This window comes from Fistularia commersonii, chromosome 19 (assembly GCF_037954325.1).
Source record: "Fistularia commersonii isolate RoL2024-O1a breed Wild chromosome 19, RoL_Fcom_v1.0, whole genome shotgun sequence".
NCBI lineage: Eukaryota > Metazoa > Chordata > Actinopteri > Syngnathiformes > Fistulariidae > Fistularia > Fistularia commersonii.
The window spans coordinates 4685431-4829609 of NC_141302.1; the positions used below are offsets into that span (position 1 = coordinate 4685431).

Here is a 144179-nt window from a genome sequence, read left to right on the forward strand (position 1 = left end):
TTTTGAATGTACTTCTACTCATTCGGTTATGCACTATAATAGGAATGGATTTTTTTTTTTTTTTAATTCTTTTTTTTTTTTTTTTTTTTTTTTTTTTTTTTTGATTTCTGTTTTTTTTCCTCCTTCCAAAAAGATAAGCCCAGTGAACAACAGCCGGCTCGAGTGTTACGCCAACAGGCTCGCTGACATTTGACTGGCCATCCTCCGAGAAGCTTTTGACATCACGGGGGTTTCACCTAAGAGATGCGAGTGTATTTCAGTCCGTTCTCCAAATGTCAACCCCCCATCTACTTCTGTAAGCGCGTCAATGTAATTTGTTTATGCACCATTCCGAAACCAACGTTTACTCATACCAAATGGTATAAAAAGGCACAATTGCATATTTGCATTCACTCTATTATTTTTTTTTTTTTTTCCGAAGCACTCTAAATATACAAAGTGGCACCAGATAAAGAAAAAAAAAAGTAAAAACACACATTACATCGTCTTGATCATCTTTTTCCCACAATTTTGACCGTATAACAAATCGAGGCATGAGATCAAAAAGTGAAACACTAGATGTTTTTTTTTTTTTCTCCTTAATTCCAATGATATAAAAGTCAAGTAAAAGAAACGCAGGGAATATAGGCGGGTGTGTGTTCAGTGATTCTAGAGACAATAATGCAGTTTTAATAAACGCTAATAAAAAAATAAAAAAAAAACAAGATAGATGTCATGATCTTAACCGATGTACTAAGTTGCACTACATGGCTAATGTTTCTTCAGGTATAACAAAAGCAAGCAACAAGGTGATTTTTTTTTTTTTCCATGTTTACAGGGATAACATTTTTTGTACATTTTACAGGGTTTTTTAAGTATTTTTTTTTGTATTTATTTATTTTTTCTTCCTTCTCATTAAGTGAAGTAAGTTCCCATTAAACGTGCAGTAAAAAGTAAATATTCATGTATACAGTTGATAAGTATAGGAGCACTTTTCTTTCGAAACGACGAGTAGTACTTACAGACTATAGATTGCCGGAATGCAGGAAAAATTAAGAAAAAAAAGCAGCTCCAGTTGAACCAAAGGGGTTTTTTGCTAACATTAGAAAAAAAAGAAAGAAAAAAAAGTTCAATTGCATCTGATATTCTTTTGCTTTATTACAGTTATTACAACTTTGTGCCTCCGTAGCTGGGAAGAAAAAAAAAAAAAAAAAGTCACCGTAGACAAAGAGGCACAACATCTCAACATTGTCATGTGTCTGTGTGTATGTGTGTGTGTGTGTGTGTGTGTGTGTGTGTGTGTGTGTGTGTGTGTGTGTGTGTGTGTGTGTGCGTGTGAGTGTGTGTGGTCATTGGATGTCAGCTATTGAGGGTGTAAGGGATGTTTTTTTTCGTAGAGACATCACATTCTTATCGCTTGTCCTCGGCCGTCCCTTTCGAGAGATCCTTCGCCGCGGCGCATGCTTTCAGCAGAAGCGCGAAAGGAACCCCTCCGCCCACTTGTTTGTATTTTTTTTTTTTTTTTTTTTTTTTTTTTTTAACACACATAATTTCAAAAGCGACGCCGAATCGCTTTCCTGATTGTTCCCCCGTTGAGCTGATTCTTACATTCGTGCTCAAAGACGCCATCGCCGTGTACTACGAAGAGTTTCCGTGCATGGAGATTAATAACGAACCAAAAAAAAAAAAAAAGAAAAGGACCCTTGGACGGTCGCATGTAGGACACCTTTATCTCGAAGGCTTGAGAAAAGCGGTAATGGAGTCGATGCTTGTTGGTAGCGTGTAGGGTTATGATTTATTGCTCAGTCTATCACACACACACACATAAGAAGAGTAATTACTGTTGAAAAGCTGTTGCAGCTGATTCAGGACCGGCTTTGCCACGTTTATACCCCACCACCACCACCGAAACCCCTAAGCCTAATATCGGTGTAAACCTATACACTACATACAGTACAGCCTATACACACATACTATATACTGCTTATTGGGACCATACACACCTTGAATTGCACCTCGAGCATTTTAATCTCTGCATGATACACACTGTGCTTTCCTTGGATGCTCAATCCGCTCCGCTTTCACACCCGACTGTGTGTGTGCGTGTGTGTGTTTGTGTGTGTGAATGTGTGTGTGTTTGTGGGTGTTCACTGGTCAGTTTGTGAGAGAATAACGCCGATCTTGCATCTTCTCGTGGGATTTTCTTCTATTTAATTAAAGACAAGAACGAGAGACCGAGGAAGTTGGTGAGACGAAAAGGGAGGAGGGGGGGGGTGTTGTGGCCGCGGTCCGATGTTTATGTACAATTGTTACGTTGGCAAGTGCGCGCACACACACACACACACACACATACAGACACACACACCGGTGAGTGATAATCCGCACGGCGCCTGTTCATTATAATACATCAGTGGTCGTCGAAAAAACTAACCGTTGCATCAAATTCCGTCGGATCCCTTTCGTGTCCACGGCAAGGAGGACCCGACTGGAAAAACCAGGACTGGTTTTGTGGGGCAGAACATTTAAAGCTTGGTCTTTCCTGACGTTGTGAGTGTCTAATTCAGTCACGTTTTGGTCTGCTCAAGAGCAAATCTTTACTAATAGTCAAGATGGTAGAATCCATGGAACGGCGGAGATGATCACATCCGGTGTCGCGTTGTGGTCGGAAAACATTGTTTTTTTTTTTTTTTTGTTTGTTTTTTCCAAAGCGTGGCGCTGTTCTAAAATAATATTGATTAAAAAGGAAATGATATCTAAACACACTTTGTAAAGTCAAAATAGTCCACATTTACAACTTTGCTTCTAAGAAAGACAAAAAAAAAAAAAAAAAAAAAAACAGAAAATAAGACAGTCGCTTTTGTACAGTGTCATTTCAAGAGGGTGCTTACTGGGGGACTGGCGGTAATGCATGCATGTACTTTATATGTAAGATGAGTCGATTATACTACAGATTGACTGTCAGGCAGCGGATTATGTCGGTGAAGCCCGACTCGCCAGGAAAAAGAGCCTCGGCCCGAGTCCCGTCAGCGCCCTCGTAAGGTTTTCCTCCCCCTCCTCGCCTCCGGGGCAGGCCCGTAATTAGCACTTTAAAAATTGTACTACGTCTATAGATCCGCTTACGTTTGAATTAAAGAGCTGCTGTTAAAGTCTTTGGAGACATTTTTTTTTAGTTCTACCTTGTATAAAACGAGAGGGGGGGAGAGAGGGGTTAAAAAAAAAAAAAAAAAAAACAACAAAAAAAACTCTTAAACCGTGGGTAAGCGGTTACGCCTAGTGTTGAGAGAAAACGCCACGTGTCGCGGCGCCGGAGGTGCGTCTGACGCTCCCGGCTCACAGGTAAACCTCCCGCCGCGTCAGAGTTCCACAAGATGCGGGCTTGTACTCCCCGGTGGGCGCCATCGGGATCTCCTCGGTGGGGTGGCCCAGCGTCTCCTCGCCGCCTCCGGGAGAGCCGTAGGAAGGCGAGCCAAAGGCCTCGTAGGAGGAGGAGGAAGAAGCCATCTTCTTACTGAGCAGGTTGCGATTGCGGTCGCCCATCATGTGAGCGGCGGTGGGGTCTCCGTTGGCCATGGCGGCCATGGCGAGGGTCTCTTGGCTACCTGGCTGCTCGGTGCTGCTGCTGCCGCTGCTGTTGCCGCTCATGAAAGTGGAAAGCTTTGGTTGTTGGGGGTTGGTGGTTGACTTGGATGGCCGCCGCTCCGGCGACGTGCGCACAGGCATCCAGCAGGAGTCCGAGTGGCCGTACTCGTCGCATTCCCGGGTGCACTTGCCGGTCATGGCTACGTCAGGCAAGGGCCGGGAGTCTGCGGCCAGAGAGGACAGAAAAACGCAAATGAGCCACATTGTTTATCTCACAAATAATGGATATGATATGACAAAGTGTTCTTTTGACTACGGATGTCGCTACCGCTAAATGTTGGTGTACAATATCAGTATTTACACAACATCATCACATCTGGATGTAAAAAAAAAAAAAAAAAGCAGAACAAAATGAATATATGAATGAATGAACGAATACATATAAAAAAAAAAATCATGTTTCACGGCAAAATATGTGCATGTAAACAATGGCAAAACAGCACGTATGGACAGAGTTGCATTGAGTTTCGTGCATGCCGGACGACAATAACAACACTCGCTTGGACGACAGCCTCAAACAAACAAACAATGGAAAAAAAAAAAAAAAAATGGTGTGAACGAGAGTCGAAATAATGTTGTGCTTCAAAACATGTTTGTGTTGGGGGAGGGAGGGTAGCAGTCGAGAGAGAAGGGAAAAGGTCAGTGTGTGTTTTTATTCAGTCCGGCCTGGTCTAAATTTTAAAATGTGGAGCTGCATTTCCTATCCATGCTTGTGTGTGTGTATGCGTGCGTGTGGTTGTGTGTGCGTGCGTGTGTGTGTGTGTGTGTGTGTGTGTGTGTGCGTGTGGAATCCGCCCTCCCCGCCCCCGCCCTCCCTGTCTCCTTATCCGGTGATTGACAGACGGCAATCACGTTCTGATCTAAGTAGCTTAATAGATTTGCGTGGCTTGGGCGACCTGATATCCTCTTAAATCCAGTAATAACGGTCTTAACCAATTACCTTGCTCGGCGCCGGCCGCAGATTAACTACGTGCATTTTATTATTATGGAAAGCAAATAATGTGCTTACATCGCTACACGGGGACAACGGGGTTCGACAGACACGTCACCGCGAGGGTTCGTCCCGGTCCGAATTTCAAACCGTAGCTGACGACTATCCGAAATACAGGCAACGTAACCGCGGCGACGAGTTCAATGTGAGGCGAGAGCTGTGAGGAGGGACTCTTGAATCCACTCAACAGCCTGAATGCTTAGTCACTAATACAGCGCCCGGCTGGACTTATTATTCATGACCTGATGCAAAATATGGGAAAAAAAAAACAAAATAAATAAACAACATTAAGCAAAAGCAAGGGTGAGTGCAAACCAAGCCAAGCATGCCTTTGCCCATTGCCAAAGCGAAACAAAAACGAGTTTGGACTCTTACTTTTAATGTTCTTTTTCTCCTGTAAAAGAAAAAAAGGAGGACAGGGATCACTCTTTTGTGTTTTGCATGTGCGATAAAAAAGTTTTCTTTTTTAATTTTTTTTATTGGAAATAAAAAGATAGCAGCAGAAATTAAAATACATGTTGAAAATTTCACCGTAAATGTAGACGGCAAAGGAAGAGGACATCAGGAGAACAGGAATGAGAAGATGTTTTGTGTTGAAACAACAAAAGCGTGTCATTTCGGCACGGATTACTTTTTCGCACTGATCAGATGTTGCCTCCAGAGTGCCATTCTTAAAGTAAAACGCTGAAAACCTCATCAACTATTGCGCCACAAATCACCTTCGCTCGCCAGCCAAAATGTAAAAGCCGAAGCCCCATGGGGGACGACTCAGTTGATTGGGAAAAAATAAAGTAAAACATTTTTTTTTTTTTTTTCTGTCATTAGCGACTAGAAACAACTGAGTTGGTCTGTCTAATGGAATGTGAACGGCTGAATTAATGAGTAATGCGAGAAAAAGATAAATAAAAAAAATAAAAAAAAGGGGGCCGAGAGGCGCGATGACAGTCACAAAAGAGTTAAGATGCCCAATAATGTGATGGGAAATTATAAGAGTGGCTGTGGATCATGATGTGACAAAAGAGGGTGTCTTAGCGTCCCCCCTTTCCCATTATTTGCTGTTTCTCTCACCGAAACAGACCTCGAAGGGGTCGAGTTTTATGCTACGTTCGGCTCATTTGAGTCCAAAATGCATCACCGCCCTCCCGAGTCCGCCTGCGTCGGAAACGCTCGTCGGATCGCCGCCGTCGTCGCCTTTTCGCCGCGGGAAGGAAGGCCGGCGACTTTTTTTTAGCACCGCGTCTCTGCCGCCCTGCGACGGTGAGCCAGCGAGGTGAGATGGGTTAGACCGCCCCCGTGGCGGGAAAAAAAAAAAGGGGGAGGGGGGTGGGGGGTGATTATTTTCCAGCCACGGTCCATTGGCCACACGGGCTGCCTAAAAATGGAGACATTTCCCGCCGAGTTAATGAAACAGGCCGCAATTTCGAAGCAGAAAAAAAAAAAAGCTCCATCTCCCCCCGCAGCCTTTCCGCAAGTGTCGCCTCCCCCGTGAGGCCAAGCCCATCAATTTGAGTGCTTTAAAAACTGCTTAAATCTATCTATCCTCTCCCTTCGGACCGATAAAGGACGCGACGGATAACGGCTGTAGGTAATGCTGAATTAATTTTAACATTCCTCTCCTCCCTCCCCGCAACAATAATCTCATGAAAAAGGGAGAAACGCAAACCTGTTACACGAGAAAGGACCCCCGCTGTCGTACATATCCATCGTCTTTTTTTTTTTTTTTTTTTTTTTATGTTTATTTTCTAAAGACTGAATCGAGAAATCAGGACACGTTTTCAAAGAACAGAACGCGGCAGGATTTTGTTACGTATGCATAAAAAAAAAAAAAAAAAAAGAAAGAATAAAAACGAGCCCACGCCGTCAACCGTAGGAGAGCGGTGTACAACAGGGGCGCTCTGGTGTGTTTAAAAAGCCTCGCTTCTGAAAGCCGAGCAGGGGAAGGCTTTCTATCTCAGGTTACGTCCCCGGGGGGGACAAGCCTTGTTATTTTGTATACAGAAGCAAAAAAACGGCGGAGGCTGGGTCCGGTATCTCCATCGCCCGGTTATGGAGGGAGGCGCCTTCAGCCGTGAGCGGTGGGTGGGCTTATAATAGCCGAGCCGTGCGAGCAATTAGCCTTCTTTCAATTTTATTCAAAAAAGAAAAAAAAAAATAGGGGGGGGGGGTTTGCGGCAGCGGATCAGGGAGTGATTGGCAGATGAGTTAGCGAGGCGGCGAGCGGAACAGAAGAGCAGTAGGCTTCTCCTTGAGATGTAATTCCAGATGGACAAAAGTAAACGCCGCTCAAGTGATGATTACCCGCTGCGGCGCCGACGCACATCAGCACGCGCCGCTTCGAAACCGCATTGAATGGAGGGTTTTGACGTCCCTCCCCCCCCCTCCTTTTTCTGTGTTAAGTTCAGCGACGGCGTCCATTGGTGGCTTTTCGGAGCCCGAAAGTGGGCCAGTGGCTGCGGCGGGATTTTTTTTTTTTCTTTTTTCTCTTTCGTCGGCCGCCCTATCAGCGGACGGGCTTACGCTGCGGGGCATTTCAAAGAAAACCTCCTCTGCCGGGATACTGGAGCGATTTGACGCGGTGTCTTTGGCATCCGCTGAGATGTTGCGGTCGAGGACAAAAGCCGAGGGTTAGGGCCGCCGTCGCTTCCGGGCCGTATGCGTCTCCGGCGTGGGCATCTCTGGGCAATTTATTTTGCACGTTTGTTTTGTGAAGGAGCGCCGTACCACGTGTTTACAATCCAGCGCCTTAGTTCACATCTAATCCACATCAGCTGCTGTTACTCACCGTGACGGCCCGAGTTTTCCCTTATTTTTGTCTGTCTTTTGGTTCACGAAAGAGAGACGTGCCGACAAACAGTCACCGATTGGCGGAAATTGAAGCTCTCATAATAAAAAACACCCATTACAAGCTCTGACTGAGTGACTGAGTGAGCCATAGTCGCTGTTTGCGGTCAAAAGGTCCAGAAATCTAAATTTACTGCCGTTAGCTGTCTTAAACAGAATTGTGCAAGACCCTTTACTGCCATCACACAAACAAACAAATAAAAAATAAATAAAATAATAATTAAAAAAAAAAAAAAAATTCATTAAAAATAATTAGGGAAAAAATATGACTTGATTTAAAGATACATTCATTTAAAAATATGTAGATTAATTGATTTAAAAATCAGAAAGTAAATAGATTTATTATATGAATAAGATTGGGAGAAAATGAAGTGCCAAATTAACTTACAAAACTCCTGATTACCCCAAAACCTCAAAAAGACACATTTTGTCGGGTTTTGAATTATTCCAGGACAGTGTGTGCAGATAACAGGGGGGGTCGGAGCGCATGAGGAACACCGGGATGATCGGGGAAAAAAGAAGTGTTGATTGAAAGAGACTTAAATTAGAAAAGCAACGAGGACAACGAGAGCAGGGGAGCTTTCGGGTAAAGCGTCCCGGCCCTGGGAGGAGTGAATGTGCAGATTGAGCGGAGAAGAAGACAGCATGGCTGCCTTTGGGCTGTCGCTGCCCGAACACTGCCAAAGAGAGCACTGGGAGAGAGCAGGGAAGGGGGGAAGACACAGAAACACTGTGGAGATAAGGAGGAGTCAACCAAAAAAAAAAAAAAAGATTGTGCTTCGTTTTGGATAGAGGACGACGCAGCGTCTTCCCGCGCGTTCTCACACATATTAACCTTTCAATCCAAGCGCCTCGATGTAGAATATCAGTGATCGCTTTGTCTATCGCACAACTAACCCCTGTGTTCAAGCGGAGGCCGGACGCCGCTCGCAAACTCAGAGGAGTCAATTCAATCAGCCTGCATCCAATTCCCCAAATTAAGCAAAAACCCCCTTAAAAAAAAAAAGAGCCACCCTCAAAATACATTTAAACCTGCGTGCGTGATTCCAATTTAAAGCCCGACTGGAACATCCCTGACCGGGATCCGAGAAATCCAGAGGAAAAGCACGAGAGGGCGCACGTGGGGGGGGGGAAGGAACGGGAACGGAGCAATCGTCCCGGGATGACGCCGACGAAGGTAGAGGGAAATGTTCCTACCGGGAAAAACCAACAGTTGGAGAAAATCGTGGATAGAAAAAGGGGATATGGAGGAATTAATTCCAAAACCTGAAATAACACTACCGGAGAGACGGCGTTATCCCCTACAGTCGCTCCGCAGTCGTCCCTGTTTGTCCCTCGCCGCTCATTCTCGCCTCTAACGGGCTCCTATTTAATTAGGTGGATCTCACTGACTAATTACGGCGTAAAACCGAGTCTCCCTGTGTTTGCTTGTCTCACTTCCCCGAGCCCCCGTGGCATCGCCCCGCGGCCGAGGGCTCCTCGGCATCTGAGACAGACAGACGGGCGGGATGACGATCGACCGCGCTGAATCCACACACACACACACACACACACACAACTAGAGGTTGCTTTTGGGAATTAAAATAAAGATGGAGCTGGGAGGGAGAAGAAAGGGAGGCCGAGGGGGAGATTATCAGGTGCGGAGGGGTGGGAAGGGGCATCCGGAGAAAAAGTCGTGGAGGTGCTAAATTATTAACGTCATTACGAAGGGTGGGAAAAAAAAAAAACACGTAAAGGAGCGATATTTGTCTTCCTCCCGCTGAGATGTTTGCCGTACAATTAAGGAGGGACGGATGACAAAGAGACGCTGTGTGGGATGTCGGGGCGGGGAATTTGAGAACAAAACAAAACAAAAAAAAAAAAAAAAAAAGAGGGGGCGACTCCCAGGGAGCCGTGACCTTTCTGGAAGCTCAAGTCGAGGCCTGCACTTTGAGGAGCGCCATTAATTGATGGCGTTAATGTCGCCGTGGAGATATTCGCCGGAGCCAAACCCACTTCAATTCAGACCTCAAAACAAAAAGAAATTAATGACCCGTATGAGTGTAACGCGCAGGCCGTCGGAGTAATTCACATCCATCCTTCGAATTTTTCCATATATATATATACACTGCTCTAAAAAATAAAGGGAACACTTAAAAAACACATCCTAAATCTAAATGAATGAAATATTCTTATGAAATACTTTGCTCTTTATACAGTTGAATGTGCAAAAAATGATCAATGGAAATCAATTTTATCAACCCATGGAGGTCTGGATTAGGAATCACACTCAAAATTAAAGTGTAAAAACAAACTCCAGGCTGATCCAACTTTGATGTAATGTCCTTAAAACAAGTCAAAAGGAATCTGTGTTGCTTCCTGAGTGGACACTATGATTTCACAGAAGTGTGATTGACTTGGAGTTACATTGTGTTGTTCAAGTGTTCCCTTTATTTTTTTGAGCAATATATTTAAACAAAGTCAGAAAAAGACGGCCCTTATGTGATCTGAGTGTTAGGATCCTAATGCAGGGCCAGTTGCTATGGATCTTAAATCTTTGAATCTCTTTAAAGGGACCCGCTAGAGGTTGACGTGCTACGCGTACAAACACGCATGCACTTGTGTCAGGAGAAAAATTTAGCGTCAAAATTGGGATTACAATTGGAGATGACTCCCGGATTTGTGCAGCAGGTGAGATCCCCCCATGGCCTCTTACTCTCTGGCCCTTTTTTTTTTTTTTTGCATCACCAACCTTTTTTCCATAAAGAACTCTGCATTTTGCCTCTGCAGTGCTGCTCAGAGCGGCTAAAGGAATGCTGCAGAAAGTGGCAGTAGGTAATCCATTCTCTTCCCGCTGAGCTTCTTGAAGTATTTACCGTCTGGGAAGGGCAACTGAGGGGAATAATTTGGATCCCATGCCATGCCTTGAGAGGTGCAGGACAGGCGTAAAGAAAAATGGAAAAGAGAGGGAGAGTGAGTCGGGGAACGGAGGAGCTCGGGGAAAAGATACAGGCGCCCGATCGAGTTTTGTAATGAGCTGTCACCTTCTTTTGCTCCGCTTTCCCAGAAGTCCTACCCCCGTGTTGAACGAAAAACTCCGCGCCGAAAATCACACACGAAGCCGCTCGGTAGTAACGCGGGAGGGACCCTCCGGGTTATGTATTATTCCCATTTTGCCTGCGCCTCAGACGCCGACGTTATGATAAAACCGCAGGTAGGCGCCTGACGGCATGTGATCTGGAGGCTTTTCTCTTTCAGCCGGGTCAATACTCTTTTCTGGAGTAATGAATGCACCGCAGCTCGCTCCTGAGGTAATTAATTGAGGAGAGATTAACTAGCATAATTTCATTCTGGTGACGATCTCTCAGCCAATTATCAAATGCGGCTCGCGCTTCGCTCCCCGTCCCTGCACCCCCTCGCCCGGCGCGTGCAGATCTTCCGAGTGTGCCCCCGCCGAAGAGTCGACGCTCGAGCCGAAGGCGCCCGTAAAGTGAACGTCCCTGCTTTTCACGCCGCGTCATTCATTTCACACGCCACTCATGCACAGGTTCCTTCTGTACGGCCAGTGGTTGTTGTTTGCCTCTGTGACATATTTTGGGACACTCTGTGCACAAGTTAGCACTTTTTTTTTTTTTTTTGCGTGCACATACACACACATACCGTGCGTACAAGTAGAACCAATAGACCGCGTCCTCGGAGCGCTTCTGACCTTTGACCTCATTTATAAACAAAAGCAAAAGCAGACTGAGTCATTTGCTCGGCTAATCACAATGACATAAGAATGATGGTGCAGGCCAACCGCCACGGGACTCTTTAAATCTGATCTGGCATCTGCAGAGCCATTTGGACAATGTTATTTTGCCATCAGGGTTTTTTATTATTAATTTGCAAAAAAAAAAAAAAAAAAAAAAAGTTAAAATAAGCATGCTTTTTCTACCTTTAATTATTGGAAGGTAGAAAAAAAAGACATGATCATTTTTGGACAATGTTGTTCAGCTACCAGTTTTTTTTTATTATTATTTTGCAAAAAAAGTAGAAAAGTAAAGCACATGTTTGACTACATTTAATTACGGCAAGCTTAAAAAAAAAATGCAATTCTCTGAATAAAATAAAGAACTGTGTCACCGGGCCTTGTTTTTGCGCCGGTTTCTTCATGGCAATCTGAGTTTATACAGAATACTCTGGAAGCCTCCGAAGGATTAGCATTAGCCGCTCTGCTACGGTGCGCACATGCAACACTGCTAGCAACTGATAAAGCGACATGGCAGCCTCAGCTCCTTTTCACACCGCGTACACTTCCCTTGCAAAAAAAACCTATACAGAGTGTGTGAATCGTGCGTGTGTGTGTGTGTGTGTATGTGTGCATGTGTGTATAGATGTTCGTCAGTCCCAGCCGGAGACAGGAAGACAGGCACACAATTTCATTTCATAATACAAATACAGAGTGTGGATGAAGGAGGCGGTGGGTGTTTGGAAAATGGTAGGGCTTACTAAGCTACCGTGTGTATGTGAGTGAGGTGCGAATCTTCACAAAAAAAAAAAAAAAAAAAGAGAAAAAAATAAAATAAAATCGTATAACACAAAAACAAACAAACAAAAAAATGCATGCGTTTTTTTTTTTTTTTTATTTCTATTCCTTTTTGTTTATTATACCTTTAAATCTCCCCCTCTCCCCTCCAGTCTTTAGAAAAGAAGTGTCATTGCTTCTCCGCCACTGTTAGTCTTATCGCACACTCCCAGGCACTCTCGCACAATAGCCAGTTTTACACCATTAAATGGTTATTTGTCAAAAAAAATACAATTTCAATTAAATAGTGCCGAAAAAAATATAATAAATGTAAAAAAAAAAGGAAAGGGAGAGAGAGAGAAAAGTTTATTTTTCTTATCAATCATACAATAGAAAACGTTGACAACTGTAGGTCTGCAAGGTGAGCTCCAGCTGAGGAGGTTTCTTTAAAGAAGGCTCCAGCAATTCAGAAAATGTGCCGGCTACCGTTCATTATTTATGCGATAATGCCAAAAAAAGGAAGACGTACGAAGCGCGTGTTCACCCCCCGAAGAACAACGCGAGGTGTTCGGCTTTGACGGAGAATTATGACGCCACTTGGCGGCGGCCCTGGTGACACCGGCGCCGTGTTTCCATTGGCGTTTCATCACGTGTCCCGTTGTACGTATTCGTTATGTAACGCGAGCCTTCGTCCTCTTTCTTTGCAACACAATGCAAATGAATAAATAAACTTTTTGTTGGGAATAGTTTTTTTTTTTTTTCAGGCGCTGGTCCAAGTCTATTAATACTACGTGTACGTTGATACAGAGTCTGATTCGAATCGACATTTGACTAAATATAATTGAACCAACAGCTGCGGGGCTTAATCTCAAACACCTTTCCAACGAGTCGCTTCAATTAGACTCCAAAGGTTGTCGAAAAAAAAAAAAAAAAGACGAGATTATAAACAAGGGTGTGTTCGAAGAGCGCGCGACCCTCAAAAGTGACGCGACGCGATCCGCCGAGGCTTGTCGAGAAATTAAAAAACACTCTTGTGTTATCACGCGGCGGTTTTCGACAGAGCGCGGCTTCTCCACCTCCTTCTCCTGTGGCTGAAAGGGATCTGCTGGCGGGAAGCACGGCAGCCCGACGGCTGACGGTCCCAGCGGCTCGTCTCATAATCGAGTGACCCGATGACTGGGTAACAATCGGGAGGAGCCGATACGGTGCGCCCGGTCAATCAGTTTAACTAGTCCCAGTGATCGGCTCATCGGCGAGGTGAGTCGAGCTGTCGAGTGGTTGGCGCTACCGCCTCGCATCGGGGCTCGATCCCAACAGGGGGGGCTTTTCTGCACGGAGCTTGCATGTTTTCCCCTTTTCTCCTGTGTTCTCCCACAGCGGGTCAATTAAAGACCTTCTTTTGGTTCTACTAATCGATCGGAGACCCTAAATTATCAATACCTGTGCGTGAATAAGTGAACTGTATGTCTATATCAATGAGAGGTTGAATGCTTGTATGTCTCGATATGGTACACATGAATGGGTGAAGGGGTGAGACATCTGATATTGCACCAGTATATATTTTTTATATACGTCAACACCGCCCCATTAAAAATGTACAACTCGAACAGTATCCGCACCTAAAAGCGACGTCTCTAAATCCGACAATGAGAAGGTTCTTTCTCATGCACATCGTTCTCTCTTAGCACATCATGTTTAAAAGAAAGGCTACGCTTGTTTGAAGTGCTAAACAGCAGCAGGCTAGCCGGTTAGCTTATGAATCAGCCTGAAAACACCCACTATGTACCCTGCTTGTCATCCTGAGTGCGGCAATTAGCTCTCCGTTGCTAGCACATTCTGAGCCGGAGCGAGCGTGACTCGGTGAGTCATGACCTTAATGGAAAGCTAGTGGTGGAAATGTGCCGGGGGTAATTATGGCGACCTCAAGGGACGGACTTTCAGTTTTTTTTTTTTTTTTTTTTTTTCCTGTATGGATGCTCATAAATGGGAACAGCGAGCTCAACACCGGGTCTGAAATGATCCGGAGTCCTTGTTTTCCATTGGGATTTGTTTCCTGCTTTAAAAAAATAAAAAATAAAAAAAAAAATAAGGGGAATTTGTGTTTCGGCAGAAACTTGCGGGGAAGGTGGGAGTTGCGAACGCATTACTGCTGAAATGAATGACCAATACACCCGTTTGGGGTAGAGTGGCGGATGTGTTTCCTAGATAAAGAAATACGGTTCTCTACAGTATCCTGTAGACTAATCATCTAATCAAATTAAAGTTTAAAAAGAAAAAAAAAAAGAAAAAATCTTAGACAGCACAAATGAGCAGCAACATACTGGAATTCAATGTCGCTGCTTGACACGCCGTTCTTATTTGCCCTGCTGAGACACTTTTTTTTGAAAGAATTTTCCCTTGAGGACAGATTGAACATCCACTAGGAAGGATGAATTAGAAAAAAAAAAGAAAAACTGCATCAAAACCTCTCTGCACAGCGCGGAGCTGATGAAAGTGCTAAAAGGATGTGCCAGTCAGCAAATAGGCTCCTCTTTAATGTACCCTTGAGTCCGACCTGGATGCCCCCATTGTTTTAATACCTCCCACTGCGTGGTTGAGAACAAAAGTAAAGATGACGGCAGTCAGCAAATGGCGTCGTCCTAATCGGTCAGAACATCATATAGCGGCCGCAACTCTGGAGGAACTTGCGCCATTAAAATTAAAATTAAAAAAAAAACAAGGTAGAATCATCCAACTACTTTGACTGAGTGATGCAGGCCGATAATGCAAAACTGTCCTGGATTATAGAATATCTAACACGTTGGCCGCTCTCTGTTCCACGTTTGAGTGGGCTATTAGATCCAGTGAGATTCACTTGAGATTCAACTTTTCCTCCTCCTCCGACAGATTCCCTTTGACGAAATCATCCCATTTTTCAGGAAAAGGACGTCGAGTCCTGGAGGAGAGATTGCGGCGCCCCGAAGAATCCGCGGTTGAACATTCGCGAGGTGAACAAGCTCACAAAAAGGGATATCTGATGAATGAGAACACAGGGACACCTGTCATTTCACATCACATCGAAAGGTCTTTTCTTCCCCGGATGTGCTCATTCTTTTGATTCGAAAGGACCTTTTGCAAATCAGTCGCCATGCGAACACAGACTTTCCGCGTCTCTCCTAGGTTTTGCACGTTGGGTGGAATTATTTTCCTTTTTTTAATTCTCTCTCCGTCTTTCTCGCCAATTGAGAGGCAAAGGAGGGGTTGACTTGTCAGCCGAAAAAGTGGCAGACCGCATCTTAAACATTCATCGGAGCAAGGTTGCGTTCCTGGCAACAGTCGCCGCCGGGACGCGGCGAGTTTATCTTTCAGTCATCACTCAGAAGTAGTTTCTCGCCCGTAAAAGCTCGGGAATCCAGATCAGAGTGAAAGCGACCGCCCCCCCCCCCCCTCCCCCGACCCCCCCCCCCCCCCCATTAACATCCACACGCATCACACGGATGAACAAAAACGGGTTTGGAAGTAAAACACACACTCTCACACACACACACACACCGGTTGTTAACAGACCAGTTTAGCAAAAGAGAAATCCAGCATCATGGCTGTGGAGCCATACACGGTGTATTATTTAAAGCACTGGGGGCCCAATTTGTCACTCTGGTGGGCTCATCACGGGCGGCTATCCTTTATGAAATGCACTTTTCACGCCGCCCGTCGGAGGGATCAAAGCGGCGGCGGCGGCGGCGGCCTTGCACATTTCTCCCTCTTCAGTTTTTTTTCCCTGCTCCGATTCCCACTGACAAAATGAGTCAATTTAAACCAAATGGATCCCCCTATCAAAATAACGAGCGAGGGCGATGGGAAGGAAGAGAGAGATTCATGTCGTGGGTGGGTGAACTCTGGACAGGTAGACGCTAACTGGGGAATAACTCTCATTCTGTTGACTGGAAATGACAAGATACCGGACAGGAACGGCGGCGCCGCGTTTGAGTCGAAGTCGGGTTTCAGGCAAACGGAGAACACGCTCGGACCTAAAGTCTCGGCGGGTCCGTGTCGGTCGGATTAAATTTTTGGGTCGCGGAGGGACTCTCATTAAGCTTTTTATCTACACCTGCTCAGCGGTCTAATCTAGACTTGAATCATTGTTCTTTAAAAGACTGCGGACTTGTTTCGTTTCGAGGAGGTTATAGGTGGAATCGGTATCACAGGAGTCTTAAATACCATCTGAAGGGAGCCGAGAAGCCCTGCAACAAATACTTTTGTTAGTTTTTTTTTTTGTTGTTGTTTGCTTGAGGTGTTTAGTAAATCTCTTACGGAAACTAAAAACTTTAAACTTAGAGGTAAGGTGGCGCCATTTGACTGCAAACGTGAAACTGAGTATTTTGAGCATAGAGCGCATTTCTTTTCTTGCAAATTAATATGTACTGTTTACCCGTTTGGCTTATATCTGCCTTTCTAATTTATGAACGTGGTGAAAGAGACGGGAAATCAAAAGTTTATTTTTTTCGTGGAGTAGCCCTTCAAGGACACAACGATTGCTTTTTTTACAAAGAAACCAGGGCAAGGAAAAAATCTTGATTTCTCAGTGACCAATGTTTACACGACTCGAGAGATGTTTACATAAATACGAATGGTGAAGGGTTCATCGGCAAAAACAAAAAAGTTCCAACAATTTTCCACACAGGGTGTTTTCCTGTGTGAGTTTGAATTTTCTCCCCATTTCTGCTTGGGTTTCCTCCCCACAGTCCTAAATCATGCAGTAAATTCACTGGAATACAGTGAATACAGTAGAGATAATGAATCAACCACTTTTGTGGCTTGATTTTTCGATTTGATCCTGTCATTCAAATCGACGCCCAGCTACTTTATATCCACATTTTTTTCCAAATTGGGTAGTAAAGGACAATCGCCGGCAAAGAATTTTATTAGCTGTAAGTCTCTATATCAGGGGTGCTCAAAACGCCGATAGCAGAGGTAATACTGGTAGATCGCATGACATTAAAAAAATAGACTTCAGCCTATCATCCGTCCCATCACTTGATTGACGTACAGGTCAGCCGGTCAGATGACATGTGTTTTTCTGCGACACTGAGGTCACTGCACAGGCGCAAACAACGGTGCGAAGTGCGGCAAAACTAACAAGCTAGTCAGCAAGTTACCTCCAATTTTTAGTCCTCGTTTTTTTCCGTTAAATTTAAGAAAGGGTGTAAAATGAGTGGGGGAGCCGGACCGAGTAAGAAGAAGAAAACTTATCACTTTCATACGGAATGGGAGGAGGACTTTTCTTTCACAATGATATTTCCGAAGTCATCGCAATACCAGAGAAGGGTAACGTTCGTGGAAAATACGACACGTGTTGTGCAATATTGGCTCATGCGGTTATGCGAGGTACATCAACACATCTATACATATAAAGAATGTTTTGCATTTTTCTGGTGGGTAGATCATTTTGACTTGGTCATTTTATAAGTTGCGAGTGTGTTTATAAGTGTGTGCGCTCCTGCATCCTCTGTATGATACGTGCACGAGAGTGAACGGTCGTATGCCTCGTACGTTCCTCCCCTGGACCGCGGTACCCCCCCGGTACCGGGGGGAACCTCGTCTCGTGCACACCGACAGCTGGGATGGGCTCCGGCTTCGCGACCTTGAGTGCAGGACAAGTGGTATAGATGAATAAATCGATCAAGTATTTCCAAACCGAGGCCATGCCCGTCCCAGATTTTAACATGCAGGTTTTAATAGATTAAAATCCCCTCTGGATTTAGCATTTACAATGTGTGGTTCATCACGTGGGCCCTGTTCGGTCCAAACCGACAAACCGCTCCATAGTTCTGAAGAAATTATTTGAACGCTGTTCAGCCTGAAGTTCCCTCGGTCCGGATTAAACTTAACTCCGGCCTGGTCCATTAGATGTGTGAAAATATTCCTGGGTGGTTTGGACTTTCAGGCCGAGACGAGGCTGTTACTCTCACAGCCGACGGGGCGGAGGAGGATACGGAGGGGATGCGGTGGGAATAAAGTGGACCCGGCACGCAAGTCTATGAGAGTTTTTCATCGTACTGCAGAGGAAAAAAAAAATAAAAAAAAATAGACGTGCTTGATTCGTGCTGAACACACCCCCTGGTGGTTGATTTGGGTTTGACTCCAAATAGACCGAATGCGAATAATATACACTGCTCAAAAAAATAAAGGGAACACTTAAAAAAAACACATCCTAGATCTAAATGAATGAAATATTCTTATGAAATACTTTGCTCTTTACACAGTTGAATGTGCTGACAACAAAATCACACAAAAATGATCAATGGAAATCAATTGTATCAACCCATGGAGGCCTGGATTAGGAATCACACTCAAAATTAAAGTGCAAAAACACACTCCAGGCTGATCCAACTTTGATGTAATGTCCTTAAAACAAGTCAAAATGAATCGGTGTTGCTTCCTGAGTGGACACTATGATTTCACAGAAGTGTGATTGACTTGGAGTTACATTGTGTTGTTCAAATGTTCCCTTTATTTTTTAGAGCAGTACAGCAGGACGTGATGCTCGGCTTGTACCTTGGTTCTGACTTCTCTGTGTCTTTAGTTGCCACAATTTGACCGTGCAAACAGCTATTTTATCTTATAAGTGACCCCGTGCCATTTGTTGTTTACCAATCCTGCACCCGCCTTCTCTCGCCCTCTTAATCTAACACACATTTCCTACACTTCCAGTGACAACTCACCCTCCCGAGAGATACCAGAGCAAGATTTCATCTTCGGCGAGATTTCTTTCAAGATGTCAGACACATGTCTATCTCTGTAGGGATCTCTTTTATAAACGTCGTCACGCGCTAAGAATATCAGTGCGAGCGAGCTGGTGGTAAAATCAAACATTTTACCGTGACACGGAGCGGCGGCGTCAAAATGTTTCCGCGCCATTAGACGCGTTCCCCGATAAACCGCGAGAAAACCGAACCGGGAGACGACGAGGGCCCGAAAAATATTATCCCGTACGGATCGTGAGTGAAGCGCGGGAGAGTTCAGAAGCCGCCGTTGTTCACATGACCGTCCTGCACCTTTTAGCACCTCATAAGATACTCGAATTAAGCCGACGTTAGAAGACACGGAGTTTGTAACGTAACTTCACTGTGCCTTTTCTCCTTTGCCTTTGAAGCACACAAAACACACTTCATTATTCATCCATCTTGACAGGCCCATTTTCCTCCCTTTCCCCTCTACCATCTCCCTACCCCCTTTTTAGCAAAGCTCTCGACCAATTGATTTTTCTTCTTTCCTGTGTCTGCCTATTTTTTTTCCCCTTTTTCGTTCCCCTTCCCTGATTCTAATGCTTCTGGGTTGTGGGAAATATTTATTCACATTGATCGACGACCGAGCTGATGGGTCTTTCATGAGCGTCTGAGCTCAAACCGCTTTTGTCCCACCGATGTCTACAAATATCAGTCACCGGTTGGCACAACGGGATGTGCAGGTCAGCCTGCAGATTAGGGCGATGAAGTCTCAAAGGCCATATTTGTTGCCGAGTAAGAAAAAGAAAAAAAAAAAAAAACACAGTATATGCCAGATGGACAGAAGTCTGGTTTTCGATGCAAGGTTTTATATGTTGTGTCATATTTGCAGCATCAGGGGTTATTAATCAGCGAAAACTACAAGCGATTAAAAAAAGACAGAGGAACTGGGAAATGAACGAGTTGAAAATCGCCCAAAAAAAAAAAAAAAGGAAACCCAAGTAACAGTCGGATCTTCCCCCATGCCAGGAAAGCGTGGGCTCGAAGTGTCCAAAGTCACCGAATCATGAATGAATGCAAAAAGTGTTGTCGCAGTCTCCACCCAGTGTCGTCGAGTTTTCTAAAGCAACCAGAAAAAAAAAAAAAAAAAAAACCCTCCTCGCAGAACGCCTTCACTCCTGTCGTCTGTCGTAATCCCAGGAAAAGAACTTGTGATATCTCGGGACCTGAATGCGGCTCAGTGCGAGAACTCAAAGCGACTTCAGGAGACCGGGATTACTCGGTGGTAACCACTCGGAGAGTTTCGGGTAGAAGCTGCAAAGCCGTTTTCCCCGTGAAACGCAGAGGATCTCTGGTGAAGAATCCTGGTCCTCTGCAACGTCCTGCTTTTTGCAGATCTGGTCTGTCTTAGACATTTATGACAGATTTGCCCGCCTATCGCTGAACACGTGTGTTATTTGAAATGTAGCGTGACCGACAGCATAGACATCGCTATAGCAACCGATGGATCCGCCAGGGATTCGCGATACAGGCCGCCTATGGCGCGGTCGGACGACACAAATGGCTCTGTGTGACATAAGACACGTTCCAGATATCTCCGTGCTAACGTGACGTTCCCCACCTTAGAAAGGGGGAGGTGATTCAATGAGAGTGAAGAAACTAGCATGAATTTATTCGTTTTTTTTGGCCACTCATGTGTGGATGATGCCCAGATATATATATATACTGCTCAAAAAAATAACGGGAACACTTGAACAACACAATGTAACTCCAAGTCAATCACACTTCTGTGAAATCATAGTGTCCACTCAGGAAGCAACACAGATTCATTTTGACTTGTTTTAAGGACATTACATCAAAGTTGGATCAGCCTGGAGTTTGCTTTTACACTTTAATTTTGAGTGTGATTCCTAATCCAGACCTCCATGTGTTGATACAATAGATTTCCATTGATCATTTTTGTGTGATTTTGTTGTCAGCACATTCAACTGTTTAAAGAGCAAAGTATTTCATAAGAATATTTCATTCATTTAGATCTAGGATGTGTTTTTTAAGTGTTCCCTTTATTTTTTTGAGCAGTGTATTTTTTTTTTAAGAACCCCCCCCCCAAAAAAAAAAAAAAAAAAAAAAAAATCACCTATCTTTCTCTCGGCACGGAGCTGCGTAGTTTCCAGCAAATAGTGTTATCTGGTGACCTCGTCCTCTCAGGTTCTCCACATACACTCTTGCGCTGATGACTATTATTAAAACCACAACAACCAACTGGATATTTTCCGCATCCAATTTGAATCCATCTGGTACTCTTGACCGAAAATACGCAAACACGAGCACACACAGACGGATGAAGCCGTTTCCCTCTTCTTTTTTTTTCCACGGGTGTCTGAATATATGCGGCGTAGCTCGTGCACAAACCATACGGTCTGGGTGTTGCACCGCGGTTCGTAGACAACGGTATTCCTCAAGGGGTTACGCCGTCTTTTGCGTGCCATCGCTTCCGATTCACATACGTGTATGAGCACATTTTCTCTTCCCCGAAAAACATCCACATTAATCGTGTCCTCTGACAAACCTTAAAACCAGAACTGACAGGTACATCTGCGTGATCGTAGTAACGATGTGTGTAAGTACCGCATATGTACATTTGAACCGTCAACAGTCCAGACATGTAGCGCTCACCGACACACAGTCAGCGCCCAAACTAGTAAACACATTATGTCTAATCCTCATGAATATCACAACCGGCGCAGACTCAGCTGCTCTTTTCATATTTTCATATTCATATTCTTCTGTCACATCCAAGCTAAAAGCACATCATTCCAGCAAAATAAAACCGCGCGCATCCCCGTTCCACCAATTGCCGTATGCAAGGTCATATGTAAATAGGCTTTTGCCTTGCAGCAGGCAAGACGCCGGCATCATCGTCTGTGTCACCATCGTCAAAAAAAATTGGCAAACGGGGCGTCTGATAAATATGCCCCGGCTGTAAGCGCGTCGAGTATTAGGAAATCGCAAAACCCCACGAAAGTTTAGCTCCCCGAAGGGGCGATGGCGACGTTTGCCGACTTCGCTCCCGTTATCGCTTTACCGACTGTACATCCGGCCGCGGGCGGAGGCCGGAAACAGTATCGCGACTCGTACCGGGACCGGGTTCGAGCTTTCAGGAAAGACGTTGTAGTTTCAGTCATTTTTTTTTTTTTAACAGCGATTCTGAGCTAATAGTCGTGGATTTATTACTTTCAATGGAGAGAGCCGGAGAGATTAAAAATAAAAGGAAAAAAAAAAAAAAAAAACAACTTTTGATGACTCTCAACTAAATTCTAGCAAAGCCGACAGAGAATTTCTTTTTCATCCGGCTCAGCAGTTGAAAGATTAGCATTTGTCTCTGTTCTTTTGATTAAAAGACATCGGCGGCGAGGAACGGCAGACAGAGCGAGCGGAGGAGGAGGAGACATCGTACACAGGAAATAGGTGTCGTCACAAATACCTGAGGGCTGGAAAAAGGAGGAAAAAAAAAAATCGAAATAAATTAACAACATCTATTTACTTCCTTTTGTCTGCGCTTGAGTAAGATATGTCTTTGGGCTTGTTGAACTACGATGGAGTTTGCGACCAAATTAAAAGAGCGGGGGGAACTTTATCGGCGAGTGGTAAGGAACGATAGGAGGAGGAAGAAAACAGGAGTCTGACAGACAGACAGAGAGAAACAGACGAAAATACAACTGTGCATGAGAAAGAGAGAGTGAGACTGGTAATATGCCTGGGAATTTAATAAGGCTCAGCGCTCCTCAATAATATCACCCGCTTCACAGAGTCCTCTGGGAAACATGAAATGTGCCGATAAAGGATGATGCTTCCCTCTGACAAACGGGGTGTTCTAAAAGCACTGGAAAAAAAAAAAAAAAAGAAAAGAAAAAAAAAAATCCATGTGCTGCCGCCATGGCTAACACACACGCTAATACGCTCCGGGCTACACTTTAAAGAATTATTCACTTTCTTCTGCTTATGCGGCAATTCTCTAAACCCTCCTCTCTTTAAGGTCACACACGCTGCTTATTCAGACTCCAGCTGAATAATGTCAGCTTTATTCGCCGGATTGTTGGTGGACATGGGCGGTGGATGTAAGAAGGTTCATGTAGTTGTCAGTGTGTGAGCGGTTTCACCTTTTATGGCCTTGTTGAATTCACTAAATAGTTGAGATTTATTGTGGATATATCTGTACCGGGAAAAAAATCTGATGGTGCTGCATCACAGATGGAATACGAAGCAGGTGTGCTTGTTGATAATGATCGGTTTTGATTTCAAACAGATTTTTTTTTCAGCATCAGTTTAAAAAAAAAAAAAAAAAAACTTCCATTTGACAGATCCATTGATTTGATATTAATTGTTAACTTTTCTCTCCCATAATGGAAGACTGGAATTTGCTACATGTTCACATTCTTTAGTACTTACCACTATTATTAAATAATTTCTTTGGAACCAGTTATAAGGCAGCCTGATTGACTGTTTGATTTATCCTTTTTTTTTTTTTTTAACTAATGCTTTCTGTTTTTTTCAATAACAGAGAGGAAGAGTGGAATGGCTGAAGAAAGACTACAAACCATTTTAATTGACCGTTATGACGCAACAAAAATGAAACGGGGTTCGCCTGGACCATTGCATCGCATCTTTGCAAACTCGTATCAATCAAAATGATACAATCCTGCTTTAAAACATAAGGATACAACATCAAAATACAGTAAACCCTCATTTATTACGGGGGTTACGTTCCAAAAATAACCCGCAACAGGCAAAATCCGTGAATTTGTCACTTTCTGTGAAGTCGTCACTTTTATTTTTACAATTATTATAGAATACAATACTTTACTATAGAATGATACCAAAGATCAAAACCTGTTTTCAGGCCCAAGCAAAATATATAAAATATATTAAAATAAAAAATAAATAAACTTATAAAAATATAGACGTTTTCTTACAAATAACTATGATTGTTTTTAGAAATGCTGTACAGTAAAATAATAATTTTAATAGTCAATACAAGGTCGGGCATGTTGTGCCTCACGCATATTTCACAGTTCCTCTCAATTTGCTTCTTCCTCTTGACTCTGCTCAGCTGTAGCGTTTTTTTCCACTGAAGGCTGTGGTGCAGCCTGAGGTGCTTCCTTTTCGCCGCGACGTCGCAGAACGTTTCGTCGACATTGTGGGTTTTGTCGTGGAGAAAATTTGCAAACGTAAATTCGGCAAGCCGTACGAAGACAAGGCGCGAAGATTGTTGACGCTGATCTACCGTCCTTTAGCCAATTAGGATGCAGAACACAACATACGGTACTGTATGAAATAAGCATTAAAAGACGTTGCACTAAAAAAATCCACCAAACATTGAAGGCTAACCGCGTTATAGCGCGGGTTTACTGTATTGAGATGCTTGAGCAAGTTCAGATTTCCTTGCAACTCAAAGAAAACTGGAGGATGACGAATGAACTTTAGATGGACTTTCCAAAACAGTCGTAGCGGTTAGCGCTTTCAGGCCTTTCTGCGTTTGCACGTTCTCTCCTTGTTCTCCTACCAAACCCTCAAATGAGGGTGAATGCTTGTGTTTCTCCATATGTGGCCCTTCAATCAACTGGCGACTGATCCACCTCTGCAACCTTCAGCCCAGGATCAGCGGTAAAGAATACATGTCTCCGTTGAACATGTTTAAAACGGTGCTTGGGAAACTGTATTTCCTGTCTTGCTGAAGGCATTCAGCAGAACCCCAGGCGCTTCCGTTACCTCTCAAGGCTTTGGATAGAGTTTAAGGCAGGGATCGGCGTACGAATGGCAAACAACCACTAAAAAAAAAAAACCTCCTTGCACGCAAAGTGTTTGAAATCCCCCAAAAAAGTGTTTTCTACACATTACTGGAATTGCATGGCAAACAAATAAATAAGCTTTTAACAATCGCCTTGAGACATTGCTTGTAGATTTTTCCTTTAAAGGCTGTTTTTTTTCCGAAGTTTTTTTTTTTTTTTTTTTCCCCCCCGAGTTGCATTGAAGTCCGGCTGTAGTCATGCGTGTCAAAACAATGTGTTCGCATTGACATCAAGACAACTGAGAAATGCTCCTGACCTGCGATGTCCTGTCAAAGGAACAGAGAAAGACAAGCTCTCGCTCCGCTGAGTCCCATGACATTTACATACCACAGTGCCTGGTACTGTAGGAATCACCCCTAGGCTGTATCAGGCCTAGAATTTAGGACAGGCGCTTTCTTTACTTTTTCTGTTGCCTCAAACCCAGCCACCCCATCTCTTGATGCTACCACACCAGGAAAAAAAAAAAGGCACCCCAAACATGTACCTTTGCTCCGCTGCCGCCAAAATTGGCCGCTGGCTTCCAGGGAGTGGACACAAAAGCAAAAAAAAAAAAAAACAAACATACGCATGGTCCATTTCACTCCACTCTATCCATCCATCCATCGCTCCTTCTCTATTTCCCACCTGAGAACTCAACACTTCTTTCATTCATGCTAACCCTTGTCAATCAAAGCTTACCTGCTCTTTTGGCTTCGCTAATCCTTTCTCTCATGTTCGCTAAAGCTGTCTCATTTATTTTTTCCTTTGGAAATTTTTTACCGTCCTCGTGTCCCCGCTCAATTTTTTTTTCCTCCCCCCATTCTCCTATTAACCCCCTCGAACCCGCCCCGATTCCCATCCCTCCGACGCCGAATCCCTCCCATTATCAGCGTCGGACTCCCTATCGGCCGATTCACGAGATTGATCTTTTTTTTTTTTTTTTTTTTACACGGGTGGTTGGATTCCCCGAACCCCCCCCTTCATCTTCCTCGATACGTCGCGCGGTTCTTCGACGTGCAATGCGGTTTAAAGACCCCTGCCGGTGAGGCGGCAAAGACCCTATCACTTAACATGCACCGGGCTCAACCCCACGCGAGGGAAAGGGGGGAGGCCACGGCGGAGAGGGAGAAGAAAGCGGAGCGGCGTCTGAGCCGAATGTTAATAAAGTGCGGCGCTCGAGGAAACGGAGAAGGGGGGAGAGACTGCGGTGGCGCTACGACACTATGAAATTACCACTTAATTTGATTTGGTGTCGTATGTTGTATGATCATCTTCTGTTCCTCACATGTTACCATGGATATGTGTCTTTCCATCAGTTCATGTGGGTGTTTACGAGTGTGTGTGTGTGTGTGTAAAGTCGGCTCAGAGCTTTGCCATGATACGGACTTAGAGAATCCTCCACTTAAGATATTCATTTGCCTTTGGGGACTTTGGGCATCCCATTCTTTTTCTCCCTTTTCTTTAATGTCTTTGCAAATGTGAGTTTCTGCTCAGGCCAGTGTGTGTGTGAGTATGCGCGTGCATGTGTGTGTGTGTGTGTGTGTGTGTGTGTGTGTTTGTGCGCGCATGAGAGCGAGTTTGGTGGGCTTCTGTGAGCTGAGAATGAGAAAGAGGTTGCATTAGCATGATTAAAAGGACAGTAACAAATGACTGCTGTCTCAGAGAAGCCATGTGACTATCACAAGAGGATATAGGCCAAGTGTATCAAGACACACACACACACACACACACACGCATTCCCTGAAGGTTTGATGTTCCCTCTAAAAAGAGAGACAGAGTGGTTGGAAATGAGAAATGGGAAATGTTAAGAAGATTGAGCAAAACACACACACACATACACTCATACTCACATAATCACATATGTTACATTGTTTTTTTTTTTTTTGGGAGATTATCCACAAATGCATATGTTGCGTATAGTATTCTAATGGCTGCTTTAGGACCACGTGAGCGTTCCCTTGCATCAATTATTCATGGGCACATGGTCGCTGGTGAAGCCTCATTAGAACAATTTCTTTTGGGGGGGAAAAAGAATGCAGAATAGAGGCGTTTCTCTCATTGCCGCAACTGCTGAGTTGCGAGAGACGGCAGACTCTAAAAATAACCTCAAGGTTTCATGTGCTGTAAACCCATTTCATTTCTCACACGGGGCAGGGGGTTCGGGGGGGTGAGATGGTGAATTATACATTTTTTTTTTCCCCTTAAAGTTTTTCATTTATTATTATTCGATCTCCTCGCAAAAGCATTTCTCGTTCTCGCCGCTTTTAGTCGTTTAGTCGAGCTCCGACAGTTACCTGCGCGGCGCTCGATAGCGTATCGGCTCGGATTTTAATAATGCCCATTCGGCGTGGATAGAGTCGTTATTTCCTAACTATCACAAAGTTAATGCTCACCCACGGTTTCGAAATAAAACCCATTGCGAGAAGAAAAAAAAAAAAAAAAAAAAAAGAGAAAGAAAAAAGTTTACGTGCTTCTCAAATTCCACTCAGGATAAGGAAGGAGATATAACCTTGTTAATGTTCGCCTAGTTGAAAGTACATGTTTCTATTCTAGCCTGTGGCAGCATTCTGCTGGAATTCATTAATATTGGAGGCAGATAAAGAGAGAGAGTGGGAGAAAAAGATTCAGCGGTACATTAGCAGCCAGATTTCTTGATGTATTTGCACCACCGATGTGGCAGGTGCTCTTAGGCTACTTGTGAACAGCAAAACTCCCTTCAACTCCTGCCTGAGGAGATGAGTTTTCTGGAAAACACACACACACACACACACATACCAGATCCTGTCAAGGTTGCTAAGACGTTCGCAAAGGAACTTTATGAATGTTCCGTGTCTTGTCAGCTCGCAGCGTGCAACCTCTCGCTGACAGCAGGCAGAAAATGATGGAGGGTCTATACATGGCACTGCCAAAACCCGAGATTCGCGTGCAGGACCTGTGGCCAAACCTCGGAAAGCAGAGCACTGTTTTACATCCTCCGCGAATGTTTATCTGTAAGCCCGGCATTATTCCATTTAAGGTCGCTGGAAGGCAAATAAATGAAACCGGCGTGTATCTCCCGCATCTCAAAGAGCGTATATCTCTTGAAATGCGCCACTTATAAGATATAAATCAGCGCGTCACGACACATCTTTACTTATTTTGACATCCGTTCTCTGTTGTCTCGACATGATAGTTCAACAGAGCGACACGTTTCAAAGCCTTCCTCTGGCGCTCGGTGCACAACCGGCTTCCTTGAACTTCTGCTAGAACAAATCTTCAAGCCCATAAAGTTGTCACTTTTAATAGTCTTTTTTTTTTTTTTTCTTCTGCATTGTATGCACTTCTGGATGGCACTTAATTTGTGTTTCGGATGAGAATGCGACATCAATCCTCTTTAAGTTACGATTCTCTCTATATTTATACGCACGCTAATTGTGTTTTCTACAACGGAGAGCAGCAAAGTTCACTTTTGTCTGCAGATTTCCTCGATCGTCAATCGTGACCTTTCATCCGTCAGCCCTTGATGTAAAAAAAAAAAAAAAATTAAAATAATGATGATAAAATTTTGAAAAACGCTCATCAGTTCAATTCTATTTAATTGCATTAAGCCTAAAGAATGAGATTAGTCTTTTAATCCGCCCTGCCAAAAAAAACAAACGGGGTGGCTGGGATGTACACGAGTCCCAGTGGTGGCGCATTAATTTGTGAATCCAATGTGGTCGAAGAGGGCGGGGGGGGGGAAAGTCAACTCTGGTCTCAGGAGATAATTACTTCTTGGTTTGTTTCCACGGGTCGAGCTTTCCCTTTGCAGAGCGATGAGGTGAAGCTGTTGATGTGTCGAAACTATGTCTTCTTCCTCATCACCCGCACAGTCCACGCGACTCAATCGTTATCCCTATTCTTTGCCTCGCTCGAAGCTGACCGAGCTTTCGAAGCCCCGGCGTCTGGTATGATGCTTGCGAAATAAATTAGGGAAAGGAAAAAAAAAAGGGGACTCAATCACATTTTCTGTGGATTTCGTTGCGGGGGAAACTTCAGTGTGAATCAAAAAGAATGAGCTTAGGCTTTGAAACATCATCTATTCTTGGATTGTGTTTGGCCTATATTTTTTGGGGGTTACTGTGTTGCTGCATAATATAAATAAACATGATATATTTCACATTTGAATGGATTTGCCTCATGCGAAACGCCTTTATGTCCACGGTTATAAAAGGAGGACAGACACCCCTCCCCGCGAAAGCTAAACAGAGCCGAGATCCACGCCAACCGCCGCGCGTAGCACATAAATTATGTCGCATAAAATCAACTCGGTTGAATTTCTTCATCTTACACTTTGATCACACTGGGAAAGTCTTGCTGAGAGGAGTGGCGAGAACTGCGATAAAAGAAGACACGTGTTCACAGATGAGGTGGCGTAAGGTGAAATACTGGAGGGAGGGCACATTAAATGAGCAATATCAGCGTTCTTGTCGAATTAAAATGAGAAAAACGAGATCGGGCAACATTTCCATTCATAATTTGGCGATGATGGAATCTTCGGCGCGATCTTACGGCGGTGCTGGTTGGATCGAGGCAGATCGAAGTGTAAATGTGTACAAATTTAAATTTGGACGACAGACACCGTATTGTTTCCGATATCGATTCCATACGGTTCTCGATTTGTTTCGATACTTTCAGATTGTTCCTAAAACTGACAGAAAAGCCGGCTTAGCTGTCCGTTTTCCGAACTCGTGCCGCGAGATGCTGAAGCGACGGCCTTTCTCTTCTTAGTTTTTGCCTTTTTCCCCTTTCCCCACGTACTTTTTCTCCGCTTTGTTTGAAGACGTCGTGATAGAATAGCTCTTGCTACTTGGAGACAGGAAGCAAAACAAAGCGAAAAAAAAAAAAAAAAAAAAAAAAACATTAGCTCTGAGCTCATGGATGTAGATGGGTATTGTTTTTTATTGATTTCCATTGGCTGAGGAGCTGGTGACATGGTGTCTCCACTCATCAGGGGTGGTTATCGATTAGCGGAGGAGGAGGAGCAGCGGGGGTGCACGAGGGGGTCAAATGTGGCGGCGAAACAAGTTAGAACGTGGCCTTTTGGAAAGGTAGCCGTCTCTGCCGTCCCCGACACCGCAACTTTAAGCCCGAGATGCGCTCATTTCGCCTCTGAGAAATACCGTACGATGGCCGTTCCGAACAGTTAGCTCGGACAAATGCATGAGAAAGAGGCTAAAATATTCCAGATTGCACGTTGACGGTTTTCCACGATGACGTACTCGATGACGGTTCGCTCTTCGAAAACTCTGCGAGAGTACGCCCGTATCCCTCAAAGTGTTATCGCCACCCTGCAGAAGTTTATTCTTAGAGGACACCAGTACACTCAGAGGTAGGTGAGACAGATGACATTTTGAACCCCCACAAGGACTGAATCATTACAAGCACCTACCAACTGGAAGTGTGGTGGGATCAGCAATATTTCACACTGACAGAAGGACTTGACAGCAGGCGTTCACACACACGAGCTCAACTCCTCTTCTCCCTTTATTTATATATTTCTCCGTCTCTTCCTTTTACCCCCTCGCATATTTTGAAAGTGTCCAGATGGGATCAAAAGCGGATCAAACTCAAACAAAAAAAAAAAAAGTAGTCTTTCGCTCCATCGGAATTTCCACTCGGACGATGTACGCTCACAAAATGCGGAGCGCGTGATTAGAAATCTCAAAACTCCCCGACGTTCTACTTCTTATGTTTCTCATCGTCGGCTGTTCCAGACGGATTTTTACGACTAGGACCAGTATGAGTCCGCTTCGCACCGAAATATTTTGAAATGCTTGCCGAGTCCCCCCCCCCCCCCCTTCTATCTTGATTTCTCCCCCTCCTTTCCTTCTTTAATTTGACTTCCCTGCTGATGTACATGCAGAAGACGTAACGCCGCGGCTCGGTTCGGCTGATCCGCCGCAGACGCTTGCCTCTGTCCCCAATTAGATATTACTTTATCGCACAACAGTTCACTTGTACCTTTTACATCTTACACAGAGGATGAGCTCATTTGATCCGGATACTCTGCTCTTTTTATCCTTTCTGCTATTTATCGTGATTTCAGTAGAAGCTTGTCTGGCCCTTCGGGACACGCGGATCTTTCTTGTATCATTCTTCTCTGAGAATGTTTTAAGAGGAAAAATAGACATTTGAGGTAAAGCCTTGGCTTTCAACCTCCATAAACGTACCCCCACGGTTGTACCTTTGTTTCGCAGCGGGGAGGTGAAGCGATCCTTGGCCGCGCATCTGACCGTCGTAACTCCCCAAACGAGCGACGCGAACGGGCTTTTCAAAACTACTGAGCTGGAATGTTGTTTGCTGACACATGTTGCTACTAAATCACCGAGAACGAGTCCTCCCTTTGTTCACTGGAGAAGAGGACGCGTTGACTTGGGTGGTCTACGTCTCCCCCCTCGGCCCGATTGCCTCCCCGTTGTTCCGTTCCTGTAAAACAATGACTTGTTATTCCGATGTCTACTTGTTGCAAGCGAGAATGTCGTGTTTTACAAAGCCCTTTTTTTGGAATTATTTCTCTTGGCCGCGCCGTAACAGTCTGCGAGCTCTGGGAATTTCGCTCGGGAATAAGTTGACTCGGAACGAAACAAATATTTTGACTCCCAAATCGCCCAATATTTTGATTTACCAGAGCTACGAGAATTTCAACCTGAACTCCAAATTGATTCCACTATCAACAACCATGAGTGGTGACTAATACCATTAACTTGGATCAATTAGGCTGATTGGCTTTGGCCGTGTCTTGGCCAGCCCAGGGGGTTGGCAGTCGCAGACAAGTTGTCCAATTAAGTGAGCACAAGCACTTGCCAATAATGGCTGAATAATGGGCCTTAAGGGGAGTGTGATTCATCTCCAATGTTAGGCACCAGAGAGGCAGGCATTGAGTGTGTAAAAACCATAGATTTCTCTTTTGAGATCACAATCAATACCGCCCCCATGGCTTTGACAATGGCCTAAATGAAGGATTAGACTGTAAAGATGTTGGTATCCTGGGTCGGTGCCAATAGTTAATTTCGGGCCACTTGCCGAGCGTGCAAATGCCACCGTCTTTTTTTTTTTTCTTCAGCCAGGCGGCTACATTTACATTCACATAAGTACGCTCTTGGTTTTTCTTTGCGTGTTGCATAGCACCGCACTGGGAATGTATTCCAAAGAGGCGTCCAAAGAGACACATTTTGAGGTTTGACTCAAATAGGGGGGGCCTTGTGACTACACCCCTCACGTCGCGCGACGTCGGGCCGGCGGATTTGGATCCAGCGACCGCCCCTTCCCTCGATGAGTGAGTTCACCGAAGAGGAAAACGACAACTTCTTTAATAGGTTCTGTCTCTCGAGTCCATCGCTCGGTCTCGGATGATCGTCAATAAGTAGCTGAAATGCTTTCATTTCTCCTGACGCGGCACCCGGTGCGTCTCCCCGCCCCCTTGCTCTCAACCTCCGTTTCAACTTCTGTTTCACTTTTTTTGTTGTTCTGTCTAATGCTGCCAGTTTCTTAATGTCACATGTAAGTAGCTGTAATTTAGCGCGCCGGGTGTGGCATCTGACAGTCCCGTGTTTAATCTCTCCCCATCTAATGCTTGTTAGTGCCACCACCTGATCATACGCCCAGAGTGGGAAACGCTACGGCGCGCGCACGGAATTAAAAAAAAAAAAAAAAGACCGTTGAAAATGAGCGAGTGCGACAGAGACGAACCGGAGAGAGGCTGCCATCTTTGATTCTTTCTTTTATCTCTCCTCTTTCTTCTTGTTTACCATAACGTGATCATTCAATACGCAGACATGCAATAATGAGGCGAATAAAAGGAGCACCTTTTTTTTAGCAATGCAACGTCAACGCTTCCTTCACTCTGCAAGAATTTAAGCATTGTTATTTCAAAATTGTCTGAGGTGAATTATAAATCAGCGTTGCACTTAGTTACCTCTGATTATTTCTATTCCTCTGGTCTCTTGCTATTTCATCTATCCTCTCTGGTATGAGTCACTCCGTCTGCGGCACGGAACGGATCCGAATTGTTATTCCTATATTTCCCACTCACGTCTCAGTCCCTTTTGCTTTTTTTTTTTTTTTTTTTCCCCTCTTTTCCGGCTCCCAGACGTCTGTCTTCGGCCAACCGTACGCGCAGCACATCTGGGTCAGCAATAAAACACACGGTATTAACAGGGGAACGCACACTTTCGAGTGTACGTGCGCACACGAGTGCCCTCCCCCTCTCCGAGCTGTCGATCACAACGGCCTGGGAATTTAGGGGTTTTGGTGAAGATACGATATGGAAATCATACAGATCATCTACGCTGCACCGGAACCTCCCCGTCTTTTTCCCGATCCTTCCCCAGCATACCTGCGCCCAGACTGTTCTTTCTCCTTGTTTAACCTCCATTTGCAACATGATGTAATCCCTCCCTTGCAAGAGGGCACTTATTTGTTTTGGGTACCTTTTACATCGGCTACCGGCGGATAATTGTTTGAAAGACATACCACTGTTTTTAGTTAAGATTTAGAACTCAAAGATAACGCAAGCAAGGGACACACACGGTCCGATTTTCATTAAATATGTTTGAACATCGAGGATGAGATTTTGCTGACCGTCGTGCCACGCCGTTACCGTTGGGGTATAATGGGAGAAAAAGAAGCAATTTGCCGCGGCGAAACTCAATGGCCTCATGAATCAAGTCAATATGGACAATGCAAGAGCAGTTAAGAGACCGGCGCACATTGCCAGGAGATTTCACTCAATGCCGCTCTGTCACGGGGGGGGGGGGACGGGGACGGGGACGTGCCACAACTCTACGGTGTCAGACCCGCTGCAGTCATCTAACACGCAGGTCAGTGTCCTTTTGTGCAGTGTCATTCTAATAAGCCAGAGGCTGCGGTGGTTTGCTTGGGAAACCACGGCGCAAGGAAAGCAGAAGCAGAAGGACGCTCGCTTTCTGCCCCCTCCGAAAATCATCTGGGAAACCAGGCTACCGAAACAGCACTCCGGCTCGATGAGTCATACCGCAACGCCATATTTTTTCCTCGTGGGGATACCGTTCCACTCAAACCGCTAATGCTAATGACAGCAATCGAAACACCGGCGCTAATGTTGTTAATAGTGATGATAACACTAATGAGGACGCTACCTGGGAGGCTGTTTGCTTAAGCTGTTTTCCTGGCTCGCCCTTTCGGGACCACGGGAAGAGGCCCTGATATCCTGCTGAAGAAATCCCCGAGTGACCTCCTCAGTGTCCTGAATGGCCCTCGTCTACGCCAGCTAGCCGCTAATGCACGCCGCTAATTACAAACAAGGGAATGAGGTACCAGCAGGCGTTGCCCTGCGAGGTTTGGGGTGGGGGGGCGGCGGTGATATTTACGACCTTTGTTTCCGAACAGCTATTTTCCAGCCGCCCGGCGATATTGAGTTTCGTCGGTAAATGCGCGGGAGAGGATTCGACGTACCCCGCTCGCTTGTTTTGCAATTAAAACCGGGAATATCGGTCTGCAAAATAGCTGCAATAATGGTCAATGTTGCGGCAGAAAAGCAAGGACAAAAATAGAGAGGCAGAAAAACAACCCTTAAGCTCGTCTATGTTGATGAAAGCTATTTATACACTGTGTTTTCTGTCTCCAAACAAAAGTGTGAAGGAGGGAAGGGGTGGGGGATTACAATGTTGTGGGACCACCTTTGTAATGCTAAATCCCATTCCTAATCTGCTCGTATTGATTGGCCATCACAGGCATCCATTTACAAAATAGAGGATTGAAGGGGAATCAGGGATTCGAGGGGGAGGACAAGGCAACGCGAGGCGCTCCCCGAACGGCCGTCACTGGATAAAACTAAAGCCAGCTTTGCCGAGCTCGCGCGGAAAGCAAAAGAAGACCAAGGCTAATGCTCTCCCTCTCATCTAGTGTTTCCACTCGCCACGAGCACAAGGGAGAGCGTAATCGCCAGAGCAAGACTGAACAAAAAAAAAAAAAAGGGAAAAGGGTAAAATGAGCCCTCCTGCCTCTATTTTGGCTTGGATATCTGGCAGTTGCCCTTTAAGAGCGAGAGTCTGCAGGGTCCAATTGGAGACGGGAGCCCAGTCCCCTGTTTGGTCATTAAAAGCGGTTTCTAAAATGGCATCCATCTGCTGCTCCCTCATTACTTCTGTGAGTGATGGTGGTAATGTTCCTAAATGCGGTACTGGCGAATTGTCACTTTGACCCTTGACTCGGGAAGTGGACACAAGCGAGCTAATGATGCCAGTGTGTGGACAGAAGCGATCTCCAGGTTTCCAAGTTGGACCCGATGCAGGTGGCGAGCCCAGTTGCATCGTTAAGTCTAAATGACTCGTCCTCTCGGCGCCGCGACCAACCCCGGCCGCCGCTTGACCGCATAAAGGGGGTCCGCCGGTGTTCGCCCGTCGGCTGTGTCAATCAGCGTTTGCCTGTCCTCCCCTCCCCCCCCTCGCGTCTGATTCTTTTCTTTGCCGCCTTTGACAGATGGAAAACTCAAACGTGTGAAATGAGTAATAAAGCGTCGCTAAAGAGCTAAGCCGTGACTCAGCAAACAACACATTCAATGGGGATAAAAGCCTTTTCCACGGCAGCCATTTTGATTTCACATCCATTACGTCAAAGACGGGGCCGGCGTTCTTTTTTCTTCCCGACGCGGCGTAAATCTCCCGCCTGCAATCGCACGTGATTTTTTCTTTTTTTCTCCTCAAAACTAGCCCACCTCTACCGTCAGCGTTCGCTTCCGTTAATTGCCTGAGACGTTCGAGCGTTAGGCAACGGCGAGAACGCACATCCGTGTTCTCTCGGCTCATGAAGAATGCCTTTGCACCTCACACACACACACACACCCCAGGTTGTTTGCTTCAGACAAACACACACAAACATCGCTGCCAGCTAACAACAACTTCATATGCATGGATTTAAATATGCAAATAGGTGCTGTAAAATCGCCCCCCCCCAAAAAAAAAAAAAAAATCCCCCCAAAAAAACAACACGACACATTCAAACCGCGGTGTGAGGCGCCCTCGTGTTGAGTGTATTTACCTGGCAGAGAGATGAAATATACAATACACTACGGACTAATGAGCTCATTCTCTCCTGCAGCCCGATCCCTCAAGCATACCACACACGAGTACATCCACACACACACACACACACACACAGGGAAATATCAGTGCTTGCAGTGCTCCCTCTGTCACCTCCCATATTCCAACACCGCTTTCGTCATTTTGCAATTCCTCAATGCGCGCATCGCTTCTCCTCCTCTTCTCATCCCTTTTTTTTTTTTTTTCCCAGACTTTCTCTCTCCTCTCTCCCCGAGGCATACCCTAGCGAGCCTGACTGATCCAGCGGCTGTTTGTTTGTACTGCAGTTGATAGTGCATATGGGTACCTTGGGGCGCCAAAGACAGTACGAAGCGAAAGGGAAAAGAGCGGGAGAGGCGAAGACGGGCCCGCATTTGCATACGCACTTAAAAGTGGTAAAAGTTGTCGGAGGACATGTCGCCGTATACCGGGCCGGCGCGCCTCATTAATACTTTACACGGCTTTCGCCATGTTTTACCTTGTAGTTGTACAGTGAAATCAAATAAAGTGCCTGCGGTGTTTCTTTAGGGTTTCCACCAGCTTCACCTTAATTAACGTCTGCAGAAAAGCAAAGAATCGGGACGTGTATTTTTTTTATAATGTAATATTGCTATATTCCCCGCGTAGGTCTACATCACGGAAATATGCGTGGCGGTTCAAAAATAGGTTAAATGACAAAGAAGAGTGTGTGTGGTTTGGCAGATGTGCACGGCACAAATTACTTTAACAGCTTCAGGTACTTTGGCCAATCGGGTTAAAGGAAAATGCGTTATCGGCTAATCGGGGCCATCGGTGATGGATCGGCCAATAAGAAGAAAGGGTTGTGAAACGTAGAGTATAGAAAAAGGCGAACGGATTGGATGTCTCGCGAACATATTCTTCCCAGTGAAAGCGCTAAATGCACTTTTTTTTTAATCCATCTTTATAAGTAAATTAAGTGTCTTGGTCATTTAATCCACTTAGGCACCGGCAGCCATCTTGCGTTGACATCCGCGCCTCCGGGAAGGCGCGCACGAGGAGGAAAAAACCTGCACGAAACGAGCGGCCGGCTACGATTGGCCGGTATTTTACTAACAGTTGGAAGCTGAAATGAATGGAAGAAGGCCAGGGCACATCTGCAGAATGAAATTACATCTGAGTGTGGGTTGCCAGCCTAAAAGCACTGTATGTTTTGATGCACTGGTGAGGGAGGGAAACTAATTCATCTCCCTTAAAATTTGCCATCTATCAATACAGGCTAGAGCTCATTACGCCGCACTGTGCTGCTGTTTATCACGCTCGATCAGGTGGAGGCATGATTGATTGCACCGAGGGAACTGGGGAACGAGACGCAAAATAAAGGAATAAATAAATAGTAAAAGCAAACTAATAAATAAATGAAGGATAGAATAAAATGGATCGAATAAATTAATTCATAAAAAAAAAAAAAAACAATGCTTTAATTAAGAAATTTGAAAAGAAGCACATTGATAAATAAATGAACGAATGAGGAAAAAAAACAAATATTAATAAAGGATGAATGAATTCATAAATAAATGGAAATAAGTAAATGAATATAGACATTTTAAAAGAAACAAAGATAAATAAATCGATAAATACAATGAATAAAGGGTTGGCCCAGTGATTCTAGTTAATGAGTTTTATGAAGCGGACTTTTAACACTTTGGACGCACTTTGCACTTACCCGGTGTTTAATTTAAGATTCTATTCCATGTCTTATTATCTCATTTCCATACGGTGGCTTAATGGTGCCATGTCATTAAAATCAAAGATAGCTGAACCGGCCTGTTGGAGGAAAAAAAAAAAGAAATATTGATTGATGATTACGGTGAGTATAATTTAATGACAGTCCTAAGAAGAGATACTGTGGGAAAGGGTCCATTCAAAGAAAAAATCAGCGCAAAAAGTGCAAAAAAAATTATTTTTGGTTCGGAAGCTGCAACTGAAATTGAATATTTCTTTTTTTTTTTTTTTTTTTTTTCAAACCTCTCACTCTCCTCTGATTGTCAGAGGATAAGTAAGTGTAATGCCATAAAATGTGTGTCTTTGCGGCGTCCGGAGCTGCTGCACTGCGGTCTACTTGGCTTTGCTGGTAATTATTAGTCTCTGCCGAGAAGACAGGGGCGGTAATACTTCATTACAAAGTACAGGAAAGACTGAGGACACTGAAGAGAGCAGGCCGAGAGAAAAGTAGGTGATGAAAGGGTATCATTACTTGCCCATTTGTCTCAAAACATAGGAAGGAGTGAAGTTCAGGGGAGGGGAGTAAGATGACGTCATGCGTCGGGAGGAGACCCTCCTGTATCTAATCCGGCTCGGTCCCGCGGGACCCTCCCTCCCGACGGCGAGGACCGATCGGGGGGGAAAAGCGTAAAATGAACCAAATCCGGTATCAGTGAAAAATGTGGCGGACTCTCGCCGTTCAATTTCATTATTCCAACTTTAATTACTTGCCCAATTTAGGGCTATTGCACGCTTTGATTAAAATGGACACCATTTAATAACCCCGGCCCTCTCAAAAAGGAACGCACCTTGAAGGTTGAATAATTAAAGCAGCGGCGAGATAAGATTCATATCATCTCCCTCCAACCTGCTCTATGCAATTTGGATGTGCCATAATGAGAGAGTAGAGCGAGCCAGTTAGTGGGGAGTGTAAAAGTGGGTATTGGAAAAAAAAAAAAGAGTGAGTAGCGAAAAGATTTGATGGACATATAGCACAGTGAGCAGACAAGCGAGGGGGGGGGGGATATAAGGTAAAGTGATGGTTTTGCAGAAATGGAGCGCTGTTACGGAATCGACCGATCCGGGGTATCGGTCTCGGAATACTTAACGCTCCCGATGCTCCCGAAAAGCGCCGCGCCTCGTCGTGAAGGGTAAATCTGCCGGAGAATGTGGGTGGGTTAGCCGATTGACTTTGTATGTGTCCAGTCGTGCCCCCCGGGGAGAGAGCTATTTAAAGAAAGGGACGGACCGCAGAGTCTCCCTCCCTCACCAAGAAACGAGGAGAGAGAAGTGGGGCAGGACATTTTCAGTGTCCTCCACGTAAACTCACATACGCGCGCGCGGATCTACATTCATTTTTATTATTTAATCCAATTTCGGATATTTAAGGGTGTAACTTGATTTGTGTTCATCTTTGCTTAATCTTATTTTTATTTTTTTTATTCTTTTTATTTTTTTTTAAACATCAGTCTTTGCATTCCTACTGCTGCACTCTTTTAGATATAAAACAATTTATAAAACAATTTTTTAAGGCACCACATCACCATCACTGAATTTTATATTTTTATTATCAAAATATATTTTAATTTAATATTCCTATTTTAACATCTATATATATATATACATATATGTATATAGATATACATATCTATATATAGATAGATATGTATATCTATCTATATATATATATATTGAATTTTTATTATATTTATATGTCACCCAGCGAGAAAAATCAGGCAAAAATAGGCGGGACAAAAATATTGTGCGGTCGCTGCAAATCTTTATCATTCGGTTTAAAAAAACAGATGGTACGAAACAGTCTTGTCCAATTGTTCGATCACACGTAGAAACTTTACGCTCGGCCATCTCGATTTTGCCGAGTTGCCAGTGACTGCAGCAACTGCAAAAGGCCGAGTGTAATTCCCGAAGCGGCCGGTCGAAGAGCTGCAAAACCTCCAAATTGGCTTCGCTATTTCAGCCCTTGAGTTTTGCGTGTGGGTTGAGCCGAGCAGCAGTCTTTTTTTTCCCCCCCCCCGGACGGCGTACCGACCGCCAAGCAACGGAGCTCCTGACAGTAAATGACGCCGCCATCGGCTACGGAGGCTAATTGAGAAAATCCGTCTACGTACACAAAAAAGTAGGTCATCACCTGCCCCACCTGAAAGCGGTGGACGGCCGGCGTGACAACAATCAAATAAGATGCTCATTCTTTAAAAAAAAAAAAATTCCTGCAAGTGAAAATCACATCAGCATGGGAGCACAATGTATGCACATGTGTGTGTGTGTGTGTGCAAGCCTGCGTTTGAGTGTCACTGTAAAGGCTCCTAACCTGCATGCCCCCGTGGCCTCACCTAGCGATGGTGCCATGGCTTGTTAAGCGGGCGAGGATGATACGAGCTGACGTCTATTTACCGAAGCCACGCAAACACACAGACACAAACAAATGGCACACTTTGGCCGAGAGCATCCCCTCTGGCCATTTTACAACTCTCTACTCGCACTCTTTTTTTTTTTCCTTCCATTACACACCAACCTCTCCTCCATCCCCACCTCGTGTCTCTTTTTCATCCCTCGGTGCCTCCATGCAGGTCCGAAACGATTAACGTCATAAGTTGCTATGAGGTTAAGGCACGGGGGAGGTGTATTTTTATGCGATACGGTAGTTTTTTTGTTTTTTTTTCATATTATAGGGTCATTTTCTCATACATTTGGTTGCACGAAACAAAATGAAATTCGTGTCGGTTTCACAGAATGCAAGGGATCCGTGAGGCGTACCTGTATCTTTGTTCATTTTATTTTTTTATTTTTTTTTTGTAGCTTTTTATCGTGCACGGCTGGAGGTTCGCTCTTCCGCAAAATACCCAACTGTTCGGAACCCTTGGCGAGTTTTCTTACTTTTCGGGACTCGCTCGATGAATCCGTGATTATTTAAATATCCGACGCGCTCAAATCCGAGATCAAAACATCCGGCGAGACGCGTGTTCTGCATTTCTGAGGATTTGGGTTTTACACCCCGTGTGTTTGCGTGGGGAAATAATGTCCTCAAAAACACACCCACATCCTAATTAAGAGTCCCGCTTGAAATTCACACGCGATATTTTGGCTGGCTCCGGATTTTTAAGGGGGGAAGTCAGAGTTCTCGGAAAGCAATCTAAATAAATGAAGCGGGGAGGGATTCTAATGCGGGGAGATGGTTAGAGGAGAGCGGGGGAAATCACAGCGTGTTACCCCGGGCTCAAGCAGATCAGCGCTGTCTAGGTCAGCAAATTTAAAGTTAAAGTCAGCCTCAAATAGGTTTTCAGACACCCTCAAATAAAGCCAACAGACAGCGGTGACCTTTACAAACTATCGTCTGCCACGGGGAGAGGAGATGAGACAGCCCCGGCACCGCTCACACTCTTGCTAATTGAAACTTTTCAACTCTGTGTTGGTGTTCCGGTGGAAATAAAAAAGATGATCTTTTTTTGGAGTTGTTTTGTTTGGAATGAGTCCCTTTCAATTACCCAATCTGTATTTACGCTGAGTTCAGTTGTGGAGGTGAAAAAAGTGCAGGAGTGGTGGTGGTGTTGGTAGGGTTGGATCATATTTTACTTTGCCTTCCGACACCGTTGTGTATCTCCTCTGCGTTGTAACTTTATTTTACTTTTATTTCTTTTTTTTTTTTTTTTTTTTTTTTCATTTCATTAAATTCTTTTTTAAAATGTGTTTTATTAATCAATTTATTTTTTGCTGCTGAAACTGAGAAGAAGGAGGCCAAGGTCGGCTTGTTGAAATATCAGTACTTTATTTATTTTATTTTTCTTTATTTATCTTTTTCTTTTTTTCGCTCCTTGCTACATGAAGTAATAAACTGTCCACTTGTTAAAGAATGGATCTTCAAGGCTCTGCAATTTTACAGAATAGGAATAGGAAGAGTATACAAATCAGGATGGGTGTCCTGAGTTAGTTATTTAACTTTTTTGCAGTCTTTGTCCATTCATGTTTTGTTTTTTTGTTTTTTTTTTTCACTGAAAAGAGCTGACATTTTGCCAGAAACTACAAACTATTGATGTCATTTTTAAAATGTATTTCATGCGTTGTATTGGCAGTAAGTCATTCCAATGAAGAAGGGATTAGATAAAAAAGGGTGACAGAAAACTCAGAGATAAAGACCAACATGGACAAAGTTTTCCATTTCCCAATTGGTCACTTGTATCGCTCACGTTCCCATCGGCTCAGCTTTCAGCTGCAGCCTCGCACAGGGCTGAAGGGTTTATCGGTCATTAAATGTTAAAATTCCGTAAAAAAAAATAAAAATAAATAAATAGCGATTGAATATATTGTGGGGAACACCTGTAATCTTTTCCTGGAAGCGCCCCCCCTTTCACTCTGATGGACCAAGAAGTCGCCGTCACACATATGGGGTATTTTTTGCATCTTTTGACTGATGTATAATCAATAATCACAAAATTTATATTTTAGATTGCATTTGTCATCACTTAAACCAGCAGCACTTGCCATCACTCATTCTAGGGATATATACAGGACTGTCTCAGAAAATTAGAATATTGTGATAAAGTTCTTTATCGTCTGTAATGCAATTAAAAAAAAACAAAAATTACTTTTTCATGACATTCTAATATTTTGAGATAGGATTTTTGAGTTTTCTAAAGATGTAAACCATAATCAGCAATATTAAAATAATAAAAGGCTTGCAATAGTTCAGTTGATTTATTATAAATCCAGAATGTATGAAATTTTTGTTTTTGTAATTGCATTACAGAAGATAAAGAACTTTATCACAATATTCTAATTTTCTGAGGCAGTCCTGTATATATATGTATACACAAATACCTCTTTCCATTTCTTGAAATTCCTGATGATTTCTTGTGTATGTTTTCTCATATTTTATTTCTTCATATATTTTTTTTCTATTATATATATTTTACCCTTTGAGTAGAAGCTGAACAAAAAGTAATTTCCCCTCGGGGATCAATGAAGTGATTCTGATGTCGAAGACAGTCTGCTTCAGAGGACACGGGAAAACGCAGCTTGAGTTTTTTGGCAACTCACGTGCGCAAAAACGTTTGAAAGGCCATCAGGTCGCAAGGTAAACAAAAAAAAAATCCACTAAATAGGTGTTATTGACTTCGGTTATCGTCTTAAATGTATGGACGGATCTATTCCTCAATACCTCGACGCCTCACGTTTTCCATTTTGCTACGACGATGGGGTCACGGATCAAATTTTCCGGCACCTCCGACAAATGTCCTGATTTTCTCCTCTTTTTTTTTTTTTTTTTTTTTTTCGGGGGAAGGCGGGCTGTTTTCTCTGGCTCCGATGGCCGATGTCACCTGCGCATCCAGGCGCGTGAATTATTTGTTTATGCGTGACGCGCCTTGGCCGGGAAACGCGTGTCAAGCGAGCAGGTGGGGCAGTCATCGATGAAGACGAATAAACACCCCGGAGGCACTCGGCCAAATCTCTCCGCTGTCCCCCTTCTTTCTCCGCGCCGCTTCTTGCCACCTCCTTTCCGCCCTCCCGCTCTCGCCGTCTCCTGACAGATGATAATTCAGCGGGAGTAAAGGGTCACGGCCTGACAGAGAAGGGCATCATCGGCTGCGATAACCATCGTCGGACGCGGACAGTCAACAACGAGTCCGGCGGAAAACAACCGTGGACGAGGAGAGAACTTTTCAAAGGCACACAGACGGCGGAATTCAGTCGCAAGTTGCGCCCTTCGACGTCGGTTCCAACGTCGTTCCTGCGTTTCTTTGCGTGAATCGCCGGAGCACGAAGAGCGCACGTTGCTTACTATTCCTCATCTGGCTCCCATGCGTATGCCCAGAACACCCAGAGACACATAACCGCCGAGGTCAAAATAGCTTACTGTTTCGTATCATCTCCAATGCCTGCTAATTACAAGGAGTCGATGAGTATTATTGTGCTGCGTTTAATTGCCGGAATATTCGCCAAAAAAAAAAAAAAAAAAAAACTCTCCATCACTTGCACATCCTCAAAGGAGGGATTATAGTCCCAAACTGGAGTGTTAGGGGAAAAAAAAAAAAAAAAAAAAAGGTCTCACAAATGGGGATCGACTGTCAACCCAGCTAATTATCTCGGTTGAAAAGCGCAAGCTTCATTTCCCGGACTTACGTCGGGGGGAATCATTTGTGGCGACCTCGTCCTCGACTTCATGAAAAGAAACATTACATTCATTCCATTACCGATCCCTCCGCCCCTCCGCGCCCCTCCACCCCAGACCCGGCCCAACCCGCCGTATTCTATCCGACTCTTTTCAGCGTAGCTCATTCTGATGGCTAATTCTGCTGTTTTCATTTCAGAGGCGAGGGCTTAGTTCTAATGCATATTAGAGTATTACAAGAGGGGGGGGGGGGTTAGCGGCAGCGGGGGTGTCCATGGCAGCCCACACACATCATGCTGACATGTAGGATAAACCGCGTAAGCTCTCGCGGCGATAGCAGAGGTCGGACATGAGAACGGGCCGCTGAGTGATCGTCTCCGCGCGGCGGCTCCCGCATCTTTTGCACTTTCTTAATGTATTGACACTGTTAGCCAGGTGACTCTAACAGCGTTTTAAGGGCCGGACGCCGCCGCCGTCGCTCCTCTCCATCCCGGTCGCGGGCGGATGCGATGCATCAGGGTCAGAGCCGGGGCACCGCAGTGATCGATGCTAACGTGATTAGTGACACGCTACCGTTGAACTGGAGGATGCGCTAGTGTTCGCGAGGGTGCTAGTTATAAGCCGTCTTTCCCCTCACGGGTGCGGATGGTAAGCGGGGGAACGGACGTGTGTGCAGGTAGACACGGAGCTGCCCCTGGACCGTAATCCATTTAGGGCTGTAAACACAGAGGAGGGGGAGACATTTACTGTCAGGAAGCACTACAGCCAGTATATCATTTCCCTGTAAATGTCCTGCTAGCCTCCCTGAAACCTCAACCGCCACAGCTAACGTATTAATGATGGACATTTAAAGCTGGTTAACCTTCACAAAAGCATATATAGTAATAATTATCATAATCATAATCATCATAACACATATACACATTTATACATAAACATGAAAATTAATATATAAATATATATACATATATATAGTGAGACATATGCATTGCATCCTTTAATTTTATTTTATTTGATTTTATTTGATTTTATTTTATTTTATTTGATTTTATTTGATTTTATTTGATTTTATTTTATTTGATTTTATTTGATTTTATTTTATTTTATTTTACACATGAAGGACCTTCATTTGTGGATTGTTCAATTTGCAAGTATAAAGCTATTTGTGATATTTATTGCGTATTATTCTTTTCATTACCCTCATATTCTTGTCAGGGAAATAAAGCTAAAACATGATCGTGTTTTGTTTTGATTTTTTTTTTTCCTTTTTTTTTCTTTTTTTTTTTCCCTTGGTTTTCCCTGTTGCAGAGAAACAATTTGCGAAAGCACTTTGAGGAGAAACAACAGTGACAGCTAAGAAATGGCTTTGAGTTTTATGAACCATCCAGGAAGATGGTAACGGACCTGATATGTTAATCAAGTATGATTTTTTTCGGAAAGGGGGCAAAAAGGCAAACCGAAATCAATCTTTTTTTTTTTCTTTGCAAATTCAATTTGACTCAGAGATTTGGGTTTTATATTTATTTATATGCTTTCTTTTACTTTTCCTACTACTTTATAAATGTCTAAATAGATATTTTTCTTTTTTTTTTTTCTTTTAAAATTGAACCAAAACGCCACACCACGTGAATATTAGGAGGAAAAGTTTGGGATTTGTGCAGTATCAGCAAGTGTGATGCGCAGCCACTTGTATGGAGGACATATTTAGCTTTTGACATTGAAAGACATAAGAATGAGATTTTTTTGTGTCCCTTCCATACACACACAAACACACACACACATTCCATTCCTCCTAAATTCATTTTATCACAGTTTTCAAAACAATAGCATCACCCTCCTTCACGTGATTTAACGTGTTCGCTGGCACACATTTTGCAGAAAACGTCAGTCGGCTTAAGCAGACAGAAAATGCATTATTAAAGATTGCGTAATTAATGTGTCCGGCCGGACAGACACGACTTAAGGTAATGCAGTACACAACATGGGTATCTGCCAAGATTGTCTGTAGCCCCGGAATCAATAATCGTTCGCGTACGAGCTCGTGAAATACAGGGTGGGCCGGGCGGGGCGAGAGAAGGGGTTAACGCTCATTATGGATGATTGATGAAAATAAATTTAATCTCTCTCTCGGCAAGACGCGACGAGACGATGACGAAATGGGCGCAACCTACAAAAAAACACGGGGTCTTCAGTGTATCTCGGCCTTCTAGAGTGAGTGTGTGTATAGGCATACGTACACACACATCCATATCTCAACCCAATGCATACTAATAATAACTTTCCTACATTGATGAGCATCTCATGGCAATATAACACTCCTCGCCGAGATATTAGTCTATTATTAGCTGCAGCGCTCGCCGCCGCCGCCGCCCCGCCAAACACAATGCTGTCATCATAGATGACTGGCTTCTAATTGGATGCGGAGGAGGCCGACGTCCATGTTTTTTTGCGCGCTGCGGACGGCCGTAATCACATTTTCAATTAAATAAGCCCCCCCTCGCTTCCCGTTTCCCCCTCCCCCGTTCAAAAAAAAAAAAAAAAAAGCCAGAAATAACGTTTATCGGGGGGGATGTGGCGGACTGATGACTTCGCGAATCGTATTGAGGGGTTTTGCATAAACAGATGATTGCGGCGAGTGTGGTGGCGGAGGATGGGAGGGAGGGAAGGGGTCGGGAGTTGGGGTGGGAAGGAGAAGCAAACATCTGACACGTACGTACAAATGTGTGTGTGTGTGTGTGTGTGTGAAGGGACAGGGTGTGTGACATTGCTTCTCCATATCAGAGGAGACTTGAGAGGAAATATAGAGCTTTTTTTTTTTAGTGCTCTGTCCATTTGGAGCTTTGTAGTCTGCACACGTATAAACGCACACATCACTCTGTAAATCCGAAAACCCCTGGTGTTCTTTATTTTCTGTGTGTGTGTGTGTGTGTGTATGTGTGTGTGTCAGGATTATAAAAAAAAAAAATGTGTCAAAGATTGCATTTCATTAGTGGAAGTGTTCTCTGGATCTTAACTGTGCATTCTTTGTTTCTCATTATTTTTTTTTTCCGCCCTATTCATATCATCAGCACTTCAGATTAAAATGACACAGTCACTCGCCTCGCCACACACACACACACACACACACACACATATTTAAAACAGTCTTCTCAGGTTGCGTAACACCCCGAACACACTATAATAAAACCTACACCTTCCCACATTTGCCTTTTGTCTCTCACTGGTTTTCTCTCTCCCATCGTCACCTTTGCCAGAGGATAAACTCCTGGGCTTGCAGCTTTTTCCATCAAAGCCTGCGAGACATAAAATGGGGCTCACTGCTATCTTAATGCACGCCGTCTCTAAAAAAAAAAAAACAAAAAACAAAAATCTGTTTATACGCTGTATATGCTCGCACTCCTCTTCAGCCAACGCCTACATTTTCTGCCTCAAAGGCCTCCGCTGCTCCTTCTCAGATGCTTCAGAAGCACATTTCTTTGTCCTCCCGCAGAGTTCAGCCAAAGAACACGAGAGTTGACGGCTACCGTCTTTTCAAGGGGGGGGGTTGGGGAGGATTATGCCGCATGTATGTATCGCAATGGATTAAGACTTTGATGCTAATGAAAAAGTCCCGACGGGGACATTTTCGGAATTGGTCAGCGGAGTCTAAGCCCCGGGATAATGCCCCGCAAGAACAAAAATGAAGTCGCCCAAAAGCAGGGGCAGTAATAATCATAATAACAGCCAGCGGGGAGGGTGAAAAGCGCAAACAATCAAGAAATGTCTGGAAAAATGCAATTTTCACTCGGAAAACCATCTGTTGTATCTGGCCCTGCATAATCTGCAGTTGCTTTTGATTAAGATTAAACCTTGCTCGAGCAAGGTTTAACGCCTCCCTCCCCTCCTTTTTTTTTTTTTTTTTTCCAGCCAAATTATCTCAGGAAGGCGAGGTGTGTGTTTATGAATAAACATATATGCACATTTTATGTGCCCTTGCCATGTCTGGAATCACTGCGGGATTAAGCTGATTTATGTTGCCCTGACACAACTTCAGATTCACGGCGTGCGTGGCGATGAAGTCATAACTCATTCTCCCAACCCCCTTTCTTTTTTCTCTCGCCCTCTCAAAAAAACAAAAAAAGAAAAAAATAGACAAATATAGATTGGATCTCACTAAAGCTTAACCGCCTGGAACCCACTATGATTAGTTATTCTATATTGTTCCTGTCATGCAGGGTTTTATAAATACCGTTTTTTAGTTGTTTTTTTTGTTTGTTTTTTTTCGGTTGCATGTGTCTCAAGGTGGCGTTCTTTGCATCTTGAGTTCCAAACTTCCAGGACTCCCTTGAAAAAGAGGTTTTTAATCTCAATGGGACTTTCCTGGTTAAATAAAGGTGAAATAAAATAAACATCGGTGTCGACGACCAACCGGAGTTCTGACTTCTACCTGGATTATGACTGGAACCAGAACATCTGCGTGTTTTGAGACATAGATAGAATTTTTAAATGGATGGATGGACGTTCGTCCGATTCCTATAATTCCGCCAAACGAGAATCGTCTTCTGCTGCTCCCTTCAGTGGTTGCCGTGGCCGATCATCTGCCTCCATCCATCCCTCTCCTCTGTATCCTCCTCTCTCACACCGACTAACTTCACGTCCTCGTTCCCTCCATCCATGAATCTCCTGTCTGGTCTGCCTCCAGGCCTCCCGCCTGGCACTTCCACCCTCAGCATCCTTCCACCCCGATCTTCCATTCCTCTTCCGCGCGCGTCCGAACCATCTAACACGCGCTGATGGACTCGTTCCCGATCCTATCCATCCTCCTCACTCCCAAAGAGAACCTCGGCGTCTTCATCTCGGCCGCCTCCAGCTCTGCCTCCTGTCTTTTCCTGTCTCCTCAGCGTCTCTCCGCCGTCTTCCGATAACCTTTTTATCCCACATCGCCGCTTGTGAATTAAGATAACTTTCCTGAAGGCGGATACTGGAATATAAATAATGTTTCCAGTGCAACATTCGAGGTCGCAAAAAAAAAAAAAAAAAAAAAATAGTCATGTTATTGCAACGCAATCCGATGATGTGTGTTCACATGGTCCCTTGCGTGCGTGCATGTTATGTTGGCGGCCATTGTGCCGGTGCACAACAAAGGACACCGTCGGCCGGGTCCTTTGTCGCGACGTCAGCTCCGTCTGCCGTTCACGACCCCCCCCCCCCCCCCCCCCCCCCCCCCCAGGGGTTGCGTGATAAGGGGACAATTAAATAGTGACATTCATTGACTAGAATCAGAGCAAAAAATAGACTCACAAAAGAATTTCTTGAAACAGAACTTAAAGTCGCTGCCGCCTCCCCGCTCATTACGGCTTTTCACATACTTAAATCCTCACGGAGACACTCTTGCGAGAAGTCCTGGAAACTCCGCCGGAGCAGTAGCCGGGGGGGGTTAGTCTAAGCCGCAGACACCAGATAAATGCTATTGGTTTAGCCTTCGAGGTAGCCATTAGTCTCCGGGTGGGGCGGCAAACAAAAGGGACAGGAAGCAGTCAAAGCGGTCAACCTCCCCCACCCGCCCGAGCGCGTGGAAACAGGTGTGCCCCCGCCGCATTTGTTCAAAGGGTTAATCTGTTTTGTAAGCCCCTGTTGAGAGGAAGAAAAAGAAAAAGAAAATAACTCACCTGGCTCGGACCCGTCACGTCCACGCCACATTTACCGTCATTGTTTGGTTAAAGTGTCACGTTACTTGACTCCCGATTGTGTCGCCTGATGTGTTTTGGCTCTCGGGCAATCGTGTCTATTGTGGTTTAAATGGAGGCCTCATGACGGACGCTTTGTTTTTTGTTTTTTTTTTTTCCCCTTGCAAGAAGTCATGCTTAGGCTCGCCGGAGCTGTGTGCATCGTCTTTGTCAAGGTGATTGGAGCATTTAAACTGTTTCAAAAGACGGCCGCTGTGGCTGAACGCCAAATAACCCCCAGGTAAAACAATGACAAAAAAAAAACATTCATGGGTGTGTGTGTGTGAGAAAACAGGCACTAACAACCAGGCGGACTGAAGTTCCGAACTTGGCGATGACAGAAAGGGACCGAGGTAAAATTCGTCAAACCACTGTGCTCAACCAGACACAGCTAACGGTTCAAATTGCTATTCGGGGCAAGGAAATAAAAAAAAAGGCCTGCGTCAAAAATAATACCAAGTGGTTTAATTCGCTCACGACGTCTAATTTCAGGGTTTTGGCGTGACTTGGAAATTCTCATATCCCCAGATGGGTGAAAATGGAGAGACGAACAATGACGAAGTGTAAGGGAGATCAATTATTTATGAGAAGGGACCGGACACTCATGTATTTTCTTAATATGTATATATATATACATATGTATTCTGCATTTCATTGCATTCGCCTTGGTCGGATGGTTATGCATAGGAACGGTTGGGATGCACGCATCTCTTGTGAGCTGAGAGACAGAGCAGCCCTTAAATGGGTCAACAATGTGTAAGCAAGCAGCTTCACATTCACAAGTGAGAGCGCAAACACTGGCGGGTTGCACACACACTTGAGTGCAAAATGCCCCTTTTTTTTTTTTTTTTTTCCTTTCTTTATACACACGCATGCACAAACCGTGGCGATTTCACGGGTACGCGGACGGACCGGCGGATGTTTGTCTTAAGTAGGGGTGAGAGCTTGGCCCTCATAAAACATGTATGGTACTAATGCTGAGCATTATGTGAATGTCTTGCCCTGCGGTCGCCAGGGGAAACAAGTTCCAATGGACTAAATGGACGAGCTTTTGTTAAAAAAAAAGAAAAAAAAGAAAAAAAAGGCTCAGAAAATGCATTAAGTCACACACAACGCCGCCGTGGTTTGGACGGAAACCCCCCCCAACCTCCCCGCTCTCTGTTCAGACGTCTGAGGAAACCACAGGAGGATTGTCCAGAGCAAGATAATGAGCGTGTTTTCATTCCCAGCAATATTTACTTGCGTTTATAATCATTCATCAACACGTATATACTCATATAAACTCATATATGACAGACAATTATAGAGTTCATGGGCATGTGTCTGAAAATAACCAATCCAAAGGTGTGTAATAATATTCATGATAAGAATATGGAGATGTTATTCACCATTTTAATGGGTAAAAGAGCAAACTGCACAAAGTCGACATGGCGTGCGTGAGCATCGCGTCGAAGATGCAGGATTTTTTATTTGTCGGGGAGTTTTCTTGATTTTTTTTTTTTTTTTTTTTTGTGTGTCCCCGAGGCCCGTCTTCTTCGGGGGGGGGTGAAAGGTCACGATGTGTAAATCTTAACGCGACCGGGGCACAGCGAGACGGCTCGCTTCTTTAAAAAAAAAAAAAAAAAAAAGCTTTCTCGTTCGTTTGTCTGTCGTATGAGACACGTTAAGTGCGTCCTCAAATATAAAAAGTGAGAGAGGGAACGAGGAAAAGAGCGGAAGGATAATCCCTCCCCCCTCCTCCGCCCCTCTTTCCCATTGTTACGTGCTTTCATCTATTTTTATAAGGCGAAGAGCGGAGAGGCAAAAGAGGGGTAGAATATGGAGGGGGAAGTAAAAATATGTTCCAGTCGTCCGTTGACTCGCCGCTGAGAATACGAAGCATCGCGGCTTGGGTTCATATGTGTCCGCGGGCGAACCGTGGGTACGGAGATATACGATATACACACAAATACACTCGCACTTCCTCTCTCAGCCAGTATTGATCTGCAACCCTAACTCTGGAATACTTTTCAAAAAAAAAAAAAAAAAAAATTAAGGCTGTTTGTTGTCTCGATTTTCTATGATATATTTGCAAATTTTTGATACATTATAACTGCTTATCGTTTTTTTTCTCGTAACATCCAGTGGACGCAGAACTCGTCAGCGAGGCTTTCAATGCTAATGTTGGTAATGCTAATCTGCGAAAAAAATGTGGAGTGATGAGCAAGCAAAGGACGCTTGCATTTTCAGTGTTTGGCCAATTGTTTTGTGTTTCCTTTCATAAATTTTGGACGCAATGAATAAAATAGACAGCTTTCGGGAGAGAGGAGAAACATCTTCAAGGGAAGTCCAGTTGCCACAAGAAGATTTTGACAAGAATGACCCATGAGCTAGAATCTCCATAGACATAATCTGGAAAATGTATTTTATCATTGTGTTGGTTTTTAGTGAGAATGCAGTTTGAAAAGCTGATAGAGATTTTTATTTCATTTTTTTTTTTTTGATTAATTATTTTTGTATTTTTTTATTCATTAATTTTTTTTAATTTTATTTATTACATATTTCTGCAGTAGTGTAAGTCAAAGAAGAGTGTGTCCATACTACTCTCCTTCGCAACAGTTTTGACACATTAATAGCATCTAGCTACGTCTCGGAGTGATGCCCCACCCCGATTAAGGGCAAACTTGTTGTCAAAGTCTTGAATAATACCAACTAATTGGTATTAATTAGCGGTATCAGCTGCGGCTGCTGGCAGAATGAGGGGTTTCCTGACAAAATCCCTTCTCAGACACGATGCCAGTTTACCGCCATGCCTGCTGGAGACGGAGCGCATCAAGCTGTTCCCTAAATAGCCGCGCGCAGGCGAAGCACCAGACGAAGGCGCGTCAGGACTACGCTGGATTTCATGCATTCCTGTAATTGGCCTGTTTATTACCAACGTATTTCAATAGGTTGCGGGAAACAGTTTGCAAACTCGGTAAATGTCAAAGGCCGGAGCTCCTGACGGGGCCAGATGTAACGCATTCATGGCGCGTAATATCAACACGGTGGAGCCCGGAGCGCTCGGCTCGGCCCGTGCACGACACCGACGGAAATATGTACACAATTTGCAATTCCTTCGCAAAAGGTCAGAAGCGGTGTCACTGTTTATATTCAGAATGAAGTGCATGGAAATGGAAGGGTAGAGTTTGACCAAATTTGGTGAAAAAGCGACACAGAGGAATGCGCACTGGCTCCCAGCAGGTAACATCTGGTTCCAGTTGGCCGAGGTGTGTTTGCCAGAAAATGTCGTGTTTTATTGGAAAAAGTTGAGTAACTGGATATTATTATTATTATTTTTTTTTTTTTTTTCATTATTCATTCATTTTGTCGTGAAGCAGCAATTTTCACGTGTCAGAATGATTTACACATAGCATGTTTTTTTTTTTTTTTGGAAGTGTGAAAGATTGTTGTGCAGGAGAAAATAGAGCCTGCGGTTACTATGCATGGTCTACGTTGTGAGCACATGAGGCGAAGTGTGCTTTTTCTTTTTGTTTTCTTTTTTTTTTTTTTTTTTTTTGCAAATACATGAAAAGAGACCCGGCTTGTTGTCATCCCGGAGAACGTGTGACGTCTGAATTCTATTTGCTGCCACTCCATCAGATTCTATAGAGTGACAACAAGGGAAAAAAAAAAAACAAAAACACTCACAAACAAACTAAAACCAAGAACGCCATTTTTGTTGTCAGTGTTATTCTCAGCTTGATGTTTGCATGCCCGCTGCATACGCAGATACGTGCTTGCACGTATGCGTGTGTCTTCTTGCGAGGGTCTTACCTGACGTTCGACCTGCATTTAAGGGTTTCAGAAAATTAGTTTCAATATTGATTCTCTAGTTCTCTGGTTTCCTCCCACAATCCAAAAACATGCTCTACCTCAGGGGTCTCAGACCCGCGGCCGCGGACCAATTGCACCCCTCAGAACAATATTTTTGGCCCCTTGCCTCAAATCATGCATCTGCGGGTTTTATACAGTGGATTTAAAAAAAATAAAAATAAAAAATAGGCAAGGAGAAAATTCTAAAGTAATTTTGCAATGTATTTTTGGCTCAAAAATTGAAATCGAAATGGTTTTTTGATGAAAATCTAGTAACATTGTCAATCTTTTCTTTTCCTATTTCTGTAAAAACCACAAAAAAAAAAAAAGAACGGGCAAAATTAAAAAGATTGATTAAGTAACGCCACTTTTAGCCTTGAAAACATTATACGTCCTCTTATACATGCTACCAATAAATTTTCTAATTAATTCGAGTGGCACATTTTCCCACAGTGACAAGATTTTCTCTTTTAACTCAACAATATTTTAGGGTGTAATTCCATCAATTCTTTTGTAAAATTCATTGAAATTCATCATGTATTTTTCAGGGGAACAGTTCATTACACATAAGGATTTTTATAATTTACCTCCTTTACACTAAAACAAAGGAAAAATTGGGACTTAGTGTTACTTCTAGGTGTTGGTTTTACTGGTCATCTTGACATCAAATTAAGCCGTTTGCGGTTCCCGGACCGAAATGAGTTTGACTCCCCTGCTCTACCTTCATCGAGCCCCTAAATTACCAAAACGTGTGGATGAGAGTGTGAACGCTTGTACGTCTCTATAGGATGTGTGAACGAGAGTTGAATTGTTGTCCGTCTCTCTGTGTGTCCTTGTGATTGGTTGAACCCTGCCTCTTGCCCAATCACAGCATCAATGCTACCCCGAGTACACGATAAGCGTCATAGATAATGAATGAAAAAACAAAAATCGCTCCACGATTTGCCGACGTTTCGGCTCAGGCGGCGAGGAGTGACCGGTCGGCTTGGATTTGAAGGTTCCCGGTTCCAGAGTTCCTGCAGAGATGGCGCCGAACCCCTGACCGTTGCTTCCCGTAGGACGAAACGCAGGGGAGCGATTTCCGCGAAGGGATTTGCAAAGTATTCGAAAATTCCAAAACCCCTGACGTGGCGGGGATTACACGCCTCCCGCAACCTTCGCTCCTCATCTCCATCGGAACATCCAAAAAAAAAAGTCGACGGGACGGGTTTTGTGACGGAACGGCTCCGGGGTTAGAGAAGACTACAAGGAGTGGGAGGAGGTGGAGACCGAGAGAGGCGGCGAGGAGGAGGGAAAACAAGCAGAAGACAGAGTGCCTTGTGGGGGCGGCGGAACGGAGGGAGTGGAGGGCCGGGGGTTTTGGCTGAGCGCCTTGGAGGTGTTTAATTGTCTTCATTGACGACCGCCCCATCAGTCCCTTGCCAAACACACCTGACACACACACACACAAGCGGGAATGGCGATATCTGGTGAGAAGGGAGGAGAGGGGGAAGAAAACGAAAGAAATAGAAAGGGGGGTTTTGGGGGGGGGGGGGGCGCATTCCAAATGAACAGCTGTCGGAGAAAGCGATTTTATTCCGAACATAACAAACGCCCGTGCCATTTGAAGACACGCCAAATTGCGAGTCGCTGCTTCGTTGCACCTAAAAAGGCACAAAATGCACACGGCGGTGTGTGTGACTGTAGGCCCTCATTGAAAAAACAGTCGCGTCTCTGCAGCGCCATGAAAAACCGTTCTGCTCTCTTTTTTTTTTTTTTTTTCTTTTTTTTTTTTCCCGCGCTCTCTCTCTCTTTCTCTCTGTCTCTTTCTCCGCTGCGAGCGCTCTCCCTCTTGCTCGTGCACGATCAACCGAGCATCCACGTAGCGGGGCGCGACGTGGAAGAGGCCACCATCTTTGAAGTGACGACGTATACGCTTGGAAACAATGCGACCACATTGCTTGAAGATGTTAAGTGGGCTTTAGTTAACTGTACGTGACATTAACACCACGATGTGTGTGTTTGTGTGTGTGTGGGGGGGGGGGTTGTCAGAGTGTGTTTTCTGTCCTCAGTCCCTTTTCCATCTTCACCAGTAGAGAGACCTACTTTCTTCACAAAGATGGGGTTTCAAAAGGACTGGCTAAACTTGTTTTTGATCGGTGTGTGTGTGTGTGTGTGTGTGTGTGTGACTTTAACACAAAATGGTCGTGATTGCATCACAAATGTTTTTTTTTTTTTTTTTGGCTCGTTTTTATCTCTGCCAGGAGTGGGTGTCATCCTACCTCAACTAACACAAAACACCGAATCATCAATTCCATTATCCGCATTCAGCTGCCTCAACATGTGTGTGTGTGTGCATCTATGATTGAATGTAAGAGTGGATTGGTGCTGCAAAGCATGACACAAGAAACACTCTACATTCTTATACATGTCTATTTAAAGATTTATAATTGGCACCTACTCTTCTTTTTTTTTGTTTCCTTATTTTATACGTGTTTTTCTCTATTACAAATAATTTGTCCCTGAGACGGTGCATCTCCTTTCGGATACAATGGAGATGAATAGATTTGGATTTGCGCTTATAAGACGACAGCCGCTTGAAATTCCAGTAAAGAGAAAAAAAAAAGCGAAAAAATAAACAGGAGCTCTGAATCATTTGAAGTTATGTTGACTCAAGATGTATTTTTGTGGAATTATTTTTGACTCTCTTTGGTTTCGGTTAATGACGCGGGAATAACACATCCTACCGATATAATCCAATGGAAATTTTCCAAAGAGCTGCGAGAATTTGCTAGCTTCGGCCAGGGTTTTATCTCAAGATTTCGTAATCCTACACCGGAGCAGATATTGCACAAGTTTAATTGCGGCACGTCGGGAGAGTTAAATCTTCGCCGAGCGGGCTTCCCACTGCATTTGCGCCCATGCGGAGAGGCGGAGAAGAGAGGACGACCGGCTTGTGGACGTGATACCGGCGCTGTGATTTGAATACCTGCCTGCTCCAGCTGAGCGGTGATCAATCATCTCTCTGTCGAACGCCACTCCCTGCTGGCAACTTTCTCCACGCGTGTTAAACCCTCCCTCTTTCTTCCTCCTCCCCGTTAGCGTCTCACCCTCTTTGTCTTTCCCGTGTTTTAATTAATTTTGGCTCGGCGTCTCCTTTTCCTTTACTTCCCCCGTCTCTCTCTCTCTCTCTCTCTCTCACCTCACATCCCTCCATCTGTTCTTGAGTGTGTTATTCATCTTCTCTCTTTCTGTCTTTTCCTTCTATCAGTGCTTTCCCTCACGTTATCGCGCCGGGTACCTCCTATCTCGTCCGCTGTTCCCTTTTCCAGGGGATGTCGGGGGGGGGGGGGAGGAGACGTGAGACATGAGGGAGGACGGATGGAAACAAATGGTGAAGGTCTGCAAACATCTCCTCTGCATCCAAAAACACTCGTTAGCTTTTTTTTTTTTTTTTTTTTAAAAAAAACAACACTATGTTTTATTGATTATTATATCCTCCGTTCCCCATCCCGGTGACAAGTTTCAGATTAACATCGCAGTGTTTACACACATGAACTGTGACCTTGGGGAGGTTGACGGAGGAGGAGGAGGAGGAGGAGCGTCCGTAACGCACTGATTGATAGCCGAGTGCCTCCCGCCGGATGATTTTTCACTAAGCTGCTCTCTGCTGGATAAAGATAGGCTCGCGGCTGATCGTCTAGCAGACAAACGCGCACACACACACACACACACACACACACCCAGTGCCCGCGCACCCCCCCCCCATCAAGTCGGGGGGAAATCAGACCTAAGATGAGCGCCGCCGCAGCCGCGCCATGCCGCTCTTGAAATATGAATGGTTTTAATTAAACAAACTCGCTTTGCCATCTGGCCCTACAATCGCGCTCGCCTAATTAACAGAGATGCACACAAACACGTAAAAAATTTTTTAAAAAATAAAAACGCTTGTTATTAGCCCAGCCGACGGCGTTCCAACGGTCGTCGCTTCGGAAACGGAAAAATCCAGCAACAACAACAACAACAACAACAATGAAGTGATCAAGTGACGTGCTTCAGAGCGTTGGGAAATGATGCAGTGTCTCATTCCTCTGGATAACAGTGCTTGCGTGTGTGTGTGAGTGTGTGTGTGTATGTGTGTGTGTGTGTGTGTGTGTGTGTGACGATCAAGGGTGAAAACGGCTGCTGGAGGTGATTTGTTACTGACCAAGACTGTGTACATTTGGCCTCAAACATCTGTATGTCAATGTATGTTTTCTTACATTGACAGAAAGATGGATTTGGCATGTGTGTGTGTGTGTGTGTGTGTCAGTTGGCTTCGTGGCAGCCAAAGTAACAGAAACGCAAGAGGCCTGGTTTGGTCGCGACCTGACACACTTGCACCTTTCTTCTAAATAAAGCCACATGTGAGCCAACAGAAAGCCCTCGGCGATGTTGATGAACAATTATTATTTTGCCCTTTAGCCTGGATATATTCTTCTACCTGCCCTTGTGTTTGATGCGAGAAGGTGAAGGTCGCTCACTTTGCGTTTTTCTGTCAGCTCGCTCGCCATTCGACTGCTAAGCATTTGACAATTTAATGACAACTGATAATTGTATGCACACATTGTATGGCAATTTAATGCACTTTGGATCAAATAGGTAAATCCTTGGAAACATGTCCCGCTGCAACAGGCCCACACACACACACACACACACACACACACACACACACACACACACACACATAGAGCGACTTCATTGCTCCACTCCATTCATGATGAAAAGGACGACACGGTAGCCCAACCCAACCACCCGTATTTTGAAAATATACTTGAATTAACACTATAAGAATCCGGGAAATAAAACAAAATAAATAAATGAAACACCATCCCCTTGGCGATGTGGGGATCAATATCAGAACGTGAGTCTTTGACCCGGGTATAACACTGAATATGGAAGGGGCTCTTTTGACATCCGTAATGGCCTAATCGGTTGTTTGCATCCAAACACTCAGAGTTTATGAATATCTGATGAGCGTACGGGTACGCTTATGAATAAGTGAGAGGCCCAGCTGCGCATCAAAACAGGATCGGGACTTCACAGAGTCTTCCGTATGGTGTAGCTAAATGTTACGCGGTCGCGCAGAGTTTCAGCGTGTTTATACTCGGATCTGAAAAAGACAACGAAAATGTTTGAATGCGGGGTTAGATGAACAAGTAAGGGAACATCTGTAAAGACACAGAAGGTTGTCGATACGCATCTGGCTGCTTTGCAGCGGGTCAAGATTGTGCCGATCCCCCCCGGCGCGCCCCCGTTCTGCTTAGTCCCATAAGATGATTGAAAAAGTTTTTCTATTATTTTTACTTTTTTTTTTTTTTTTTTTTTTTTGATAATCCCGCTAGAACAAAGTCCACCAATAGAAATAATAAAGTTGGAAACCTGACCTTGATGAAGGAGATAGGAAACAAAAAAAAAAAAACAAAACACGGTCCCTCGGCACATCTGTGACTGGTGGAAGGATGAAGGGCGGCAGGAGGAGGAGTGCAACAAACAGTGTGTGTCTGCATTGTCTTCACTTGTGTTTGTCTGGGTTTGATTACGTTTGTATTTGTGTGTGTGTGTGTGTTCGGGAGGGGGTGCTTGCGTGCGTGCACTCATGTGTGTGAGACAAACAGCTGCGGCGTGGAACCATTGTTCCTGCACATTGTGCGAACATCGATTGACGACTACCAAGTCCAGGCTGGAAAAAGCACGGAATCAAAAGGGGGGCATTAGCCTTTGTCCAGCCCAACACAGAGCGTCTCGAAGTCAATCGGCAATACGGTGGAGAAAAGAGGTAAATAAATGAATAAAATAAAACAAGAATCTCATTTTCGACTCGGACGGTCGGCCCCTCACACAAACACGCGCCACTGTCGATCACAACCGCAACAGGCACCGCCCAACTCTTTTTTTTTTTTTTTCCCTGTTGCTTCAGATGCTGCGCGGGATTTGAAACAAGGTCTTAAAAACGCTCCGATTGCAATTCATGAGTCGCGGTACGCACATAAATGCTCGCAATTACCTGTTGCTAATGGCGCCCGTGCCGATAGTGAGCAACACAGTAAGCCATCTGCCGACTCTCCGTCTCCCCGATCCCTCGTAACACCCCTAATTTAGTGATAGGCTTTGTAAGGTGGGAATGCGGTTACAGCGTCGCCCGCCTTTTCTCCGCCCGCAAAACAACAGGGAGGGGCTAATGAGTACGGTTAGCACGCCACCCATCCCGGAGGCCAGAGCAGTTAGCCAATATTTGCCCTAACCTTAGATGACTGCGTTTGCTTTACTCTTAGGTATTTAGCCGATGCCCTTATCAAGGTTGAGCAAGCATAAGTCGGCATGCAGGGGCTCGGTGTCTTCCTCTAGGACACTTTAGGAGGAAATGTATAGAGAGCCAAGAACAATTAAAGTCTCTAAAACCACAAGGCTACCCCGCGGGAATTTATAGGCTTGGAATTGCATAAATGCAACACTAAGTTGTAGTACTTGGAATTTGCTCTGAGGTTTTGGGAAAAAAAAAAAAAAGTAAAAATATGCAGTACAACAAAGCCTGACATGTATTTATTCTGCTCAGATCTCACTTTGAGAGCTACACACACACACACACACACACACACACTAGCCTCCTGATCTCACTCAAGATAGTGGGCAGCAGCGAGGATGCTGTCTCTCCAGGATGGAGACAGATCCTTGACATGACCTTGTGTCTGTTCCTCCAAAAAAAAAAAAAAAAAAAAATCTTTTAAACTCTTGTGTTCTTTCCAAAAGTACCTTCTGAAGCAGGAAATATATTTAAAAGTTAAAAGCAAAGTAGGAACAATAGTTTACCATCCACATTTGCCCTTTTTAAGTTTTTTCCGGTAGAAGGCCGCTGATGATGATGATATATTTTAAACTACCTGCTTCTGCTTTGGATCGTCTCGGTCCGTACGAAGGCCACGTTCTGAAAGAGCTCGTCTCTGACAGCCGGGTTACCGTGGATACGTTGTTCGCAAGCGTCCGAATCTGCGATGTTATGCAAAACTACAAAATTGGACAAATCAGTACAAAAAAAAAAAAAAGCCGGCGTTGGAATGCTAAAGCTTTGCAATGACCAACAGATGGACGACTTCCTTGTACGTTTAAAGACGATTCATTGACCTTCATTGACCTTGTCAATGAGGAGGGGGACGGGTAATGCAAATATTATTAAATATACAGCGCTCCACCCTGTCTTCAGAAAGCGTGTAAAGCCGTCTTTGGCTCCACCAATGAATGGACGAGGGCGCCCTGGATCCATCGTGTAGACTTTGGAATTGTTTTTCAGTGCTACTTCTAGTTAGGCATGGCTCCAAACTCCTCTTCTGTCAAGTACTACTACACACACACACACGCACGCACGCAGCACAAAAACGTACAAATCTTTTTTATATGTTGACTTTGGTAAACAAGCTATTAAAAAGTACTACCTCTACAAAAAACCCATTGACTCCAATGAGTCCATCAAGGCTGCGATGCTGCTTCTAACTTTCGTCAACAGACAAATAACCTCATCATTCATTCATATGAGCTTCGAGCCGAACACACACACACGCCGTTTAGAAGGAGTCTCCTAATTCCGTCGGGGTAATAACCTCCCGCCGTTACTCCTCCCCATTTACGAGAAATCCCGAGAACACTGTGAACGGTATAGGATTACCCGGGCGATCTAGCTCCCGTTGAAGTTAAAAGCGAGAAGTTGGGTAAAATCCGATGAGGATCGTAAAGAGGTCGGGGAAAAGAAAGACACGGACTATAAAAGAAAGGAAGATGATTTGAACGGTTTACCGAAAAAGTAAAGATCGACTGCGAACGGTAGCCTGGTGCGGGTCCTGGTCGGTCGGTCCTAAACGTCGGTTTACGATAAACCCGAGGCCTGGTTTTTCTGTAATATCTTCTGCAACCCCCGCATCCTAAACTCCTAAAACTATATGATACCAGCTAATCCACTGGTTTAACTAATGCCAAAAATATTCAAACGCCTTAAGAAATGCTTATTTGAGAAGACTGCCATCTCCTTGACTTATGACGTGAATTCTTTAGGCTCTGTGTGTGTCTGTGTGTGTGTGTGTGCCCATGTGTGTGTATATGTAAGTTCCCTGTGTCTTATCGGTTTTCTAAATCTCCTTTCAGTGTTTGCCCCTACCATTTTCCATGTGCTCTGCCTCACCGACACTGCCATCCGGCGTTGTCCTCTCGTAGCTGTCCTCGGGCAGGGAAAGGGCGCCCAGCCGGGGGCCCGATGAACTCTTGCTGCTCGGCGTCTCCGACTCATCCAGGCCGCTGTCGTAGCAGCTCTGCAGCGATCCCTGCTGGTGAGGGTCCTGGGGCTGGCTCACCACCGAGAAGGTCACTCGGCGAAACGGCTACAAGAGAAACCAAATTGCTGGGGGTCACTATCAAAGGGACTGTTTGAATTTATCTTTCTTTTTTTTTTTTTTTTGTAATTTTTCAATTCAGATTCTTTGGATTTCAAAAAAATGGAAATAGGTTGGGGGGGCGGGAGTGGTGGAGGGCGAGGACAGGGACGGCCGAATCCCCGAGGAGTCGAAGAGGCTCGCAAGCGAGAGTTGCGGGACGGAGCCGCCGCTAATTCTCGATTCCCTTCCCCGAATCCAGCCATAAGATACATGGCCTCATCTGCTCCGTTGCAATAGCAAAGACATTTTTTTTTTTTTTTTTTTATTACCAGATACATAACCTTCAATGGAAGGTACAGTAAGTGCAAGGCTCGAAGGAAAAAAAAAAAAAAAAGCAGCTGGCTCACCGGCGTGTTAAACAAGGACGGAAGGGTGCGCCGGCCTCGTCCATTTATTTATTTGTCCACGATAAAGAGGACAAGGTGAACAAGACTTTGCCTCCGCGGGACGTCGGATTTCTGGCGCCACGGTTAGCGCGGAGGCAACACGCACGCACGTGCACACGCGCGTGCAAAAGAGGGTTTCGCTAGATGAGCCGCGGGTTCAGGCTGTCAATATGTGTAGTTTGCTCCGAGACATTATTGAGCAGTGTCAGTGACTTAAGCAGTAACGGAGCATTTCATTAAAGCGGAGGCCTCTTCCTCTCTTTCTCAGTTCGGATCCTTCGCTGTCTCCGTCTCCACGCGGGCTATCAATTCCCGTCTCTGGCTTGTGCAAAGGTGGTGTCGGAGAGAGAGGGGTAATGAAAGAGGGAGAATACGCACGAGGCGCGGAATGAAAGACTAGACTTTGTCATTACCAGAATAAATGGCATAACAAATAGCTAATGCCATTCATTAATTAGATACAAACACTCTCCTCGGTCGCTGTACAACCGCTCCTCCCGCCCTGAGACGGACCTCATCGCCGGCTCCGCCGCCGCTTGTTCTATCTTTCCGCGCTAAATTAACATTTTTAAATGAGAAGCCGCTTTCTGTCTCGCCCGCCCTCTCGGGTGCATTGGTTCCTGGGTTCCCGAGTCAAACGATTTACCGGCGACTGAACGGTTGAGGCGATATCGGTCTCGTAACCGACGACCGATCGGAAAGCCGAACACTGAGCCGTTATTGAGGGATCGTTACGTATGAAAACATGTCGACCGCCTGGGAAAATAGGTGATATATGCAACAAATACGCAATCAAGCACATGTGGAATTGAGTTTTCCGGTGTTGGCAGGTCGGCCAAGAAAGCCAGTGTAAATCACACCGGTACTAAATATTATTATTATCGTTATCATTAATTCGGGAAACCCAATGGTGGTTAGCACTTTACACCTCACAGCGATATGGTTCCCGGTTCAATTCCGACTTTTCCGTGTGGACTTCTGCGCAGCATGTTTCTTCCAGGTTATCCGGTCCGAAAACACACAGCGGGGTCACCGAGACCCCAAATTGCTCAGACGTGTGAATAAGAGAGTGATTAGTTTGTTTTATGCCTCTATAGGATGTGAGAATAACCAAGCGAATAGTTGTATGTCTCTATTTGACATGTGAATGACAGCTAATGGTCGTATGTCTGTATACGAGGTGGTCGACAGGGCGAACGCCATCTCTCGACCAATGACGGCTGGGATAGCCTCCTAACTGCAGGACGAGTCGATAATGGATGAGCGAACGGTATTATTAGCATTATTATTATTTCCCACAAGCCACCGGGGGGGAGGAAGGAAAGGGCTTCCTTTAGTTGTGTCTGTGAAGAAATTTGCATTTATTTAAATATTTGCACTTGGTTCGCTTTCCCTGGCTGGCTGACGAACACAGCAATCTGGGCAATAAATCATGTTTCCGTGTAATTACAATCAACACTCAACAAATGAATTGGTATAAATATTCATGCAAATTCCACTTAGATAGCCAAACATTTGTTGCGTAATTAAAACCGGGGACCCCAGAAGGAGAACCGCTCTCTATAAGTGTAATAACACTCGAATAGATGTCAAGATATTAAATCCTGTTTGTTTGTTTGTTAGTTTGTTTGTTTGTTGTTTCTCTCTTTTGAGAACTCGAGTTAGCAAGTCCCCAGCTTGCGTTTGGCTCGGGGGAGAAAAAAAACAAAACATTTTTTTTTCTTTTCTGGATCGGATTTAGTGGAGCTCCATGTTGCTTGAGAAACCCAGTTTTCTAATGATAAAGATTAAACGACCGTCGCCTAATGAATTACCAGCGAGACCATTGCGAGGAGAAGGAGAGGGAAAATAAATAAGAAGCAGCAAGCCCAGTGTGATGAAAAATTGAGTTTCGGGGGGAAAAAAAAAGTGACAGGAAAAGGGAAAAAAAAAAAAAAAAGTGAAATCGACAAATAGATTTTATTCACCTGGATTTCTCCCTATTTTCACTGGAGGGGGAGTGAGATAGGAGGGTAAGAGAGAGAGAGAGAAAAAAAAAAGCTAATTTGTTTGCAGAACAGAAATGGAGTTCATGCAGAGATCGCTGGGGGCTTTGGATTAGAATCTGCAGCAAGCACCGTCTGCAGAGCGACTTTCGCTCCCTTAATTCTGTCTTTAAAAAAAAAAAAAAAAAAAAAAAATGTGAATAAAAATCAGAATCTTTCACAGGATTTTTCTTTTCCTCGTTCATCTGTGAGCATGTCGAGAGGTGTCTCTCGGTGGCCGGGGAATAACATGTATTTATTTATTATATAAATGTTATTATTATTTTTAACATGCCGTCATAGGGCTTCCCGGTTGTCACGACCGATATTCCTTCGCTCTGAATTATTCAGCGGGAGGACGATTTGAGTTGCTCACCACGGGGAGAAATTAACTAAATTGAGGGGGGTGGGGGGGTTGCTCTGTTACGTTCATACCTCTGCCAAGGGCCATGTAATATTTGCTGAGCAATTACCGAATATATCTGGATATGGAAAGAAAATGCATAGGATTTTATGCTTCACCCGGTCCCATCCCTGCACCAACTTTCAGGGTAATTTGCCCGGTAGTTTTGCTTCTGCTCAAAAAAGTAAAATGAGAAGGCACACATCTCTTATTTAAGAAATAATAATAGAAATAAAATAAAAATAGAATAAGTAAAAACATTATTGACAAATATATTATATTTTAAAAATATAATGTTGTTCTAATATTATCACAATAATAATCAAAAATAAGAATGAAGAAAAAAATGTACAGGTTTTATCTCCAAATTACTTTTAATTCTTCACAGCGCTCACCAAAATTCACACACCTCTACCCAGATTCTCAGCAGATTCATTAAGCATCCTTCGCTAAAACTCACACAGTATTGTATCGGGAATAATGATATTGAGTTTTGTCGAATCAGCTTTGGCAGTGTGTTGATAATTGTCCGGGGCTGCACTTAAAAAGCGTCTTTATGTTTTGTTTTCGACCTCGGTTCATTTTATCGGCGTCTAGAATGGGCAATTTGTAAGCCGTGAATTTAAAAGGGGATAGGAAAACGATCAAAACAAAAACCTATCAAAGAGTCGTATTTTAACATTGGAACAGATATAACGGCGGGCGGCGGCTACGTCGCTGCGCCGTGAGTCGCGCGGTGACGGAGAAAGGGCCGAGTTTTTAACGCATGGCTTTCATTACAAGTTAGTTAGCTTTATCTTTACCAGATGCCGGGACTCCTTGTCGGGTCCTGACAGCGCAGGCCTCTCCGGGGCGTGCCCGTGATTGAAAGCCAGCTGTGACAGCCACGGGTGATTGAGAAAATCTGTCATCCCCTCACCCCCGAAAAATGAACAATGCAAACAAGGTTTTTTTATGGAACCGCGGCCAAAGCTTACCCCTACCTATTTCCTGGTGGGTAAAGGGGAAACACATGGCCCTGCCTTAGTCAAGCACGTCTCCAGCCAATAATAACAACCGTACCTCTCATGTCAATAACGTGTGACCTCCAGGATTTGATTTTCATTTCCTTCTCCCCCTGAACAAAGTGTTTAGCTGCTGTCAGCAGCGCTCTGTTTCAGGCCAACTCCTTCTTTTATCTTGCTGAACGCCTAAGCCTTCGATTGGACGGATTCCTGCGCTTTTGTTTGAATGCGCGTTGTCAATGGCGTGCTACCAAATGACCATGGATGACATTTTTTTTTCTATTGTACTTCTATTCAGCGCACCTTATTCCATGGGATTCATTTGATTTTGCCACGTTTGATTTTATATTCACTCATTCATTTATTTTTTTTACATTCATTTTTACTCGTTATCAGAGCCGCGCCTCTTACTAGCATTTAATGACGCCTCTGGGACGCAGCACGTTTGCAAATGCACTGTGTTATCATTTTATATCATCTCTGTTTAGTCACTGAATGGGACTTTTGTGCGTGGTCTTACTGGATCCATAATCAACCCAACCTCCACCAGATCAAATGGTAGATAATGGAACGGTGGAGCGCAGTCTGGTTGAAAAGCATACGTGTGTGTGTAATTTCAGCTGTAAATACCTTTGGCAGGCGGCACTGACCCGCTACCATGAACCAGAGGAAGTAATTGTGGCTGGGCCAGACTTGGGGCGCAGAGAGCAAACATAAACTGCAGGGCCAGTGTCTTATTGCAGTCAAGCAAGAGAGATGGTGGAATACAGGAAAGGAAGTATGAGTAAGTGAGATGGGAGGGATGATATGGAGGCCATTCAATCGGGGGACGGGGAGGAGGGTTAAAAAGACTTGGAGAGCGAGAGAAGGCAGACACATAAGCGTGGCCATGATTGTTGAAAGTGCCAACGGGTAATTAAGAAGCCGTGTTTCATTTTTAATGGGCAAACAGACAGTGGCTCCGCGATACGCCACCTGAGACACGCCGGAAAGCGCCAAGTATCCCCGCCAAAGCAAACAACACAACTTGCAGGAATTAACCCAACCCGGTCGTGACCACACTGCTCGTGAGAAGCGACGCCGGAGCCCCGCTCCCCTTCCGGCGTTTGTGAATTAAAACAATCATCAGATACACTGATGCCGAAGTGATAAATGAGACAAATGCCCTCAAGGTGAACGTGTGACTGGAAATCAATTGGAATCTGATCAGGATGGATTCGGGTTCTATTTGGGTGCAGCTCAGCTCTACTTAATTACTATGTTTCCAGCTAACCGGCTAACAGAATGCTGATGCCGCCTGGCCTTCGTAGACAAAGTCGGGGGGCCGGGCAAAAGAGGATGCTCTCTCAGGTATTTAAGACCCCTCCTCACTCCCCCCACCTTGAGTGACCGAGGGAATTTCAATGAGGGTTTTTGTTTGGGCTGAGTAAGTTGTGGGAATGTTGGCAGCAAAGAGGGCCGCAGCTTTGTTAGAACAACCGCCTGCAGAGTCTCAGGTATCATGTCGTAGTCTGACTGATAGCTTTGGCCCTGTCAAGCTCCAGTGCTCCTCTTCACTTCTTCCCCCCCCGTCTTCTTCAAACTTCACTCCTCCTCAAACCTCCTCCGCCCTCCCCTGCTATGTGAAGCCGAGGTTTGATGAAGAAAAGACGCGGGGATAACATTAACCAAAGAACACCTCATATATCTCGTGTTCCTAACATTATCTTCGTAGGAAGAAGGGTTATCTTTTCTTATTGTATTCTGCGAGGCTTGGAAAAAAAACATTTTTCATCCTTTTTCGACAGGTAGATAAAGACGTCCATCTTTCGCTTGACTTAACCGCATACGGGGGGAAAAAATGGAAGTGACTGGAGTCACTGTTGCAAAGTAGGAACCTTTTGCAGTTCCTAGATCCTTTTCAGGAACCGGGCTGTTTTTCATGCATTCGGACAGCGTAGGTACCAGGAACCAGGATCCTTTTACTGCGGGGCAGTGTCTTTTTGCGGTTCACGCCCGTTACCAGATACTTGTTGCGGATTACGGAACGCCATTTAAAAAAAAAAAAAAAAAAAAAACTATAGTGGCCACCGCTCGGCTGTTTTCTTGTGAAAAATTGGCAGAACCATCGAGAAATGGACCGACGAAACAAGGTCGGGTCCAGTTCCGAAATTGAAATTCAGGTTCTTAGGACCAGGCTGTTTTTCATGCATTCGGACAGCGTAGGTACCAGGAACTGGGATCCTTTTACTGCGAGGCAGTGTCTTTTTGCGGTTCACGCCCGTTACCAAATACTTCTTGCGCATGACGGAACGCCATTTAAAAAAAAAAAAAAAAAGCTACAGTGGCCACCGCTCGGCTGTTTTCTTGTGAAAAATCGGCGAAACCATTGAGAAGTGGACCGACGAAAAAAGGTCACGTCCAGTTCCTAGATTGAAATTCAGGTTCTTAGGGCGGCTCGATCCAAAAGCAGCTTACACAGAAGAGTTGATAATTGACCGAGAGGTTGAGTTGCGAGGTTTCACACCTTTTAAAATGTATATCTTTCTCATTGCGTTGGACATGGCGGGCCACAGAGTGGCCGAGTCTTAACGAAACGCTCACAACGCCATGAGAGCGCTTCTCTTAATCTCCATGACTATAAATGTTCTACAACCATCCATCGGGCCATGCGGTCACTCTTTATCTAAGTCCTGTGTCGGGCGCTTGGAAGCAGAGAAAAAAAAAAAAAACATGCCGTATTTATTACCGTTTAAAGAAGTATGATTTCATAAAATACAAAATAACAGCAGGGGGGGAAACCCAAGCTTGAACTCCGCAATGCTTCTATTGCGCCGTTGATGTTGTGTCATAAAACCTTGTTGCTAGGCACAAAAGTCTTCCCATGGAGCCGCGGGGATACATTCTTCGTCTCCGAGCTCGTGTCTTGGGAACCACTTTGTATGTAGCAAAGGAAGTTGAAGTTGAAGAGAAGAAAAAAAAAAAAAAAAAGTTGGAGAGATTATAAAAGAGGAGAGTTCGGGGAAAAAGAGATGATAAGGAAATGAGTATGTGGGGATCCTCCGTCACTAACTCCATTTCCATCCTTCATTTACACCCCCCAACTTTAGTCTTTTTTTTTTTTTTTCTTTTCCGAGTGCGCTGGGAATGGAGTTGGAAGAACGCCACGGTTAACGCTTCTTTAGCATGCATCCCGGCGAGCACGACCAGAGAGATAGACCCGGAGGAGCTCAAGAAAACATACAGGGGGGGGGGAAAGATGGCGCACGGTTCCTTTTTTTTAAAAGTCTCGGCTGAACTTTTAATTGCTCTTCAAGAGGCGGATTAGGTCACTGGTGTAACGGAGATACTATTCTGGCAAGATGCATTTAAACATCTTTAGAAGCTTAGTTGAACCCCTGACCCTCCCTGAATGGCGGTGAGGAAGTGTTTTCTGTGTTTTTTTGGCTTTGGTTGTTGTTTTTTCAGGGCGGTGTGGTGGGGTGGGAGGGTTTAGAAAGGAACGAGGGGTTGGAATTCGCGGCGAGCCGGCGATGAGTGGGCGGAGGATTAACTTCAAGCCGACAAATAACACCCCTTTGTGGGATTCTGCTGCCTTTCTGCCGGGGCTGCGGCGACACCATGGTGGCGGGTCCCGTGTCATTTAACCGATAGCTAGAGGACTTCTTCCTCTTCTTCTTTTGGCCGCTCTCTTCCCACAGCGAATCAACCTCCTCCATCTGACTCCGCATCCTCCTCTCTCACACCAACTAACTTCATGTCCTCTATCACTCCATCTTTAAATCCCCCTCTTCCGTCTTCCTCTAGACCAGTTCCAACCTCAGCATCCTTCTACCAATATGTTCAATATCGCTCCACCAAAACATCTAACACGCTGTCAGTCCGATGGACTCATTCCCGATCCTGTCCATCCTCGTCACTCCCGAAGAGAACGTCAACATCTTCCCTTCTGCTAATTCCAGCTCTGCTTCCCGTCTTTGTCCTCAACCCACCAGACAACATCGCTGGTCTCCTCCGCTGTTCAATGCACCGAGGCGTCCATATTTTGGCGCTGGTGAATGTGTGCCGGTTTCCGACGTGACCGCCGCGGCTTGAAGTACATCCCCCCTTTCGAAATGGACCGCTCCTGACTGTGTCCGAGGCGCCGCGGCCGAAAATAAACGGACGAAATCCGTCCAGACCTTGATTCTGGTTTTATTTACATCGAACCCGATCACAGGTTTCTACCTCGCAATTCTAGACGTCGGCGTACGCCTACAATCTGGAGCCATCCTTTTTTTTCTGTAACCCATGTGTGCATGAATCATCCGGAGTTTTACCCAATCAACTCAAACATGCATCCAACACTTGTGTTACACACAAAGAGTACAAGTCAGCGTATGTGTGTGTGTGTGTTTGTGTGTATATATATATTATATCTGTGTCAAATTTTCTGGCTTTGTCATGTCATCTCACATGTCACCTAGCCATCAGCCTAGGTTCCCAGTTCTGGTATGAGGGGTGGTATCTAGGTGTCACGCTCGAGGATCCATCACTTCACTAGCAGCGCTGCATCTGACCAACGGCCTACTACTGTCAGAATGTGACAGGCCCGGGGCGGCCGCTAACGTTAGCTTGTTATGACACGGCTCTGAGTGTCAGCAGAATGCATGACATGACAACAATGATGCCTGCAGTCGGCGCAACGCGGCCGGACGCGAGATCCAGAGCCTTCGCTGACACAGACGCGGGGAATCGGTGGCTTGTGCGTCGGTGCTATGCTACCTGCGCTACGGAATCACAGATGAAAGATCCAGGAGCCTTCAAATGCAATATCAAAAGAAATTAATGTTACCGCAGGGTGGAGGAAGAAAAAAAAAAAAGTGATATGATCTACAGGGACAGAAATATTTGGAAGAGAAGGATAAAAAAAATAAAAAAACGACTGTAATAACGGAGGGGAAAGAGACAGTAGAGGTTTTAATAAGCTTGATTAATGATTCTTTATTTACTATCCAGAGTCACTGATGACAGATAACGTGTATTTAGGGGATAAGGTTTGCCATCCAGACAGAGCGGAAGATAGATGTGGGGAGGTTAGAGAGCATATCCTGCTCATCCGCTAATGAGACGCTCTATTTGAGTATGGCCATGCAGGCATGTTTCATTCATATGGCATAAGGAGTGAGTGTGTGTGTGTGTGTGTGTCTCCTCGTGTATGTTTATCACGCCATCTGGGTGTGTGTGTGTGTGAGAGAGAGAGTCTGTGTGGGTGTCACCTCATGTCAGCTTTAGAAAAACCTTTGCCCACTTCCACCGAGCTTCACCGGGTAGATACCAACGGCTCACCATTTTAGCTTAACACACACAAACACACTGCAACAACACATTGTACAATATTAGAATAGCCATTCATTTATTCATTATCTATTGGTTTTTATAGTGGCGCTGCAGCCTATCCCGGCTGTGATCGGCCGAGATGCTGGGCTCCCCCTGTCACCGGTCCATCACTGGGCAACATATAGAGACATACAACCATTCACTCTGTCATTTGCAAATCTGTGCAATTTAGGGTCTCCAACGAACATTCTGCATGTTTTTGGACGTGGAAGGAAATCTGAGAACCCCTCGAAACTCGCGAGAGAACGTGCAAACTTGTGACCATACCGGGGACCTTCTTTCCGCGAGGCGGAAGCGCTAACAACCGCAGCACCACATGGCTGTACTTTGCTGAAGATACATGGGGACGGGATGGATCCAGAGATGCACACCTACATTTATCAAGTACTGTGTTTTTCAGCACCATCTCCCCGATCCCTCCGTCCACTCTCATCATCTCAACCCGGCAGTTATCTCTAAACCCCCACCACCACCACCATCTCCGTCCCAGCGACTCCTCCACCCTCGCCTCGCTATCTCCGTCGGGATCGCGCGGAAGGTCAAAACCTTAGCGTCGTTTGATGGATGAAAATGGAATTAAGATGAAAGCACACTTTCAGATAATGAAGATATGCGGCGGGAGATTAGGGCGAGCCGGGAGATGCTGCACGAGGCGCTCCGACCAAATTAATATTGAAATTTATGTGTGTTCGGCTCGGGCCCCGACGATACCTGGGTTTTCTTTTCGCCCAGGGGGAGGGGGAGGCAGCGGAAAAACGTAAGAAAAAAAAAAACGAATAAAGCTTGAGAAGGGGTTAAAGTGAAGAGGTTCGAAGCGGGCGGAGTTAAACCGCGTCAAAAATATCAAACAACGCAACTCGCCGGCTGGAGAGACATTTCCTATTTAGGCACGAGCGGCGGATTCGGTAAGGACTCGACCAAACGTACACACACACACATACTCTGGCACGTCATCTCACAATCCAATCTCCTCCATCTCCAACTCTAAAAAGGCTAGATCTGCGTATGTGTGTTTGAGGAGTGTGTTACAGAAGATGGGCGGATAAAGCTCCTCCACCCCGGCGCTCCGAATGCATCAAAGACAGACGGCCTATCAAGGCGTCACATCGCTGTCTGATGATGGCGATACGCAAGCTAATCCGCATGTAAAATAGTCCTCTCCTCCAAGGCGCTTTTTTGAATACACTCGGCTAACAGTTTTTTTTTTTTTCCCTTCTCATGTCGCCTCTTCGTTTCTGAGGCGCCACCCTGACACCATCCCCGCGGACCAAGGGGCAAGAAAAAAAAAAAAAAAAAAGAATTAAAAACAGGATAAAGAAAGAAAGGCGGAAGCCGCAAAATGCTCTTAAGGTCTCATTTTCGACTCCAGCCTTATTAGATCTCATTACTCACTTGTTGACTGGACAGCTATTTTGGAGAAGGGGGGCGGGGGGGCTAATGGGAAATTTGATAATGGCGTCAGGTTGTTGTTTTAGAGCCGCTGTCCCGGCTCTCCCGCAAGCCTGCTTGTGGTGGCAGTTTGAGGGGTTGGGGGGCACTGGAGTGTTAAAAAACACAATTAAACAGCGAAGCTTGTTTGTTCCCGCTGGTATTTTAGGGCCGATAAGGCGAAATAACGTAGAAACAAAAACAAAAAAAGAAAAAAAAAAAACTTGGGGGGATGAGAACAAAAAGAATTCATGCAAAGTTCAGTTTTGCCCTGTTATTTTCTTTAATTATTCATTTAATTATTTTTTTATTCTTATTTATTTATTTATTTATTTATTTGTTTATTTATTTTAATATTCCTTCTCAGTTGGAGTGGGGATTTTATTTGAATATATTCCCATAATATATTTGCTCCAATTCTCTGGGACCCCTCCCTCCCCCTTTTTTTCTCCCTTTACATAAAGCTGATCTGTTTGGCCAGATGGCTGTGGAACTCCACGTAGAAAATGCACACTTTAATAAATAAGGGATAAGCGTCTCTAAGCATTTCAAAACATATTTTTTCACTTGAACTAGTTCCAATCAACCCACACAAAAATTTCTTTACTTTTTTCTATTTATGATTAATTGATTTTATTTTTTATTTTTTTATCTTTGATTTATTTAATATTATATTTTTAACATAATTTTTAATAATGTTTATTTACATTTTAATTTATTTTTTTAGATTGTGAGATTTTCTGCGGGAACCAGGTGTGTAGGTTGTTGCGTGTGTGTCCTCACAGTTGACATGTAATAACAGCAGTGAATAAAGCTTGTATCATTGTATCATGATATGGAACGTAATCTCTTTTTTTTTCGTATTTTTTATGTATTTATTTCCATTGTCTAACCTGGGATATGCACTGTCATTGATACAATTACTGGACTGCTTACAAAGTCGGCAGCGTTGGCCCCTTCGGCTGTTAAATGACCGATCAGATCTAAAAGTTTATGAATGAGTTATTACACAATTTATTTTTTGCCGAGTTTCCTGTGACACCCTATCGCATCGCCGAGCCCCGGCTTCCGCCGGGACACTCCCGGTGATCAGGTTACTCGTGAAACTGCCAAAAAAAAAAAATTGCTCCTTTAATAAGACATAAAGCAAACAGTCACAAGGAACCGGATGGTTATAAAGGTTACAAAGAGGTCAACTAGTCATAATTACAGGACACCTGTGTCTGTTCTCCCTTGAGCTCTGGGTGTGTGTCATCAATCCATGGATATGAATATGTGTGTGTGTGTGTGTGTGTGTGTGTGTGTGTGTGCGTGTGTGTGTGTGTGTGTACGTGTCTGTGTGTGTTCCACCTATCACCTTACCAGCAGCTGGGATCCTAGGAATAAAAGATTGTCAATGACATGGCCGGCAGAGGCTGAGGATGAAGGTGAGTGGGAGTGTGGCAGTGTGCGACTGCGTGTGTGTGTGTGTGTGTGTGTGTGTGTGTGTGTGTGTGTGTGTAAAGCTACCAGATGGAACGGATACAGTGTCACATAAAAACTGCCCCTTGTCCACCCTCACCCTCCTGAACGCATTGCAAGTGAAAGCACCTAACTGTATGCATGACCCCCCCCCCCCAACACACGCACACACACACACACACACACACACACACACATACAAATTATGGCTCCAATTCAAGCAACCTAAGCTAAGAGAAAGAAAACCTCAGCGTGGACGTACCAGACGGCGCTCTGGCAAACACGAGCTAGTCTCCATCATGACAGCGGCCGTTCTGCCCAGTGACTCTCTGAAGGAGCGAGCGTTGGCGGTGAAGGCGTGTGCGGATGACGGAGGGGTGGGGGGGGTCAGAGACTCCCAGATGGTTATTGATTCAAAGTGACATGTTTGTGGCAGATGATTGTGACGAGCGCTGAGAACTGTGCCGGCGCACCGGCATCATGGAAGATCCATAATGGCGGATCAATATGGAGGCATGAAGTCGGAGTAGCGAAACATGTATGCTCGTGAATAGGCTTCCTGCCATCCTTTGAATTTTTGCCTCCCTTCACTTCCAGCGCCATTCCCTCTCCGTTACCTCTCCTCGACAGAGACACTTTAAAACACTTGACATCTAAACTCAAGGCTAGAATCGAGGCTGTCACATAAAAAAAGACAGACTTCTCATTTAATTTGAACTCCTGTTACATTGCCATTTTCTCCCTCTTTGATCTTAGAACAATAGCCGGGATTTGCCTCAGACCGAGCTGTCTCAAACCTTTCCACTCTGTTATACCTCCTTTCTGCCAAGCAGGTTTTTCTGGTTAAAGACAAAAGCAAGTGAGCAAGTGAGTAAGCAGCATAGCAGCGAGGCCTCGCCGATGACAGTCCACGTCACAAGAACTCATTTAACCCCCTGAATGAATGGCGAGGAAGAGGTTCACGGAGGGGGACGGCAGAATGTCTAAATCTATCTTAATGTACATTGGAAATGCACATTATTTATTGATTATTTATTCACATTTGATTTATTATCAAATAGTTATTTATTGATTGATTGATTTGGTTTTCTTATAACCATACATATATAAACCATACATATATGTATCCATGTGTATATGTATTTAACACACATGAATACACACATATGTTTTTTTTTTTGAAAGGGAATTTTTTTTATCTATTTTAATATGCATGGTTAAAACCGCTTCTGAATATGGAACCTTTATTTTTTATCAAAAAAACTTTTATTTATTTATCCAAATATGCAGTGCAAATCACATCCCTATGAATTCAGGATGTTTACTTTGTATGAAATGTTTCATTTATTTATTTGCTTAAATTTGCAGTGTAAAGCACCTTCTTATAGCTTTGGGACATTTATTACTTAGCAAATAAATATCGCTTATTTATACATGTAGTATTTCAATTGACTTTTTTTGCACCTATTTTTTTTTAATATGCAGCACAAAGCACTATCTTACAAATTTAGGACGTTCACAGGGCTTTTTCTCCGGTAAAGCGAGTCGATTTTACTCCCCCTCTGACTTCCTCCCATCCCCCCCCCGTGTCTCCTTCTTCGGTCCCCTTTCCTCGGCCGGAACCAAAAGCAGGTCAGGCGTAAATGACAACTCAATAAGCTATGTATAATGCACAAATAAAAAAAAAAAACGGTGGCGGTGGCGGTGGTGGTGGTGGTGGTGGACATTAGCATGCAACACAACACCACTCTGAGGCGTAAACATTCAAATCAGCCTTCAAATATTATTCCAGGTGCCGGAGAAGCGTAGAGGGGCTGCCTTTGTTAGACTTCAAACTGCTGACACGCTCTCCCAAGGGAGCGGGTTTGTAGAGGGTGTTAGGTGGCTCCCCCCGTTTCCCAAAATGCATCCGCCGAGTCTTTTTTGTACTTCAGTGGTGTAATAATCGTCCCGTAATATCTGAGGACGCAGTTGTCACAGCTTTCGCACACAAACACACACACACACACACTCCCGACGTGGCAGCTCTACTGCTGTTTCCATGAGAAGATGCTAAACCATTTTTTTTTTTTGTTAGATTTTGAAGAGGAGCAGCACGCTTGCGTTTCCAAGCCGCACTCCGCTGTGTATCTGCTCATCCAGATGTGATCGTATCCATCAGCGGGCTTCTGTTATTCATTTATTTGTTTGTTTTTTTTTTTGTAAGCGCCAAGAACTTTTTCATTTGTCGGCCGTCCACCAAGGATATTACCCAACGCGTCATCAATCACGCTCAATTCCACTCCCTAATTCTCACGTCTTGCGCTCTGCTTATCTCAATACTTCGAAGCCAAGGCGTAATACTAACAAGGTAGCTGGAAAAAAAAAAAAGACGAATGGCTTGTTGGGTCGTAAATCCGAAGATAAGGTGAGTGGTATGTTTCGCATTACGATTTTATGCCGTGTAAAACCTTGGGGGAAGTTTCTGCTGACTTCACACACACACACACATGAGCAAACACACACACACACACACAAGACTAAAGGTCCCTGTCATCCCTCCCTTTCTCTACTAATGAGTTTTACTTAATTCCCACATTCCTTTGCATGAGTCTTTTTTTTTTTTCAGCCCCAGGCATGTTGAGTGCGCGGCTACCGACTTTCTTGCTTTTAGTTTTTATCACATATATATTTAGTTATTTCAGTTTGACTGATCATGGCCATGTGTTTCAGTCCATTTAATAATTCATTGGATGGTGGGTTTTCACATTTATATGTCACAACCTGAACTCAGGTCATCAGAAACTCAGAAATAGAGGCCCCGGATTTTTGCTTCTTGAATTCTGCTTCTTCTCCTTCTCATCTTCCTGCCTGCGTTAAAAACAAAAAAAAAATCAACTGGGAATTAACGAGTTGAAATTAAATCCAACCATCGTCGGCGACCTTTTACGGCGATCGCAGAGGCTTGTCGAGAGCCGTCCAAAACGAAAGCGTCGGAGGTCCAAGAGTGATAAAGGTGGAGATGACAGTGGGAGTTGAAAAATAAAAAAACACCGGGATCCACATGGGCAAAAGACGCTCTTTTTTTTTTTGTTTGTTTTCACACTTTTTTTTTTTAAAAAGCGCCGTGCAGCTAAATGAAAAGTGTCTGTGCTCATTTATCGGGAACAGCTTCTCTTTGAGTCCCCGCACAAAGAACGTGATATCGTGGTGGCTGCTGAAGACACAATGAACTGGAAACCGCGGGTAATTAAAGGAGTATTCGCGCCATCTTCTGTGATTTAGAGAATTAAATTTAATTGCGCGGCGGGAAATGCGTATTGATTCCCTTTTATTAATCGGTTCGCGGAGAACGCCGAGTGTGCGCGCCTCCTCCTTTTTGTTTGTCCGTAATTAAATGCACGCTGAGTAAAGGGGGCATCTGCGTCAAGCGTCACATGTGTGTTTTTTGCCGGTCTTAAGTGCACGCTGGATCCTACGGGTTTGGCCTAGATAGGGATTCTGAAGTGGATTAACAATGCCTCATTTCCTGCAAGATCTTTGATTGACCCCGGCTTTACCCTCGCGGCATCAGCGGGCTTATAGCAATGGGATGCCCGGCCTGACCGGGCTAACGTGCGCGGTAATACTGGGGTTAAAGAAAGAACAAAGAAAATGGCGTCACTTCACCGATCGCCACATCCTCCCAACCCTGCACTGCCGGTGAATTGACATGGACTCAATAGGAGACTGGGATCAATGATCCGCTTGATGGTATTTCCGATAGACGCCCATTTTAACGCTCTGGAATAGATTTAAGGGAGATTGCTATCCCTGTATCCGCTTAAGGTAAAGGGAGTGCTTGTGCACAAAAACACAGGACCAAGTTTCCTTTTTTAGACTGCTATATAAAAAAAAAAAAAAAAATCTCATCTACAGCCTGTCAGTGGGTGCTGACACGGGTTATGTATGTCTGTGTGCGTGTGTGTGTATGTGTGTGTGTTTAAGACTAGTGATTATTAACAATGACCATTCAAACTTGCATAGCACTTAGCTCCATGACCGAGTGACCTCTCCCGCATTCTCGCACACTTAGTCTTAATACATATTGATTGCTTGCGAAAAAAGAGAAGAACGTAGTGGAAGGAGGGGGAGGGGTCGGTGGGATTGTTAAAATTAATGTAAAAAATTTCCCCGGGAAAAAAAACAACAATCACTCTGGCAACTCCGGGTCCCTGCTGGGCTAATTTAAGTGGGCAAACAACACGGGCGGCCTAGCAATCTGGCAAAAATAAAAATAAATAAACAAAACAATGCTCCCCACTGTAGCCAGCCAACCAAGGCCGTCCACGCGGAGAAATGGCCGAAATCCACTCTGTCTCGGAATTATTGTACCGACATAAAAAAAAAAAAAAAAAAACATCGCGATGCGAACTGGATTTAAATGAAAGACGAGAGACGGCGCTTTGATGAACACCAGCGATGCAGCGTCGCGCGTGAAAAAACAAAATGAAACGCAACACAAAAAAAAAAAAAAAAAAAAAAAAAAAAAACAGGCGCGTCTTTGCCGCACACATCCCAGATCTGTCCATCATAAATTCGTCTAGCCAACCTGCAGTACTGCCCCAATCAGCGGAGAAACCGCGGCTTGTCAGTCACACATTAGCAGCCAAGTCAGCACAAGGCAGAGGAGGAGATGAGGCTGAATGCTTATTAGCGGCTGTGAAATCTTCGCCCCGGAGCTCCCCTCGCACTCACAGAGTCAGAAAGCACCCATGCTTTTTCTCTAAGAGGATTTTTTTTTTTTCATTTATTTTTTTTTTTTATTTCTCACCAGCATTTCTGTTTTTCACCAATTATACATGAGTAGCAGCCCTGGGGTGAGGGAGGAGGGGGCAGGCTAGTAGAAAAAAAAATTGGTACAAATAGAAAAAAAAATAAAATAAAAAAAATCCAACTACCTCACACTACTACTGTAAGTGTAAGAGTAGCTGAATATACGGTCCCGCAGATTACGAAAGGCTTGTCTTTATCCCGTGCAAATTTACTTTGTGCACAGGGATGCTAATTGACTGTGTATACTTTGGCCGGCGACGAAGAATTACCGCGCGTCGGCGAATGGAAATTCTATAAAGTAATCTCCCGAAAAAAAGGTTCTTGTGACGGCCAAAAAAAACCTTCCTCCAACTTTTATCCCCCTGCTGTCAATTTTCTCCCCCCCCCCTTAGATACCCAAAACATTTCTTGGAAACAGGCTACCTCTCGCATAAGCCGATCGTCCAGATGGAGCCCACTCGGACGTTCAGACATTAATAAAAAAATACTCATGGGCAGAAAACCGACGTACTCCCACACGAGGACGCATGACGCAAGCTTGCGTCAGAGCGCTCCGAGCTGACGGACGCGGCGTTTAAACGGATGTGACACTAAAACGGGCAGCCCGTGTTCTGACGGCAGCGGGTCGAGAACGGCGTTCCCTCGGCCTCGCTCGCATCAATGTTGAAATAACGACGTCTTAACTCGTTTTTCAAATAGATGCGGTTACTTTACACGCGGCGGAGGAGAGATGCAAGATGCAATATTCTGTTTACAATAAAGAAACGCAGCTGCTGTCAGTCAGCGCTTGACCGGATTTCAAAAACGTCTTCCCACGCGTGCGGTCCGCTCAATAGTTGTCGTGAGTCACCGCTCCGAGCGATTCTCAAGTATGAGAAAAGAAACAAAATTGGGGAAAAGAAAATATGAAAAAGTCGGCGTGAATGAATCATACAAGGTTGCGAATTTGGTTGTTTAAATGTATAGAAGCACACATACACACAGGCCCCGGGCTTTTGCAGAATACGAAGCGGCACAATTAAAATGGCGAAGTAAAGCTTTTTTCTTTCTTTTTTTTAATTCACAAAGTATATGCATCCACTTTTTACCCCCTCACTTACTTCCCATTTCCTCTCTACTGATTCCTGATTCCCCTCTGCTCCCTCCTGTTTCTCTGCTGCTACTTCCTGTTTCCCCACTAGTTCCTCCTGTTTCTGCTCTGCTACTTCCTGTCTCTGCTCTGCTACTTCCTGTTTCCTATGCTGCTACAGAGTGAAGGGAAAACATTCATTCATTACTCCTTCCCCTTTCTCCTCTGCTCCTTCCTGTTCTCCCTTACTTACTTCCTTTGTCCCCTCAGCTATTTCCCGTTTCCTGTTTCCCCACTGCAACTTCCTGTTTCCCATCTGCTACTTCCTGTTTCCTATGATGCTGCAGAGTCAAGGGAAACCATTCATTAATTTCTCTGTCCTTTTTCTCCTCTGCTACTTCTGGTTCCCCCTTACTTCCTTCCTTTGTCCCCTCAGCTATTTCCTGTTTCCTGTTTCCCCACTGCAACTTCCTGTTTCCCATCTGCTACTTCCTGTTTCCTATGATGCTGCAGAGTCAAGGGAAACCATTCATTAATTTCTCTGTCCTTTTTCTCCTCTGCTACTTCTGGTTCTCCCTTACTTCCTTCCTTTGTCCCCTCAGCTATTTCCTGTTTCCTGTTTCCCCACTGCAACTTCCTGTTTCCCATCTGCTACTTCCTGTTTCCTATGCCGCTACAGAGTGAAGGGAAAACATTCATTCATTTCTCCTTCCTTTTTCTCCTCTGCTACTTCCTGTTCCCCCTCTGCTACTTCCTGTTTCCTATGCTGCTACAGAGTGAAGGGAAAATATTCATTCACTTCTCCTTCCGTTTTCTCCTCCGCTCCTTCCTGTTTTCCCTCAGCTACTTCCTGTTTCCTATGATGCTATAGAGTCAAGGGAAACCATTCATTAATTTATCTGTCCTTTTTCTCCTCTGCTACTTCCTGTTCCCCCTCACTTACTTCCTTTGTCCCCTCAGCTATTTCCTGTTTTCCTGTTTCCCTGCTGCAACTTCCTGTTTTCCTTGTGCCGCTTCCTGTTTTCCCTCTGGTACTTCCTGTTTCCTATGCTGCCACAGAGTGAAGGGAAAACATTCATTCATTTCTCCTTCCTTTTTCTCCTTTGCTACTTCCTGTTCCCCCTTACTTACTTCCTTTGTCTCCTCAGCTATCTCCTGTTTTCCCGTTTCCGCGCTGCAACTTCCTGTTTTCCTTGTGCCGCTTCCTATTTCCCCGCGTCTTCTTCCCGTGTCCCCTATGCCGCTTGCTTTTACTACTTCACAAAGTATATGCATCCGCTAAGAACCCTCCCCTCCGCCCCGCTGGCATATTTTACAACTTCATCCTTCTTCTCAGTGTGTATCAACCCGCGGATTGACCATCAATCGCGGACCCCCCTCTTTAAATCTGCTCGATGTTTGATCGCGGCGAGGCCGAGCCAAAGAATAAACAGCTCAATCATGGAAGGATTTTGCATACAAGAGAAAGGCAAAGAGATACAAAGCAAACAAATAAACATGCCAGCCCGTTTGAAGAATTCTGGGATGCGTAATTAGGCGACATTCATTATACATGACCAGAGGGAGAGCGAGTGAATGAAGGGAGGGGAGAGGAGGGAGGAGTGGAAATGCGAGGAGAGGTAGCGCGGTGCATCGGAGTGGCACTGCTTGATCCGCTGTCATTGATCAGATGTGTGTTTGTGTGAGCGAGTGTGTTTATTTCTGGTGGTTTTCATCATGTGGCCATTCATGTGTCTCCGCACCTGAGCTGGCTATATGTTTGAGCACACTCGTGTGTGTGTGTGTGTGTGTGTGTGTGTGTGTATGTGTGTGTGATGGAGTCAGAGGGCCTGTGGCAGGTAGAAAATGGCCCGGGCCTTTTCATTTGACACTGCTGCGCCTTCAAACAAACTACCTAGGGCCCCTGTGCACACCCATAATCCATTCAAGGTAGCAAGCAATTTTCATTATTGACTGGTGAGAAACACCGGCAAGAGAAGGAGAGACCGGGGGTGGGGGGGGGGGGGGGGGCTGAGTGAGACGAGATGGAAAACAAAAAAAAAAACAAAAAAAAAAAAAAAAAAAAAAAGAGAATAGCATGGCTGAGTGGAGAGAGATTGAAAATAGAAAAAAAAAAATAAAAAAGAAAGGGGGAAGAGGATGGAGATAGCAGGAGCTTTGGCCGGGAATAAAGGGGGGTTGAGTAAAGGAGAGAAAATAGATTACAAACACAAAAAAAAAGGGGGTTTCAAAAAGGAAGGGAAAGGAGACGTTCAAAGAGATGAATGCGATGAGAAATAAGGGGAGGCGGCCACCGTGCGGATACAAATAATGTTGTTGACACATAATTCACGATCTACCATCTTAACCCAAAAACCTACTCTGGTGTCGCCGCCGATCACGCACAGCGATATGCTAATCCGGACCTTGTAAAGAGGGCCGAGCCGATGACAGACGCGGCCGCGGCCATGGCTTGATGGATGGCAAAAAAAAGAAGTTCTTCAAATACAAACTTCAGTGAAACTTTACTACCACTTGTCATCTCTCTCTCTCTCTCTCTCTCTCTGTCTTGCTCGCTCAGTCGCTGCCTGGTGTTTTACAGTATCATGCTTTGGAGATTTGTCAAAGAGTATTGACAGGGCATTTTGGGACAGACTCATTGAAATGCGGCTCAGGAAACCGCAGAGGAAGAAGGGAGCTGGACGCAGACAGACAAACAGGGAGGAAGGGTTTCGGAGTTGTCTAGTCGGAAAAGGAATCGCTCCGTTTTTTTTTTTCAAATCGGAATTGTTGAAGGAAAGATGGTTGTGTTTTTTTTTGTTTGTTTTTTTTTTACCATCCGGGTCAGCTTTACATCCCTCGCTTTTAGGCGCGATAATGAAAAGACGCGGGCAGAGTGATTGAAATTCCACCCTTGCCCTCTGTTAGTCAAATGGCAGTTCTTCTTTATCCCTCCATGTCTGTTGAAAACAAAGAGAAAAAAAAAAAAAAAAAAAAAAAACAGCCAGCAGCAGGGCTTAATTTGAATATCAGGAGGTCCCAGAAAATAGTGGGTTTGCTTTTCCAGCGGGTGGAAATGTCACAAAAGTCAAATTAAAAACAAAAGAAAAAAAGTGTAATGCATCAGACAATGAAAAATGTTGATTTTCAACGACGGTGCCGACCGGTGACCCCGGTAGGCTTTAAAAATGGCGTCCCGCGGTCTGCAAAAAGAATCTGGACCTTTCTTTGGAGGTAATATCGGTTCTGAGAACTGACATCCTCATTCCTGATTCCTATGTTGTCCAAATGCACAAAAACAAAACAAAGAAACAAAACTAGTCTTGCTCTTGAAAAGGCTCTCGGAACTGCAAAAAGTTCATTGCGCGCGGAAAGCGGTAAATCACTTGCAATCAGCAGGGGAGCTTTGCATGCTGATGTCGGCATTCCCTCTCTCTTTCTTGTGTCACATCGCTGTCGTAAAAATAGCGGAAAAGGCGACTAGGAAGTAGATTGAACAGCAATAACAGGAAAAACGACCGCTAACCATCTCCTCACGCTCAGATTCATGTGATCCGAAAGAGCGACATCACAATGAAAATCGTGCCGAAAATGTATTTATAAATATCGATTTACAGTCAAGCAGCCGTCTTTCCCCCCCCCCCAATAAAAAGCTCTGCCAGCGGCGGGGAAATGAGTCAGATTCGTTTCATTTTAAGTGTTTTGTTTTCGCTTGATAATGAATGGAAACCGATTTGCGGCACGTTTTTGTCGCCTATCGGTGTGTGTGAAACTGCAGCGAGAGGTGCAACCCGAACCCGTGAGTGTGTAGGCGCCTTCGCCTCCGACGGAGCAATCAAAGTCTTTCCCGTTGCTCCGTCGTCGCATCCATCAACCTCAACAACTCGGTCATAACCGCGCTGATCGCCACCAGATTTCTCCCTTGTTTCACATTCATAGCCGCACCTTTTCCGAATCCCTCGCGCTAACGCCGCGGTTCCCCTTCCGACCTATCACGGCTCTCGGATTACACTTACAGGAAGCGAGTCGGAAGATTACGGCTCTCTGCTTTACCTCTCATTGTTTTTTTTTTTTTGGTTTGTTTTTTGCCGTCATTCATTTATTTTCGTTTATTTTTTTTTCTCTCGTCTTTATGATCAGGGCCAGAGCTTGAAGTTGCCTCTGTCAGCGCAATAAGGCTTCTTAATGGATGGTAATCACTCAGCGGCCGTGGCGTCTACGGCTATCCTGAAAATAAATAAATTAGAAATAAATAAATGAAGTGAGCCAGTGGGCTGATCGAGAGAGAGAGAGAGAGAGAGAGCGAGGGGGGGGGGGGTTTCTCCACGGTTAATCTCAGCTAATGGTTTCTGCAGAGCCAAGAGAGAGCAATGCGCACTAATAATGCAGTGGGGGAAGAAACCATGGGATTGGAAGGGGGTGAGGTGGGGAGGGAGGTCACCTGAGTGTTCAGAAAGTGAAGGGGAGTGTAAAAGGAGACGAGGTGAGCGATAGATGAGAGGGGGGGTGAAGGGAGAAGGAAAGAGGAAAGCAAAGTCAGCTTAAGTGCATGGTTTAATTGCATCATTATTATATGGAAGCGCCCACTGTGGGATTTATACACACACACACACACACGCGCAGCCGAATACGCGCAGGTCAATTTAAAGACCCGTTCGCTGGATGCAACGCGCCGCCGAGCTGCTCATCGGTCAGAGCTAATATTGGCCAAGCTTGTTTTGCTACGGCCGCCATGCTTTGAGGGATTGGTCAACTTTGTAGAGGGATTAAGTCGGAAGGGGATAAATAGATATTACCCGTTTTTCCTCCGGGATAAGATACACTACTTATTCGCGTCCGTCTCATTTCATTTTCAAATACATATTCGTCATCCTTTTTTTTTTTTTTTTTAATTTTTTTATTGAGGTTACGCAAGCACGGGCAGAGACGGAGCAAAGAGGTCAGATATATGAAAGGCCGAAGCCAAATCGCTACTGTTCGGAGTTCGTGCGCAAGACCGAGGATTGGGATTGGGAGGACAAACCAGCGGGCGCTTTCCTCTCATTACAACGCCAACAGACACAGATGGCCGTGGCCGGAGCGGAGGATCAAATCCATTGGACGGCACCCAATGGGTGGGCCGTGAACCTTTTCCGCGGTCACAGATGACCGTAATTGGGAGAAAGAAGCTTTCGCGCAGCTCTCGCATCTACGGAGACAAATTAGGAAAAAAAAAAAAAAAAAAAAAAAAACATAGTTACAGCTGAATTAAATCACATTTATTTAGTGAAACCGCTGCCTGTGCTGTTAGTGTCATTTCAAATCACGGATGAACAACGGGTTTCAATTATTAGTGATGGGAACTTTTATCCATATCGACTTGGTCGGGTGGCTCAGATAATTCTCGCGGAGGGATTGACAATGGCTGATGCGGTGAGGATTTTATACAATTTGTTTTGCTTGGCTGACTTAGTATGAAGAAAAAAAAAAAAAAAAAGGAAAAGGATAGAAAAGAGCCGAGTCTGAGTCTTTCAGCCAAAATAGGTCAGATTTTTAGCATCTCGCACAGGAACAAAAAAACAAGATGACTCCGAATAAAGAGTCATACAAAGAAGAATGCCGGGGAGTTGAATGTCTGGATTGACTGCAGGAAGTAGGGTGACTTTCAAAGGAAAAAAAAAAAAAAAGAAAAGTGATATAGCAAAGATAGAGGAGTAGGTGAAAGGAATGGGTTTTAAAAGATGTTAAGTAGATGAAGAAAAGGAGATATGGTAAAGGAGCACAGAAGGAGCTTATGGACTCGTGTGTGTGTGTGTGTGTGTGTGTGTGTGTGTGTCCAGTGAGAGTGATAAGACATCCCACATTTGAGCCAACCAAGCTGCTTAGTCTGCTGGAGTCACTCTGGTCCAGGAGGCTGTAGTTGTAAAACAATTGGACGGATCGCTTCGAACTTTTTCCTTTTCTCACAAGACTTTTTTTTTTTTTTTTTTTTCCTATATGGTCCTCGATTAAAGAGCACTTTAATACCTCGGGTTTCAAAGCGCTTTCCGACGAATAGCATTCACCCATTCGGTCGCACGTGACGGCGAGACGCTAACCAGGCCAACTTCAACGTGCAGAAAGGAGGAGCTTGGAATCCAATCTTCTGATCGGTCGGCTGCCCGCTCTCCCGACAGCTGACCCAAAATCGCCGTCTTCTCGCCTCTTCATGTCCGAACGTCTACTTCCCGTGTCGGGGGCGAAGCGCGACGTTGTCGTCGATGCTGTTGAAGTTTCATCGACCGCCACTAAACTTCCAATTAGCCCGATGATTGTCCTCATAATGAAGTGCCCACTAGAAATCGCACTGTAGAGGCTCGTACCTCCAACAAGTCCGACGGCTTACTCTCCGAAACATTTGTATCAAAACCTACATAAAATTAGGCACATATTCCTAACATTCCCCGCCTTGACGCTTAGCCTAGCGTGTCTTCGATGGATTCTCGCTTTGAGAAAGGTTACGCCATTAAATATTACCGCAATACATTTCCGTGGGAGATGTTAATGTGCCAAATCCCACCGCCATCACGCCATGTTCTACTGATGGAGGGAATAAAAGAGAGACAGAGAATGGTGGATTCACCTTAGGTGTCGAACTCTGGCCCGCGGGCCAAATTTGGCCCACGCTGTAATGATATTCGGCCCGCAAAGCCACACCAGATGACTATTAGAGCCGGCCCGCCGGGATGGTCTACAGTGCACGTAGCGCTAATTCTACAAATCCCAGAATTTTCTGCTGGTGTTTTGGCACGAAAATCACAACAGGACCCATAAACGCCCTCTCCTCTGTTGACAGTCGTCATAGCGACCTTATGCTAATACTGGCACCTATCTACTTAGGCAGAAAACAGGATTCTGCATTTGTGCAATATTAAGTCATATATTGAGTATTAAGCTATGCTTGTTCCATATTTCTTTTTAGGACAAAACTTGTTTGGGTTCATTGTTATATCTGGAGGAAGATTTTTTTCAATAAATATCAATTTTGGCCCGCGACTTTCTTCCAGTTTTGAATTTTTTAGACCACTGTGTATTTGAGTTTGACACCCCTGATCCGCTTTCTAAGTTTCCACCTTGGACATTAATACAAAATATCATTCATCGTGTTTGCGGTGTTTTCTCTCTATATCATTGTCCTTGCAGGCCTTGACTTCCATTCCCTCTTTCTTTTGTCTGCTGCTCTTCCTCCCTCAGACTCTACGTCTTAACCGTCGCCGCCCGTTTCCTCAGCTTTGCGACCCGGCAAGGTAACTTTTTTGAGCGACGGAAAAGAACATTCATCACTAAAGACTTCCCTCGTCATGTTTGCTTGAAAAAAAAAAAAGAAACCGAGACTCCATCGGTAAACAAAAGTAAAACGATGAGAGGGGTTTGTGTTTGTGAACGCACATGTGTGTGTGTCGTGGTGAGAAAAAGGTATGAACTCACATCCTTGAACCTTCCTCCACCTGCCGTGAGTGACTGGAGGCGGTGCGTTGAATGCGTTCTTCTTTTTCTGTTGCTGACATTCAAACGGTGTCATAGGTTTGTGTTGCGAGTTGAAGTGCCAGAGGTGGAATCCATCTGGCGTTGTAAAAAGAAATGTTGTTGACAAAAGAAGTGCATTTCTAAAATGCCGGTGCGTGTGAGCGTGTTAACGTTCGTGCGGATGTGTGTATAACGTGTGTGACTAATGCGTGCATAGGAACAATGAATCATGTTTACACCTTCGGCGTACGGCCTCATCTATCATCCTAATGTGTGTGTGTGTGTGTGTGTGAGATGGTGCGCTCCGCGTCTTATTTGCCCGGAGAATGAGTGAATGTTATCATTTTCCTGTCCTTGACCCGTTCCGGAAGATATGAATTCGAGATTTGGGGGGAAAAAGGGAATTGGAGGGGGTAAATTAAAGACAATGCAAAGGAGAGGAGGGTAAAAGTAAGAGGAAAAAGCAAGGGCGACGTTTCTCAGGTAGTTAAAAAAAAAAAAAGCACCGACAGCTGGTAAATGTCGCTTTTACTCACATGCGGTTTGGGAAGAACTGGCATTTTAAGGTGCCGTTCATACATAACCTTACAACTGGCGCCGATTGGGGTTCAGTGCCACGGATGAGCCGGGAACCAAACCGCCAACTTTCCGATTTGAGGGGCGCTCCATCAACCGAGCCGCGGCCGCCCCACTCCAACCGAGCAGAAGATTGCATTTTCGCAACTGGCGTTTTCTGTCTCGGCGTTGGAAAATCAAATTTTTTAATAACACGGCGTGTTGCAAATATTAGGTGTACTCAAAGCCCAGGATGTCGCCTTACTCATCAAAAACCACCATCGAGGAAAGAGGTATCCTAAACAGATGGATTCGCTTCGGTCTTCGTCATGCAGGTATTGACCTTTTACGCTGTAAATTGCCAACGGTTATCGAGACTCGAGCAGAAATAAAATTTGACCCCGCAGCTAAAAACTTTGGGCATGTCAGGGAACCCTGGAAACTTTGTTAAACTGTGTCCAGGTTGAGAGGTTTTATCACCTTTTTTTTTTTTTGACATTATCAGGCGTTCTAATAGGATTCTGGCGATACACACAGATGTGTGTGCGTGGGCAGCAGCACACACTTCACAAGGCGTTTGATCTGGCTCGCACAGGGGTGACATCCTGCTGCCAGTAACGAGGCCCGCTCTTGAGGAAGGAGATCCTGAGGTCAGAGAGGCGACTACAATTCCACAGGCTTTCATTTAAGGCTCAGCTCAAACACCCCACCTGTCTTTGAGCTGAGATTAAAGACCTTCAAAAATAGACAGAGAAAGAAAAAGTGGGGTGAAAGAGAGTGTGTGTGTGTGTGTGTGTGGATGGGGGGGGGGGGTTACATGACAACAAAAAAAAAAAAAAAAGGAACGAAAGAAAGAAAGAAAGAAAAACCCTCAGCTGTCAAAACTCAATGTCATTGTATCTCAAAAGGGAATTAGTAATTGGATGGGATAGCTGGGGGAGAAAGGGACCGGAGAGGAGACGGGGGTAGCTGGGTTGAGGTATGCAAGGCACATTGTCTGTAGCCCCGGGCGTAAGAGAGGTCAGAGACCCAGAGGAGCTGCACTTCAACAGCGTCGCTTTAAAACGGCGCTGATGTCAAAAGTGGAATAAAAACTCAATTGCGCTTCCCATTGTTGTTAATGGATGAAAAGACGCTCGCACACTTTTTACAGCGAGGGAGAAGGATGTTGGCGTGAGTCATAAAGAACCACCACTAGTTGCCCAGAGGTTAACACATGAATACAGAAATGGGTAATCTAATGAACAGTATTGAAAAAAAAAAAAAAAAAAATCAAACTTTCTGGAAGCGCCTTCTCATTATCGCACATAGCTGCTTTTTCAAGGGCACCCTTTTTAGAACAAATCCATAGAACCTCCAATGGGATCCTTCCTTCAGACACTGAACCGCTCCCTTATAATATGTCGACGGAGCGACCGTGACGGAGCGAGGGCCTCTCTCGGCCCCTCGCTCGTCCGGCCCGCCCTTTCATTTCCACGTTACCAGTGGTGCTCATTGCAAGGGCGCGTCGAGCTTAGGGTTCAGAAGAGGTCGTGGAAATCGGATCAAAGTGTAGACGGAGGGTATGTCACTCGAAAAGGTCAAGGGTGTTCAGAGGGGCGAACAAAGAGGAGACTTAAAGGGAAACACAAGTTCTCAGAGGGTCTATTGAAAGAGGGGAACTGGGTGCACAGGCTGCTGCTCCCTAAGAGAAGTTGTATTGTCTTTGAATGGGTTGTGACCTTTGACATCAGATGTGGGGGATTTATTTTTTTTTTTCCCATGTAAACAGAGTCTTCTAAACTCCCCGCGTGCTCCAAATGATCTGGCAATAACAGAACATTTCATGAATTTAGAGCAAAACTGGATTAAATGTAAATAATCTAGCTTCAGGGCAGAAGGGTGCAATCCCGTGGATTGCATGTTGACCGCGTTGGTTTCCTCTGGTTTCCTTCCACAGTCCGAAAACATGCGGTTGGAGACCCTAACGTTGCCCAGACGTATTGATGAGAGCATTTGTGTCCATATGAGTTTTGAAAGAAAGAGTTATTGGTTGTATGTCTCGATACGTGTTCCCATGACGGACTGGGGGTTGGTCCAGGGTGAGCCCGACCCAGCAGGATTAGCAATATAGAAAATAAATAAATGAAGGAATCTCGCTTCAGGAAATTAATTTAGACAAGTAGTATCATGATAGAAATTAAAATACCACAATATCTTTTTATTGTTTGGAGTTCAGTTTCTGTGTTTTGACGTCGGAGTCCAAACACAGCCATCTCTGACACGGCGCCCCGATGAACTATTAAAACGCACGTGTAAAAGTCATGTTGGCGTTAAAAAGACGCAAAACACACGTCAAGAAACGCGCTCTCGGTCAACCGCACCGAAAAGAGCTTGTCACATAAAAACTGCTCATTGTTAATATTTCAGGACTCAATGCCGGCGGGTGGAAAGCGACATTCGCGCAATGTCTTCGCTCTCCGAACGCCAGATTGTTTGGGTTAAGCCAGTCACTCGTCTGACCTCCCACCTAATACTTCATTGGCAGATTTTGCTTTCTTTGCCATTTGGATATATTACTAAATCCTACAGGGGTTTATCCAGATGGCCACTATCCGATATGCGAATGTCCAAAAAAAAAAAAAAAAAAAAAAAAAAAAAAAAACAAACAAAACAACAAAAGGCAAAGAGAGGATTCACCCAGATATCTCTGCAGCATGCTGACTTTAATATTTCAAGGTTTTGAGTGTAATACTTTCATGGTCCCGGACAGAAAAGTTCACTTCAAAAGGGGAGCGTGTTTGACCAAGAAAATATGTGGATTCATTAAAATGGATGGTGGTAAAGTACGAGCGTCTGATTGAGAGTGGCCGGCTCGGGTTTTGGCTACAAGCCCTGAACTACAGGATTAGGCAAAGGTCGATTGCGCGACTCTCAAGAACCTTTGAGAGCTGAATTTTCTCAGCGTGGGCTGTCGGTTACAGAAAACATCTCAAGCGCGTCAATCCGAAGACCCTAACCTGCTTTTCAGCGAAGATAGTAAAACGATGGCGTCCGTGTGCGTGTCTTCCCTCTTCTCTCCGCCCTTGAATCCACCGCTTCGTGGTTTGCGTCTTTGACATACTTGTGCGTTCCGGACTCTTTTTTTTTCACGGCAAAATGTCATGATCAATTTACCGTTCGGCACATGAGGGCCCCTGGCGGATCCGAGGATTTGAAGGACTTTGCGCGCAATCCCAGCATGCCAGATAAATAAAAAAGAAAAAAAAAAAAAAACAGGCATTTGTATTCTTATCCCGCTCTGCATCCCGGCTTTTTGCCTCACTGATTCCAGCTAATTTTTGGGAGAGAAATCGTTCCAAGACCTCAGCCTCGCGGACCAAACTGGCAAAATCTGACCTCCAGCAACTCATGAGCATTTTTGTCTTTTGTTTTGTTTCCACTTTAGTGTCGCGCCTGTGACGGGCCAGGGTAAACCTGATCTCGTTACAGAACCGTGGCTTCATGTGTGTACCTGTTTGAAACTGCGTGCCTGTGTGTGTGTGTGTGTGTGTGTGTGTGTGCCCTTTCACTGACGAGACAGAGAAAAGAAAAGCAGTGGACCATTTTGAAAACATCAGGCTCAATCAAAGCTCATTTGTTCTGGGACCGAGGGAAACGGAGCTCATTGCCTCGCGCGGTGACAGAACTGGAAGGAACCGTTGACAAATGTTGTTCCGTGCAGCAACATTATATTTGTGCAACTGCCTGGCTTTTCGATGTGCTGCCTGCAGCGCGGAACAAAGCAAAAAAAATATAAAAATATAACTAAATGAAAATAAAAATATTATAATTGGGGACGGTAAAACAGAGCTTTTCTTTTTTCTTCATCATTTCAGCTGAACAACCTGAGGATCAGAACAGTTGTGACCGAAAGAACAATCTTTGTTTTATCTACTCTCTATTCCGTGGAAAACATGATATGATACATAAAATAAATAGAATATATATATATATATATATATATATATATATATATACATGGTCCCAACTCAGCCTTCAGAGCTTGCAAATTCAAAATGTTTTACATTAGATCGCATTCACCCATTCACACACACGCACACACACACACACACACACACACACACACACACACACACACACACACACACACACACACACACACACACACACACACACACACACACACACCAATGGAAGTAGAGCTGCTATGCAATTTTGGGTTCAGCATATTGCCCAAGGACTTTTCGGCAGTCAGACAGGAGGAGCCAACTGACCATACTGACCCATATATATATATATATGTGTGTGTGTGGTGTGTGTGTGTGTATGTGTGTGTGTGCTGATCAATTATAATCCACCGTAGTGAGAACATGCATATTATGATATTTGCAATTCAACAACTGCCATCGGTGGCGATGCATCCTACCTCAATCTGGCCAAAATATGATATTACCATTCTGCTTTGGTATGCAGGTTAGCGCCGCCGCCATCGGCAAGGCTGTGGCTGCCGGTGTGAGTGGGTGGGGATCATATTATTAGCTCGCTGGAACCGAAACGTATCAACGGAACCTGCATCGCGTATCGCATTGTCCTTTCATTTTTCCTCTCTTTCTCCATTTTACTTTTCCTCCCTCCGTTTCGCCAGCTGTCATTTTCCGCGGCCCTCTCCTTCAATCCTTTTCTTTTCTCCCTCTGATTCCGCAGCCACCTGGCGAGCGCTGAACGGTAGGGACTTTCACAGTAGACCTTCTTTTACTCTTCCTTCTAATTGAATAATGCACTGTAGTATAAAATCCCCCTCATTAAAAAGGGTCTTCTATGGATTAAAATGCTGAGGCGGACACATTTTCCGCATGTGGAGGTAACTTAATGTATTCAGTTATCGGCAGTAATGAAATGAAAATGAGAGTTGACCAGCGGGCCCCGATACATGATTGGCTGGAGGCGGTGTTTGGACCTCGTGGTGGATCGTAGGAAAAGGCACTGACCGGGTTGTATGTTTGGTTGAAGCGTTCAAAGGAGCTTTTCTTGCCTCGGTTTTCTATGGGAATTGATTTTGAATTTAAATATCTATCCAAGGATAGCGCAAAAATGTCCCCGGTTTAATTCTGCCAATTCTCTGTGGGGAGTTTGCATGTTCTCCCGTGTCTGTGTGTATTTCCTAACTGACAGAAAGGTTGTATGACTATAAAAAAAAAATTAAAAAAATCAATAATAATATATTTTATTTGAGGCACCGTATTTGACACTCGGAGACGCTACAGACAAAAACCAAAAATTGACAAAGTGGTTCAAAATTAGATAAATAAAAGTGACCGAGCATCAGATGGAATAGGTTGCTTCAAAAAGATGTGTTATATGACTATATCATGTATGATGTTTGAGTGACACAGTGAACGCTTGTGTGTCTCTATATGACGTGTGAATGAGATGGTGAACGGTTGTTTTTTTTTTTTCCTCATATGTGTTCCTGTAGTTGACTAGCAACCGGTTCTGAGTGAACCCCACCTTTCACCCCAAAACAGCTGGAAAAGGCTCCCACCCCCACGTGTGACCCAGAATAAGCGCTATAGATAAAGACTGCTTGAATGCCTTTGTATCCAAAGAGACTACACATACATAGACATACACACAAATACATGTACACACACACACACACACACACACACACACACACTTGTAATCAAAATGAATAGTCGCGTGCTGTTATCTTTCACATCCAGTATCACATTTTAGTTTGTCTTGGATTAATTCAAGAACTGCACCAGCCTTGTTATCGGTCTCCACATATCTATAAGTTTCATCTGTTTTTTTTTTTTTTTTTTTTTGTATTTCAAGAGGAGGAATAAAACCGATGGGTTTCTGCATAGCGACGTCTTTTTTTTTTTTTTTTTTTTTGTTTTGTTTTGTTTTTTTAAATCCCATTTACATTTTATTGATATGGTAACTTTTTCTGCCTTCTCTCTGCACAATTTCAAACGAGTTGGAAAACAGGTTGATGGAAACCCCGCTACTGTTTGATAGGCTGTTTAACAGCTTCCCTTTAAATGCAAACCGCCATAAAAAGAAAGAGCTGCTTGGCTGCCCAAGTGTGCACGGCATTCCAGAATTGAGCGCAAATCGAAAAATATGACGGCCTTTGTTCGACACCTGCTTGTTGTAAAAAAAAATTATAAATAAATGAATAAATAACTAAATAAAGCTAATCCACATACAAACCCAAACAAAACCTCTCCTCTCTATCCCCACCTATCTAGCCAGCAAAAGCTCAATCAATCTAAAATTCACCAAATCTGGACAGAGAAGGACAGAAATTTATTTATATATGTGTTTTATTTATTTCTTTTTCCCATGTTACCTTCCTACACAAGTGCAAGGCACCGCAAGGCACGTGATAAAATTCCCTCAATTAACCGGCCGCATCTTCTGAGCGAAATTGCATTTATTCAGCGAATGCTGGGACGCTGACGGGAGGGATGTCAAGAACAACACCCAGTCAGCTCTCGTGTGAAACCAGAAAAAAAAAGGAAATAAATAAAATGAATAAATAAAAGAGAAAGGGGGGTGTTTAATTTGTGAAAACAAAGCCTTAACTAATGAATTTCCAAAGTTTGTCTCTTAGCTTGCAGCTCTTTGTTTTGTTATTCTTTAATAGAGCATACTGATTAAAACAAAACAAAAAACAAAAAAAGTGGGAGGCAAAATGAACGATGAGGAAAAAAAGGAAAAAAAAAACACCTTATTTGGCCTTTTTTTTTTTTTTTTTTTTTTATGGTGCCAGGGCCGCGTTTTGCCAAAATAATGTTGGAACGGAGCGTTAAGACAAGAAGCAGCTTACATGAGGAATGCTTTGCCAGAGGCGCCGTAATGACACCGGGGTCTGAAAACGTGAGCAGCAGACGGCGCTCCTCCGAGCCCCAGACATGAACTGAATTATTACCGCGCGCGGAAGTCGACATCTGCTCGCAGCAATCGCAGCGAGTCCAGGAATACAAACAGGTAGCCGGGTGGCCTCGGATATCCGAAGATTCGAGCCAAAAGAAAAGGATTGTTCTGACGTGAAGCGTTCATGATTTATGGAAGTAACTGTCAGGCTATCTGAAGAACCTTCGAGCCTTCCTTGTGTTTTTATTCTTAAACCTAAGTGGAGTTGCAACCTTTATATATCAAACATCTAATATTGAAATGAAGAAAAAAAAACTTTATTCCCTTTACCCCAATGAACCCAAACCTACTTACAACGCCGCCATTTCAAGCACGCTTTGTATAATATAATTTTTGATTTGATGTAAATATATATATATATATACACACACACACACACAAAAAAGATATATATATACAAAAATACATACATATATATATATACACACACACACATAGATAGATAGATAGATAGATAGATAGATAGATAGATAGATAGATAGATAGATAGATAGATAGATAGATAGATAGATAGATAGATTTTTTTCAATCTTTTTATTTGTTTTACTTAACTAGAGTCCCTACCTCCAGATGTCAGACGTCTGATTTTAATCCGAGACGGGTCAGATTGAATTAAGCCAAAACAGACCCAAAACAATTGTATCAAATTACACACACTTGATGTTACACAGCATTATACAAAGGACAGATACTAATATCTCTGTTTTTCTACAATGGAAAATACTTAGTGGAAGTGGATTTTTCATTCATTCATTCATTTTCGGAACCATTCATTATCAGGGTCAGTCGTAACTGCGTCATCCTGGTGACGTATCGAGGCAAACAACCATTCATCCTCTTCCAGTGCTCATTCTTTTTCAGCATGTGAGCTTCTTATAAAATGACCGAGTCAAAATGATGAACCCACAACAAAAATGCAAAACATTGTTTATGTGTACAATGTATGCTGATGTACCTCGCATAACCGCATGAGCCAATACTGCACAACACAAAATAATTATGTACACTTTTTGTCATTACCCAAGTTCACTCTGATGACTTACACTGAATTGAATCCTAGTCTGGACAGAAGCTGCTTGCAGCCGGCCTTATTAACAATGACGTGATTCAGTCGGAACAATGCTTCGGTTGTGGCTTCCGCTTTTGAAGTACGTTGTGTGAAAAGTGACTGCTGTCTGGACAACTGGGATTTTAGTTCCTTCACCTTCACCACTCATGTAAAACCCTTAAAAAACAAAGGCTAAAAATTGGAGGTAGCTTGCTGACTAGCTTGTTAATGTTGCTTCACTTCGCATTTGTGCACGTGCAATGACCTCAGTGTCAGAAAATAATCATCTGACCGGCTGCCCTGTATATCAATCAAGTGACGGGATGGATGATAAGCTGATTTTTTTAATGTTATGCAATCTACCGATATTACCTTTGAGATCGACCGCTAGATCGCGATCAACGTATTGAGCACCCCCGCTCTCATCCATATGTCACATAGACATTTATCAATTCCCTCTCTCATAATAAGAATGGCATCCAGAAATACAACAATTCGCTTTCTCATTCACACTCTGGGGAATCTCGGATCTGTGGGAGGAAACCGGAAAACCCTGAGGACGCGTAAACTCCAAACTCCAGAAGGGTCTCCGGAAAGGACTCTCTCGCACCGACGTGCCATATTTGGGAAAAGGTTGCGATTGGTTGTTCTGCTTGGAATGTCCTCATCTGAAGTGCACTTTATAAAGACAACAGGAATCTCTTGAATATGAAATATGCCCCGAGATGAGCAACGCTCCGTTACTGCCCCGGTTTCCAATCGCATCGAATTTCTAGGTATGAGAAATAATGCCGCTCGGGAATGGCATAACTTTGCTGATTGCTTTGACCTTGTTTACGAATTGCGCGCACAACCTGCAAGACGCGCTGGAGGGACAAGGAAACCCACACAAATATTTGAAAAACTACTAATCCTACGCGTACCAGCACACCGTACGAACCGCAGGTGAATTCCATTTTGACGGCTTGTCATTGGCACACAAACAGGATGAAAACACCCACACAAACACACACCCATGCACGCACACACAAACATGACGACTGCAAGTGTTCTCCTTCCAACTCCTTACCTCTACAAAAAAAAAAACATGGTTTATGAGTTAAAGACATGTAATTATTTCCCCAACCGTCTGCCTCGCCATGCACTCAATCAAGCTATCTATCCCAAATAAACAAAACTACCTTGATTGTGCGAGGGAGAAGGAAAGCGTATCGCCGAACATCCAATATGGCGAAAAGCGTTGCCGTCGTCGGCGACCATCTCATCGTTGTCCGTCGCTAAAAACGCGACGCCGCTTCCGAAGCGGTCGCCAGGATTTCCAAGTCGCTCTTAAGAACTCCCCGCGCCGCTCTCCAACTTTGACATAATTCGCAACTTCTGAAAAACCTAGCGCTCATTACTGAGGTCGCTGTCTGTTTTAATGAAATAACCACGATTCATTTCCACACGCACAAACACGCAAGTCCCCGGGGGGGGAGGAGCGTGCCAGTTCCAACTTATCACAATAAAAATGTAATTGCACCGAGTATTTAATGTTTTTATACTTTTTTTTTTTGCCTTTTGTACTATTTAAACGCGGCCTTGTCAGTCTGTAATTAGAGATCACTGAGAGGAAAAAAAAAAAAAAAAAAAAAAAACAAGAAAGACTTGTTATTGTTGAGCTTTCTCGTTTCTCTCAATCTTCCCGTTTCCACGCTGGGGGGTTTGGGGAGGGCGGAAGATGCCTCGCGTGCGATCCGTCTCCCAGCGCAAGCGTCTGCAGACCAGTTTGATCACAACCGGTTGGTTCTGGAGGGTTAATAATAGTGCAGGTGACGGAAGAACGGATGAGACACCTAATCCTGTGGGTGTAGTCGATGTCTTAAGCGAGGCGCTTCTTTATTTTCCGAAATCCTGAGCAGAGAAAACGCTTCCGCAAGCGCTCAAAAGCGTTCGTCTCTGTGCTTTTTTTTTTTTTTTTTTTTTTTCCACGCAGGTGATGCCAACAGAGGGCAAACGTCTGGCGGATTCAGGTTTACTATCAAAGTATCACAATGTCTTAGACGTGCGATTCATAAGACGCTGGTCCGAGCAGGACGATTGCATTTTTCAATTTTTCACGCAGCATTTCTTCCTTTTTGTCTGTCATCATATATAATATATCCACCTCACGGCCCGTGCTCTCTCCCGCTGTGTAGCCGACCGCGCTTGATCTTTCCCGCTATTTGTCTCGTGCACGTTGAACTTAACTTACGCGGCTCAGACAGCTGGTGCTCCCGCAGGCACGTCTGGTGTGGGTTATTGTTTATTAAACCCAGATTCTCTTTGAAATATGAAGAAAACGATGCCCACAATAAATAAATAAATGATAATAAAAACCTTTGGACTGGCGGTGTCCAGACAGGTCATCGATGTTTTTATGACGTTTGAAGTGCTTTGAATTGCAAAGAATAAAAAAAAACAAACATAGAAATAGAATTTATTTGTATTTTATTTATTTTAAATGTATTTATGTATTCATTTTTTACATATTTTTGGGGATTTATTTTATTATTTTGATTTGTTTTAAAATTGTATTTTTAAATTTGAAATGTTATTTTTGTTTTGCATTTTATTTATTCATCCTATCTTTTCTTTTTTTTTTTTTTCTTTTTTTTTCTACTATTCATTCATTTATTTACTGGTGTTTGTTTAATTGAAATAGCATGATTCATCAATGCTGGCTGAAGGGATGCCAGTTTTTGAATGAACTCCTCGCACGTACCTCCGATACGTCTCGGATTATTTTTAATCGAAAGCGGAAGCGCTTGGATTTTTATGTGTTCGTTTATATTTTTAAACTCTCTCTTTCAGCTTTTTCACCAGAGAGACGAGCGTTTTGGTGAAATGCGGGCGGCGCTATCAGAGTGAGCCGTCTAGACAGGGCGGGGGGGAAGCGAGCATGGGGACGCGCCGGAGAGCCAGGTGCTCTTTATAAACACTCCCATTAGAGATTGGAACAGGCGCTTGTTTGAATAACTTTCAAATAGCAGGGCCTGGTGTTTATCCACCATTGATCCCTCCTCCACCCATCCATTACAGCTTGATGGGAGGACGGACCGTTGTCAGTAACTACCATTACCGGAAATCTATACCTAATACCCTCCTTATTATGAATGCTCATTTTGAAACTCGATAACTGAGTAACGATGGCGGTCATTACTCCGGCATGGATGAGTGGGAAAAGGTTGTAAAGGTTGCACTGTGCGCCAGATATAATCCATGTTATTTGTAAATATTACAGTTTTGAGGTTTCTTCTATTTTTGAGAAATAATTTTCCGATGCAACCCAACCTGGCATGCTAGGTGGAAATATGTCTTTTTCCTCCTGCTCATCGTATTTAAATTCCCCCTCTCGGATTTACGGCATTTCGATCAGCAGGTTAAGATGATTATTACTGTTGTTATCAGAAGTAGCGGTATTTGTAGTATTTTACTAATTGAAAGGATTGCAGGTTCAGCAACTTTTGGACATTTTAGACAATTAATCTGTAAATTCCAGCTACTCCTAGATTTGAAAACTACCTATAATGAAAAAAAATCCCTTTTTTTTTTTTTTTTTTTAAGTATCGGATTTGTTTATTGGGGTACACCAATCAACTGATCAGTCGATAAATTAAAGAAATACATCAAAATGGGAGTTTTTCAGGACACACTTAAGATACATCCGGAATAACCCATTGTAATACAAATATGTAACACAGAAATCCATAACTTCTGCTGCCATAGTGAAACACACAACTGACTGCAGGGGCTTTGGGTCTCCTCAGCACTGATGCAAAACACAATGGTAACATGCGAGTGCTGTTCATATATACTTTTCTAGATATATAGGAAGGTAGATTTTTAAAGTTAGAGCAAGGCAATGAGCCATTTTGGGTTGTGATGAAACAATGACCCGGTAGCCGCCAAATTTAGACACACACCGGGTCTCCCAGGAAGCATCTCCATTTGGGCTGGAATGGCAAGCGTGACCCTCATCTCTCTGCTCCTCACCTCCTACTAATTGAATCAGGCTTCAACCCAGGAGGTGTATAGGTATGTGTGTGTGTGTGTGTGTGTGTGTGTGTGTGTGTGTGTGTGTGTTAGAGAGAGAGAGAGAGAAACCGCGGTTGCAAGTTAAGTTTGCATGTGTCTGTTAAGCCATATCTGAAATCATTAAATTGTGTCTTTCTGAGCTGACCCTGGGCTTCAGATAACCATCCAATACATTTCACATGTGCAAAGATTGGGAATATCATCTGCACACACAACTCGCCAGGCCACATGTTGTTATTATTATTATCATTATTTTTTTTTTTTTTTCATTATTTTTCACACCCAGAAGGCAAAAATATAACTCCACCAAAAGTCATAAGAAAATATTTTGTCATCCCTCATGGGCATCGGGCACAAGTTCATGCATTTTACATTTGTCTACTATATTCTGATGCATGGATTTAATTAAAACAAAACAGCAGAATAAACATTAAAAATGTATGAGTGGAAATTGCGGATGGCTCCAATTTTTTTTTTTTTTAACATTTATTTTTCTTTTGTTGCCATCTGATTTTCTTTCTTTTTTTTTTTTCCTTTTTTTTTTTTTTTTTTTTTTGAAGATACCAAAACAATGTTTAAGTTTCTGCATGGTGCCTTCTGGGTATTAATTAAAGGCTTCGCTGTGTTTTAGACCAATACGTTCTGATGGAGAATTGGCATCAACAAGGCCAGACACGGGCTCACCGAGGGGATGCTCACAGGGAAAGAGTCCTGTTAGGTTTCCTGTTTAGCCTCAACACACTCTCATCAGCGCGAGAGATTTAAAACGGGGCTTTGAGAAGCCTTCGCCTAATAATTACTGTGAATTCTGATTTAAGAATACTGAGGTAAACAGACGTTAATTAGGAAGAGCGGGGCAATCTGGGACAGATGTTGTGCAGGGGTGGGGAAGAGGCGTGGTGGGGGGGGGTTGGGAGCGAGCCTGACGCTGTTTTTGGAATGTGTCACAGCAGAATGAGAAAAAGAAAAAAAAAAAAAAATCCTGCGACTCGGGAATAGCGCAAAAAAAAAAAAAAAAAAAAAAAAACTCGTCTCTTGGATATACACAGAGTCGCAAGTGCGGTTGCCTTGCGTAATGAGTCAGCTCGTGTCAGACAGGGTGTGAGACTGTTATCAAGACATACAGCCCTGCGCCGTGTCATACATTTATATCGGTATTTTAGCATTTAAGACCTCATGCATGAGCGTCTTAAGCCGGCGGTGTGTTTTGAACGTTCGTTCCCGGCTACCCCGCTAGGCGGCGGCCGCGACGCCGGACCGCAGAGGTCCACCTCGGCTTCAAAGTGCCACTAAAACTGCGTGAAACACTTGTCCGAAGGCAGCGGTTGAGCGAGGATCAAGAGCTAACAATGTGGCAGTCAATTCGCCGTTTTGAGCGAGCGACAAAAAGCAAACACACCTACGGCGGGTTTTACGGTCCTAAGCTCTAAATAACCTTGTCGGCTAAGCTGAAAGAACAGAGGAAAAGGGAGGACGGGACCGCGAGAAAACACTCACAGAGGACGGTATGATTAGGAGATGATGAAAAAAGTGAGCGTGGAGGGGCAGGCTATGTGGACGACATCAAGCGAGGATGTGGGGGATGGCGGGGGGTTGGGGGGGGGGGGGGGGGGTCTTGACAGAAACAACATGGCAGTATCACACAGCTATTTTTCATTCACACGCCTCTGCATTCGCACATGCAGAAGCGCCCGAGCCCCAAGGAAGCCTTCCAGCAAACACCGTTTGCCAATTTTTCAAACCTGTCACTCCCTTTCGGTGTATCAGCCCGCGCCGCACAAAAAAGGGGCCTCCTCCAAGCGCTGTCGCTCTTGTTGTTGTCATTGTGCTGATGTAAGGTAAAACACGTGAGGTGGCGTTGAACCCCACCGCCACCGCCGCCACCGCCGCCAACCCCCAACCATCGTCGCCACCACAATGCATCACTCTCAGATCACACCGTCGGGTGTGAGCCGAGAGCGGGAGGGACAGTGAGTACTTTATTTTACGGCGTTGTTACATTTTGACAGCGTGCAGAATCCGTGTAGCGTCTCTCTGAAAAATCGCACAAGTGCCTGGAAACGGGACTCGCGCGAATAAGCAATGGGTCGAACAATGCGGGAGGAAAAAAGATGCGGATATCGTACACGTTGCTTTGTCAGTTCATCACAGACGGTTTGAGGCGCCGGTGCTTGCATGGTAATCTTTTTTTTTTTTTTTTTTCCTCCACTGTCATCCCCACTGTCAACATTTTGCACCTCTGGGAGGTTAATAAAAACAGCTTGGTCTCAGACGCTGTCTCGCCTAGAGTCAGACGCACACCGAAAAAAAAAAAAAACAGACCGGCTACTGCGGGCAGACAAATACAATTTAGTCAGTAGAAAGCATTGCTGTGCCGGACGCCAGAGGACCACGTTCTCCCACGTGCGAAGGCAGGAAGGTCCACGTGCGCGGACACCTTTTTCACTCCTCATCACATGCACTACGGTGTTCATTTCGGAGCTGCGATGCCCAAAAGGGAGCCTCCGGAGGTTCCCACCAAAATGTAGATTTACAAGATACCGTACGGGGCTCAACGTCTCCCCTCGCTTTCTGAGTTCATACGTGCACGTGAAGTTCGAGCTCTGTGTTTGCTCAGGGATTTCTATCCTTAGCGTGACTCTAAAATTATAATAGCAGATGTTTACACAAGCTAATTGCCTGCCATGCATGGCGAGTGATTATCATGAAGGTGTGTAAATATGCAGAGCAAACATGTTAAAACACTTCAAGGGAGTGGTGGAGGCGAGGGCGGGGGGGTGTCTGGATACGTTTCCGCGGCAACTTCCAATCAGACGCATCCCATGCTTTCGTATACGTGCGCCATCACTTCATGAGGCTGCGTGTATTTCCAAGTCGAGGCGGGATGCTCTTGGGTTTGATTGGCGCGCAGGTTTATATGCAAAATAATCCAACCACATACTTCTCTGGGATTCTTCCTTTCATCGATTATTTGCCTGCGTGGTTCTAAGTATTACGAGGGGGGGGGGGTATTTAACAAATCTATCTAGGCACTCGCACACTCGCCCATTCAGTATGTTCCTTTTCCAACAGCGTTTATCGTATTTATTCAATATTCCCTTTTTGATCCTTGACACCAGTTCTTTTAATCTGTCTGGATGAATTCATTGCTATTCAGCCGTCATGCTCTTCAGATATGGGATGAAATGCAGAGGGCTTCATCTGTCTTTAAGACTCATGGCTATTTGATACCCGCGGCGTATTTGAAAATACGAGCTTCCTGTGTGACACATTTCATCAATAATAGGGTTGTCCTTGCGATAAATCACTTCATCCTTTTTTTTTTTTTCCAACAGAAGTATATATGCGTTTAAGTCATTTGAAATCCTCATTTCGCCGCACGATGTTGATTCTTCTCGCTTCAAATAGTAGGACGCCGGCTGTCTCGCCTCCCCAGTATGGAGCCGTGAGGTTCGGGTGAATTATAGGAAATAATTAACTCGCGAATCTCGCTTGACTCGGTCACGCCAAAATGGCAACCTTGTCCTAAAGAGCAAGGCATCGTGTCGCTACCGATGTTCTCCCGTGGCCTAATTTGATCTCATGAATCAAGGACTCAAACCGGAGAGGGCAGTAAATTACCGCTCCCTGTGGGACGGCGTCCCGGGGAACAGATTAGCCCATTGTAGTGAAGCAACTGCTGCCAATTTGCTGCTCAGGGACCTTCATCTTTGGAATGCTCTGTGGTTCCCCAGGTGGCTTTATCAAAAGATTTTTTTGTTTTGTTTTGTTTTGGTACATGACATTCCAATGCCTCATCCAACTAAGGGCCAACTTGTTAGAGTATGGTGACATTTTTGGAATGGTGTTGCCCCTGAGCTATGCTTTTGGCAGCGATGCACCTTACAGGGTACAACAAAGATGAGTGGAGAGGAGTAAAACCCCTTTTTTTTTTTTTAAAGAAAAAAAAAAAAACAAAAAACTCCAGGCATATGGCCACGGGAGAAGTTAGAGTGGGTGGTGGTTGGTGTTGGGATAGCAGATGAGGTATTTTGCCATAGTAACAACGGATAGCCCACCAAGGATTCTTGGGCAAACACTGGCATACGGTTTAAACAGCAACTTAAGGACCCTCGCCAAAATGCCTTCTTGTTCAAACAAAATCATGCTGGCATGGATAACGCCGGCATTTTTAAACATAAATTACAAGGTCTCCGATTGTCACGCCATGTCCTCGATTCACTGCGAGAAGAGGCTGTCTCGGCGAAGAAAAGCGTATTCAAAGAGATTCAAAAGGGTAGCCACAGACAAGCACACACCCCGATGTAAATCTTTGAAATGTTCAGAGGAAGGAAGGGGAGGCAAGAGGGTTTGCATGTTAAGCACATTTGCATTGACATCAAACGATCACCCGCAATTGGCTTCATGGGGGAAAGTAATCTGCGCTACTCAAACATTTGCAGCAGCATCGGCAGAATTCTGAGGGTGATTAAACAGAAAGTGAGCGTCTTCCCTCGGAGTGCGGCTGGGGATCTCCACAAAACACGCCTAAATGTCACCCATGTAGGCACTTTGCTACTTGTCAATGTTGCTACGAGCTCCCCTCGTTTTGCCGGCTATCATGAGCCGGCTTGCGTACGTTTTTGGCGATTTATCTCCTTCTACCGAGCTCTTGTCGGCATCTTAATTCATTCATTCATTTATTATCTATATCGCTGCTCTCACTGGGCAAAGAGGCAGGGTAGACCTGATACCGGTTGGCGGTTGATCCCAGGGCAACACGTTAAGACATATAATCATTCACACGTCATATAGAGAAATATAACCATCCGCTCTCTTATTCACATCTATATAGATTACCAACCATTCACATGTCAGTTTAAAAAATACAATAATTCACCCTCGACATGAAAAAAAAAAAATATATATATATCTTTTTTTTACGTACAACCATTCATTCTCTCATTCATACATCATATAGAAACTTGCAACCATTCACTCTCATTCATATGTCATACAGACATGTTACCATTCACCCTGTCATTCACATCATAAAATGATGAACAACCATTCACATGTCATTTTAAAAAAATACAATAATTGGCCCTCTAAATGACATGAAATATATATACACTTATAGATATATATACATATATACTTATAGCTCTATAGACATATACAACCATCCATTCTCTCATTCATGCATCATATAGAAATTGCAACCATTCACTCTCATTCATACGTCATTCAGACATGTTACCATTCACCCTGTCATTCACATCATGAAACGATTAACAACCATTCACATGTCATTTTAAAAAATACGATAATTTGCTCTCTAATTGACATGTAATATATATATATATATATATACAGACACAACCGTTCATTCTCTCATTCATGCGTCATATAGAGACATACAACTCTTAACTCTCTCATTCACGTCTTGGCAATTTTAGGCTCTCGAATGAATACGTATTTTTTGGACTCTTGGCGAGAACTAGAGAACCCGAAGAAACTGAACCGAACCAGGGGCCTTCTTGTTGTGAGGCGGAGGCGCTGACCGCTGCGCTCGTGGGCAGATTAAGCATGATGAATCTGGTGTAATGTGGAGCTTATTAAGCGAAGCGGGGTTGTGAAAGAAATCCTGGGACAAAATATGAAAAACCTACATGTCTTAAGCAGCTTTGTTTACCATTATTCTAAACATTTTACCGGCCCGAACACGTCAATGTGATTGATATACTTTCCTTTCCCCCAATCCCAGACCTCATCAACCTAAAACCAACAAGCAACAAATGCACCCCCCCCCCCAACCTCCTTGCCTCTGCAGGTCCCCCCCCCAGGGCACTTCTCACCAGTGAATCCACTCTGTAATTTACAATTGACTGTTGTGTCCCAAGTGTTGCATTGGACCAACTCAAGGTAAATGAACCATGTCAAAGACCAGTATTTCAGTCTTGATTACATCCTACTGTTTCTCTCAGCCAATAATAGCAGCGCGTTGAGAAAAAGCCAAAGCTCAGAACCTGCTATTATTCAGGCACCTAAGAGCACCCATTCACTCACACACCAAAATGGCTGGGATGTTTTTTTTTTGTTTTTTTTTGCCAGTGGCTAGTTTGATTTACTATTTGTAATTTTTGCTAATAACACCCTTGTGAGGAGAGGGAGGATGAAATAAGGAAGACTCCCTCTTTTTGACATGCTGAGTGTAGAAAGGTGAAACCAATACCAGATAATAAACAAGCTATAGGGCAGGGTGCTACAAATCAATACCTGAAGCCGTATTAAATGTCTGGAGCTGCTCAATCCACAGCAGAATTTGTCTGACTAATGCTATCATCGCAATCATCTCTGCTTTATATTGCGTTTTCCGACTAGGAAGGCCAGCGGGTACACACACACACACACACACACGCACACAAGCACAGTTTATATATACCTGCCAGATGAGATTTGGATGTTTTTATTGAAACTTTCATGCAAAGTAATATAGCATTTTACTGCGAGAATAATGGCTACGTGTCCCTCCTGCGTTGCCGCCCCACTTGTCGGCATCCAGATGCTCAGACTGAGATTGAATGAAAATAGTATCTGAAAACTTGAACTGACCTCAGAGTGCTTTCACTTTGCACTCTTGTGCTTTTAAGTTTGACAAATTCAAACAAACCTTTGCAAATGAAGCAGCCGGTTTGTTATACAGTTATAAAGCTAACATGTAAATGTATGACTTTACCGTATCCATGATTAATGCCCAGGTTAAAAAAAATAAATAAATCAAAATAAATTTTGCCAGCGGAAATAAGTTAGAATATTGGAGAATATTGACCACCATTGGTACAAATGCAAAACCATATATTTCATTTATTTTAGTTTTTCCTTTTTACGTACACCTGGCTCACATGCTTTATTTTTAATATTATTTTTAATTTAATCCGAAAGATGTAAACGAGAGTAAAATTCGGTGCATACGGGGAAAGTGACAGTTTGAATAATTAGCATTCGACAAAAAAAAAAAAAAAAAAAAAAAAAACACGCCGACCGGACTTCATATTTCAGTTAATTTGATTGCGGCTACCTCGCGAGGTCGCTCGTAACTCCGGCTGCCCCGTGACCTTCATTCTTCAGCAGGCGGGCGGACTCTTCCAGCCTCTGACAAGATTTATCGAGCCTGGCTAATAGCCTGTTCTTTGCCAGGTAAGGCCTCGTCAATACCGGGGCTTCTCCTGCCCCCTGCTAGCACGTGCTTTGGTAATTAATATTATTTTTATTTATTTATGTACCCCCCCCCCAACTGATACATCCTCAGATCTGGATGTTTCTAGGGGTGCACACCGCTATCTAATATAGTTAGAGGACACATTCTTAGCTGCAGCAATATCTAATAAAGAGCACAGATGGGCCAAGGAGTTCCAAGTCCCTTGCCTGAGGGTGGTTACTGAGTCAAGAGGAGGCGTCACATCATCCTACCTGACTACTCGAGCATGGCCTGTGTTTTTTAACAGGTGAAGATAAAGTATTGCCATAGCCTTCAGGCTCCATATGCCTCAGTACGCATGTGTGTAGAGAGTGTATGTAATGACCGGCCACACATACTGCTATAATGAACTGCATTCCTCGGGTAAACACAGCGGCACAGGCACACAAACACATACACACACACACACACACACACATGCAAGATATTGAAACCCTCTCAGGCATGTCACCCGTGCATGAGAGCCTGGCGTGCAGGATGATGGAGAGGCTGAACTGCGGAGGCCCCCGTTTGCTCTCATCTCCAGCCCTCGCAGGATACACAAAAACACACACACACACACACACGGGTACCGTAGCCACGCGCTGCATCACACCCTTCCGCGCGCACACGCTCGCCGTGTCGACGAGCGCGCCCGCCGAGTACACACGCGCAAACTTTCACACAGGTCCTCCCAGGCTTTGATGGATGGTCGGCGAGTGCTCTACCTCCTGTTTCATACACGTATAATCTCATTTGGGGGCCACATGGTGGGAGACGCACCAAACAGGGCTAATAGAAGCAGTCAAGCTGTCCTAGTCCTCCGCTTCCCAAGTTAAGTCATATCCATTATGTTCTGCTGCTGAGCAAATATGTATGACTGCAGACTGTTAATAAAAGGCTATATCCTTTGTAACAAAAAAAAAAAAAAAAAAAAAAAACTCAAGGCTCTCGGATGCATTATTTATCCCGGACAATTCTTAATGTGTCTCCAGCAGTCAGGAGATCTCGGCGCATCTTAATATTTTAGAACGCCTCATTACAAAAGGGAGGAAGGTCAAACTCGGAGGTTGTGGAACGGGGCTAAGAGAGGTAGAACAGGTGCGTGTCTGTCATCGCCTCAAGATAATCAATGTGAACCTGAACCGGGGGGGTGAAGGTTGTACCTTTTAAACACGCTCTAATTACGATGTTACCGCAAATGTCTGTTTTCAACATTTTACCGACCCTTTCCTGGATTATACGAAATTCTATTTCATAGACGGGCGCCGATCCCTTCCGGTTTGCATGCTTTGCATCGGCTCGTCAGAAAATATTCCGAAACAAAGACGGCCCGGTCCCTCTCTGCGTGAGTTTTACCGAAGCCTCTTTTTTTCAAGTCCGACTGGCTCTTCGCTGCAACTTTCAGTCACCGACTAGACATTGTTAGATAAACTGGCAGAAAAGTGCATTTTCCTCTCTGTTATTGCAATGAGCTGTTGGTCCGGATGCGGAAGTGCCGGAAAAAATCTAATTAGCAGAAATTAAAAAATCAGGGATTTTTTTTTTGGTCATATCACTCATTTCCCTGCCTTGCTTAAGTGACTTCCACCTCTTGTGACATCCCATTAAATAGCACGTTTTCTCTGGGCTGCACTTGAACCAACACCCCGTCTTATCAAATGAGAACTGCGTGTTGAGAGAGCATTTTTTTTTTTTTTTCCCCCTCAACCTGTCAACTTCGTTTATCAAACATTTACACTTTGCGCTAAGACGCTTTGGAGTCTTGCTCCCAGAGCAAAAGGTGGCACTTAGGGTAAATTATGGATCAACATGTCTGACTTTCATGACTCTTATTTTCATTTTGGTGAAGGCCAGGTGTGACAACGTGCCTGGCGTCGGGGGCGGTTTAAATTGCCGCCCGTTGACAGCGGGGCCACGGACCCCGCTGGCAGTTCCCTTGACACCCCTCCGAGCCCTTGTAAGCACCGCTGACAATGAGTGATTCATCCGATTCATCCTGCCATTTAGGGCTCGGGTAAAAAACCGACATGGGTAAACCGACCCGCGAAACAGCGACGCCAATTTATCGTGGAAAAGAAACAACAAAACGCCAGCTGAATTAGCGTCGACGGGGGGAATAAAAGGCTTCTTCTTTTGTAAAACAGCGATACAAAAAAATGACACCATTACTGACCTCACTCCACCTTACAATTTTGATGAGGTGTATTTTCACAGGGAGTAAAAAAAAACACACTTTCTTGCCTATTAGTCACAAAACAACAAGCCCTCGCGTCTGATCCATGTTGCGATCTGACCGGCTGACAGAGTACTATACCCCTGGGTCGCACGGCGGAGCAACTTAAGTGATGTTCCCGTCTAAGCGGCCCTTGCGTCGGCAGTCGATACAGGGAGGGCGGCTATGGAGGAGGCGACGGCGCCTAGCATAGAATATCGCAGACCCTGGGAGCCTTGTAAAAGTCAATTTACTGGACAAACTCCCGCTAACAGTGGCTGTGGGGAACACGGCGGCGGCAGGATGAGCTCGCCGTGATGGATAGCGCCGCGGGAAAGGCAAATCTGCAAATATAAATTGGCTTTATCCCGGCGAGTCGTATCTGATGCGATCGACGGCGAGTTTGAAATGATTTTTTTCCCCTTTTTTTTTCTTTTTTTTTTGATGACTCTAAATTGAAAGAAGCATCAAGAAGAAGGCGCCATCCTTGACACCGCAATCAGATGCGTTGAGAACGATCAAAGTGGAGCGGCGGCTTAATTTTTCAAAATTTCATGTTGTTTTCTTCTTCTTTCCCTCTTTTCTCTGCACTCTTACCATGACAAACAGCGGGTAAAACTGCGTTTTGTTTTGTTTTTTTCTGCATAGATTCACCAGCTTTCTCAATCACAGGTATTTATCATGTGAGGGGAAACAGGAGTAAAATAGCAATAAAGGGATTCCTATAATGGCTTCACTACAAGTAAAGGAACTGATGAATACATTATGTAAAATAATGTGCCACCAACTGTGGCAACCAGTTATAGAAATCTCTCTCTGACTTTTTCCCCTCTAATTTCCAACCATTCCTGCCAGTGTATCAGGTACGTCTAATCCTGAGATTAGCAATTGCCTCAGAGCAAAGGCATTCAAATCACAAAACCAAATTACACCAGAAATCGCTGCCCACTGCAATTTCATGTGTATTACTGTGCACTGTTACTCCTTCCATTTTCTTTTTTCTTTTTTTTTTTTCCCTCCCCCAACTCCTCTCAAACATGAACAAGGCAAGCCTGAGAAGGCTTGGATTGAATTAAGCCACAACAGATCCAAAACAATTTTATCAAATTACACACACTTGGTGGTACACAGCACTATCCAAAAGAACAATTGCTCATAACGATGTGGGTATTATGAATAATAGAAAGTAGTGGTGGAAGTAATTTTTTTTCATTCATTCATTCATTTTGCAAACTGCTTATCCTGCAGTCAGCCAATCTCAGCTGTCATTGTCTCAGCCAATCACGGTGGCACATGTCTAGACAAACAACCATTCACTCTCTTATCCACAAGTTATACAGAGACATTATACAAAACAAATATTTGCTCACTCTTTCACACGTCTCATCTACATATTATATAGAAATACATAACCATTTACTCACTCATTCAGTCTTTCACACTTCTAGCATGAACCCACTACATGTTTTTGCCCTGCGGCTGGAAACCCACACAAAGCGGGGACTTTCTTGCTATGAAATGTATCATTATATATATATAGATATATATACACTGCTCAAAAAAATAAAGGGAACACTTAAAAAACACATCCTAGATCTAAATGGATGAAATATTCTTATGAAATACTTTGCTCTTTATACAGTTGAATGTGCTGACAACAAAATCACACAAAAATGATCAATGGAAATCAATTGTATCAACCCATGGAGGTCTGGATTAGGAATCACACTCAAAATTAAAGTGTAAAAACAAACTCCAGGCTGATCCAACTTTGATGTAATGTCCTTAAAACAAGTCAAAATGAATCGGTGTTGCTTCCTGAGTGGACACTATGATTTCACAGAAGTGTGATTGACTTGGAGTTACATTGTGTTGTTCAAGTGTTCCCTTTATTTTTTTGAGCAGTATATATATATATATATATATATATATATATATATATATATATCACTGCACAAATATTCTATTTATTGAGATATTTTTCACCTTTTGTATTCTAAAAGTCAGAACCTTTGGAGACTTTTTCCCGCCACAATTTTCTTTAATAAGACTCACATTGGCTGATAGTAAAGAAGGAATTCACTTATTTCCCTTTTTTTTATATATGAATTTAGAAATTTGCAATCACTCCTTACTCAAGCTATAAGCTGACCTGTATCAGCAACCTCGGGGAGAGTCGGGGAGAGGAGGGTTGAGGGTTTCGGTTGTGGGGGAACCAATCAAGCTCCACTTGAACCTCTTATCAAGTAATTACCTTATTGAACTCAATGAGTGACTGACTGCCTCAACGGGTTCCCAGATAGAATCGAGGGGGGGGTTGGAGACTGCAAAACACAGGTGGTGTTGAATGCAAAAAAATTTTAACACACACATTGCTGTATGTCAGTGATGGCATGTGTGTTTTTTTTTTTTTGCTTGCATTAAAGCAAATGAGACCAGAATCCTGGCGTTTTCATAACAGTTCCCTGACCTGTGTGGAGCCGCTGCGGTACCAGCTCACTCCTAGGTTGAGGTCATTTTAATGTGCGTTCATTTTCGCTCCCACGGGTGTAGATTTTACAGCGCACGCGCCGGAAGAGGCGGCCCGCTCTGTCTCAGGAGGTTAACAATCAGCGTGGATCACGGCCCCGTGTCCAGTTATGCCTCCCGCATCGGCCCTGAGGTAAGATACCCTGGCCTGAGCGCGCAGGCCGGGCCTTCGCCTGCCCTGAGGGTCTAACACAGTGAGAGCAGAGGATACAAGCCTCTTTGGCTCGCCACTCCTCCGCAAACATCCACCTGGGCACGAGTGGCCTTTTGAGGCGAAATGATAAAAAACAAAAGCTGATGGCTTCTGTTAATTCAATGGCTAAGTGATTTAATTCCTCGCCGCGCTATGGTTGGGCGGCATTATTTTCTGGCAGAGAGCAGTGCGGGAGCGACTGCCAAAAGTAATAAAGTTAAGCGTTCCATTAAGTGCACGCGCAACTCATCAGCCTCCAGATATAAAGATTCCACGCAGGTACGTCGGGAGCGGATGATGCGAGAATAATGCCGTATCCGCGTACGCCCAAACAAGAAAAAAAAAAAAAAAGAATAACCCGAGCTTGTCGATTTGCGGGAAATGTCAGGTTTGTTACTCACCCTGCCTTGAGTCCTCTACAGAGGCGTCTCCCTCACAATTGGCTCAGCTTAATGACTGTTTAAATGTCTCTTGGGCTAAAAAAGAAAGGCTTGCCCACACGGATGAACTCCCTCAGTTGCCTGGTTACCTGCCTGAGCAGGTTCCCCCCCGTACAGTCATTGTAAGATTAGGAACGCGAGCAGAGGGGTGGGGTGCGCGGGGGGCAGTCGGAACCCGATACCTCCGAGATTACAGTGAATGGTCAGTATTATTCCGCGCCCCCCCTTCTGCTCGCTCCCTCTTTCCACCCGACTCTCCGGACCCCACCCGAGGAACAGTAGGGACCATTCTCCGAACCGCTGACAGGGCGGCCTTTCTTGTGTCTTTTCTCTTTCTTTCGCCGCCGACGAAAGAGAATAGCCGGGGCGAGAGCAGGTTTCGGCGGTATACGGAGGGTACACATGTGTGTGTGACATGCAACTATCCACCTTGTAGGCGCTTTGGCTTCATTTTACTTTAACTTCCTCTATGACACCAATATCATGTTAATGATATTTAAATCAATGCAACGATGCAGAAATTAACATCTCTGAGGCCCCGCCACCCTCCCACTCCCCCCCCACGCAGATCCCCCGCCCACCCGTCCACATATGCCATCATTTTAAGTACCTTGTTCATTTACTCCATAAATATTTTTCCTATTTTTTTTTTTTTTTAATTTTATTTCCCACTTTTTTTTTTTTTTTTTTTTAACGCTGTACAACCACTCGACAACGGGCTATATTTAGATGCAGCATCTCTTAAATCAACAGCGTGACCGCTTACTTGATTTAAAGTGCGGATGCTTAATGCTGTAATTGGAGCACATGAGCAGACACTTTTAGCCATTAGATTAGGCCCTGGTGAACTTAACCGAATATATCAAGCGATTATTGAAGGAGCGCAAACCTGAATACCTTCTAACTGTTGTTTATTAAACACGGCGTGACCCACATCATAAAAATGGATTGCCACAAATCAATTTAAGTACTAAAGTACGTAATAAAACGCCCGGGATTAACAAGAACGCACGTAGGGGCGCAGGTACAGTATAGCTCAATAGGCTTTACCCTGACAAACACTCAGTCTGCGGAAGTTACGGCGACGTTATTGTTAATAGTAAATAAATAATTATATAAGTGGAGCATAGTGACACACAGTACATGCTGCTGCTGCCGCAGCAGCAAATAGAGTGCCCGTTTAATTATGCAGGAGACATCCGAAAGCAACAGCACTCCTCACACTCTGGGAGAGCAGCTCGGCGAATATACCGTATTAGAGGCTGTTAGAGGCAGAGCACAGGAAAGAAGAAGAGAGATAAGTATTAAGAGGAGGAACTGTAAGAGGGGGATGAGAGCGTTAGAGAGAGAGATGAGGGTAGAGATTAGAAATAATAATCTAATAATAATAATAATAATAATAATAATAATAATAATAGTGCAGCGAGGGAGAAAATAAGGCAAGGCAGAGGGTGGAACATCCTAGGCAGTGTGACATGAGGACGCCTGAAAAATGAACAGGAGAAAACGCGCTCCAATTTGGGATTTAAGGCGGGCCAGACTGTAACACCCAAACACACACACACATACACACACACACACACACACACACAAACAGTTATGTATGTGTAGACATGTATGTTTGTATGCATGTATGTATCTATGTATACACATCTCTGCATATGTTTGTGTGTATGTGTGTATGCGTCTATGTACGCGTGTTTGTGTGTGTGTATGTATGTTGGACATAGATAACAATAACACTAATCATTCATAATGAAATCAATAAATTCCAAACTAAAGCTCAGTAATGAATGACACTGCAAAAGGTGAAGAAAAAAGAGATAAAGAAAAAGAAGCGTGCTCCTTCCTCCGAAAAGAAACCTGCGTTCGCCTTGATGCTAAATAAGTCTCACAATTGTTACAGGGAATAGAGCAGAGACGGACAAAAATACAGACTGGAGAGAGAAAAAAAATGCACACATTCCTGCAGAATTTGAATATCTCATCTTCGTATTTGCTCTTTTCCGCACGAGCTTGAAAACAGGTAATGAGATGGAGAGGGAGAAAAGTGAAGAGGGGACGGAGGTCAGACTAGCTGGAGGCTAAAGAGAATGGGAGAGAAGAGAAGAAAAAAAAAAAAAAAAAAGCGAGCGCGGGTATAAAAGTGAGCAAGGAGATATAATGAAAGAAACAAAAAGATAATATGGGAGGTGATGTAAAAACGCCAAAATTTCACTGCCCGCTCGGTGAATTGAAGCGGACCCTTAAGTGGAGAGGAATGTTAATATGACCTCCCGGCCAGATGTTTCTACTTAAGCCGAGACTATAAAACAAGCTCACAAACCCACACAAAGCCGTGTTTGTGCTGCGTTTACGCCGCGTCTACCTTTCTCTCCTTTTCAATTTTTTTGGCCCGTTCTTCATTTACCCAGATGAAAAAGGGGGGAAGTCACGGAGCGGAGGGCACGGCTCGAGGCGGCCCGAGGGGGAGGCGGAGGGTTGCGGCCGACCCGTCCCGGGCGCCCCCTCTGGGATTAACTAACCGCAAGCCCAACCATTATGCGAGCCGTCTAGATTACGTGACACATATTTGCCGAGGTTAGTAACAGAAAAGAGAGCCCTGACATACGCCATTAAATATATGCGGCGGGGAGGGGAGAAAAAAGAAAAAAAAAAAAAAAAAAAAAAAAAAAAGGTGGACAGATATGATTGCATGACCGGTCACAATATCTCTGTTCGAAGTCATCGAAACCGCCGACCTCCTCCCCTTTCCATATTACATGTTGAATGGCACTCCAAACCAAATCAGATCAATACCGCTAACTTGACACACATTAGCACCATAAAGGCAACAAGACTACTGAGACTGGCCCTGTCAGAAAGCATTATGGCGGAGTGAACGCTAAGAGGAGGAAGCAGAGGACATTTAAAAGAAGTGTAGGGGAAAGAAAAGAACACAAACACCGTCCTCTTACCTGTTTGTTGTACTTGTTGATAGTTTGACTGCTGTATTCAGAGCAGTGGTCAGATCCAAGGGAAATGTTATCTCCGGTGCCAACGAACGTATTGGCCGGGGGCAGGTCCTGAACGGCCTGGTGCTTTTTACCCGCCGTGGGCGACTGCGGGTGTAGCTGGACGGTGGGGAGGGGGGAACTGGACTTGTAGTGCCTGGCCAGGTCCGGGCTGCCGGGCCCTCCGTTGACGGAGCGGTAGCGGCCCATGCCGGGGCTGTCGGACAGCTTCTCGTTGACGCCGTCGTAGCGTTGGCCGTTCGGCTTGGAGGCCTCGACGGTGACGATGCTGCTGTAGAGCGGCTGTTTGGACTTCTGTTTCTTCTTGTCTTTCTTGGGCTTCTTGGACTTGTCGTGTTGCTGGGGGGTGAAGAAGTCTTCGTGGTCCTTCTTGCCGGCCTCGTAGCCGTTCTTGTTTTTGGGGCGACAGTAACGGGCCATGACGACCACCAGGATGATGAGGATGACCGTCATGATGCCCGAAACCACTCCGATCACGATGCTGAGCCGCTGCTTGCTGAGATCGTAATTGGGGTCTCCGGCGATGTTGGTGTTGAGCGACGTACTCAGGCTTTTGGCCACCTGCGCGTCCACGACCGTGGAATTGGAGAGGGTGGCGTTCACGTACACGTGGACCAGCGTGGTGGTGCTCTGGGAAGGCTGCCCGCTGTCATTCACCTGGACGACGAGTCGGTGGAGCCCGTAGTGCTTCTGCTCGAGCTTCCCCACCAGGGAAATGACCCCGGTGCCCCCGTCGATCTCGAACAGCTTGAAGGGGTTCCCGCCGATGATGCTGAAGTTCAGGTCGGCGTTGACGCCGGTGTCGCTGTCGGAGGCGATGACGGTCCTCACCACCGTGCGGATGTTGCTGGACGGCGGAAGAAGGGTGTAGGAGCTGTTGATGGGGAAGGACACCGTGGGCGCGTTGTCGTTTTCGTCCATGACGGAGAGCGACACGGTGGCGGTGGCCGACCTGGGCGGGTCGCCGCCGTCCACGGCCTTCACGCGGAACGTGTACGTCGTCTTCTGCTCTCTGTCGAAGGAGAGGGTGGAGAAAATAGTCCCGGTGTCGTTCTCGATGGAGAAGATTTCCTCCTCCTCCTCGATGAAAAGGCTCATCTCTGCGTTTTGGCCTTTGTCTGCATCGATGACCGTAACCATGCCGACCGGACTGTTTGGCTCGAGGTTCTCTTTGACGTAGAAGGTAAAAACATCCTGCATGAACTTTGGCTCGTTGTCGTTCTTGTCGGACACGAGGACGACCACGGTCGCCGAGCCCTGCAACGTGTTTATACCCTTATCTTTGGCTATCACTTTAAACTCGTAGCGCTCCGTCTGCTCCCGGTCCAGAATGGCGTTTACTCTGATGTCCCCGCTGTTGGCGTCGATGGAGAAAATCCCGTTGACCGACGAGTCGAGGGAGTAGCTTATTTCGGAGTTCTTCCCGCTGTCCGCGTCGATGGCGACCACCGTGGTGACCCGCTCGGCGGGCGCGTTGTTCTCCGGGAACGACACCTCCACTACATTCTGGCCGAAGATGGGCGGGTTGTCGTTGGTGTCGCCCACTTTGACGATGAGGGAGTTGTTGCTGGCGAGGCTGGGGCTCCCCGAGTCCACGGCCACGATGACCACGTTGTATTCCTGCGTGGCCTCGTAGTCCAGCGGCGCGGACGTGTGGAGGAAGTACTTCTTTTTGTTCTGCTCGCCCTCCATCTCGCTGGCCGGCTTGAGCTGAAAGGGCACGTCTCCCACCACGGTGCAAGTCACGATGCCGTTTTCCCCCTGGTCGCGGTCGGACACCTGGACTAAGGCAATGGGCGTGTCCACCACCACGTCTTCGGCCACGTTGGCTATTCCGTCCTTGAGGAATATGCGTCCGATTTTGCGTATCTCGATGGCGGGGACGTTGTCGTTCTCGTCCTTGATGTTCAGCACCACGGTTGCCTTGTCCATCTTGGGCGGCTGGCCTCGGTCACGGGCCATCACCGTGAACCTCAGCTGGCTCACCTCCTCCCGGTCGATGCGGTGCAGCACGCTCAGCCACCCCGTGCTCTCGTCCAACCTCAGCAGCCTGCGCACCGACTCCGTGGCCGCCCCGAACACGTACTCGATCTGACCGTTCACCCCGACGTCCGCGTCCGCCGCCTTGAGCTGCAGTATGGGGGCGCCCGGGGAGCTGTTCTCCGGCAGGTCGGCCTCGTAGACGCTCTTCTCGAAGCGAGGGCTGTTGTCGTTCACGTCGGTGATCATCACCCTCAGGATGGCCTGGGAGGAGCGAGGGGGGTCGCCCCCGTCCCTGACCCGCAGCGTGAGCTCGTAGGAGTCTCTCTGCTCCCGGTCCAGGGCCCCCTTGATAATGAGCTGGGGCTGCTTCTCTCCGTCCGTGGTGTCGGCCACTTGCAGCTCGAAGACGCTGCTCCGGCTGGCGCCGTTGTCTTCGAATCTCCTCTTCGCCGAGAACGAATCCCCCGAAGGGCGCCTGGGGTTCTCCCCGTTGTCTTGGATGAGCTCGTACCTCTCGATCCCGTTCCTGCCGAAGTCTCTGTCCGTGGCGGTGGGCAGCAGATAGAGGGTCCCGATCGGCCTGTTCTCCTCCACGGACAGCGTCAGGACGGGAGACGGGAAGGAGGGGGTGTTGTCGTTTATGTCGAGGATGATCACCTTACCCTCGAACAGGTCCACCCAGCTCTGGGCCGGCCCGATGACCGACACCTCGAAATCTATGAAGCACTCGTTCTCGTCGAAGATCATCTGGCACTGTTGCAGCTTCTCTCGGTCGATCCTCCTCTCGTTGGTGGTGAGCTCACCTGTGATGTTGTCTATCTTGAAGAAATCCGAGCCGGACTCCAGGGTGAACGTCACCTCGCCCGCGCCGGCGACGATGCCCAGGTCGGCGGCCACGTTCCCCACCCGGACATCCGCCGGTCCCTCCTCGGCCAGTCGGTACCGGAGCACTTGCTTGGCGGCGGGCTGGTGTACGAGCTGCAGGATGAATATGCAAGAATACAAATAGTCCACTGCGCCAGTATTCCTCATTGTTCCCCTGCCTTTTGGAAGAAACCCCTGGGTTCAAAGTGGAGAAAACGGCGTGGGAGACTTCGGTGACGGGAAAAAAAAAGTCCGGGTGGGTGGTGGTAGTGGCGGTGGGTGAGGTGGGGGGGGACGAGACGCCGCTTTCATTCGGAGCAGAGCCCTCCGCTTCGGGGAGACTTCACCATCAGGACCACTTCACGCATCGCTCCTGCGGCGGAGAGTACAAATCTTCCTCCCCTCTTTTTGTATATATATATATATATATATGTATTTTTTTACTCCTTTTTTCGGTCTCCTCTCTCCTCTCGGATGCAAGCGTCTCCTTTAATTTAACGGCAGGAGTTTAAAAACGAAATAGCAGGAAAAAAAAGAAAAAAAAAAAAAGAAATCACCACCACGGTGAGACCCCACGGTGCGCAAAAAAAAAAAAAAAAAAAAAAAAACGTCTTTGGATTTCATGCGCGTAAAATCGGTCCGGAGACCGTGGAAAGTAAGATCAGTCCACGTCGCGCCATTTTTCCCCTCTTTTTCACAATTAATGGATCTCCTGATTTGTCGTGGGGATGCTGTGCGTGCGCGCGTGTGTGTGTGTGTGTGGAAGAGAGAGGCTGCAGCAACCCTCTGTCCGATAATACGTCCAGATGCGTTTAAATGCCCGCGCAGTTTCCAAACTCACCCCGTGGAGGTGAGCGGTTCTTTTTCTATTTTTTTTTTCTTCCTGCGTGGGGGTCACTCGGTGCCAAAACTCCCCTCTGCCGTGGACGCGGACACGAGGCGGATTACCTGCCGGCTCTCCCTCTCTCTTGTCTCTCCTCTCCTCCAAGTCACTTGAAAGCGGCAGACGTGATACTTTATCTTTTCCACCTCTTGCGAGACCAACTCCACGTTGCGCACACACACACACACGCGCGTCTGGAGGTTTGTCACAATGAGTGTGTGAGAGAGAAAAAAAAAAAAAAAAAAAAAAATCTCAGACGAAAATATGAAAAAATATAAAAATAAAAACAAAAATATATATATATATAAATCCTTTTTGCAGCTTTTTTTTTTTTTTTTTTTTTTTTTTTTCTTTTAGGAGGCGTCGGTTGAATTCCTCGGAGTATCCCACATATTCAACCTGTTCCCCTCGCTCACCTGCAGACGCGCCGCATGTGTTGGCAGCCCCTATCTGCAGCACTCTGAGAGGGATTCTCAAATGATATTGCAGTCTCTCCCTCTCTCTCTCTCTCTCTCTCTCTCTCTCTTTCTTTCTCCACCCCCCTGGTCCCCTCCCTCCTCCTCCCTCCTCCCTCCTCCTCCTCCAGCCGTGCACGTAAACAGGGTCGGGCTCGGTGTTGATCGCCCCGGTCCGGAGGCCAGCAGACTGGTATTCCGTCGTCGGAGGAACCGGCGTCTTTAATTTTCTATTTTATTTTATTTTTGCTGCGTTGTGTGGCGTTGTGCGCGAGAAACCGGTAGATCCGACTCCCGTTGTCGATCGAGGCTATCGATTATCCGATTGATTGATTTGGATTTGTGCGTTGGGAAAGGGGAAGGGGGGGGAGATTCGGACATGCAACTTTTACGCATGAGTATTAAACCAAAAAAAAAAAAAGCAACTTGCAACCCTGCCGCTGCAGGACTGGGAGGATGGGACGGGGTGTGTGCGTGTGCGTGTGCGCGCTGTGGTTTCCCTGTGGTTACTAATACGAATGCGTGTGGTCGCCGGCGGCTGCTCTCTCTCTCTCTCCATTCGGCGTCCAGACACCCGTGGCCGTGGATTCAGACGGAGTCTCAAGGTTGCACTGCGCAAACCCGACACCCCCCCACCCCCGTCTCTGTGTGACTGTCGTGCGTGTACGTGTGCGTGCACCCGTCCCCAACGCCTCTTCCCCCAAATGCTGAGCAAACATTTAAGTAGCGCTGCGGGTCTTTCCACGCGGAATCACACATCCCAAGTTGCATCTCAGGTTTTTAAAATAAGGAGCACGTGTTTTTTTTTTTTTTTTTTTAGTTGGTTTATTTATTCCTCTTATCATTATTATTATTTTCCCCGCACGCTCTCTCCCAGCCACGCACGTCGCGGTTTTGGGTGGATGCAAAAAAAAACAACAAAAAAAAAAACAACAACAAAAAAAATAACATGTGAGGGTTTTTGTTTTTTGAATTTTGATTTTTTTTTTTTTTTGTCACTGCGGAAATCGGAGGCTCTCTTGCGCGCCTCTGAGAAATTATACACGGGGATGAGTGTAATGAGCGGGTGAAGGAGTGAGGGGGAACCGGGCGGGATTGAGGGATAATCGGAGGAGACGGAGGGGAGAGGAGGGAGCCAGTCTCTCTGCAGCTGCATCTCTCTCAGACGGCTGTCTGAATTCCAGCAGTGCCAATCCTGACTTACTAGCGCCCCCTTTTGTCCGATTACATTCAAAACCCACTCGTGGAGGTTCTCCGGCCAGGATGTGTTATTTCAAAAAAAAAAAAAAAAAATACAAATAAAAATCTATACAGTGTGTGTGCCTAAAAGGATGTGTCATATCGGATTAAGGGTGTCTTTTCTTTTTTTTTTTTTTTTTTTTTTTTTGGGAGCCTTTTTAATGATGACAAATAAAAGTGGGGTGTTTTCTGTCAGTGTGTTTTGTCCTGCAGAGGTTTTTCCTTTTTTTCTTTTTTTTTTTTAATTATGATTCATGAGCAGTGGGAGAACATAGCAAAAGAAGTCTCGCTTGCAGCCTCCGAATCTGACTAATCAATCCAAAAGGTGAGGTTGAAAGAAATATATAAAATTAAAAAAAAAACAAATAAAAGTAAAAACCTGATGGCGCCATCACGAACCTCTTATTTGTTTTTTTTTTTTTTTTTTTTTTTTTTTTGTTTGGGACGCCCCACCGGGATGACCGGCTACACAAAAATAAAGCAATAAATGGGAAATAAATAAAAGCCAGCTTGCAGCCTCCAAATCTGACTAATCAATCCAAAAGGTGAGGTTGAAAAAAATATATAAAATAAAAAAATAAAATAAAATAAATAAAAGTAAAAACCTGATGGCGCCATCACGAACCTCTTATTTGTTTTTTTTTTTTTTTTTTTTCTTTTGTTTGGGACGCCCCACCAGGATGACCGGCTACACAAAAATAAAGCAAGAAATGGAAAAAAAAAAAAAAGCCAGCTTGCAGCCTCCAAATCTGACTAATCAATCCAAAAGGTGAGGTTGAAAAAAATATATAAAGTTAAAAAAAGATAAAATAAAAGTAAAAACCTGATGGCGCCATCACAAACCTCTTATTTGTTTTTTGTTTTTTTCTTTTGTCTGGGACGCCCCACGGGGATGACCGGCTACGCAAAAATAAAGCAATAAATGGAAAAAAAAAAAAGCCAGCTTGAGTCCGCAGACTCAAACCCTGCAGAGAAGAACTGATAATTATGAATAATGTCCCAAAGCCAGCAGAATAAATCAGACACACAGTGGGATTCGGTGATTCAGAGGCCGTGTTTACCGTCATAACCATGGAGATCAGTGTTCGGAACGGTAGCCGAGGCCTAATGATCACGTGTGTGTCATTGATCTGCCTCCCGAGTGGATGAGCAGTCCACGGTGACGCCGTGGAAAGCTTTCTGCGTGACACAAGGGCCTCATCAGTGCAATGAGGTGTTTTGGAAACTGGAGGAGAAAAGTGACTCACACTCGTGTGCGAATGCTGAACTGAGAATAAACTGAGATCTGATGACACAATACGTCACCCCTCCTGAAAGGTCATTTTTAATAGCTCGTGTTTTGCAAATTGGAATTCAGGCTTTCTTACATTTTTTTTTTTTTTTTTTAATAAATAAATGACAAAAGAGGTAGTTTTGGTCTCTCCAAACATATGTTTGCTTGTATCACAAAGGCAGTTCTGGCAATTGGATTTACCCTGCAAAGAGAACCAGTGACACAGTTGCAGACAAAATCATGTTTAATTTTATTTAATTTTATTTTATTTCATTACACATATGATACCAGCCAATGTGCATATGCCCTCTTTGTATTTTTTAAAATTAATTCATTATTTTTTTTTTAAATTATTTAGCTTATTTTTTTTGAGCATCAGTACCGACGCGTGTCGTTTTTTATTCGCCGACAACTCTGCATCATATTTCCATTGTGTGGTGTAATAAGGGCGGGGAGCAAAGGGGTGAGGTGGGGTGGGGCGACGTACCAACGATCGGCCGCTTTGTCAAAAAGATGAAAAGAAACGCTCGTGTTCGCCGGGCTTGTTTGATTGTTTCGCCATCATTTTCAGCTGACAACTTGTAATTTTTTATTTTAATTTTTTTTTTTTTTTTTGTCCTAAAGGCAATCATCAAGTCTGTTATGTAATTCCATTTGCTTTGGTGAAAAACACACCGGCGAATTGTAAATGTCATTCAAATTAATAAAAGCAACTTTGCTGCATGTTTGTCTAAAATATACACGTAGCGTGAAGTGCGATGTATAAATAACCTCAATCCTTGTCGTGTATTTATTTTTTTGCAACGATGTATTGACGCAGATGAGGAAATGAATCAAGTGGGATGAATATGTGCAGAAAACTGAGATGACTATCAGACACGTAATGGTGAACCTGTAGATTTCTTGCCATGTAGCAATTGATATCTTGCTGGATAATTATTGAATGCTTTGTTACTTTTAGTTATATCTCATTTATTTATTGACCCCCTGACCGTAGCTTATCCCAATAGCAGCGACAATGTGTCAGGTTAACCTAGGTCAAAAAAAAAAAAAAAAAAATGCCTAAAATGCAATGTCTTCCCGAACTGAAACAGGTAGTTAGCTTTATATTTCCGAATACTAGCCGAGTTATTAGGAAAGCAGATATGAGGACTTTTGGGGCGGGGGAGGGATGTATGCATCTGCCATGATATTTTGTATTTACATATCAAGACGTCCAAATACGATATGTGTAAAGTCAGAAAGATGCAAAATTCATGACGATCGCTTCCCTGAGGACCTCATTTACATCTAAGAGAAGATACTAAATTAGCTGTACATTCAAATTCACACCACCATAGTACTAATGGTTCAGCAGAGGCAGAGTGTAGCTTTTTATTATTATCATTTATTTGTTTTTTTTTAATTGTATCTTGTTGTGGTTACTCACATTCACATTATTTGATTGCAAGTCAACTTTTATATTTTGTTGTACCAAAGTATTATTGGTGTTCTATGCTATTTCATTGTAATCCAACTTTTCCCATACAACATAGAGAAAAAAAAAAAAAAAAAAAAAAAAAAAAATATATATATATATATATATATATATATATATATATATATATATATATAAACATATATAAACAAATAAGATAAAAAATGTATCTGAAACTTTTTTTTTTCCACCTCTTGCTTATAAACCACATGTATTGCACAGGAAAAATAAAAATATGTACGTGAGGAAGAAAGCAGACCTTGATATTTAAAAATAGGTGGAAGAAGCCAATGATAAAATGTAATTATTTTCTATGATTCCCATGCCAAGTTTCCATGTAACCATTAGACAATGCTGGTTCCTATAAAGCTCTAAAGAGAACAACATTTTTTTTTTAATGGAAAGTCTGTTCTGTTTGATTTTTTAAGCTTTGAAGTCAGAATGTTGTTCCTGAGAAACCTGAGGGTGCTCATGTTTGCAATTGCAGGGGAAGCTGTGACTCTGGAGAGGAAAAAAAAAAAAAAGATCTATACATATTTTTTTGAGGCCATATATATGTATTTATCCATATATAAGGCACAGTGGTTAGCGCTTCTGCCTCACAGCAATATGGTCCCTGTTTTAATTCCGGCAGCCTGTCTGTGTGGTAGTTGCACGTTCTCTCCCGTATCTACGGGGGTTTCCTGCATGTTCTCCAGTTTCCTTCCACATCCCAAAAACATGCAGTATGTTCATTGGAGACCTGTTGTGAGAATGAGAGAGTGGATAGTTGTTTGTCTCCATATGAGCCCCTTTTGATTGACAGGGAGAGGCTGGTCCTGGTGAACCCCAATTCTTGCCCAATGACAACTTGGAGGTGCAACCTTGACTGCAGGACAAACAGTAAACAATGTTTTTTTTTTTTTTTTTTTTTTTTTTTTTTTTTTCAGATATATATTTATATATTGATGGCTGGAATGCAAAACCTCCTATCTGCTAATTTTTCAATTTTGGGTTTTTACATTGAATGGTGAGAAATGGGATGGCTCCACATTTACAGTCAATCTGCAAGACAATCCCGCCCTTTCTTTTGACATAAATGTCACATGACAAAACTCCTATGTTCACAATGAAGCAGGAAAAAATAGGAAAAAAAACACTCATCTGCGTTGTCAGTGGTAAAAATACATGCTATGTATTTTTAAATTATAACCTAGAAATATAATCTGTGAACAATAGAATGTTCTTGAATATCTTTAACAAAGACCATACTATAATCAAATGAAACTTTCTTTTCATTTCCTGAAAAAAGTGTTTTTTTCAGATTCACAGATAGGAGGTTTTGCATTCCAGCCATCGATATGTATGTATGTACACTGCTCAAAAAAAAAAAAGAGAACACTTTGGCAGCACAATGTAACTTCAAGTCAATCCCACTTCTGTGAAATCAAACTGTCCTCTTTGGAAGCAACACTGATTCATTTTGACTTGTTTTAAGGACGTCAAGTCAAAGTTGGATCAACCTGTAGTGTGTTTTTCCACTTTCATTTTGAATGTGACTCCAAATCCAGACCTCCGTGGGTTAATACATTTGATTTCCATTGATAATATTTGTGTGATTTTGTTTTCAGCACGTTCAACTATGTAAAGAACAAAGTATTCGACGAGAATATTTAATTCATTCAGATCTCGGATGCGTTCCCTTTATTATATAGAATTAGGTTTGAATTCATGTTTTCAATATATGATATTTAAAAATTAGCCCCATCACTTGTAATTTTTTTGAGCAGTGTATATATATATATATATACATATATATATATATACATGTTTATCCCTTTCTTCCAACATGGCAAGTCATAAACCTCACCTTGTAGGTTCCATCGTGCGCCCGTGTGTGTGCGTGTGTGTGTGTGTGTGTGTGTGTGTGCGTGCGTGTGTGTGTGTGTGTGTGTGTGTGTGTGTGTGTGTGTGTGTGTGTGTGTGTGTGTGTGCATGCATCCACATCCATATCATCCCTATAATGGCTCCTATGTAAAAATCCGCCCTTGTGTCCGGATGTTTGTGTGTGTGTGTGTGTGTGTGTGTGTGTGTGTGTGTGTCTGCGAGGGCTACATGCAGTTTTGTGTGCGTTGTGAGGATGTCAGTCAGTGTCACCGGATGTGCGGAGCCCTGTGTGTACTACGACTGCACAGCCTCCCAAGTAAAATACAGCTCTCCGTCGAGAATGTGTAAAAAGTGGTGCAATGGCGGGCGGGCAGCCAGCCAGGCCACTCTTAGGCAACTCTTTGTAGTGCTGCCTGAGAGGTAATATGTCATGGCATCCTCCACTTTGAACGGCGGAGAGAAACATCAACAAGGAGTGACTCAACAGCCCAGAGATGAAGCGTCCGGCAGTGTGGTGGTGTAGCTCAGCGTTGCCTTTTCTTTCCAACTCCCTCTGGCGATTTTTCTATTTTGATACTCACAACGCCTTGTTCTGCCATCTCCTTCCGGGCCGCGCACGCGGGGATCGCTGAAGACGACTCAATGCACAACGGAGTTGACGAGGGAGGGAAAAAAAAAAAAAGTTTCTGCCCCGGTCGGTCAGGTACTTTACAGGGGTTAAAATGAACCGCCCCATGTTTGCTTTTCTAAATAAAAGAGAATGCCATGTTCTGTTTGTGGCACCGTTGTGATGCGGAGTATTCTTTTTTTACAATATAAATCCTCCCTTGACTGTACTCCCAGCCAGCAGCATTGCAGAGATTTCACACTTGATTCCTGCATATGATTTTAAGAACGGATAGTGCTTTTCGAAAACCTTGACATCATCGATGCTTCAAGCTGGGCGCTTAGCGGTTCCACTAGAACAACAATTAATTTTGAGTAAACGTCAGGCCCGTTGACTAAAAGTCGCCTCCAAAACTCATAGTATATTGAATAACCGCTGTTAGTTTAAATTATCTGCATGAACAAAGTAAATATGGATACATAAATATGACATTATAAAGAGGAAAAGAAGCTGGTTGACATTTTAGAGATACACATCTAGAGATCAACCTTTAGCGGAAGCGGAATGAACTAATAAAATTAGATATTTTAGCGAGATAAAGATAAATAGATGAATCAATAAAAATAATTAATTCATTAAATAGATGTTGGTTAATACAATGACAGACACGATAACTAGTTTTCCTACACTTTGCACGACTCACAATCAAAGTCTCTTGCTTGTAAAATTACACAAGTACTGCAAGGAAAACACACCCAGAGTGGTATTACAACATAGATTGAATTAAACGTTGCGTATACTTTGCTCCCCACCGCTTCTAATGGCCAGATTGAACGTGCTAAATGATGCAAACACAGTCATATACTTGAACCAAGACATTAATGCAAAAAACATAGACATTAAGTTGCACGCTTTTTAATGCATACATGTATTATCTCATTATTCGATTTAATTTTTTTAGGACTTGGAGTTTTCCCTTCTTTTATAAACAACCCTGTGCATAGAATTGGAAACGCTGTTAACAACCCCCGAAAAAGTACAAGGGTCACGCATGTTGGGGTGTGTACCCTCCCAGCACCCCAGTCACCCAGTTCAATCTCAATCATGTCTACAACGAAAAGGGGAACCCTCTTTTTTAAAGCCCCTCCAACTTGTAAAAGGGAGCTCTCAAAGCGACCATTCAGAGGCCGCGTTTCAATGGGATGAAGGTTGCCGGGGCCGCCGTGAATGGATTGATTGGGCCGGAGGCGACTGGCATTGTGATAATTCTGGTGTCAACACTCTACGCTCCGCCCTCGACCCCTTGATCCTCCGTGAGCTCGCCACTTGTCGCGCATAAAGAACCCTGAGAATCTGACACTTTAAAAGGAAGTTTTTGCACAATACCCCGCTAATTCCGCCGCCCCGACCGACCCTCCAGCCACCACATGCAACACTAGCCACATTATTAGGATCTGTAGAGGAGGGGGTATAATCAGGATGAATTATCCCTCCCCTTCCTTTGACCTAAAAATTGCAGAGCGCACTAAATCTTGCCCCGCCGTGTCAATCGCCGCCTGTCATTTTCATGCAATAATGTGGAATCGGTCGCGCTGTTTTTGCGACGCTCATTTTGCGCCGGGTCGGTCGCTCGATTTCGGCGTCCACGCGGAAAGTGTCACCGGGTAGCCGTTCCCCAGCGCCCCTCCTAAGTGCCTCTACTGTTTATATGTATGTGCGAGCATGTGCGAGTGTTTGCCCGCCTGTCTGCTTTTGCGCGTGTGTTTATCTGTTTTATGAACGGCGTCGGGAGTGTTTGTGTGCACTGCCCCGCTGTGTCGGAGGAGAAAATAAGAAGACACCTGCTCGGCGATTCCAAGCCGGCTGTCAAAAACAGGAAAGGAACTGGTTGGAGGGGAAAAAAAAAAAAAAAACACACACACACACCCAGGCAGCCAGGAGATATATCTATTCTGGCTCCCTGCTTCCCTCAAGCTGCCGGTAGGAGACTTCAAAATGGCTCCACTCCCTGCCACAGAGTGGGCTCTGCCCTGTCAAAATGTCTTTGACTGGAAAAGATAGACTGGAAACTTTCCTCCGTTCTCTCTCTTCTTCGATGTGTTGTGTTTTTTTTTTTTTTTTATAACCTCCCTTCTCTCTTGCTCCCTCATCCTCCCTTTTTCTCTCCCATTCCCTCACTGTCCATCCGTCATCGCACACAGAAAAGGGCATCTCATCCTCTCCAGTGAAGCTCTCATTGAATGCTGCCTTTGCTCTGAGTATAACACACACTCTCTCTTTCTCTCTCTCTCACACACACACACACACACACACACTCCGCCCAAGCTCTGTCTTGGCGAGGTACATGCCAGTCACTCAGAAGTCCATTCTTTACTAAAACATGATGTGCATCTCCTGGGTCCTGTCTGTAGAACAGTGCAGGTCTTGCTACCTTTGTCAGAAGCCATTATGATCCGTCTCGCCCAAAGAATAAGAATCAATATTAAAGTTAAATGAAGCAATCAGTTGGGGGTCAGAGAATGTGATTTTTTTTTTAGTTACTCTTCAGGGAGAAAAATGCCACAAGGACAACCCTAGAGCCTTGTTGTTTGTAAAGGTAAATGTTGTATACATGCACTTTGGCTCATATCTTCTCATAAATTCCGGTTTGAGCCTCGCAGCATTTTATATTCATCTTGGAATAGCAGAAAGGCTGGATTAGGACAAAAGCTGGAACAGGGAAAAAAAAAAAGAAAAGAAAATAATAAAAATAATAATTAAAAAAAAAATCTAAAAATCAATTAATAAAAAATCAACATATAAAAATATTATATATATATGAAATCAATAATTTAACAACAAAACAACATGCAAATGTTGCACAAAACAACACTGCGTTGTTGTATCCATGTTTCCATGTAACAATGCGTTTTGAAAATGTTACATTGTGACAAATGTGACATCCCATGCGTAACATCATAATGTCTTCGCCATATGACCTGCAACTTTTATGAGAACAGTTGGAACAGTCATAATGTGTCTTTAACCTTTTGCTCTACGCTCTTTTCAACTTTATTACAACTGGAAATAAATAAATGCTGCTTCTACTAATGCTTCTACAACAACTGCTACAACTACAAGTCTGCATGGACGAGAATACTGGTACTCCATACTGTCAAAATGCCAAGATGCAATTTTAAGGGAAAAAAAGTCCCCTTAAGATAGTTGATTATTCTGAGAAAGACAGTTCGAAGTTTTAATTTTTTTTTTTTTTTTTTTTTGCAAGAAATTTGCATTTTTGGATAATCTTCTACCACCCCAAAGACATTGTCGCCGATCCCATCCTTTCCCCCATTATTTTAGGTGGCTTCATCACCTGTGGCCAGAAGGAAGTATTTCTCATGGACATATTAATTTGATAATTGGTTATCTTGACATTTCAAACTGGCTACATGATTTTGTCATTTCCATTGTGGGTGGCTCATTAATTAGCACGCCTGTACTTGGCTCATCATTTCCCAAAAACGATTTGAGGTCATTGTCACAGTTGGCATTCTTGGAGGTCTTCATTAAACTGACAGTTTTTTGCCTAACCAGCCTAGCATGGGAATTAAAACCAAAACCAAAAAAAAAAAAAAAAAAAGATAACTTAAAAAACCTTAAGGAGCGGCCACGGGGAGACCATCCAAACTAAAGAGAGCTTTATTTATTTAATAAATATCATCTGATGCGGAGTGTGACATAATATCTCCAGGACCGAGGGTGATATGTGCCCTGGCAGAGCTGAGAAAAAAGGAGATCCGTGTCCGGGGCGAGTCGACGCCAAAGGAGAAGAAGTAAATGTCCTTGCGAAAGTCTTCAGATGAGTGATGCCTCAGACTAAGCCCTCAATCTCTCCACAATGCTCATCTCAGTAATAATTTATTTTGTATCCTCAGAAATGGAAAATATTGATTTTCAATGAATAACACCCCAAACCAGCATACAGCTCCTGCCTAAGATTGCAAGTAGTGTAAAAAAAAAAAAAAAAAAAAGGATGTCCCTGAAGAGATGCGTCTCATGCATTCATCCCGAGTGGGTTTTTCACTTTCAGGTAATATTCTCGCGACGACTAATTATGGAATAAATTACGAACCGTTGTTGTGGGTTTTATTAGCTCATATTATAAGTGTACTTATATATTAACGATACAACCGCAGCAACTGCATGTAGATGTTGTTCTTTTCCACTGGTTCATAAATTCTGAAATTATGAATTACGATTTCATCGCCGACCGTTGCGCGGTGATTCATCCAACACTTTTGGTGAATTAACCAGTCCCCCCCCCACACCTCCTCTTAATTAAGTTATTTTTGTCTCTGTGACTGCAGCCTGGATTCACGGCCCCTTTTTAACCCCCCCGATACGCGCTAATACCCATGTTGGCATATATGCGGCTCCATGGAAAGTAATCCATTATGTGGCTGTATTAATGACAGTGATTTGTCTGGATTAATGTGATCATCAGGATTGATCAATAGATTATGTTAGATTAATGCTTCAGTTCAAAGCAGCCTGCTAAATGACTCATTTCCATACACACAGTGACGTGCCTCCGGAAAGACACGAAGATTATAAACTTTTACATTTCATGACACGCATTAACACCTGTTTTGTTGGTTTTTTTTTGCTTTTTTTTGCAAATGGGCGATACTTGGTTAACATCAGAAAGAGGCTCCCGCTGTGTGATATGAGGTTCTGTGAAAACAGCGATCGGAACGATGGCGGGATAAAAGCCTCCATCTCAACCGATGCAATTAAAATCAAAAAGCATAATGCTTTAAATCCCTCTCATGATCTCTTTTTGTTTCAAAGCATGAGCAGATGACAAATGGATTAAAGGGCGCTGTTAATTTTATAGATCTCTATGCATCAGTTCCAGCCAGGACTAATATTAAACCATTTATTATAATTACATTAGGAGGTGAAAACTATGCGGCGGATTATGAAAAAAAAAAAAAAATACAAATCTGCACTCTTTGGCGTCGGCAGTCAAAACGAAAAATATGATCCCGTGTGCAATTATGGAAATTGGCGTCCATGTTATTAAATGCTAGAAGGGGAATGCGAGGCTGGTTTTCTTATATCCCCGGTTACAAAGTATGTAATTGCCTGGTGCGTGTTCTCGTTGGCTCGGATTGGATTATCTCATCACATTGTTAATGAGCTAACCGAGCCGGTCTTAACCTAATATTTGCTGCGTCTCAAGTACCAACGCAAGAGACCTCACGTTGTGATGGTACTGAAAAAATAGATTTTAGATCGTGCGAGTGACATCAGCAGTTACGCGGCTAAGTAATCCTGGTAATTCATCTAACACTTTTGGTAAACGTTGCCTCTTGGGAAATTACGAGACCAGAATGGAAACAGCTACTGGGTCCTCCTGCGAAATCAAGTCCGTCCGGGTGAAATTAAAATTTAGAGGGTAATTTGCTGTTGGATTAAACGGAGGGACGTATTCCTTATTTCATTCATTCATTTATTCATTCATCCATAATCTATGCATCTTCTATGCAGCCCAGCTTCGTCCTGGGCCGCCAATCGATCACAGGGAAGCATTTGAGTCATTGATCCTACGCTTATCGTAGTACAGGCCGATCGTTTCTATTTCGGTATTAATTATAATAGCAACAACAGAATAATTGTATGGGTGTGATGTGAGCAGAACATTTTCAGCTCGTATCTATCAGGGCACTCAGATGACTAAATGTTCTTAAAAGTATCATATAACGGCGATTATCCTTTTAAAAGAGTTTTCAGAAGGCAAAACGGCCCAACCGTGAATTTTCGCCCGATGAATCACATCCTTGGTTTTCGATTGGGTGTGGATTTTCCAAAAGCGTATTTTTCAAGTCATCCACCTAGTTTGGAAAATGGTGATAAATTTATAAACTTTCTTTAAAGTAAACTGGAATAAAGTGAATGAAACTTTTTTTTTTTTTTTTTACCCACTACCGGGGTGGCCTTTTAAGGGACCCCTTCATCGGAGGTTGGATACATTCGATCTTTTCATTCTCGAGCCCGGCGGCGTCTCCATCTGTGCCCGCTCGAATCATTCAATGTGTCCGCAGTCGGTGCATCAACCCTGCCCTCGCCTTTTTTTTTTTTATTTCCCTTCCCCCTCCCATGCAACCTTCAAGCTACCACCGGTTCCCCGGGAGAGCAATCTGGTGTCCACTGCTATTGATCAGGCTCACAAGGTTTTGATTAGCACACTTGGCTGGATAACTGTGTCTTCACTGCATGATTGTACGCCAGCGTTCCACTGTCCTGTTCCTCTATTGGCCGGGGAGTACTTCACTTCATTGGAGTCGGTGATTGGATGCACCCCGGACCACCCGTCCTCCTCCTGCGGTCAAAGATCCGGCACCGTGGTACTTTCTTCACTTGACTGAGTGTTTTTGTGCCGATTTTGTCACAAGAGGTGGAAAGTTCATTGCGGGCCGTGCTGTGCAGCTGAGATGTGCTCGCCGCTGGCGAGATCTAAACCGTGATTGCGCCCGCGTATGAAAGAGAGAATAATGGTCGCATTAGTCAAAGAAATGTTACCGGGTTTTTTGGAATGAATGCATAGTCAAGAAACCCCATCATGCGGAAAAAAAAAAAAAAAAAAAAAAAAGCGGGGCCGGGAAGAGATCAAACTTGATAGGGTTTCACAATCGAGAAGGGATATCCAACTTTTTCTCATTTGTGGAGTGAAAGAGAGAGACAAGGGCAAAGCGTTCGTCGGTCAGGCATTCGGACACGGCCGCCGTAGAGTCACTCACCCATTGGCCTATTCACTGGTCAGCCAATTAGGTCTTCGCTGTTAAGGATTAATACCTACAGTTAAGGCGACTATTGTGTGCCAACTAAAGCAATTTCAGGCTTTCACTCACCGCGGGAGCTTTCATTAAGTCCGGAAGAATGGCTTGGCTATTCACACATGGGCTCGAGTTAAAAGCCCGGCGCTTATATTTCCTTAACTATCATCCCCCACCCCTCCGTCCCCGACCCCGTGCCCACTTATACCCATCTCCGTACTCATGCAGACACAGTCCTTCAAATAAAGTCACTTGTAAAAGCAAAAGAAAGTTGTTCTTTTTTTCATTCTTCCTCTTTTTTAATTTTTTTTTCCTTTTTTTTTTTTGATTTTACTTGACTTTAGACCGCGCTTGGCCGCAGTCATGCTTTTCAGGTGTTTTTAAAGGGTCATACCGTCCTCTGTGTTTTTTTTAAAGTTTTACCGACCGCCGCTAATTTCAGAAGTCTCTCACTCGGGATCTTCGTTCGATTCATTGACTTCTTCTCCCAAATGCCGGCAATAAGTTTCCAGTTTCACCCGAATCTCAAAACTTGCCTCAACTTGATAAGTTTTTCGAAACGTATCGCGGTCATCCGACTCGAAAATCCTCCCCTCTTCCCCCCCCGACTCCTCGTATCAGACCGATGCCTCGGAAACAGTTCTCCTATTGATGGCGAGGCTTCTGCAGGGAAAAAGGGTAGGAATCGGGCGCTGGCACATTCCTTCAGTTTTGTTCATTAGTTGCACGCTCGCTGTGATGCATGCTGGGGGATATTGCACGGGCTTGGCTGACCACTCGAGTCGTGAACGCGCCAGCAGATGTAGCGTAGCCTCTCCAAACAGAAGGGATCTGACTTGCCCAAAACTTGGCTGGAGTCTGGAGATTTTCCTTTTTTTTTTTTTTTTTCCCCCTTTTTTTTTTTTTTCCCTGACGGAATCAGAGAACAGGGGAAGAAACGGCGAGGAGTGAAGTGAGAGGGGTCGGTGAAGCGACGAAGAGAGAGGCACGAGGATAGAGACAAACACAGGGATGGAGGGGGAGGGAATTGTTCCCCTGGGGGATCACTTTTGCTGTCTCACTCCACTGGTCCTTTTAATGTGTGACGCTCAGGAGATTGACAGACTGTGTAAGACTCAGCCCACGGGAGAAAACAACAACAACAACAGCAACACCAGTCAGACACATCAAAATGGCAACTTGACTGGGCTGTGCCACCATGAGACCGCGACGGGAGAGTCGGAGGGCCGCGCCGGTTAAAATAGCCTTTGCACATCCGAGGAGGGTTGGTTGAGGAAGTGAGTTTATCTTCAAGCGACGTCCGAACACGTCGGCGTCGCGTCCGGCGCCCTGGGGGGGGGAAGCGGGGGGTCACCACGTGCTCCTCGAGGCGTCCCCGTGAGGCAATACCGCTGTCAGTGGGCCTCATATGAGAAATGTTTGACAAGTTAATCATCTCTGCTCCCTTGTTAGGTAGTTAAACCCCCTCTCAAACTGCCTATCAAGATTTAAGGGTTGGTTCACTAGCCATTTGGCTCTATGGCACATTTACAGGGCACTTTATTAATATACACTGCCCCTCTTAAATCAGACGGCCATATACAATTAATATGCATACGGGCTTGAGATGTTCCTCCTCACGGAAGGGTTTTCTGATGCAGCATGTGGGAAAGAAAAAAAAAATAAAAATTAAAGCTGAATTTTTTTTTTTCCAGTTCGCTCAGTTCATTTGGATGGTTGGAATTAAATATGTAAATAAATACATGGTTTCATTCTACTTTCCTAACTGGATGACAATGTCAGTGTAGTACATTTGGCTAGGATGTGTACACACACAGACACACACACTCACACAGAAATATATATGTATTTAGATATACTTATACATATATATGATGAAAGTAAGATGTCCCTTCATTTGAACTTTTTTATTTAATCTTTCTTATATATGATCAATTCACGACACTGCAGCCGCAACTTACGATTTTAGAAATGTCAATTTTTTTTTTTTTTTTTTTTCGCCTTTTTCAGACTAATATGGCATTGAAAACTCTAAAACTCTATTATAGCAAATTGGGATGTGACTGACCATCCGTAAAAGTTACAAACATTTTCCCCAGCATCGTTCCGGACAGGCTCAATCACATCTCATGGTGTCTCTTTTGGACCTGATGATCCTTCAGATCAATCATTTGGATCAATTATCAGTTATCTGGATATTTCTCGATGGAGAAACTCATGCAGGATTGTATCAAGTATCTTGGAAAATATTCAGAGTGAGTGACAGATTTCTTCCGCCAAACTGTTTGCGCATTGATACTGCTGTTTATTTCTTTGCCTATATTGTTTACACTGTATGCTTCATTATTATTGATTATTATAATCACTACTGTATTATGAGCGCCATCATCAAACACACTTTTCCAAACACAGCTGTTCTTTGAGAAGAAACTGTGCGCACCCAACTGACAGTCACGTCTCCACACACCCACATACAGTCCATACATACATACACACATATATACATTTCCCTTTCGTCTTATTATCTCATCCCCCAAAACAGAGGCGACACAAAGAAAGCAGGATAAATGTATTTTATGGGGCTGTACATTTTCCTATCTCACAACCTGCACAACACCTTGTATCGGGCAACGGGATGCTGCCACCCTAGAATTGAAAAACACCGCTGGTTCTTCTAATCCAACATCCACTCCATCATGTCCTTGACATATGAACATATAATTGACTGCAGGACGGGGGGGCTTCATTCACATGTATCTCTGCATCTTTAACAGCTTGACCTTCAGCAACAATGTACGGTTGTCCTTATCAACACTCTAGAGCGCGTCCTTTTAATTTAAGGGTTTCTCCATTGACGTACATTTAGATTTCGCATTTTCATTCTTTTTCTTTTTTTTTTTTTTTCCTCCCCCTTCTCTCTCTCCCAATGAACCCATATCACGTCATGACAATTCTTGTGCAAATTTGTTCTCTCGCTCGCATTGCGATTGCTCGCAGGGATCCGGTTTCGGAGTTGCGGTCCTTGCATATTTAATGCTATATACGATGATGTTGCCCGCCCAGATACTACCATGATGCAGGTGCAGTCACTTTACTTCTTAGAGCATCCCTGAAGAGGCTTTTGCATACATACACCATATATAAAGTGCAGCATAACTGCAAGCCTCGCATAGGAATACATCATCAAAAGCTGAAGGAATTTTGGCCACAAAGGCAGCGTGGCTTCTAGCGCCGAATATAGCCAACTTCATGAATGCTCATGCATTACCCTGAAAGCCCATCTGACCGCTGATATTTTACCACGTTTCACTTTCCCGTTGAGACCGCGACAGCTTTAGAACGTCGGCCTGTTGACGTTTTTATTGAACCCCAATGTTGTTGAGCAGCGCCCACTCCCTACTTTAAAGTACCAGTAGCGTCAGTGCAAAGCAGGGTTATGGATGCAAACTAGCCCTGGTATTTTCCATTTTACCAGCGGGACTGATAACAAGTACATGATTTGGTTTTGTGTGTGTCAGCTGAAGAGGCTTGAGTTTGGTCCAAAGCCGTGTTTTTGGACCGAGCCTCTTGAACTCTCTGTGACATGTACCCTTTTTTTGTTTTTTTTTCTGCTGAATATCAAGGGCTTTTTTTCGTGACCTTTTTCTTGTCGGGTGATTTGTAACACACGCCCTCGACAATGTAACAGGGAAAACACAAATTCTTGTCATCGTGGAGACACAGCTGTGTCATAGAAAATGTCAAACATACTGGGAGTTGATTGGTCAATTAATTCCTCTCATTCAGTGATGAGTTTAATATTCTATGAATGCAAAACTATATTTTGCTCAATCGGGAACAAATTTCCCTCAGACGATTATCAAAATCCTCTGAACTATTCAATACCACAACTAGAACGATAACTAGATTCCCCAGTTATTATCTTTCAAAGAAATTGGTAAAAAGGTGCGTCTTGTTTTGCCATCGTTAATCTAAAACTTTCTCAAAGCTTTGTCCGTTTAATCATTTAATCGGATATTTGTTGGCTGCACAAATCCATTTTACATGGAATTCTGCCTGGCTGATCCTTGTATCACATTCTGACAGATGGACTAACTGACTAATTAAATTATTGATTTACTGACTGCAAACTGATTAAAAAAAATAGATAAATAAATAAACTATCTCTCTCTCTCTCTCTTTCTCTCTTTATATAAATATTATATATATATATATATATATATATATATATATATATATATATTTTTTTTTTTTTTTAATTTATTTTTTTTTTCATATTTTTTCTCAAATATTTTTCTTATTATTTATTTATTCATATTACTTGATAGAGTTTATTTATCTATCTTATCCCAATTTTAGGAACAGCACTGGAAGTAAACTACCAGAGCACTGGTGGAGAACCAGAGCTCGAAGGAAACATCATACCACCCAGATGGGGCCAGAAAGGAACGGGAATTGTTTCTTGATATAGGGGAAAAAGTACTGATATTGGTAGGACATGAAAGCTGGTGGCGCTACAGTGCAGGGCTCCTCTGCCTGACCAGCAAGTTAAATATGGCCAAACTGTGCTAATCCTAATTTAGGAACCAACTCCATCACCATCGCCATTGCATAATTTCTCGGAGCTATTAATCAAAGATGTGTGAGGAGCCATTATCGCACAAAGAACATTGCTTGTATGCCACGTTAGCATACAAAACATGGCTTTGCAAATGTGAGGGCAACTCATGAGTCCTTTCGTTCATGTTTTCCCGAATTTACAAATGTATTTATTTTTAGAATACATTTTTAACTGCTTAGTTCAGTGCAACAGGAAGTGTTGAAACATCCTGACATCTCACTTTTCTGTCAGTTTCCCCCACTAACATTCTGCAAGTCTTTGTGCTCTTACTTTTGTTGGGCATCCTCGCCTTGAATATCTGACATTTATCGAGATGTTTTTTGTTTTTTTATTCCAAGTGTGTCATCTGAGGCATGCTGGATGTAGATGATTACTTTTCTGGCATTACACAGGTTAAATACTGATGTGGTTGGAGATACTGCATTAAACAATGTGTGTGAGTGTGTGTGTGTGGGTGTGTGTTAAGGTGCAGGCCTTTGTATCTGTACTTGGAGACATTATGATGAGGACCATATGGGTGCCATACTGTTCCTAAAGCACACAGAGAATCTGCTAGACTTACTTTTGCCTGATACGAACATCGACAACACACACACACACACACACACACACACACACACACACACACACACACACACACACACACACACAGAGTCAAAAGAGTCACAGCACAACACATAATTAGACTGTCAAGAATGAGTAATTTTTGATAATGTTGACGTTGAGCAATAACTGAATGCGTGTAAAAGCTAATGCTAAGTTTTTATATACATTTTTTGTTCTTTTTTTTTTTTTTACATTAATATTAATCATGCATATGGTTAGACTCTGAGATACAAATTAACTCTCAAAGTGGAAGAAATCATGTTTTATCCTGTTGTTTACATTCTTTTGACTAGAATAGGAGAACTTATTCTTACTTATTTAGTAAAATGTATTTAATTTTGTCAAGAGCTAATCAACCACTGGCTTTGCAAAGTGGCACTTTTTTTTTTCATATCCCGGTAGCGTGGCCAAAATCAAATTTTCTCCTCCACACAGTAAGGGGGCACTGTGGTAGAAACACGGTGGCCCTGAAGGTTAAATCACAAAAGCAGACAACAAAACACAACACCAAATATCATTACTTCATCCCCTAGTAGTGACACGTGAGTCGCCCCATTTTAATTCTTATCGTTCTTTTATTTTTTGATGTTTGTTGTGTCTTTTGTAGGTCAGTTCTCGGGGCTTCTTGTCCGATTGGGTGCTGACAGCCGTTGCGTGGAAATGTTTACGACGGAGACCCAGCAACCTTGCCACACGAGCCAGACCCTGCCAACAGTAAGTGAGAAACCATGTTTCTCTGTGATTTAAGAATACCAACTCCCTTCTAGTGTCATGAAGCTGTCGTGGCGGTTGTTGGATGTGAGTGCATCAGGCGCTTGTCTAATATTTAAGTAGTTAATATCGTTGGTGGAGCCATAGGAACGAGACAAATGAAACGCGTTGCCGTGGGTGTCACTGGTTGATGGGAAAGTGTCCAAATATAAAAATGCCATTGATTGCATGTGATGGGCTGCGGTTGAGGTGCTTTATCATGCTATGTGCATCGGTAGGCTGCCTAAGGAGAGGCTACAAACACAGTGTTTGGTACTGAAGGAGCATCCTAGTGCGCTTTGAAGGGGTTTGTGAGATGATCGCAGGAATCTAAAAAAAAAAAAAGGATGAATGTATTGATTTAAAAAAGAAAAGTCTGCTTGTGAATTTTGGCAAAATACCATGAGTAAATTTACAAAAATCACTGACATTTTTGGATGATATTTCCAACATTTTAGAACCATATGAGCTAAAACATCAGGAAAATTGTAATTTGGAGGGGGTCATTATTTTACCATTATGCATGTAGAACCAATATTCCAAACATAGAGGCCTAAGGGTTTTTATCGGACCTCTAAATCGACCCCTAATATGAATAGCATAGTTTGCAAGTGTATAATTAAGTCGATATGTTTGATGCGCATTAGACTCACAGACACACACTCACACACACACACACTGCGGCGTTCCAATCTATCATTACCACTTTGCATCAGTGTAACCCTTTTGACATGTGATGCGCCCGTTTGGGGGTTTTTACATATGTGTGACACATCGTCCATCAGGAGTTGTCAGCTTGTTCCTCCGTGACAGAGCCGTCTCGGGAGCTGCGGGTGTACAGTGGGTGCATTGTGTCACCACGGTGACCAGCGATGACACAGAGAGTGACACACGGGCATAATTCAACCACGTGTCACGACTTACTTGACTTCTTGGTGTCATATGACACGCTGGCAGCGGCTGCTGTCAAGCATCGTGGCAAAGTGTATCTCCATCCGTATTGCATCGTGGCTACATGATAGTTGAGTATCGGTGCTAAATGCATGCTTGTCTGAAGAGTTAAGCCCTGCCAAACACAGAAGAACAGGCCAATTACATAGCCTGGATTAAGCAGGTAATCCCAACTATAATGAGAACCAATCACAATGGTTGTGAGGTATCCTAGCAACCGGCAGCACCAAGATGATTGTTTGGTCTTAGAACAGAATATGGCTGTTGTTTTGATTTTGAGAGCATTGCATAAAAAAAAATAAATAAATAAAAAAAAAATAAAAAAAAGAGATTCAGCTTGGAGGTGGGGAGGGGTATGTGTGTGTGTGTGTGTGTGTGTGTGCGCATGTGTGTGTGCATTTTGAAGCAATAAGAAGGCCAGAGAGGAAAATGAAAAGAGAAGGGAAAAAAGGCAAACGTATTGCCGAGGTGGGTGAACTGACAGGCATGTGAAAAGGGATACAGAGTATAGAGAGATGTGAGGGAAAGACACTGATTGAGTAAGAGGCAGAAAAAAGAGCAAGACAGACGGAAAAAAAAAAAAAAAAAAAAAGGAAGACCGGAGAAAACATTGAGCGCTCTGGAAGGAATTAGGCAGCTTAGGGGGCATTATGTCAGTGTACATAGGATTTAGTGTATAAGTCTGGATTATGGCCTTTTGCTTTGATAGAAAATGCCACCTTATAGGCAATGGAGCTGTGTTTTGTTCTTTGGGCAGATATCAAAGAGGCACCTCACTGGTTTTTGGAATGCATAGTTAGAAGGTGGGCACTCAATCCCCTTCGCTGAGGAATTCAGATGGGATTTGTGACGCCAGTCGCTCCATTTCTTACAGTGTGAAGCCCAAATGGTCTGTTGCATCTGGTGACAGACAGGTACATTGGCATGCAGGGAAATGGATGGATATGCCCAAATTAAAGACAGTATGTATGATCTCCACTTCCCACATCCATAGGTCCTTATTATATTTTAATATAAGAAAGTAGTTCAACATTTTCACCACTTTCATTCCAAGAAGAGAAAACTTTATAAATACATTGGCATCGTTTATATTGTTTGATGTCGAATTCGGTGTGTTTTTGTTTTTTTATTTTGTGAAATGAAAAAAAAAAAAAATAAATAAATAAATAAATATATATATATATATATATATATATATATGTATATATATGTATATATATATATATATATATATACAAACAGATATCATCATTCAAATGTTTCATATATATATATATATATATATATATATATATATATATATATATAAAATACAAAAAAATATATTTATACACACACATATATATGATGGTGGCTGCCATCATATATATGCATATGTGTGTGTGTGTGTGTGTGTACGTATACATATATATGTGTGTGTGTGTGTGTGTGTGTGTATATATATATATATATATATATATAGATACTGACCGATATCATCATGCAAATGTTTTGAATTTACTTATGTTTTCCACACAGTGCTCCCATTTTTGCAATTGTGCTAGCTCGAAATGTGTTGGATACAAAATTATATAAACACAGAAGCCATTCCTTAAATAGTTTTGAAAAAAATTCATCAATATAGGTAAATGTAGATATGTTCTCAAAAAACGATACACACGCACACACACACACACACACACACACACACACACACACACACACAGACACACACTCGATGTTGAATTGCCACTATCCACTTTTTCTCCTGCTCTTTTATTGTCAGCTCTGTGAAGGATAACGTGTGATTGGTCTGAAATCCTACACAGTCCTCCCACGCAGTAATCTGCTGTTTTGCACCATGAGCTCTCATTCAGGTGCCTCAGTAAATAGGGCCATTGTATGGAGTGCATTACCCAAAGGTTTTACTTCCATCACTCCCTAGTGGGTTGTTGCTGGTCTCATATTGGCCTCACTTTTCACTGCTGCTTTGAAAGGCATTCTGGGGTTGGTACTTGGATTTAAAAAAAAAAAAAAAAAAAAAAAAGAAAAAAAAAAAAGAAAAAAAAAAAATTTGAATGTGAGGAACAGTTACGTTTCAAGCCGTCTTTTCATTCTGAAAAGCGATATCAGTTTGTCAATGGTGAAAACGAATTAAAGCACAAAATTGAAATAAATTAGGTTGGACAAAAACCAATTAGATCCTCTTAAAGGGCCATGCAGATACGTTTAAGCTCATTAGCTACTGGTTATATATACTATGTAAATGGTATCTATTTTTGAGTATATCCATAGACTTCTATCTACCCTCTTACTAATGATTGGTTTACGCAGCACGTTCTGGAAGTCACTGTGCACAGACATATGTCGATGTCAGCAATAAGGTATCATTTTTTGTCTTTCATAACGATGAAATGGAAGAAAACAAACAAACAAGACTTATTTGTTAGAAACCCTGAGAAATGAATGCTCTGTAGTCAATTGGCAACTCAAACCTCAGGTCTCGCCCAGCGTGATCGCAGTATAGACAATGAATGAAAGATTCCATGAATAAATGAAGTTAAGATAAGATTAGATAAGATAAACTTTATTGATCCCCATAAGGGAAATTCTTTTGTCACAGCAGCATAACAGTAAGTGTCAATAGATATGAATTTGAATAGACAATTATAAAATGGCTTAAGACATCAACAAATAATTAACAACAAATAACAACAACAACATCAAGAATAAGAATGGACAACAGAATGGGGGAAAAAAAAAATAAAGACAGTAAGGGTGAAAAAGACAACCAAAATGACAACATAAACAGAGTGACAATAGCAATGATAATAATAAAATGAACAAAAAAAAACAAAGAAAAATAAGCAGAATGCGAATGGACTGAGACAAGGATGTCCGATGCTGTATCACAACTGTAAAACAGGAGATTATTTAACATCAGAAAATTCGAGAGCGATTGAATATTAATATTGGCTCCGCTCGCGGTCATAAATCTGTTTCTAACACACCTTTACCCTCTTGTTAAAAAATATTAAGGCCCGTGGTGATTCCATCCTCTCAGCTGTTACTCCATCCCTGGGTTTATCTTGCAGGGGTGCTGTTTGCTGGCAGCCGATGAAGCCACCTCCATGTTTGTTTATGTCTGGAGTTTAATTATGTGAGTCTGCGAGATCAAGACCCAGACTTGGCATTCAGATGTTGTCTAGGATAAAAGATAAGTGTGCGGTTCCGTATCTTGTTTTAGGTTTAAATATTGGGAAATGATTATGCCCGCCAGTCGCCCTTGTGTTTTTTTTTTTTTTTTTTTTTTAAATTGGTTCCAAAAACCTTCGGTCTAAGCCAGACTGACTTTGAGTTCTGTATTAACGGACAATGCTGATATGGTCATTATCATGGAATCAGCATAGATTAAACGTAGCGGGTCCTGTTTTCCATATTCAGTGCCCTCTGGCTGCTGCATTCATTATGACCAGGAGCCGATGTTCACGTTCTGTTTGCAAATGGGCGTCGGGCCTCAAGTTCGTCTGACTTGCATGTTCAGCGTGTCGTCAGCGTAACGAAAGACTGAATTCGGCAGGTGGTATTAAAAGTCATTGATGTCACAATGACAAATAAAGCATATGAGGATAGAATGAATGAAAACCATTCAAAATCCCCAAACTCACATTTGTGCCAAAACCAAGCCAGATGTTCACAATAACGCCGAAATGTGATAAATCATGATATTTTTTTAAAGAACAGTTTTTTTTTTGGAGAACATCCCCAACAATTTTAATTACTGGAATTTCCAGACAAGTGAGCGCACCTCAATATAAGCCGCAGCGGCTAGCCGATCGCTATCTTGGGCTTCCTCCTGCGCTCTAAAACCGTCAAAGTCGTCTTCTTCGGTGTCGGAGTTGAACCGACCCAACCGATGTGACGAGGATAAATGTTTTAGCGGTGTGAAGCTAGTTAGCCAACCCCCCCCCCCCCAAAAAAAAATCCATATATTAGCCGCATCGTTGTTTAAATGCAAAAAGTCTCGGCTTATCGTCCGGAAATGTTAATAGAGACCAGGCACCTTCACGTACCCCTTCCTATAGAAATAAACAGAAGATAATGGACATTAATGGACCCATAACAGCCCCAATGCACTGCATTACCCCGTACCTTTTGTATCCGGTATAATCCGACCAGCATCCAAAGTCATTTTATCTCATTCTGGTCTCTGCTTATGCACGGGAAAAGTAGCAAATGAACACATTTGGGATAAGAGTCTCGGGAAAAGAGCAAACCAGTAAATGGATTATTGACTATATGTATAGTAAACGTAGGTTTCACTTTTTAAGCCGCATATTTATTCGTCACATCGGACGTCACCTCGCTCACTAGTACGATTAAATCTGTTTCCAAGCCTTCTGTATTTTTATCTCTGTTTTTTTTTTTTTTTTTGGCCACGCAGAGGAGAAGGGGAAGCAGCAATGTCAAAACTGTCTGAACTTTCCGAGCGAAATGAAAGCCGTGAGGGTGACGTTACTCTGAACGATCGGGCCCCGGCGTTGCATGACTCACGTTTGCGAAAACCCCCCGCAGGCGCCGGCGCTATGATGTTCTCTCTCTCGCTGCGTTTCCGTCTCTGCTCTCGCTCTGTCCGTCTAAGCGTTGCCGCTCCGTGTCAGATGGAGTCCGAGCCCACGCCACAGGCCCCGGGGGGAAGGACGCAGTGAGACGAGTCCGCCTTTCTCTGTCTCTCCCCTTCACCTTTTCCCCTCTGAGACACCCACACGATACACTGCCCAACCATCCCCTTCAAAAAAAAAATAAAATAAATGAGTTTGCTGCCATGAGGAGCCTGCATAAGACAAC

General features: G+C 44.0%; 1 protein-coding gene across 5 annotated transcripts; it reads right to left on the bottom strand.

Annotated features, from left to right (window-relative positions):
* Nucleotides 1–1693: 1693 nt before the first annotated feature.
* Nucleotides 1694–118931, bottom strand: pcdh7b (protocadherin 7b). 5 transcript variants are annotated; one of them, XM_086166524.1, is made up of 4 exons: nt 114900–118931; nt 61096–61315; nt 4985–5003; nt 3645–3782 (listed from the first exon to the last, which is right to left on the bottom strand). In XM_086166524.1, exons 1-3 carry the CDS (start codon nt 117969–117971, stop codon nt 4987–4989), a joined length of 3309 nt encoding a protein of 1102 aa, XP_086022650.1. In that variant the 5' UTR covers nt 117972–118931; the 3' UTR covers nt 3645–3782; nt 4985–4986. The 5 variants fall into 5 exon arrangements, with proteins under 5 accessions (XP_086022648.1, XP_086022647.1, XP_086022646.1 ...); XM_086166522.1 differs by lacking the exon at nt 61096–61315 and having other exon boundaries at nt 1694–3782; XM_086166521.1 differs by lacking the exon at nt 4985–5003 and having other exon boundaries at nt 1694–3782; nt 61120–61315.
* Between the last annotated feature and the right edge of the window lie 25248 nt (nt 118932–144179).

Excerpts from the sequence above, each read along its gene's own strand:
- pcdh7b (XM_086166520.1), bottom strand. The coding sequence starts at position 117,971 with ATGAGGAATACTGGCGCAGTGGACTATTTGTATTCTTGCATATTCATC. Across the intron at positions 61,316-114,899 it reads TCAACAAGTACAACAAACAG|CCGTTTCGCCGAGTGACCTT; the intron begins GTAAGAGGACGG and ends TTTCTCTTGTAG. Across the intron at positions 3,783-61,095 it reads GGCAGAGCACATGGAAAATG|ACTCCCGGCCCTTGCCTGAC; the intron begins GTAGGGGCAAAC and ends CTCTGGCCGCAG.